This window comes from Hoplias malabaricus, chromosome 1 (assembly GCF_029633855.1).
Source record: "Hoplias malabaricus isolate fHopMal1 chromosome 1, fHopMal1.hap1, whole genome shotgun sequence".
NCBI lineage: Eukaryota > Metazoa > Chordata > Actinopteri > Characiformes > Erythrinidae > Hoplias > Hoplias malabaricus.
Genome location: NC_089800.1, coordinates 23,497,679 through 23,640,804, shown reverse-complemented (window position 1 = coordinate 23,640,804; position 143,126 = coordinate 23,497,679). Strand labels below are relative to the sequence as shown.

The 143,126-nt window shown below is 38.9% G+C and overlaps 10 protein-coding genes and 1 long non-coding RNA gene across 26 annotated transcripts; 5 read left to right on the top strand and 6 right to left on the bottom strand.

The window, feature by feature from the left end:
• Positions 1 to 733: 733 nt before the first annotated feature.
• LOC136686263 (uncharacterized) lies at positions 734 to 3,379 on the top strand. The gene is made up of 3 exons (XR_010800306.1): positions 734 to 888; positions 1,491 to 1,781; positions 3,246 to 3,379. It is a non-coding gene; the product is annotated as an uncharacterized lncRNA (long non-coding RNA).
• A 4,167-nt stretch (positions 3,380 to 7,546) lies between these two features.
• si:dkey-24p1.1 (uncharacterized protein LOC556718 homolog) lies at positions 7,547 to 21,110 on the bottom strand. Of its 3 annotated transcripts, none has more exons than XM_066659491.1 (16): positions 20,975 to 21,110; positions 19,838 to 20,236; positions 19,432 to 19,701; positions 15,896 to 16,156; positions 15,504 to 15,764; positions 14,631 to 14,906; positions 14,055 to 14,333; positions 13,667 to 13,936; positions 12,470 to 12,712; positions 12,138 to 12,219; positions 11,746 to 11,848; positions 11,188 to 11,330; positions 10,822 to 10,879; positions 10,667 to 10,734; positions 9,934 to 10,000; positions 7,547 to 8,035 (listed from the first exon to the last, which is right to left on the bottom strand). In XM_066659491.1, the coding sequence occupies exons 1-16, from the start codon at positions 21,042 to 21,044 to the stop codon at positions 7,808 to 7,810; spliced, it is 3,078 nt and encodes a 1,025-aa protein (XP_066515588.1). In that variant the 5' UTR covers positions 21,045 to 21,110; the 3' UTR covers positions 7,547 to 7,807. The 3 variants fall into 3 exon arrangements, with proteins under 3 accessions (XP_066515588.1, XP_066515647.1, XP_066515686.1); XM_066659550.1 differs by having other exon boundaries at positions 11,188 to 11,291; XM_066659589.1 differs by having other exon boundaries at positions 11,188 to 11,291; positions 11,767 to 11,848.
• A 2,024-nt stretch (positions 21,111 to 23,134) lies between these two features.
• irgq2 (immunity-related GTPase family, q2) lies at positions 23,135 to 24,301 on the bottom strand. The gene has a single exon (XM_066675720.1). The coding sequence runs from the start codon at positions 24,299 to 24,301 to the stop codon at positions 23,135 to 23,137; it is 1,167 nt and encodes a 388-aa protein (XP_066531817.1).
• A 2,545-nt stretch (positions 24,302 to 26,846) lies between these two features.
• Positions 26,847 to 34,918, bottom strand: LOC136686128 (uncharacterized). 2 transcript variants are annotated; one of them, XM_066659690.1, is made up of 8 exons: positions 34,798 to 34,918; positions 32,126 to 32,215; positions 31,499 to 31,738; positions 30,574 to 30,783; positions 30,293 to 30,457; positions 28,501 to 28,606; positions 27,991 to 28,066; positions 26,847 to 27,701 (listed from the first exon to the last, which is right to left on the bottom strand). In XM_066659690.1, exons 2-8 carry the CDS (start codon positions 32,175 to 32,177, stop codon positions 27,321 to 27,323), a joined length of 1,230 nt encoding a protein of 409 aa, XP_066515787.1. In that variant the 5' UTR covers positions 32,178 to 32,215; positions 34,798 to 34,918; the 3' UTR covers positions 26,847 to 27,320. The 2 variants fall into 2 exon arrangements, with proteins under 2 accessions (XP_066515787.1, XP_066515794.1); XM_066659697.1 differs by having other exon boundaries at positions 32,126 to 32,307; positions 34,798 to 34,895.
• A 3,532-nt stretch (positions 34,919 to 38,450) lies between these two features.
• On the bottom strand, positions 38,451 to 67,465 carry mag (myelin associated glycoprotein). Of its 7 annotated transcripts, none has more exons than XM_066659611.1 (13): positions 67,447 to 67,465; positions 56,173 to 56,258; positions 53,264 to 53,396; positions 51,689 to 51,762; positions 51,218 to 51,586; positions 49,666 to 49,962; positions 48,260 to 48,517; positions 47,341 to 47,601; positions 46,828 to 47,136; positions 46,378 to 46,477; positions 45,735 to 45,837; positions 44,801 to 44,854; positions 38,451 to 41,535 (listed from the first exon to the last, which is right to left on the bottom strand). In XM_066659611.1, the coding sequence occupies exons 4-13, from the start codon at positions 51,732 to 51,734 to the stop codon at positions 41,377 to 41,379; spliced, it is 1,956 nt and encodes a 651-aa protein (XP_066515708.1). In that variant the 5' UTR covers positions 51,735 to 51,762; positions 53,264 to 53,396; positions 56,173 to 56,258; positions 67,447 to 67,465; the 3' UTR covers positions 38,451 to 41,376. The 7 variants fall into 7 exon arrangements, with proteins under 7 accessions (XP_066515708.1, XP_066515699.1, XP_066515726.1 ...); XM_066659602.1 differs by lacking the exon at positions 67,447 to 67,465 and adding an exon at positions 60,696 to 60,817; XM_066659629.1 differs by lacking the exon at positions 67,447 to 67,465 and adding an exon at positions 60,696 to 60,817 and having other exon boundaries at positions 56,180 to 56,258.
• A 2,444-nt stretch (positions 67,466 to 69,909) lies between these two features.
• On the bottom strand, positions 69,910 to 79,361 carry lsr (lipolysis stimulated lipoprotein receptor). 7 transcript variants are annotated; one of them, XM_066659303.1, is made up of 11 exons: positions 79,166 to 79,361; positions 76,765 to 77,091; positions 76,437 to 76,556; positions 75,981 to 76,037; positions 74,951 to 75,097; positions 73,798 to 73,995; positions 72,875 to 72,931; positions 72,556 to 72,684; positions 71,929 to 72,211; positions 70,888 to 71,344; positions 69,910 to 70,722 (listed from the first exon to the last, which is right to left on the bottom strand). In XM_066659303.1, exons 1-11 carry the CDS (start codon positions 79,206 to 79,208, stop codon positions 70,687 to 70,689), a joined length of 1,854 nt encoding a protein of 617 aa, XP_066515400.1. In that variant the 5' UTR covers positions 79,209 to 79,361; the 3' UTR covers positions 69,910 to 70,686. The 7 variants fall into 7 exon arrangements, with proteins under 7 accessions (XP_066515400.1, XP_066515414.1, XP_066515445.1 ...); XM_066659317.1 differs by having other exon boundaries at positions 71,929 to 72,208; XM_066659348.1 differs by having other exon boundaries at positions 72,571 to 72,684.
• A 1,891-nt stretch (positions 79,362 to 81,252) lies between these two features.
• Positions 81,253 to 87,401, top strand: tmem106ba (transmembrane protein 106Ba). Its single transcript, XM_066677265.1, has 8 exons — positions 81,253 to 81,377; positions 82,129 to 82,323; positions 82,737 to 82,800; positions 83,583 to 83,742; positions 83,909 to 84,049; positions 85,321 to 85,370; positions 85,739 to 85,792; positions 85,901 to 87,401. Exons 2-8 carry the CDS (start codon positions 82,137 to 82,139, stop codon positions 86,019 to 86,021), a joined length of 777 nt encoding a protein of 258 aa, XP_066533362.1. The 5' UTR covers positions 81,253 to 81,377; positions 82,129 to 82,136; the 3' UTR covers positions 86,022 to 87,401.
• A 2,056-nt stretch (positions 87,402 to 89,457) lies between these two features.
• seraf (Schwann cell-specific EGF-like repeat autocrine factor) lies at positions 89,458 to 92,216 on the top strand. Its single transcript, XM_066675394.1, has 5 exons — positions 89,458 to 89,686; positions 90,245 to 90,340; positions 90,518 to 90,622; positions 91,204 to 91,299; positions 91,843 to 92,216. Exons 1-5 carry the CDS (start codon positions 89,458 to 89,460, stop codon positions 91,953 to 91,955), a joined length of 639 nt encoding a protein of 212 aa, XP_066531491.1. The 3' UTR covers positions 91,956 to 92,216.
• Positions 92,217 to 92,377: 161 nt separating this feature from the next.
• vwde (von Willebrand factor D and EGF domains) lies at positions 92,378 to 112,031 on the bottom strand. The gene is made up of 32 exons (XM_066675605.1): positions 112,027 to 112,031; positions 111,657 to 111,736; positions 110,454 to 110,647; positions 109,028 to 109,259; positions 108,870 to 108,935; positions 107,417 to 107,649; positions 106,984 to 107,073; positions 106,717 to 106,846; positions 106,290 to 106,504; positions 105,446 to 105,519; positions 105,042 to 105,318; positions 104,496 to 104,692; positions 103,165 to 103,946; positions 102,814 to 102,950; positions 102,458 to 102,604; positions 102,183 to 102,287; positions 100,522 to 100,636; positions 99,911 to 100,161; positions 98,391 to 98,610; positions 98,032 to 98,169; positions 97,647 to 97,718; positions 97,374 to 97,517; positions 96,865 to 97,224; positions 95,848 to 95,943; positions 95,645 to 95,740; positions 95,368 to 95,463; positions 95,107 to 95,202; positions 94,897 to 94,992; positions 94,488 to 94,583; positions 94,237 to 94,332; positions 93,808 to 93,903; positions 92,378 to 93,393 (listed from the first exon to the last, which is right to left on the bottom strand). Exons 1-32 carry the CDS (start codon positions 112,029 to 112,031, stop codon positions 93,287 to 93,289), a joined length of 5,139 nt encoding a protein of 1,712 aa, XP_066531702.1. The 3' UTR covers positions 92,378 to 93,286.
• Positions 112,032 to 115,085: 3,054 nt separating this feature from the next.
• Positions 115,086 to 117,052, top strand: si:dkey-30e9.6 (uncharacterized protein LOC564083 homolog). Its single transcript, XM_066675502.1, has 4 exons — positions 115,086 to 115,406; positions 115,514 to 115,598; positions 116,416 to 116,558; positions 116,972 to 117,052. Exons 1-4 carry the CDS (start codon positions 115,086 to 115,088, stop codon positions 117,050 to 117,052), a joined length of 630 nt encoding a protein of 209 aa, XP_066531599.1.
• A 438-nt stretch (positions 117,053 to 117,490) lies between these two features.
• On the top strand, positions 117,491 to 119,588 carry arl4aa (ADP-ribosylation factor-like 4aa). The gene is made up of 2 exons (XM_066677081.1): positions 117,491 to 117,587; positions 118,161 to 119,588. The coding sequence occupies exon 2, from the start codon at positions 118,242 to 118,244 to the stop codon at positions 118,836 to 118,838; it is 597 nt and encodes a 198-aa protein (XP_066533178.1). The 5' UTR covers positions 117,491 to 117,587; positions 118,161 to 118,241; the 3' UTR covers positions 118,839 to 119,588.
• The last annotated feature ends 23,538 nt before the right edge of the window (positions 119,589 to 143,126 follow it).

Below are 143,126 nucleotides of genomic sequence, written 5' to 3'. Positions count from 1 at the left end.
AATATAATAAACACTTCTCCAACTCATCCCAATAGCACTGAACGACTACCATTTAAATGGATGTGGATTTATTGTGAGCTCAGATTCTTGTGCAGTTGCTTCAGTTTCAGAATTTTAATTTACTGGCAGTGCTTTTCTACGACAATTATGCAACAAATGAAATTTTTGGGTCAACTGTGTTAGTAAATAATCCATTTAGACATTCCAAAATAGCTGATAAGGAGTCACAGAGTGACATAGGAATGCAACATTTAGCAAGGCCTTGTTAAACATTGCGGTTAATATTTTGGGTGTTTTTGAAGTGACCCATCTGCTGAACAAATCTACAAATCTCTAGTTACATTAGCTACAAATGTAGAACTGTGTGCACTGAGAAAAGACTGAGCCATGAAAATAACTGAACAAAGAGGAGCTTTAAAATTTGCTGAAGCATTTCACCCGTCTTACACTGACACCAACTGGCAGAAAAAATTTCCTAACGTCTCTTCATGTACAGATTCCTATGTGTTTAGCAGTTTTTCAAAAATATTTTCTTATTCTTTAATTTATAATACTATTAAATATTATTTTGTAAAGTTAATGAAAGTTTACCTTTTCTAGATACTGTTGATAAACCAGTGGTGGACATTATTGGTAATGAGAGAGTGGGACAGCCAGTCACCTTGTCCTGCAGCGTGATACACACCTGTCCTCCAGCACCTCCGACACTGAAGCTGAGTGTCTCTAGTGAAAATAAGCGTGATACACACGTACCCCTGAGTGATGGAAAATGGAAGTTAACCAAAGAAATTACTTGGAATATCCGGGAAGAAGATGTGTCTGCTACTTGCACTGTTAGTTATTCAAGTGGACCAAGCTCTGTGACTGAAGTCCAGCTGAATCCCTTGTGTGAGTCTGATATAGAGTGCTTCAAATTCTACAAGCCTTATCAGTAAACTACATATTCAGACAGTCATTATCATTATCCCTAGTCCTAAAACTATTTATACATTTCACAGCTAATTTAAATAAATTAACTAATTTATGTTGAGGGTATTTGTTTTGACAGTATTGTACATGTTTTTCAATGGAAAGGAACTCATGAAACTGAGTTGTAACTCACTCACATACATACTTATTAACTGATACATACTCACATACTGCCACATATTGTTCTGTCACAATTGGCTCACTCATGTATATTCACACACTCATCCTTAGGACTTGAACCACATGGGGCACTATTTCTTATATACTCGCTCACACTTAGGAACTATTCCACAAGAAAGTGCTATGGTACCTTGAATTAATAACAATGTGTCTTTGTTTATATGTAAATATTGCACTCATTTACACACTGACATTTTCCCACTTTGTGTGGGGATAGGTTTGAACGGCTTTTAATGGGGGTCCCTCATTTCATGGGTGTTTTACTTTGAGAGTTTTTTTCATTCATAGCTTACTCCAGAGTGCTCAGCCAAATCTGTGAATTCTGATATTGATTTAAACAGGTTCATTTGAGAAACCCAAAATAAGCCCAACAAAAGATGAGCTCATGGTGGGAATAGAGGAGATCTTTACTTGTACTGTATACCACACGTGTCAAAAAAAGAAACCAACCCTCACCTGGAACTACCAAAACATGCCAACTTCTGTTACAACACAAAAGATGTCCACCACCTGGAAAACAATTTCTACATTAAAATTCAAAGCAGCCAAAGATGACCATGGGAAGATGTTGACCTGCACAGCTCAGCTTTCAGAGGAAGAGTCTTCAGAGTCTGTGGTTTTAAAAGTGAAAGGTAAGCTCACTTATGTCAGGGCTGTTTAATCTTCGTCCTGGAGATCTCAGATCCAATACACACAGCTCTAATATTCAAATGCCCCTTGTGGCCTTCATTACCTGGATCAAGTGTGTTTGATTAGAGTTGGAGCTAAATTGTGCAGGGTGGTAGATCTCCAGGACCAGGATTGGGAAGCCCTGACTTACATCTTTCTGATTAAAATGCAACAGGGTTCTTGCACTACGTGTAGTGCACAATTTTACAATTACAACTGTCAAAAGAGTGAATAATTATTAATGAATAATCATACATACGTTTGTTATCAGTGCCACTTGTCTCACTGTGTTTGAGAGCTTTTTGTAAAATCGTACCTGAAAATCGAGTCAGTTTATTTACCTTGGCTTCAATGTTTTGGCAGGAGTTTGCTTCTTATATTTAATGTGCCCTTCGACCTTAATGGTGCACTTTATGAACTACACTAGCATCTCAGACCCAAAAATAAACAATAATTCAGCAACACACTTTCTTTCAGCCTTGGCCTGTTTCCTGATTCAACCATATCTTCCGTATTAACTTTTCATTGCTGAGAGCAAAAGCTGAAAAAGTAACACTGACTCACTGAATTTGAAAAACCAGGGTTAGCTGTGGAAAGCCAAGCTACATTCATACTCACTCTGAGTTAGTGGCTGTTTTTATGGAAGTGTTTTTTTTTTCTTTTCTCAGTGGAAGGTTGTGTTGTCCTTAATATTTGGTAGCAGAATCCATCATCTTGCTTAAAAGCTTTGTGGACAGTATCACTCTCATTGCGGAGGGCAAAACGAATGAGGGGAGGTCCTAAGTTTCCAGAGAACAGGGCTATCTTTTATCCCATGAGTGAAAACTACCTTGAGTACTTGAGCTTTCTCTGCTCATGAGTGGTTTAGTGATATATCATTCATTTCATCTTTGTCTGTAACCCTTATCCAGTTCAGGGCGGCAGTGGGTCCGGAGCCTACCCGGAATCAGTGGGTGCAAGGCAGGAACATAAATCTCATATAGTGCACTTTTAAATTGTACATGCACCAAAAATGAGAGTATGACTTTATAATACAGCCCACGTTTAAGATTGTAACGTCCCTATATGTGTCAATACATATAAAAAATTTACTGATTCCTACTGGTGCATGAATGTAGGTAAAGAAAAAGAAAATTAAGACAATGAGGAAATAGAGAGTAACAACTGGGGACTTACAGTGTAACTTTCTGATATGTACCATGTAATTTCCCAGAATGTATGTACCTTATTTGAGTATATGAAGTGCAAAAAATGCTCACGTCCTTTGTTCATGGCTGTTGCAAAGGTACATTTTAATGCTTGTGAATTCAGCAGGCAAATCTCACTTAAACTTGAGGGATTTATAATGCTTAGAATAATCTTTAACTTAATTTTATGGTTTTAAGTAATACACTGAAAATTAAACTGAATTTGAAATTTCCTCCCAGCAGGTCTGTATGTCCAGTACTGCAGCAGCTCATAACAGACCGGTGGACTAGAAGAAAAACTTACTTCTCCAGTGCACAGCTATGGAAGGCTTGTTATGTTATCCAAGGACACTGAATACAGTAATGTAATTTAATCTTTAATAACACAATAATAAGACATGCAGAGATTTATACAAAGGTGTTATTCATTAGTTACACAGACACCACAAAGTGCTGTTCCCCAGTTCTTACTCTGTAAGTACACAGAAGCAACAGGGCACAGGCTGGATTATGTACAATCCCTATTCCAAAAAATATTGTGAGACTGTGTAAAATGTAAATAAAAATTCAAAGTTGGGACAGTGTAATCTTAAATTTGGGACAGGGTCATGTCTACGTTTATGTCCCATCCCCTCATCTTTTAACAACTAGACAGTGAGGAGACCAATTGCTTGGGTATGGGTAGAGGAAATGTGTGCCATCCTTGTCTGATGTAAGGCTCTAGTAGCTTAACTGTCCTAGGTCTTATTTTCAGATCATTTCTATATATGAAAGGTGTGTACTGAAGGTGACCAGTTCAGCACCTAGACACTTCTGCAAAACTGTTGTAATGGATGCTGTATGTGGTTTAGCATCGTCTTGCTGAATTACACAATGCCTTCCTTGAAAGATACATTGTCTGGATGGGAGCATATGTTGTTCTAAAACCTCTATACAATGTTTAGCATTTATAGTGCCTTTCCAGATATGTAAGCTGCCCACGCCATAGGCACTAATGCCCCCCTGTTCCATCACAAATGCAGGCTTTTGAACTGTTTAATAATCTGGCCACAGAACAGTTTTCAGTTTTGCCTCAGTCTATTTAAAAAAAAATCTGGCTCAGAGAAGATGGCCTTTTGTCTACATGTGGCTCCTTCTTTGCATGATACAGCTTTAACTTGCATTTGTGGATTACAAGGTGAACTGTGTTTACAGAGAGTGATTTCTGGAAGTGTTCTCGAGGCAGTGCAGTGATTAACAGTACAGAATCAGATCTGTTTATAATGCAGTGCTGACTGAGGGCCCAAAAATCACAAGCATCCAGTATTGACCATTAATCATGTCCCTTGTGCACAAGGATTTCTCCAAATTCTCTAAATCTTTTAATGATATTATATACTGTAGAAGGTGGGATAAATAAAGTCCTTGTAATTTTATGTTAAGGAACATTTTTCAATTGTTCCACAATTTTAGACACATGTTTTGAAGATCTGTGAATCTCTGACCATCTTTGCTTCTGAGAGCCTCAGCCTCTAGAAAATGCTCATTTTTTTATACCCAGTCATGTGACTTTGTTACCCCTATCCCAACATTTTTGAGATGCCTTATTGCAATCAACTACTAAGTTAGAAATTTTCAGGAAATGGTAAAGAGTCTCATTTTCGACATCTATATGTATTCTCTGTTCTATTGTGAATACAGTATGGGTCTATAAGATTTGCAAGTCATTGCATTTCTTTTTAATTTACATTTACGTACATTAAGGTCTCGACTTTTTTGGAATTGGGGTTGTAGTATACCATTGTTCAGGAGCTTTGTCTGTTTGATGTTACAGTAAGGGACCCAAGACCGACTGTTTGGTTTCTTTGTAATTCTTTGAATTACATTACTTGACATATAATCTTTATATTGCATCCTAATTAACCTTTCTTCAATGTAATCAGTTTGTTATATGTAATCTTGAAATACCTACACTCCTGTGAAAAACCAGGAAGATTGTATAATTAATATTGCTTGGTCATAATTGCAAAGGAATGATTCAGAAATGTAAAGATTTCAGACATTTATTCTCCAGGAAGACTCTTTGTCTTGTCATAAATGATGTTATGTCATCACTTCAGGGAGGTTCTAGTCTGTAAAATCTCTGAAAACCTCCAATTACATTTGAGAAAGTGGCATGGATTCTCCTCCCTCAGTCCCCCAAGGCATTGGTCATCATTAGCCCACTAGCCATAGGATGCAGATCCAGCGATGGAGAAGGTCACAGCCTCCTTTGGAGTGTTTGTCCCACTCAGCTTGTCTGAGAAGTCGTTTGCTCACACCAGCAGAGCATCTCCAGGGCGAAAGTAAGGTCACATGATTAATTTTATACACAGCAAATTCACCAGAGTTAAATCAACACTATTAGAGTTAAATTTACACTGTTAGTGTAATAATCTAACACTCTCAGTGTTAACTTAATACTAATGGTGTTGATTTAACACTGGAGAATTTGCTGTGTAACTCAGAGGTCAACTGCATTTCTGAGATAAACCATAGCTACCTTTTAGAATAAAGGGATTTATCATAGAGAAATTCCCTCATGTATTAATCTTCCCTTCTTTCTCATGTATTATTGTTGTCTATTTTATTATATGAATGTATAATCAATAGTCAATATTTGATATTACATTTAATAAACCAGCTGTGTTGATAAAACCAATCATTGGTTATTTGTGTGCATTTTTTTTTTTTTACTGAATCCTAAATTCCTGGTCAGATTCAATTTTGGGCCAAAAAACCTTCAGCGGATCAATCATTAATCAAACAACAGCTAAAAGTTACGATCTTACTTATCTTGTGGTAACATATCACAGTATAACAGCAGAATTAAAGCAGGTAGAATAACTTTTTTTTGTTCCAGGTAAAAAATAATGCAGATACATGGTGTTCACAACCTGAACCTTAAATGCCTGCTTAACCCTGCTAAGTCAGATCATATTTCCACACCATGCCTTCTGTAACCATTTCTGCAGTTCTCCACAGCAGCCATTAAAACGTAAAAAAACTATATTTTATTTAAATATTCAAGTCATTGTTTTATTCAGTACCTTTAGTACATAACTGTAAAAACGTGACTGTACCTTATTCTATTATACTTATAGATTTTATAATACTTTTGTTTATATACACCACATTTAATCTCCAGGACTTATATAAAGTTCATTTATTTTACACATTTCTTTAATGAAATCATACAAATATTCAATTCTCCTTCTGGAGAAGAGAACGTAATGTACCTTAAGATAAAACTAGACTTTACATCAACTGTCGTACCTTTAGGGCAGCATGGTGGCTCTGTCGCTGTCACACAGCTCCAAGGTCTTTGGGTTCTGGGTTTGAGCCCCAGTTCCCAGGGAAGTATATACATTTGAATAGCTGTTTTTAATCCATGAAATAAGTGGGTACATTTTATTTTATTCATTTTTTTTAACACTGGGTAAGTACAGAGCAAGTACTTATTAAAACGTAAGATAAAATGTGCTGAGTAAGTAAAGGGTAAGATAAAAGAAATATGTAGTTATTACTGGTACACAGACACAGCATGAAATATGATTGCTTACCCAGGGGTGGGTTAGAACCAAGGAACCCTGAGTGAGCTACTAGTGGAGTAGTTGGTTAATGGACTCAAGTGCAGAATAACCAGAAAGCAACATTTAACTAGAAGTTACCAACAAGAGGTTGGAGAGAGTCAACATAGAGAAGACTGAATGGCTCAAAAGCTAAGAGCAAAAGGCAACTAAAAACATAAAGGGGCTTCCCAAATTAAAGACAGCTAAATAGGTGAAGATCCCAAATCAAAAGATTTGAGAAAAGAAGAAAAGGATTTTTTTTAATAAGAGATAAACAAAGAACAAAAGGCTCAAGATTTCATAGAAAAGAGACCCAGGAGAACACTCTAGGGACCTTACCAAAATTACTGGCCAGGCTTGTGTGGCACTCTTGAAAAGAGAAACCCAATACTGAGCACTGAGGTGCGTGATGGCTTTCCTTAAGTAGGAGAGAAACGGGTGCTGCCAATTTCTCTTAATCAAGGTGTGTTGGCTCCATGTCTCCCTCTGCTGGCTGGGGTTGGCCTAGTGGGCAGCTGGGCCCCTGTCTGAACCCTTACACAGCATTGCTCCATATGTTTGGGTTTTTATCTTAGAAACAATTTTTTAAAACAGTATTAAACAGTAAAAACAGTATTAAATAAATTATTGGATTTTTTCAAACAAAAATAAGTTATTGCACAAAATACTATATTCATTAAAGTTTTGTAATAACATAATTTTGGCTATAATATTTGGAGCCACATTCTGTCATCGTCAAGCCCACCATCTCCTGCGCAGCCTCAGTTTCTGCTTCTCTTTGTCGTGCTGCGACTCACGTCCAGATTGAACCCCCACCAATGTCTGCATTGTTATTATTATTATTATTTTATTTTTATTTTGTTTCCACAAGAAATTGCAGTTTTGTATGAATTGTAACGAAGTAAGGAATTGAATAACAGGTTTTGCTATATTATTTTATTTAATATACACTGAAAAATTAACTTTCACCTGAGACCAAGAATCCATGCATTTACCAGTTATCTGATTACACAACACAACATCAGCATTAAGTCTTTAAACACTGCACAGCTGCAAAAACAACAAAGTAAAAAATTACACTGATCCCCTCTTCCATAATTCACTTCATAAACAGATCGTAAGCAGAGCTTCAAACTGCATTTAAAAGTTAAAGCATTATTTCACATTCACTACAAGAAGCTTTAAAAATCATAGTTTATTATTTAATTATAATTAGGTTTTGACTTGAGTATATACAGTCTTCTCCTCCTCTGAACTGGAATCCTCTTCAGTGCGCTTTGGTTTGTTCTGTGGATTTACAGTGATTGTGACCTGGGTGTAATGCACTTCTTCTTCCTCCTCTTCACTAGTGTCTGATTCCCAGTCTATGTTGGAAAAATCTGGCTTTGAATTTTGAGCACCAGATACATTTTCATAATCTTCATTAGCATTTTGCACCACCTGAAAGAAACATATGTACTCTTAGCCAAATCAGCTGTAAATGGTACTGTAAAATTTTACTGACGAGTAGCTAAAGCAGAACAGCACAGTGCTGTATAGAACCATTTTTAGATGTATCCATCATAGAGAAGAATCAATTTACCATGGGGGGTATTAAATGATTACATGATTAGTATTACATTTTCTCTGTACGCAGTGAGTGAGAGGGGTCTGACTGTAGAGCCGCAGCACCACACTCAACCCTGCAGATTCAGCTACGCACCATCAGCCCTGCATATCTCCTACAGGCCTTTTCTAACTTGAGAAGTGGGTACAGATTCCTGTTACTGCATGATGTTTCAGAAACCCACAAATATTTGGTGATTATGAAATCACAGGACGATGTTTATTAGATACATATCGTCACTGTTCAATGAAAATCATGTATCTCCCAAATTAGTAACTTTACTGGAAAAGCTAAAACAATTCTTAACTTTCAATGGAATTGAGTGTAAAAAAAAAAGGTAATTTTGGAGCAATTCTGTTGTTTAATTCATTATGAAAATTCCACACAATATGACAGAGTTCAAATGATATAGTAAACTGAAAATTCACAAAAATAGAAATACCTTTTTTTTACTGGACTGTAAAAGTATTGTTACCATAGCAAGTTTATATTAAAAAAACTAATATGTACTCAATTTTGTATAAGACTAATTTAATTTATTATTTTATTAACCTTTAACCAACTTTTATGAATCGTGTGATTAACCATAGCAGGCACAGTAAGAAGTACAATAGGAGAAAAAAGCCCACACAATAGCAAAGGTAGCAAAGTCATAGTTTATGAATATAAAGTACACTGTGTTTTATTCAAATAAATGAATAATTGCGGGGTTTTTTTTCTTTTAAAAGGTAAATAAATGAACAGTGGTTGCCGTTGGTGTGTCTACATTATTATATACAGTTTAAAGCTTTTATAGAAAATTCAAATATGGCACAAAAAATGAAACAACAAATGAGCTGATTATTATGTACCATATAAACAAGCCATAGGAACCAAGCAAATTAATAAACACCCAATTAACAATCTCAGTATTCTCTTTATGTGTCATGAAAACCACATGAACACGCAGGATTTAAGGGTAATAATGTTGGATTGCATTTCTGAAATGAATCACTAGATCTGTAATATTCAGGAGCTGATAGTGTGGTATGTCTCTGCAGTTGAATAATACTTTTAGAGCAATTTGTGCTACACCAATTTAATACTAAATATAAAGTACTACAAAGTTCTACAAATAGTAAAATGATCATTCAAGGCACTTGGGCCAAGGCATTCATTCACCCTCAGGCTTTTGTTTAAATAATTTGAAGTCCAGTTGAGAACATTAAACTCCCAACGGTGTATAATTTAGGTTCTTTATCTCACAATCAATCTGTCAAACAGTAGTGGTGCAGCTGCAGCTTTTAAGGTGGAAGGTAAAATTCTTATAAAAAGCCAAAATGCAACTGCTGCTTGATTTAAGGTGGAACAGTAAAAAGCAGAAGCCAGCTGAGATTGTGTCCGCTTCTAGCATAAAAGCCGATGATTTAGGTTTAAACCTTAAAACCATATGCTTTTCTCAAAATGCCACATGAATCAAACACCACAACAGTTTTTTCCCATCTGTCTAAATGCTCAGCACATGTTGAGGATTAATTGTTGTTAACTTCAAATGCAAGGCCCCCCAGGAGTGATGCACAAAGATCAGAAACGCTGGTTCTAAGTTGATTGGGCTTTATTCTTTTTTATTTTTTATATTTTTAATGCGGTTTGTAAATGTGTCCTGCTAAAAGTATCCATACATAAATGCACATAATTCAGCATGATCACATATAGACAAATGCAGAGGTGGGGTTGGACTGACATGATTTACCTTGGTTTTTTGCTTATTTTTTGATACAGCAGCATACACTGGTCCAACTGCATTAGCGTCACAACCACTAGAATAGAAAATAACACGTTATATATGTTCAGAAAACAATGAAACATGGGGGTATTGAAGAAAGCATTAGTACATTAAATGAAAACCTAAATATGAGGTACTGATAACATTTTATGTACTTCAAAGCCATACCACTGCAAGCTGTAAAAAAAATATTGAGAACATATTTTCATAATTTCACAAGCTTTAAAAGTGAATTACACCGCGACCCTGAAATGGAGAAGCGGAGAAGAAAATGATGATGATGATGATGAAAAGTGAATTACATGATAATGGAAAGCTAGAAGAAGCGCCATTGATAAAAAAGCATAATAACTCCCCCTTGTGGAGCAGTCTCTAAATGTGAATTTGTGACAAAATATCACTCTCTGTGCAATTCCTCACATGAATGAATGAAAATGTATAAAAGTGGGTGATTATGCAAGTTAAAAGTTAGTTCCACATTTAAAATGGCATAGAAATTAAAAGGGTTGTTTTGCTCAGGACACATTTTGGTTTTATCCATTATGTGAAATTCAGCTGATGAACAGGAGTCGTGTGTTTAAAACTGCAGAGTCAGTAGATCATGGGAGCATTTGACCAGGGCTGCCCACTCCACACGGACACACTGCTACATATAAATGAATAAAAAAATACATTTAGTCAAATCTCTTTATGATCTTACATTGTTGTTGGATAATGGTTGGTCTTGCTTTGCAGGTTACTGTAGGTTGCAATGGGTGAATCTGTTTCCTATAAAACCAGTCCAAAATGACAGGTTATGATGTAGTAGAACTGAAAAATTATTTTATGCATTGTCCAGCACTGTCTGGTTCATACCTGTCTGGCTCGTGGCAACATCAGAGCATCATACACTGTGTGAATGTTTGAAACTGACCTTGAAATACAAGCGAAGAGAAAACATGCTTTAAATTGTTTGTCCTAATTTTATAGACCCCTCTTCTGATGAGTGACTTGCACTGATTTAAACCCATTGCTGACACAGACATCAAACTGTGCACGTATCTCTTATATACCATCTTTAGAAAAGAGATTGGGATACACAGAAGCTACAAATAAGCCTAAGCCTGCATATAAGTTCAGCAGTATTAAAGCCAAGCATCAGCTAGAAGGGTATAATAAAGCCATTTATTAATGTGTATATATACTGCTCCTTCACATTCCAGACATAGAAAGTGTTATTACCCTGTTCTGTGGATGTCGCTGTTGGTTGAGCTACTGTTTGTCTGGCTGTTAGTCCACATCGCTCCCTCTGTCGCCAAGTTCTCTCGAGTGTTGTTCCTGGAGCCCTGCACACAGGAGGGGTTGTTCACTGTCTCCATGTGTTGCTTAAAAGAAGAGTTCAGATGTTAATATGGCTAACAATTAATAAAAGATTATAGCAAATAGTTTGCATTTTAAAGGGCATTTCATTTGATCTTTCATGTAAAGTTAGCACAACTAGGATAGGCAGTATATATCATACTATGCCTGACAACTCTGTGATTATGTACAATATCATTCTGTCTGGAATCATGTAATATATAATATAATCATAAATGCTCATTCAAGTTATTCATAAATAAAAAAAATGTTATTCAATATTATGGAGTGTAGATTAAAATGTTAAAGTGATTGTTTATACAGAGTTGGAAGGATTTTGGGAACAAGAGTTCCCAAGAGTTAAGACATGGTAAAAAGTACTATAAAAGCTTTCGAAAATAACAGTATGGAATTAAAACAGAGGTACAGAAGGGAATTAACCAATAAGAATAAGTCTGATACTGTAGAAGACCGATCAGGGATCAAGGAGAAGAAAAATGACTGCCTGTCTGCTCCATCTGATGATCGTTTTCTCAAGAAGATTCTGGGAAAACAAAGAGCAGTAGCTATGTAAGAATCTTGAAAATATAAAAACCTTTACAGTTATGAAATATGCCAGTAGCAGACACATGAGACTTTTTTAAACTCTAAAAACTCTTGTTCAAGTGGTTACAGTTTTAAACTTTAGCTCTGATTAAAACATAGAGAGTCATTTTTGAGTTTTAATGGATTATTATTGTGTGACATTGAGAATATACAATGACAATGTCGTACATATCCTATTATTAAACCTTTCGGTATTACTGAACTGTGTAAATTGGAGAAGTTCCTACCTGTACATCAGGATTAAGAGAACAGTTAGAATGCAGAGCAAACATAAAGGCATCACAATCTTAAGGAGCTTTTGAAGGAAGCCTTAAACAAATAAAGAAGAGAAATTTGAGTTAGCGCTTTAAAAGAAGCAAAGAACTTCATGTCAGAGGGCTCAGAGATATTTACTTAATACTGAAACAGCCGAACCCAAGGAAACCTAAAAAAGCTGGCAGTGCACAATTGACTCCTGAGAAAATTAATGTTTGTTATGCATCTCCTATGGTGGAATATTTCTTTAAACAAGTACTCCTAACAGTCAGAAGTCATTATTTGTTCTACGTTTTGTACTCACTGTTAAGAAACAGCTCGACTCGTTCAGAAGTAGACTCTCCTATTTCGTTTGTTACGTTGCAGTAGTAGATTCCTGCTTGTTGTGGGTGAACAGTGTAGCTCTGATGATCAGACAAGGCCTCTGTTTCGTTGTTCCTGTACCATTTATATTGTGTAGCTGCAGGATAACACTCTGCATTACAGAACAGCTGGACTGAAGTCGTTCCATCCCTAGAGCTTTGAATAACCTTTATGTAGGGTCGATCTGAAAAACATAATGCAATTATATCAACACAAATACGCCTTCATTGGTTCTTTAGTATATTTGGAGAACAGCAGTACACCTATCATTTGGGAAGAGGATTGATTTTTTTTTTCTAAATACAGTACCAGTCAAATGTTTGGACACACCCACTCAGGAAGGGTTTTCTTTGTTTTGGGCCATTTTCCACAGGATGTGAAGGTACAGCACATGTCAAAAGTTTGGACATCTTCTCATTCAATGGTTTTTCTTTGGTTTTTATTATTTTCTACGTTGTAAATGAATGTGGAACTCATTAGAACTATGGAACTATTAGGAACAAATATGGAATTATGTAGTAAACAACAAAGTGTTAAAGAAACCAGAATATGTTTTATACTTTAGACTCTTCACAGTAGCCCCCTGTTGCTTTGATGACAGCTTCATACACTCTCTCCGTTCTCTCAGTCAGCTTCATGAGGTTGTCACCTGGAACGGTTTTCAGTGAACAGCTGTGGCCTCGCCGAGAGTTAATCTGTAGAACCGCTCCCTTCTTAATGTGTCTGAGACAATAACTTGGATTGTGCAGAGGTAGGGGCTGGTACACAGTTCTATACAGTGACTAGCTCTACTCCACCAATCACTGATGAGGAGATGTGTCCAGAATTTTGACTGGTACTGTATACTGGGATATTTTTTATGTGATTACACCTTAAACCTCTTCAAATTCTACAACATTCAATGCTGTTGTTATGTAACATGTTTGCCAACTCTCCTAAGGTCAGGAGCATTGGTCATGTTCTGAAAAGTGTCTGTTATTTTGTGCTTTTTATTGATGTATTTATTAGTTTATTTATTTTTCCTTCATTTTAACTTGTAGGAGTGGTTTGAAAATAATTTCTATTCCTTCAGCTTCTGTAAGTTTCTTGCACTTTGTGTGGTTTAACAATCATCAATGAGCTTAACATTAATACGTACATTTGACTCTTATTTCTTCTGATGCAGATGTTTTCTCCCCAAGGCTATTTCTGGCAGTGCAGGAGTAGTTTCCAGAGTGAGAAGCATTTAGTGAGTGTAAGGTAAGATTTTGTCCATCTCCCACTTTCACTGTCTGTGCACCCATTGATTTCTTCCATTCGTACTTGGACACACTGGGCTCAGAATGAGCTTTACATGTGAGTGTTAGGTCAGTGCCTTCTTTCAGCCCTCCACTGGAATCTACTGATGCTTTAACATCTTTAGGAGTATCTGCAAATACAGGGCAAAGCATTTTACACATAAAGCATTGTTCTTTAACATGTTTACAGCTTATGTATATTTATAAGCGAAAGCAAAAGTGAAAACACTAAAACAGAGTTTTACTTACACAAGACTTTCAGCTGTTGTTTAGTGTAGTTTTTTCCCTCTGAGTTTTCTGCTGTGCAGGTGTACTCACCTGCATGAGATTCAGACACATTATAAGAGAGAGTGAGGGTGCTGAGCCCAACTTTCTCCATGTTTACTGTTTTTGGTTTTGTATTTGTGAGAGAGGTTCTGCTCAGTGTGATCTCCGCCACTGGATAGCTTTCTGCAGAGCATGTTATAGTAAACTTTTCAGTCTCTCGTAAAACAGATGGCATGTTGAGAGTAAGTTGCCTTGGGGGATCTATGAAATAAGCATTTAAAAACAGTAGATTATTATTAATGTATTTTAATATATAACAAATAGTTTGTAATGTACTAAGATATTATTATTGATATTACTATTATTACTGTTATTATTAATAAGCATACATCGGTTTTACATCACTAAAACAAATTGTTTTTTCATCAAGAACCAAAATTTGCTAGCAGTACTTGGCTACCCACTTGTTTGTTTATACAATGTGTAGCAAAAGCTTATACACACTCTGACTTAATAAGAGTTTAAGATTAACACATTCATAACACAAGTGATACTTACAGAGGATAAGAACTTCGAATTCAGTGGAGTTTAATCCTGAACCAATATCATTTTTGGGACTGCACATGTACCATCCAGAATTATTAATGGCCACCTTTGCAACTTGATATTCCTTATTTGTTTGTGGAAGGGCGACATAGTGCTGTGTACTTTCTGATTTGTAGTACCAGGAATACAAGCTAGGCTGAGGATAGGCATCACTTGAACAGCAGAGTATAAGGTTTAAACCCAGTTTTATTTCTTTGTTGCCTTGAATAGTAATGTTTTCTGGAGCATCTGTGGCAAGAGAATATGTATATAAAATGAACATTTTCATTTTAAAAACAGTGTAAACAATGATATTGAGCTATCAGGGAACAACTGTGGGAGGATAAAGCAATTCAAATTTGTAATTTAAAAAATTCCCCTTCTTTTTAAATGTCTTTTGCAAGCTTCTGTAATCTACAAAATGTCAACATTCACTGCTGTTAGTTTGATGACGATGTAACAGGGAAAGTCCTTGTCTTTGCAGGTCTTACCCAAACAACAGTTTTTAAAGGAACTGCCTGAAACAGGCTACGTAATGTCAGACTTGGCTAAGACATGCTCATGATTTTGTGACTGTATGTGGTCTTTTAGTACCTCTCTGTGACTAAAAAAAATTATACACCCTGCTCACTCTTCTAAGGACATCAATGTACAAAATCCCCACACAGAAAATTAAGTATTTTTAACAGAGAAATAATGTCAGGTTTATACATCATTGATCGTAAATATACCTCACATCTCTGTTATAAAAAGCACATCAGAAATGTGTGTCTTCTTTAAAAGCTTTATCTCACCTTTGCAAACGAACAGAATCAAAGATTTTAAAGTCCATTACGTAATACTTACACTTCACAGATATTTCAGTTTGATTTGAACTTGTTTTTCCTATGCCATTACTGGCCTCACAGAGATACCTTCCATTATTGTGTTTTGTTACGTTCTGAAGCACAATTTCTTTCCTGTTTTGTTTCATGTCATTATTGTCTTTGTACCACCTGTGGAAATCTACTGCTGGATTGACCCTCTGCACAAAGCATGTCAGTGTGAGATTTCTTCCCTTTGTAACATACTTGTTTTCTACCCTGACTTCAACACCTTCAGGAGCATCTGAGGAACAAAGACAATGGTGTAACTGTTTAATGCCTTCATTGTTCAACGTTTTCCTGTAGTTATAGGGTACAGAATCATTATGTAATACAGAAACACCTTATGGTATTAGTAATGTTTGAGAGACTTACACTGAACATTGATTTTGACAGTAGATGAGTTTTGTTTCCCATGATCATTTGTGGCTTGACAATGGTATTCTCCACTGTCCTCTGCTTTTACCTTATTCAGTATATATGTTTCAGTATGCTGGTTCAGTTGTTCCTTATTGTCTTTAAACCACATATAGGACATCACTTTAGGGTGTGCTATGGTGGAGCATGTGAGAGTAACCTTGTCTCCTTTGTTCACATTCTCTGGGTTTCCTGTTATCTTGGTTTCTTTGGGTGCAACTTGATAAATAAATGCAGAAATAGGAACAAACAGAGATGACAAAGATGAGGTGTTAAACAATATTGTATGTACACTTGTGCAGTCATTAGGCCTACCATTTAATGTAGCAGTAACATTGCCTGGGTAACTAACCGTGCGTTCACACTAGCAGACAACAAGTCACTTACGTCGCCCAAAGCTTGGCAAACTTCAAATCATGTGTCTACGATTGGTTCAAAGAATTTCTTGCAGACAATCAATTTACCATGTCTATTCACCGCGCCATGACTCATTTGCATAAAGCTGAGAAGATCTCAACTTGATTTGGCGCTCTGTTGCCATGTCCCTTGCGACTTGCTCCTGAGTCACGGCTACTTCCATTGGAAACGACTGGACGGGGGGTTATTAATGTAAGTCAGGAACCAAACCAAAGAGCGGAGTAGGATTGAGAGGGGGAAGGGGACTGTCATAAATTGGGCTGGATAAATAGCTCCTCGGGGGAAGTGGAGCACAGATGCTTATAGAAGAGTATGGATTGGTGGATTAATGGCAAATTGACTGGGGCTGGAAGCTCTTTTAGGTTAGTGGAACTACATGTTCATTCTCTACAGACATTGTGGCAGTGCCCTAGGTGTCAGAGACCAGCCGGTTGGTTGGAGGCAGTGTCTTGAGGCTGAGGAGGAGTGAGAATGCTTACCTTTCCATAAGTTAAGTACATTGTGTATAGCTGAGGGAAGTTACAATGTCCATGTATTTTCCTGAAGTAATCCAAGTTTTTGCTATTGATCTCCATATCATAGCCCTTATTGTACCATATTCAGACATTGTAAAGGGAGTTTTGAGCCCTGGAGTTTTGTTTTTCATGAAGCCTAGCACTGATTTTATTTATTTATTTATTTTCTTTGTGGCAAGTGTGAACTATTTTCCTTTGTTTGAGTTTTTCTTAGCGTGGGTGATAAGTATTTTGGGTGTAATGTTTGTGTACACGCTCTGGGAAAAAGGTACGGAAGAGGTACCTTATTGTCACTAAAGACACAAACAATGTAAATGCACCTTTGAAATGTACAGCAGTGGTGTTAAAATCCAATTGTGTACCCTAAATGTACATTACATTCTCTTCTCCAAGAGGAGATGTTTAATTTGGAAACTTTCATCAGAGGACTATGTAAAATAAAAGAACATAATAAAAGTTCTGGAGACAAAATGAGGCGTATGATTAGAATTAGAATTAGCAACAATTATGTTCCTTAACTAAAAGTACTGAACATGTACTCTTGAGGGTACCACCATGTGACAGTTGCTCATTGGAAAATCAGTGAATTATTTAACATTTTTAAACGTAACAAAATTATTGTTGTGTGGAGAATCATTTAGTATTATGTGGCAGTGCAAGTTACTGAAAGGGGACTAAGCCTTTCCCTCCTTACTGTGTAAACTGAAGTAATTTTATCAGTCCAAACTATTCATTGATCATTCATTATCTGTAACCACTTATCCAGTTCAGGGTCGGAATACACCGTGGAGGGGGCACCAGTCCTTCACAGGGCAACACACACACTCACACATTCACTCACACACTCACACCTACAGACACTTTTGAGTTGCCAATCCACCTACCAACATGTGTTTTTGGACTGTGGGACGAAACCGGAGCACGCGGAGGAAACCCACACAGACACAGAGAGAACACACCACACTCCTCACAGACAGTCACCCGGAGGAAACCCACGCAGACACAGAGAGAACACACCACACTCCTCACAGACAGTCACCCGGAGGAAACCCATGCAGACACAGAGAGAACATACCACACTCCTCACAGACAGTCACCCGGAGGAAACCCATGCAGACACAGGGAGAACACACCACACTCCTCACAGACAGTCACCCAGAGGAAACCCAAGCAGACACAGGGAGAACACACCACACTCTTCACAGACAGTCACCCGGAGGAAACCCATGCAGACACGGAGAACACACCACACTCCTCACAGACAGTCACCCAGAGGAAACCCAAGCAGACACAGGGAGAACACACCACAGTCCTCACAGACAGTCACCCAGAGGAAACCCACGCAGACACAGGGAGAACACACCACACTCCTCACAGACAGTCACCCGGAGGAACCCCACGCAGACCCAGGGAGAACACACCACAGTCCTCACAGACAGACACCCAGAGGAAACCCAAGCAGACACAGGGAGAACACACCACAGTCCTCAGTCCAAACTAATCATTTTTAATAGATTTAATTACTTTGCTCACTTTCTTTTTCTTTTTTCTTTTTTTTTTTTTTTTGTGAGTTTTTTATTTTAGTTTGAGGGTTTTTAGCTTTTATTTTGAGTTTTTAGAGCCATGCATGAGCAGGTAAAGGAGGAATAATGTTGTCTAATAATATAATGTTTTTCTTTTTTTCTCCTAGACCATATTTTCTATCTTGCTGCTTCACTTTATATTAAATTGATTCCTGTACAATGTACAGGAAAGTACAAAGTACTATCAGTAAACATCCTTTTACTGTACAGTAGGCTATTTTGTTGTAATTCATAAAAACAAATCACACTAATTGCCACCACTGCACTTCTATCAGGACCTAGTACACCCAAACAACCCTAACCCAAAATCACATGCACACTATAGACACTTTAACACCTGCCATAACCACAATAACCTACTGATTAACAGCTTATATATTAATACTGTCAAAGAAACACTAACCTACTTCATGCTTATAATCTCTGCCTCTGTTTGTTTGTAATGAATTTATATTTCAATGTGTACATTTCTCTTTAATTTAATTAAGTCTCTCATGTTTTTTTTTTTTTATTTTTAATATTTTTCTTGTGTTTAGACACAGGAAAATCTGAAAATTGATATCAACTACCAGAATTCATAGTAACATAACACAATAGTAGTAATTAAAATAGTATTGTACCAGTGCCAGACTGTGGACTGGGCTGATGGCTCACAGGGAGCTCCAGCTTGAAACACAGCTCCCCTGTTTATTGTTTTAGGGGTTATTTTGTAGATTATTTTGTGGTTTTTCCTTTATGTTCATGTGTGTTTATATGTGTTTGGGCTCCATGTGTAGAGTGATGTGGTGTTGGGGTCTCATCATCTGATAAAAGGGTGTCTGTAGGTGTTATGTTTCTGAATCTTACTACACAGTAAGCCCATAAGTAAGCCTTGGTCATTTGCATATTTCTGCATTAGTGCCTTTGTCATATGTTGTGTCTCAGTACCCATCTGTGTGCACACCACAATGTTACAATAAATTGTGTACAGGGCACCTACATTCTACTGTCAGAGTGATGTTCCTGGTCTGACAGTCGTCTTTGCCTTCAGCTGGATGACATGACAGCGTCGTCCCATGGTCCTTCCAGGTCACATTCAAAAGTAATTTACTGACTTTTTCCTTACCCACATCTTCTGTGGTATAATTTAAACTCGTCTTCCATTTTGGATAATTTTTGCATTGCTCTGATGTGGAGCACTGAAGAGTCACGGTGTCTTTTTCTCTTAATGTTTTGTTCAAGGGCTTAAGGTGGACCTGGCAAGCACTGGCTACCGAATCAACACAAGAGCACGGGATGTAATCGAACAGTTCTCCTCAAAAACAATGCAATTACCCATATAACATCGAAAATAGAATTAAATAATTAAAATGAAGGAAAATTATAGAACAGACAAAAGCACTTACCATTAACTGTGAGACTCATATTCATCGTACTCATTTGTTTTATATCTCCTTTTATGTATCTGAACCTGTAGTTTCCACTGTCACTTATTTTTAGGCTGTTTATTGTTATCGTACAGTTATACCTGTTGCTGTCTGTTGTATAATTCAGGAATTCCACTCTGTTGGAGTACTCAGAAGCCTGTGGATATTTTTGTGTGTTACTATAGACGATGGTCCCATTAAAGTGCTTTAAATCTTGAATCCACTCAGCATTTTTAAACCAGATCAGCTCCAGGCCTTCTTCATATAGATAGTCACAGTGGATGGTGACACATGACCCCTCCTCCTTTGTGGCTGTCCTCTCACTGAGGTGAATATGCTCTTTTTCTGTTGTCAGTGAACTGCATAAAGACAAGTGTACTATGGAAAGAAATCAAAATAAATAAAGCACTTATTAATATGAGACTTAATAAAGATTATTAATGTAAAAATAGTTTTTATTGATGTAGTAGTAAATCTGTCATTAATATTAATTATCACTTAATAATTGATTAATAGTGCTCAACTGATAATTGTTTATCGTTACTTTTATTTTCTTTATTAACTGTGCACTAACTGTTTTATCTTATGTTGCAAATTAACTGAAAATGTGTCGTCTGCTCATTTAGAGAATGAACCTGAAAATTAACCATGTCTTATCCCTTAATTCTGCATTTCATCAGTAAGTTAATGTACTGATTCCTATTTTTATTTTATTTACGGAACACAGTCCTTTGTCTCTTCTCCCTGCTTTCTTTCACCCTGCACCTCCAGTCTCCTCATGAAACTCTGACTTTACAAATTCATGATAATTTGACTCATTAGTTAATCTCTTAACTCTATTTAAAGTGTTTCTGTGTTTGACCTGGATCCCTGAAGCTCTCTTAACCAGACTGATCTGTTTAGGTTATTGTGCAGAAGCATTCAGGATAAGACTTCACTGCTAAGCTTTGGATAGTGTAGAGAAGCAAACAAACAGACATACTCACTAATTACAGTGTGTAACTGCTTACTGCTCTTAATGCAATGTGTTATAACTATTACATTTTTTATTATATTAGTTTTATAAGCGAAAATTATAATATATCCACAGACATTTTAATAAAGTGCATTACATACCCCATAGGAAGAGAAGCCTCCAAACTGGACACATCTTTTCAGATGTACTCAGTGATCTGCCACCTAGCATTCCAGGCTATTTATTTATATGATTTTCATTCTGTGTGTCTCTTTCACAACTTGTGGTTGGTTGTGTGTGTGTTTGTGATGTGCATTTGACATAATCAGCCTCTGCCCATCACAGCTGCAAATGACTCATTGTTAAGATGTAAACTTTGTAGTTCATGCAAAGCTGCTCTTGTGGAACTGAGAAGGCTGCTTTGCTGACACTGAAACACAAACTTAAACTGATTATACAGTTCAGACTGTAAATGAAATAACAGAGAACAATGGTAATCTTGTCTTATTAAAAATGTCTAACACTATGCACTGATATCTAAAGCTCTTTTTTTACCTAGCAATTAATCAATGTGCCATTTGGGCTTAATTTGTACATATCTGCATTTTTACTGCACAAGAACATTTCCATGTCAAGCAAAACAACTGTTATATCCATATATAAGTCATTTAAAACTGTGGCTTATATTTAAAATGCATTGCGTAACATTGTAGTTCCAAAGGAAATTAAATAAAAAAACAACAAAACAATTCAGATTGATATCAGAATTTTAGCAGATGGCTTCAGATAAGAGAACGCCTTTAAAATAAAAGAAGTTTTCTCTGTAGGACAAATGCAGAACTCCCCAATGTAGTGGCAGCTTTGTGCATGATTACCCATACGGAAAAAAGAAAGGAAGGAAATACACCTTTATTTCTGGTAAAGAAAAAAAGATGTGCTAATGTTCAGATGGCATCTATTTTCTTTACATCTAATTTGTGAGTGGCAAAATTCAGTCGAAAGTCTGTTGCCGTGGGAAAAGGATTCAGTTGTTAAAATATCAATGCTTCTTTAAAGGACTTTCCCAAGCACTCTCTTATTTGCATGTTATGGAGTTTCTGCAGGCAACCAACTATGATACTTTATTGTAGAAGTCCCTAAGACTCAAGTTTGAGCTGCTGTGGTATCAGTGAAGCACACTGCCCCTTGTAAACATGCATTCCACTTTGGAAATAAATACTAAGGTGACTAATTAATGATAGTTTAAAATATACTTATTTTTTATTATTGTTATTTTTAGATATTTAACAGACACTTTGATGAGGGTGTTGCATAACTACACCATTTATGTTTTTTTCCTGTTGTATTTGCTAAATTTCTTCTAAAGGACATAAGTGCCTTTCTGATTTACTCCATGTTTTTGTTTGTTTGTTTGTTTTTTACATATAATAGATGTACTGAGCAAAGCCTTATGCCTCATTTAAACACTTGAGCACTTGCGTTTTTCCCCTCTACATTTAGATAAGCATCTGAATGAATAAAGTTGAATCATCTGTGGTTTACACACAGTCACTGTCCAAAGAAAAACATGTATGTAACATATAATTTTTGTGGATTTGTAGTTTGTAGTGTACTACATCATTTGAAAACAGCAGCTGTCCTTCACACTGTTAGAATATTTAATGATGAATGGACCAATAGAAATGCTCCATTGGAATAAAATCATTTTACGTTGATTCCACTGAAAGCTAAGAAGGGTTTCCCTTTTCCTGTAAAGTTACTATTTTGGAGAAGCCTGTTTTTCTTTGCACAGAGATGATATTTGGGTTTAGAGCAGGGGTGTCCAAAGTCCAAATGCGGCCCACTGTAAGATTCACTTTAAAAATAAATCACAAGTGGCTGGTACTTAGCAGTTTTTTCTTCCACCTGAAGGTGGCAGCAGTGCGCACCACAGCTGAACTTAAACGCCATGGGGTACAATGTTGGATTTTACACTCTTTTGAAATCCTGCAGCAGTTAATGCTCTAAAATGAAATTCAGCAGTTAATAAATATATACTGTTTGGTAAATTTGTGTTTTTCATATTTTGAATGCACCTATAAATAATTTATGAATAATATATTTGGAAATAGAGACTGGCCTTGAAGAATTTTGATATGATCCAGTTTGGCCCCTTTGAATATCGTTTGGACGCCCCTGGTTTAGAGCCTTTGCTTCTTTAAACATTGTACTGCTACATTTTCCTGCACTTGCACAGAATCATAAAACCATTTGAATATCAGCATCAATAATCAGATTTACTTCTCTGAGGCTGGTGTTATTCTATTGGTAAAAGCATGTCATCACTCTTTTGTGGCTAGAGTGGTACATTGTGAAATCCCTGTTGCCACTGCTACTATCTTATCAGCATCAGCACTCATGTCATCTATAGCAGAGTTAATGGCCTGTAGCATGACAGTGAATGAGCGACTGACGGACCTGGCATGGTGTGGCATGGCTAGCTCCACTAGTTTTGTGGTAGTCGTGCTGTTCTCCTTCTCAGCCACTAAAAGCCGCCTTTTCACTTCACTCTTGCTGACCTCAAAAGACAGTAGGCAGGTCCTCAGACCCTTGAGTTTGTTTGGCTCGACGCCCCTCTGCCGGGCCAACCTCTCCACAGACTCATCATCCAGGCAAAGAGAGATCTGCGCTTTTGTTAGGATCCTCACAGCAACACTGGCATCCACCATGGAGGCCACCAAGGGCACAGGAATAGCAGAAACCCCAGCAGAGAGTGAAGCCGCAGCCCAGCCTAGAGCCTTGAAAGCTTCCCTTTTCTGTGCCACCACAGTACTGGAAAATGTAGGCAGAGCCAGCAGAAGAGCATGAGCCCTGATCTCTGGAAGATCACCCTTCATCACTTCCAAGAGTTTAGGGAAGTCCAGCTTTTCCAATGCAGAAGGACGGACAAGGAATGAGACACAAGGCTGAGACACTCCTTCTGCTTTTAATGCTTCAAGGCTGGCCTTCTTTTTAGCCTCCAGTGTTTTCTCTGTGTCTTTCTCAGATGCCAATAAGGCAAAGTAAAGTGTGTCTTTCTGCAGTGATCTTGCCTCTCTCCAGACTGCTACCAGGTTTGAACTGGGGCTTTGTGTGAAGGTTATGATCATAGCATTATAACGTAGGATTTTATAGCGGTCGATATAATTCCCAGGGTCAAATGAGGGGTCGCTAGATATCATAGGCAGGTCCCATAGGCGGAAATCTGGATGCTTTGGGTTCAGGAATACAGCCAGTTCCTCTTGAGCTGAAGCAGAAGGACAAAGAGCTGCACCTTCATCCTCAACACCCAGCCCCCTAAGAGAGTTAATAAACTGTGCTTTCTCGGCTCCCCTCTCCCCTACCACTGCGATGTTGATGCGACTAATCAACATGTCTTCAACAGCATCCTTTATATCTGATATGTTGTTCTTCTCAATAGATTCCTTCAGGCTCTCCAGTAGGTTAAGACTTTTTAATACATCAGCCATGTCTGTACTTTATTGAGACCTAGAAAGAATATAATATTTACAGATTAGATTTCTCAATGAATAGCTTTAGACTTAAAATGATATTAAACAAGTAATAATAAAATGATATTATGATATTATGCCTTCAGTCTTTGCACATGTCAGAAGCCACATTATAACTAGATTTTCCAATACGGGAAAGATTCTTTGTAGTGTGTGAATTGGTGGATAGAGATACAGTACCCATCAAAAGCATGGACACATCTTCTCATTAGTGATTGGTGGAGTAGAGCTAGTCACTGTATAGAACTGTGTACCAGCCCCTACCTCTGTACAACCCCAGTTACAGTCTCAGACACATTAAGAAGGGAGCAGTTCTACAGATTAACTCTCGACGAGGCCACAGCTGTTCACTGAAAACCGTTCCAGGTGACAACCTCATGAAGCTGACAGAGAACGGAGAGAGTGTGTGAAGCTGTCATCAAAGCAACAGGGGGCTACTGTGAAGAGTCTAAAGTACAAAACATATTCTGCTTTGTTTAACACTTTATTGTTTACTACATAATTCCATATGTGTTACTTCATAGTTTTAATGGTGTACCAACACCAGTGGGAAACGGCCCAAAACAAAGGAAACCCTCCCTGAATGGGTGTGTCCAAACTTCTGATGGGTACTGTATGTCTCAGTGGACTGGTCCCTCAGACTTCAGCAAGCAATTAAGTGTTCTATTTGTGATAAAAAGAAAGAAAGTTTAACCTACTCCTGTGACTAACTTTTTAGGGTGTGGATAGTTTTCCAAAATAATGGAAGCTGTAATAATTGTACTCAGGTGAAATGCTAAATGATATTTCATATTTAATTATGAAAGCTTCTGTGTTTTAGGAACTGGAAAATATTTTCCTGGTCAGTTTTAATTTTTTTTTTCTCAGAAAAACCACTAATAGCACCATGAATGTAAATGATACTAATAAAAAAGTGGTAATTAAAAAACACAGTACTGTGATTTTCTGCTTGCTCTTCTTGATGGTAAATAATTAGAACATAGTAATAAATAATTACAGGTATACTAATTCAGAATATATTATTCAACTTACCTGAAATACTCCAAAACACTGACAATAAACGTAAACGTACCCTTCGTCTCAGAAGTAAAACAGTTCTGACAGTGGGCCGTGAAGCTCAAGAGTGTGTGGAACATTCTAATCCCATAATCTCAGGCTTAATCTTCTTACTCACACACACAAACACATCAGCTTTCATCACCACCCAAAAAAAGTACATGGCAGTGAAAGTGCAAATTAAAGAAGTTAAAGCATTTATAATATTCATTATATATCCAAGTGTATCTAAGCACCCTTTATAACCATCTGTGGAAATACTCACATACACACATTATAGACACCACTGTTCAATTTATGTAATGTCCATGAACAACTTGAAATGAAATGGGACACTGGAACAACTGCTCATGACTTTAAGGTCACAGTGGTCAATATAATGCATGGTACAGAGGGCTATAAATATGTTAGAACATATTTGGGAATGAGTTTTCATCATTTTATTACCTTTGGAATGAGAACGAACAAGCATTTAGGATCCAAAGCTAATCGTCCTTATTCCAAATAGGAGGATGCTGTGTGTATAGAACAGTGTCAGCCTAGAAGTCTTCTTAATGTGGAAGGTAAGAGTATCTTTGGTGTGGTAGCAGTGAGACTTAAATTGATTTATCAATATTTCTGTGCAAAAGGCAGGGGTTTCTGGCTTTGCTGGTTGTTTGGAACATAGTCACCTTAGTCACCAGGACTTAGTCAGTGTGGATTTATTGTTTGCGATTGTGCAGGTAGCTGATGAGGCATAAATATCCGAGACGTCAGGCTTTACTCTTGGGCCTTAAGGTGTCATAGGCTTGATTCAGCGAAACACTGAGGAGGGGATGCGCCTACCTGTTGACCCCAGTGAAGAGTTAACATTACAGTGGTGGAGTTGGGTACACAAGGGCTAGGCCCAGTGAATAAGCTTCGGTGGTAAGTGTAACTGGTTGCTGATTATAAACGGCCACAGCAACCCAATTGTTTTAGGATAGGATTTAAAAGGCCAAATATTACAGGAATGTTGTGGCTGCAGGTAGGAAGAGAGTGGGCTGGGCCATGGGTAAAGCTTGCCCTGTGTACGATTATTGTTAGTAGTGTAGAGAATAATAGAAGCATTTACTGCAGCACAGTGTGAGAAAAAACATCAAAAAGTCTTCATTTTCTGAACTGTTGGATGACCAGGTTTCCACAAGCTTTTTGTCATATGACTAATGGATACTGTGCTTGGCAAAAATATTACTTTCTAGCTTTATAGCACCACCACATGTTTAAAAAGAGAATTGCATTCCGTAAAAAGCAACCCCAGCAGGTATTTTACCACAATCATATCATAAGTAGACAAATGATCATAATCATAATGTAACTGTCATATCATAAGGATGCAAGAAGTCTCAGTTGTTAAAGCACATGATTCAGACATTTAAGGAGTAAGGGGAGGAAATGAATGTCAGTTCCTTGAAAAATGAAGCACATATAATGATAATTAATTTATTAAATTAATAGTAATAATAACAAATATGTTCATAGGTTTTGGCATTACTTTAATAGCTGTAGATTGGCATTTCACTAAAGCAAAAAAAAAAAAAAAAAACAGTATTCCATATATATATATATACAACTTCAAATGGTTTTAATTAATGGCCCGAGTCAGAGACATTGTCCTTCTATCAAAGGCTGTTCCAGTCCTACCCTACCACTTCACAACAAAGTTGACTGGGTGCAAATGCATTTCTGAAGACAGGCTTCTCACTAACATCCTTTTAACAAGAAACGAAAGGTAATAGTAATAATGTATGTTGACTAACACCCAAACAAACACATACATACATACATACATGTGTGTATATATATATATATATATATATATATATATATATATAAATAGAAATAAAAACAGCTGCTTATGGCTGTGCTTAAATAAGCTATGTCCTCTCTTTATATGGAAATATTAAACGTCAGCCTGCTCTTCTTGTTGCTCCAGGTTCTCTGCTGCTGTTTCATCCCCTGGGGCCTCGGCCTGCAGGCTCTCGTCTCCCTGTGCTTCTGCCTCTTTCTTTATCTGGATCTCTGCATATTCTGTCTCCTCATCCTTGGAATTTTGGGCCTCAGCTCCTCTGTTTTTTAGAAGTGAATAATCAATGCAGGCGTAATCCACTTCGGTTTTCCCTTCCTCTCCTGTGGCCTTGTTCTCTCCTGAATCCACGTCTTCGCCTGGTGTGTCCTCCACTTCATTCACTTCACCATACACTACAACTGTGTCTGTATCTTGTGTCACAGGAGGTCCTTGAAGTGGGGTTTGTTCATCTGCTGTCTTTTGGTCTTCGTCATCCTGGATCATATTATAAGACAAAAAGCAGGACATATTCAGTAAGGTGGGGTTTTTTTTTTATTGTTCATGAAGTATAATTATTAGGAAGGTTAATGTGGGGGTGGTTTTGTTTAGTGCTCTGTTACTGTATACTGTCAGTAACAACACACAGGTGTGTGTTGTATTGTGTTGTCTTAATAGAGAGAGAGATAAATGCACAATATAAATACAAGCTTAAGTTACAGCTTATTTGCATTTCTCTTCATTTAAAGATTTTTTTGAAAACCAGAATAAATAAATGATGTCTTACTTGGCTGTTCTGAATTTTTACTGTCTTCAAATTAACACCTGCATTGTTTGCGTGTTTGACTTTGGGATTTCTAAGTCTGCAGAGAAAGAGTGAAATTTTGTGAAAAAATACTGTGAGCTACAGAGAACAAAAAGGTCTTTATGTTTAATGCTCATAGTAAGAATGTGTCAGAAGATGAAAAGATTAACTGTGGTTATTCATAATAGTCTGTGTAGTTAATCAAGATGTCTGCTGATATTTCACACTTAAATACAGATTTCCTGTTTAAAATAAGTGCATCTCCATGGCTTTCAGATTTCTACTAAGCACAATTATTTATTTATTTATTTAATTTTATTTATTTATTTTTTTTGAAGTATAGAAACGAAGTAGAAACTCTACAAAATGCAACAGTGTTTTTGCTCCCAGAGTGTTACTGCCCCCTGAGCACAAAGTGTCAACACAGACCTGACAAGAACAAACAGTTTCCAATTATAGAAAATTAAACTATTAAATTAAATTGTACAGTACCTTTTACACATGCTCACAAGGCACAGTACAGCACAGAGGATGAACGCTGTACTGGCTGCTCCCAATAAAAATGTGATGATATTCTTTAGCTCCAATATTGAATTATCTTAAAAAAAAGAGCACGTGTTTGTTACGTATTTTCAATATTACTTATACATTTAGCAGTTCACACTACAAACCTTCTTGGAGAGGATGAACATATCACTTTCCAAGCAAAACACGTAGAAGGCCATATGTTTCTTTTGTAATTTCTATTGTAAACATTACATTAGTTTTGAAGCATTTCTACTGGGAGAAGCATTGTACATTTTCAGAAGAGGTATAGATCTGCTGTTGTGTTCAAATGATTTAGAAATATAAACAGATGGGGAGACAAGTTTTCAAGACCTTTTTTTTGGCAGCACCAATATACACAGTGTGTACTTAGTAAGATTATAATAAACATGGTTTAAATATAGGTCCAAGTTGTAAAAAAGGATATCAGGTCGAATAAAGTACTTCACCAGCTCAATAATGCACGTAACTTCTACTGGGCTCTTGGGTTGAGTCATATGGATCTTTCATTTCCGTTTTTTTTTGTTGCAAGACAAAATGAAAGCAACTGCTGTTTACCTTTTCACCTATTCACTTTTTTTTTTGTATGAAACTGAAAACACCACTGGTCACCATGGGGAACCTGAGTTACTCTATTTAATTTACAGGGAGACATGGTCTAATCAATACCAGTGCAATACCAGTGTGACGTAAGGTTTGCTTTTGCCATTTTCAGGTTTTTTCCCAGTCTGTCTTTGTGCTTGTCATGTGCTCATTTAGCGCATGGCTCTGTTTTGTATTGTTCTTGTCTTCTCCCTTGTCTCCTGCCCTCTCATTACCTTTCCCGGGTGTTCCTTGTCTGTGCTCCTGTTATATATATATATATATATATTCCCTTGTTTTCAATGTGTACTGGAAAAGGAAAAACTTTGACTCCTCAGGTATCTTTTTGAAGAATACCCAACTTAGACCTTACAATAACAAATATTTTATTTGAGTGTGTGCTTTACCTTATGTGTTGATTTCTGCTTAACATAATACATTGATCAGCCATAACATTACAACCATCTCCTTGCTTCTGCACTGACTCTCCAGCTTTTCAGTTCCACTGACCAAAGAGTAGCACCTTGTAGTTCTACAGTTACAGACTGTAGTCCATTACGCTGCACACATTGTTTGCCCCATTTCATCCTGTTCTTCAATGGTTAATACCACCACAGAGCAGGTATGATTTGGGTGGTGGCTCATTCTCAGTGCTGTAGTGACACTGATGTGATGATGGTGTTAGTGTGTGCTGGTACGAATAGATCAGGCACAGAGCTGCTCAAGTTTAACACTGTGGTATACACACCTACCTCGGTGGTTCACCTTGTAGATGTAAAGTCAGGGACAATATCCCATCTGTAGCAGCACTGCTGTGTCTCATCCACTCTTACCAACACAACACACACTAACACAAAACCACACACCACCAGTGTCACTGCAGCCCTGTGAATGATTCACCACCCAAATCATATCAGCACTGTGGTGGTCCTGAGGGGTCTTGGCCAGTGAAGAACAGGGTAAAACGAAGCTAAAAATATTTGTTGAGCAACGAATGGACTACACTCTGTAAATATAGAAACACAGAATGCAACTGTATTGCCAATGGAGCTGATAAAATGAGTAAAGAGAGTAGATACAAGGATGATATGGCTGACCAGTGAATATAGCATGTGTCTGTCTGTGTAAAATGGCTGCTGTTGTTGTTCTATAGTACCTGAACCTTTACTGGTTTTATCCATTTGAGATGTGTTGCATTTGTCACTGTAAGTCTCAATTTCACTCGCACACCTCATTCCAGCAGAACCGCACTGGATATTGGGCCTGCAAATACACTTCAGAACTACAGGGACTGGTTCTGAGATGTGATCATTCTGTAGATCTGTGGAATGGAAGAGCAAAAAGGACAATCACACACTCATTAAAGGAGGCACTGTTTCCAAATATTCCCTGACATGAGTATTTTTTTTAAAGATGTGAATTAGACATCATACTCACCGATCCCACTGTTACTAGGAGGTTTATTAGGATGCCCCACAGTGCACACATATACTCCTGTGTGTTCCTTGCTTTCATTGGTTCTGATGAGAAAACTCCCAGATATGTTGAATAATGTCTGGGTCTCAGTGCTGCAGCTCAGATTTAATGTTGCTCCTGCATTCACTTTAACATCACAGGTGTTGTTTGGATCTATTAAGAATTGAAAAGCTAATGCAAAAAAAAAAGAACCAAAAATACCAAAAACCTTAGTCTTGGTTCTGCTCATAAAAGTGTTGTGAATTACAGCATGATTGATCAGCAAGGACCTGTCTGAACAATTCATACCTGCTGCTATATATATATATATATATATATATATATATATATATATATATATATATTAATGGTTTTGTTTGTTTGTTTGTTTGTTTTTTCAATGCTGTGGCCCTAAAACACCTTACATTTTCAAACCACAAACCACATTCAGTGTAGTACTCTGAACTACAGAAACAAATAAAATATCAACATGTTGTTCACTTGAGACAACAGCTGAATTTCAGCATTGCTTCAGAATCTAATTTCATATTTTGTGTAGTTTGATTTACAGTTGCACATAATTACAAACAACAAACAATGTTTAAAATAATATATAAAAGTCTGCGGGTGTATTTTTGGAAAGGAACTGTGTGATTACTTACTTTGTGTTTGTATATCAGAATTACATAGCTTTGGCACTTATCCTGTTTCCTTAATCTATGATCACACACCCTGGATATTTTATGGTTGAGTATAGTAAATATATTACAGATTGCTCCTTTAAAGAACCTAGTTATAATGTAAAGAACCTGAACAATTTTTTAAAAAATCTCACATGCACATGAAAGAAAAAACATTTAAAAAATCCCTACTGTTTTTTGCATTCAGAAGTAAATGTCAGACTCACATGTTACTTGGAAGATCTTGGTATTGTTACTGGTTGCAACACTGCCATTTTTCACACACTGGATATTAATTTCATGCGGATCATGTGGTGCGTTGGCCACATCCGAGGTCATGGTACTACTGGGTCCGGTCGTTGAAGCGTTGCTATTAATTGGAGTAGGACTGTTTTTTTCTGTCTTATTCTCAGGTGCTTGAGTGGAGCAATTCTCAGTGCAGTTTGTTCCTTTGTCCAAAGTGATCTCTGAAAATAAAAATCAAAGAAATGTTTTGCTGATATAATAACTGTGACTAAAATCATGACTGAATAACATTTAAATGTTTGCCTTTCACATGATCTTAAGACTTTAACAAATGATTTTATTTAGTGACTGAGAGAATTTATTAAACAATTCCATGTTATAGTCTAAACAATTAAAAAATAAAAACGACTGTGGAAAAATAAATAGGAAAATAAAGTGTGTGTGAATTTAACTGTCAGAAATGAGAATAATTTGTCCCATTTTAATCTGAATTGTTAGCACCCATTGTGTATAAACTATATTCCAGTTTGCAGTGGCAGTGTCATCTGTCCCTTAAAATCCATTTGGTTTAACTCTTCATTATAAAAGCACTCAAGAAGTGTACATACCTTGGCTTGCTGCAGCTAGCGTTAGTGTGAAGAGTAACATTTTTGTCTCCATCTCGATCTATCACCTTTCAATCCAGACCAGAGCCTGATCTGCACATAACAGTGTGGAACAGTGAGGAAAGGTCCATGCACAATCAGTTTTATATTTGATGCATCTCTATGATGGTTGATTGAATGTAGATCTGCAAAAAGAAAATACATTTATGTGCTCTTTTTACTACGCTTTGGGGAGTTTGCAGCAGAACCCCAGCAAGTTCAAACTTATAGTAAACTGTCATCCTATGGATTATCAGTAATTTTCTGAATCATTCATTCATTTATTCATTCATTATCTGCAACCGCTTATCCAGTTCAGGGTTGCGTTGGGTCCAGAGCCTACCTGGAATCATTGGGTGCAAGGCGGGAATACACCCTGGAGGGGGTGCCAGTCCTTCACAGGGCAACACAGACACACACACATTCACTCACACCTACACTTTTGAGTCGCCTACCAACATGTGTTTTTGAACTGTGGGATGAAACTGGAGCACCCGGAGGAAACCCATGCAGACACAGGGAGAACACACCACACTCCTCACAGACAGTCACCCAGAGGAAACCCACACAGACACAGGAAGAACACACCAAATTCCTCACAGACAGTCACCCAGAGGAAACCCACGCAGACACAGGGAGAACACACCAAACTCCTCACAGACAGTCACCCGGAGGAAACCCACGCAGACAAAGGGAGAACACACCAAACTCCTCACAGATAGTCACCCGGAGGAAACCCATGCAGACACAGGGAGAACACACCATACTGCTCACAGACAGTCACCCAGAGCGGGAATCGAACACCACAACCTCCAGGCCCCTGGAGCTGTGTGACTGCGACACTACCTGCTGCACCACCGTGCCGCCCCTTTTCTGAATTTTGTACAATATTTTACAAGTACATCTGAAAAGGATTAATAATTAAATGTGAATAGTTAAAATACAGTTATCTAAAAAATAGAAAGTGGAATCTTGAATATTTACCATCTAAAGATTATGCTTATATTTCTTTTAGTCATGGTGTAAAGGCAAGATGGTCAGTGGTTAGATATGGTAAAACCACCCATTTCTGTTAACCACTACTTCTTCTAAAAGCAAACATATGACACCGCTGATGGAAAAAGGACAGTGTGAGAGACATCTAAAACTATGATGGAGCCAGTAATGGGTCAGTGGTCTGTTTGGCGAAGTCATACTTGATGTGTTCACACTCAGGTACAAGTACAGTAAATACGATAGTGTTGTTTAGTTTTCCACACTATGTTTTAAAATTTCACCTGCAAATATAGTCTACAACCTCATTTGCAAAAGACCCTCCGCCCTGTGCTCATTCAGCAAACAACCACAGCTGTCTGTTCCTCTTTCAGCTTAACACCATTTCAAAGTGAGCCTTAATATCAGAGGATTAACAGTAGACACTCAAACAGTCCTGAATAACAAGACTCGCAGAAAAGAGTGAAACTGGTTAATTTGTTTTAATAATGGAGGATAGGAAAACTGAGAAATGCAGCTCTTTTATTTAAATGCAATGACAAATGCTAGCAGAGCAACAAAAATTCAGTGACAAGGTTTTCAATCTGATTCACACTTTATCTCCTGTACTCCTCTTTCTTTTATAACCTTGAACGAAACAGATTTTTAATTTCTGTGTACATTTGTGCACACGGATCACGTTAGTGTCACTTGTTCTCAAACGCAAAAAATGTGGGGTCTGTCCCAGCGCACACAGATGTTAAAATAAAAACTAATTAAGTTTATTCCATTCAATGTTGTGTTAAAAGTTGTGCTTTTTTATTGAAAAAAGGGCTATATCAACTGTTCATTTCAAGTTCAAGTTTAAGAAGGAATTTAACCATAACCAACAGTCAGTGTATTTGAGGCTGTGGCTGGTGGACACTGTCTCATGCTTGAGTAAGGTAGGACACGGTTTAGATTTTATTTGCATTAATAATGATTAATTTCCTCTAGTCACACATGTTCCTAGAATACTATTGGCAGAAATGATGTTTCATCTTCTCGTGTACTATAGCTTAATTATCTGGAGATGGCTTATGGAAGTATGTATGGAAGGGCATTGGCTGGACTTGGAAAAAATTCATTATATTCAATATTGGAACATTGTTATTGTTGGAACAAAACTACATAGTTTAAAAAAAAAATTCAATCTGCCATGTATCAACGTTTCATGACCAATAGAAATGCTTTAAAATCTCTTAATTACCATATCATCGCTGACCAAAAAAAATGTGTATCCTCAACAAAACGTTCTTAACGTCCAATGGAAGTCAATATTATAAAAGATAATATTTCAAGTAATTTTGGAACATTTCAATTTGTCAATTCATCGTGAAATTTTCACACAATGCGAAGGACAGCTGCTGTGTTGAAATGATGTAATAAACTAAAAATACACAAATATGTTATATTTTTTGTTAACTGTTTAAATATGTTAACTGTTTAATGTTATTTAAGTGAAAACTAAATGAATTTACTAAGAAAAGGTGCCAGCTCTACTACTAAGCCGTAGCGCTTGTAATTAACTATTTATAATCTGTAACACACTTTTCATTTTGGCATATGGCAGTTTTAGATACATTTAAGATACATAGATAATTAAACAACCAACACAAACTCACAGTTTTTCTTCCTTTCACGTCGTCCTCGCTCCAGAAATTTTCAATGCTGAAAGCTTGTGTTCTTGTGTCTTGTCACAGGATGTTCACTTTTCGCAACCTTCTTCCCACTTCCACTTTTAATGTACTTCATGCTGTTTCCTTTCACACGTTTACATGCAACATCCTGCACAGTGCAACCACTAATTTGTAAGCTGGACTGACCTCCCACTTTAAATGCAGGTGTTTCACATGATCGATCTTACTCTCATGTACATTTGTAATGTAGCTCTTGAAAAATATGTATTTGTGTTTAATATTTCTGTGCAACAAATGGTAAGTAGTACACTTAAGGTGGAACTTCTCCTTCCATGAAAGACATGTTTCTTTTTTTACAGCTCAGAAATGGAGTTTACAAAATTCGAAACTACAAAGAATCAGGGAAGCATAAGTGCTTTTTTGAGCATTCACTAAATAAGTTACCGTTCACTTTATTAGGTGAACATTGTAGCTGTGCAGGCAGAAGTGGATTTATTGCCCTATGTCTAGGATTTGCATTGGGCACGTCAAACTCAGTCTCACATGCTTTTGATTTTAATGTGGGTGCAACTAAGAAACTGAAAGGGCAGTTATATACCTGTCTCATTCTTATAGGTATAGGTGATATACTGAATAACAATGGCTCAAAAACAATGTTCTGCACCATTATTAAGGTTGCTATATTTCTGTGTTCATTCATTCATTCATTCATTGTCTGTAACCACTTATCCAGTTGAGGGTGGTGGTGGTTCTGGAGACTCGAACCCACCACTTCCAGGACCCTGGAGCTGTATGACTGTGACACTACCTGCTGTGCCACCACACCGCCCCTTTAATTTTTATTATTTTCACTTAATACAACAGACATAAAGACAACATACTATACTTCTCTGATGTTGTGGGCTTTAGCATTCACTTTGTTCTGTGGGAACTGGGCAGTTATTTTTATGTATTTATGTATGTGCCTTACTGCTGACCTTTATCTACATGGTATTAACGCTCAGCAAATAAAGTCGATTTTTTAATGTCTTCTTTGCTTGTTTATGATTTTTTCACTGAGTATACCCTGAAAAAAAATAACTTTATAGTTTAATACCATACTTGACCACAGCTCGTTTAGTCCAAACATTTGTAGATGTTTATAATAAGTGAATTCAACTCCTTTAAGGTGCACCTGTTGTAAAAACAGATGTTCATATACTAAGTGCGTGCTGAAGAGGTGGCGCCACCTTCGGCTGTTTTAAATTGCTTTTGTTTTAAGTGCATATCATTGTCAGCACATTGTGGTTTTATGATGTTTTATTTTTAACATCTCAGAGACCATTTGAGAAATTTGTGGGCTTCACACAGCATCAGTAAGTAGCAGCCTCAACACAAGCAGTATGACTCATGACTCAAGTTTTCACACTAATGATTGTGGGGCCAAAGAAGAGACAACAGATAAAACATCCCTCCATAAATAAAAGTTGCAGAACGTTTTTTTAAATTATGAAAGTCGCAATTACAGCAGAATAGACATGAAAACAGGGTGTTCACTAATAATAGGTTAGTTGGTCATTAATGGTTGTGTGCTTGATTTACACTTTGTGGCACACTAAACCTCCTGTAATGTACACTATGTAGTAACCAAAATTAGTTTGGTTCACACATCTTCAAAAGTGACTTCTGCTAATTATATGTAGAGTCACTGCTGACCCAGAAGTTTAAAGTGCAGCCACATTTGGTATTAAGGCATGATGCCCAGTGGCCTGTGTTAGCAATAGGGCAGCAAAAAGCCCCTCAGCATTGGCATGGGGCTTCATAGTGGGGTCTGGAATGAGTCGGGGTGGCTGCTGTGATCTAAAATGTAAGTGTGTCTGAATGCAATCAAGTGTACACAATCATCTTTCAAAATCTACTTCAAAGAACCTTTCCTGAAGGAGTAAAAACTTTTACTGCAGCAACTGGGGGATAATCTTTATCGACACACTTGATTTCAGAAGAATTATTCAGCACTTGGCTGTCTACAAACCTTTGACTGTAAAGTATATTAGAAACTTGATTGCAGAACTGAAAAATGATCCAAGCTGAATCTTTGTGGAGAATGTTCAGTGTACCTGCACACTCATAATAAAAGAGGAAATGGAAACTGGCAATAGTAGTTTTAGTTGCACCAACTGGTCAAAAAATAAAGTTATTATATGTGTTAAAACAAATTCCATGAAAGTACTACATATAGATGATTACTTTTTGAGAATGCTACAATTATTTTTTGATAATAAACTTAACATTGCTAAAGTACATTTAATTATTTTCATTCATATTCTGTAACTGATTAAGGTTGCAGCGCCTACACAGAATCATTGGGCATAAGGCAGGGATACACTCTAGATGGGGCACACACACACACACACCTGTGGACAGTTTGCCCAGCCAATTCAGCTACCAATGTGTTTTTGACATGTGGTAAGAAACCTGTAACATCCAGATGAAAACCACGGGGACAACAAACCACACTCGTCAGATTCAGTGACAGGAAGCAAGGATGAGACCCTGGACCCAGGAGCTGTGTGGCAGTGACACTACCTGTAGCACCACCATGCCATCTTTTTCAAGTGTAAATCATTAAAACTTAATTTTAAACTTAAAATTGCGAGAATCTTCACACAGCAAATTCACCAGTGTTAAATCAACACTAATAGTGTTGATTTAACACTGGTGAATTTACTGTGCACAGTGTAACATGAATTTTTACAACATATGTTTGCTCAAGCAATGTACATGCATTCTTGAAGGTCTTAATGTGACAACGTCTTGAAGGTCTTGATGTGTCTTAATGTGACACAGTGTCTTAACATGAAGCGTGACTGCCTCAGTGACAGTTTGGTCTTTTTTTCCTAAGACTGTAGGAGTAATATGTTCTTGCCTGTTCTTCTCTCCCTCTTGGTAGGTGTTTCCCTTTCAGTGATTCTTGCCCTTATTTAACCTTTAGCTCTTCCCTCTCATCAGTTCCTCTTTTTATTTCCTGGCCATATGTTTCTACTTTTTGGTTGTTGTTTTTGTTTTTTTTAGCCACACACTTCTTGCCTCACCCTCGTGCCCCACTGCTCAAATGTGTCTCGTGTGTAGCTCTGCCCAGTGATTATCGCCACGTGTTTCTTGGTGTTTCCCTAATATTTACACTATAGGCCTTTTTCCCCATAATACCTTAACTGTTTATATATTAACGATTTTTATAATTCATTAATTTATTCATTATTCAGTTCAGGGTCACGGTGGGTCCGGAGCCTATCCAGAATCACTGTGCGCAAAGCTGGAACACACACTGAAGGGGGCGCCAGTCCTTTGCAGGGTGACATGCACTCACATATTCATTTGTGCAGTCAATCCACCTACCAATGTGTGTTTTTGGACAACGAGAGGAAACCTACGTAGACACAAGGAGAACACACTAAACTCGTCAGAGACTGTCACCCGTAGAGGGGCTCGAACCCACAACCTCCAGGACCGAGAAGCTATGTGACAGTCTTTTACAATTCAATATATTTTCTTTTGCACTTTAGAGTATTTTATGTTCATTTCTAACAGTTTAATAGTGTTCTATACATCCCGTACATGATTATTCAGAAAAAAAACATTCAAAAGACAATTGTTCCTTCTCATTTACTTTATTTCTTTGCTTTAAAGATGATGGCATTGAGGCTGAAAAAGGTTTTTTAACGAAAAGACAAACAAGCAACACATCAAATACATGATTAGCTTGGAACAATGCTATTTTCTTATAAAGACTGCAGAGTTCTTGTTTGAATTATTTTGTCACACGGTCAGATGCTTTAAAAGTATATTTTTACAACACATAAAGTAAAAATTAGACTGCACAAACAAAACAGTTTCTTAACATTTATGTTTACAAATAAATAGAACATTGTGGAGCATTTGTGTTTGTGTTTTCAGATGACGGCGATCAGTGTTACTAATTGCATATTTATTGTAATTTTCATTTTGGTAATCCTGAAAAAACATTACTGAGCAAGTATATGATCTTAACGTCTTTTCAAGGATTCTCAGCGAAGAACAGAAACATATTTACATATTATAGTATCCCTTTACCAACCAAAGGTGCCTTTACTGAATATTTAATATCAGATGAGTGGTTTTGTGTTACATGGTTAGTAAAACGTTTGTATGAGTTCAGATTTAAGATTTATGTACACACATTGTACATCTACATTACTTACTCTAAATATTTTTGATATAACCTCAATAGAGGATGTCTAAGGCAATAAATAATACATAATTATATTCAAAGCACCATTGGGTAAAGAGATACTTTTCTATATGTTGCTTCTTTTTGTTTTTGTCTAGCAATATGTATTTATTTTATGGTTCTCATAACCTCTTGACCATCTTGTTTGCTTCAGATATATACTTGAGCTTTTTTAGATTGCGTTCTGCTGTCTGGGGTGGTTTAAATATTTTGTTTGTTTTTTGTTTGTGACCTGACCCACTCAGAAATTTTTCAGCACTGTTTGTTTGGTTTGTGGACATAGGAGACCCCTTAAAATTAAAGCCAGGTCATGCTTATCTTGTAAGTCATCTGCAAAACTGCCTAATATCAGACTACTGACTTCCGAGGGGTTGAGGTGCTCAGGTTATCAGCTGAAATCCCAGTGATTCCACATTCATGACTGTAAGGAGTCCTTCTTCCATGGGTGTGAATTATCAGTGACTAAAATGGAGGAGATAGGGACTGAAATGGACAGAAAATGAAGGTTTCAGTTTCACTGTTGACTGAAAACGTAATATGAAACCCTGACATAAATGTCTCCTGACCTGCCTTAATTATAGTGCCACACATAAAGACGTGTCAGCAAAAGACTGAGCATACAAGAACAGTCCACATCACTCATAGTGTTAATTTTTCTAACCTACCACATCAGAAAAGGTCTTTGTACCCCTTACAAGCCATGACAGGTTTCCGTTTGAAAACTGTGTTTCACATAGTCCAAAATAGCATAAAAACACATTTGCCCCTTGAGAGCACACACCATCTGGGTCTTCCGATCATTTCTAAGTGCATATATTGTGTCATTAGGTCATAAATGAAGTAAAGAACATATACTCAGTCTACACATCATCACTGTGGAAGGGTAAACAGCAAAAAAGAAATGGAAAAACTCAGGCATCCATTCCATAAACAAACACACATTTAAGAAACTGGTTTCTGTTCAGCTGCAGTAAACCAGAGAAACAATGTCATTACCCATTAATACCTGCAGTGGAGTCACGCAAACCCAGAGACACTTAAACAATCACTTTAGGGCACAATGTCAGAGAATGGCTGAATGCATACTGCACTGAGTGCATAACCTGTTACACTTCAAAAGTGGATGAGAAAACTGGATTAGCCAAAACATTCTGTCTGCAAACCCACAGTTTGAGATAGTGCTAGAACATGGAGATACTCTGTACGTCTCGTTCCCTGACGCTTCGGCTTGCTGCGGACACAGTGTTGAAGAACTACTAGAAAAAGCACTCTTTAAAATAAAGGTTCTTATATTTATCTGGCTTTTGGCTTTGTGGCTTTTGTTTCTTTAAGGAGCCATTTCTTGAGGGCTTCTGTAAGGAACCAAACGGTTCTTCTGTGGCATAACTCTAAATATCCTTTCTGATACCTTTATTTTTAAGAGTGTATATCTGGACATGTATTTACAAAACTTCTCAGAGTACGAATGCTCACCTAGGGTCAGAATTCTCTCTTATGTACAGTGACTTTATAGTTAATATAGACGTTATAGTTTATATAATTGAATTATCTTTATATTCAATATATTTTATAGTTTAAATAGGTCAGAACTCCTACTCTGAAAAGCTTTACCAATATGGGCGTTTGGCTGCAACAATCACCATTGATGTTTCAGTATAATACTCATTCAGAATGCATAAACATCCTGTTATGAAAGCTATGTTTAAGCTTTTTAAATAACCCATTACAATGACATTCTGCTGAACATCTGATATAGTTGCAGTCATGGAGAGAAAAAGACAATTGCTGTGTCCGAAAGGGCTCCCTATTCACGATTCTACATATTACTCATTATACAGTGCACTATTATAGGGAACTGAGTTCAGGAGGGTTCAAATTCGAGTTCAAATTCTGAGTTCAAATTCGCACACTTACTGATGCAGGTTTTTATTAAACAATGAGGTGCATTATGGGTATCTGCTATCCGCTAGTGTTTGCTAGTGTACATGGGTTGTACACTAATTTTTGTGGTGGATTGTGGGATTGTTTGAGAGCACTGAAAATTCTGCACTAGGTTTTCGGACACTCAAACAAAATGGCGGAACCCAAAAATAGTGTACTATATAGTGAAAAGGGCAGCATTTCGGACACCCCAAATGTCAAAATAAACAGGACTTTGCGGCAGACAGCTCCAGCCAAGGAAGTCATGTCTTTAATCATATGGAGTAGGTTAAAGAAGAGGATAAGGCTGATACACTAAAGGAATGGGCAGAGGAAGTGACATTGCACTAGTGGTCACTGTATCCCTTTGGGTCGAGGCTTCAGGGAAGGATTGCGATTCATTTGGCTTTGATCTCTGTGTAGTCACTGCCATCATCCCCCCTCCCTAACCCAGCCTCGCGAGGGCGCCCTCGTACAAACTCCAGGGCAGCATAGTTCAGCTCTTGCCTCTCCAGGCCTGCCATCGAGCCAACAGACTGGTAATCACTGTCGTCTCCCTGTAAAAACACACCCGGAAAGTTCAGATTTAAAGAAAATGGGCATTTCTCCAGTCCGTCCTCATTAAAGGAAAAATTAGCATAATTTAATTTCTCACAAATGTATCTCAGTTTCTGAGCTGTTCATTTGTTGGGTTGTAAAATGTCATTCAGAGAGTTCTGATGAGAAATGGCTCATTAAAAAAAACAACAACAATGATTTATTGAGGGTTATAAGAACTCAAGGTCAAAATGGCAGTTTATTTACTTACCATTTGAAGAATATTTGGTCTTACAAAGTCCACCATGACAGTGTATATACATCTGTCAGCTATATCATTAAGATGACCTCCTTCTTTCTATATTATGTGTCTAATTTATCACTAACCATACAGGTGCACTTTGAAGTTTGACCATTACAAACCCTAGTCCATTTATGGCTCTGCATACTTTGATAGTCCACTTTAAACCTGTTTTGCACTTGTCAGGAAATCCTCAGGATCACCACAGAGCAGGTATTATTTGGGTGATGGATCATTCTCAGTGCTGCAATGATACTCACATGGTGTTTTTATGTTAGAGTGTGTTGTGCTGGTACGAATGGATCAGACACAGCAGTGCTGCCGGAGTTTTTAAATCCATCAGTGTCATTGCATAGTCCACACATCAAAAATATCCAGCCAACAATTTCCTATTGGCATCATTCACTGATGAACAACTACTGTAGTGTTCCTCAACCCTGGTCCTGGAAGCACGTAGTCCTGCATATTTATTGCTTCCCCTTCTTAAAAATCACCTAATTCTACTAACTGGTTCAATAAAAAGAGTTATAGCAAGAGTGTTAAAACAGGGAAACCACTAAAATATGCAAGACTGGGTGCCTCCAGGATCAGGATTTATAAATTGTGAGCTAGAGGATGACCAACACCAACTGTACAGCACCAGATGAGCTGCTGTCACAGACTTTTTTTTGTCTACAAGGTGGACCAAGGAGGTAGGTGTGTCTAGAGTGCACAGGGATTGGGCACCATGCTTAAAAAACTCCAGCAGCACTGCTCTGTCTGATCCACCTGCACTAGCACAACAGACACTAACACAACACCACTGCAGCACTGATGACTAAATGATGCATCACTGAATAAAGCCTACTGTCTGCTGGTTCTGATGGGATCCAGACTGGTGAACAACATGGTAAAAGGGAGCTAACAATGAACAAAAAACAAAAAGCTGGACTACATTGTGTAATTGTAGAACCTCAAAGTGCACCTCAATGTTCAGTAGAGCTGATAAAATGGACAGTATGTGAAGAAACAAGGCTGTCATTTTAATAATTATGAGTGACTGGTTTGCATACATTTAAGTTTAATGAATCGGTGTGACATCAGGCAGTATATTAATTTCCGTTTCATGTAAAGCAGTATTATATATATATATATGATGCCAGTTTCAGATCACGGAGCTGTCGCCATCTCTGAAAATACAAGCCAATGTTTATTCTGGTCTTTGCTTGAGCTCTGTTGCTCTCCATTTTAACTTGGCAGGACTCTTTAGGTCTTTTTTTTTCCTATGACCACGGGTGATGCCGCAGAGGACAACTGTGGCTGTTCCAAAGGCTCCACATTCAGTAATATCTCTAATTACACATTTAATAAGTTTCAGCGCTGTATATATTAATCATGCCCTTTCTTACAAGGTAACATTGTTCATTGAGCCAGACCTTTTTGAGCCCAATATGTTGGATATGATTGGAAACTCTGCAAATCAGATAGTCGGATAAACAGTTTTGACTTTTTAAATAAACTTCCTGGCTTTACAGGATTCCTTGAAACAGAATGAAACTATATAACTATATACTACAGAAACTACATATATGCTAAAAATTTCTTGACTCAGTAATGCAACTAATTTTAATATTAACAAATAAACCATACAGAGTTACCTTAGCAACAATCTCAATGAAATCTGCGACTATTTGCATCATGGAGATTGACAATATCAAGCTCTGTATTCTATTATTAAAAGCAGTTGCATTTTTTGAACATCAGAGGTGTGCCAACATTTTAAACTTGTTAACTATGTTTCTCGTTCTCAACATATATTTTGTTTCAATCTGACATTTTTAAAAAGTAAAACCTTTAGGGTTTCTGGGGATGTGTTTACTTTGTTTCTAGAAAGATCTCACTAATCTATTTAGCACTAAGGGTTTTGTCAAAGTTTCTGTTTTAGCTCACCCTGGGAAGCTTCACCATGGGTTTGTCACAGCGCTCAAATGGTGGCCTGTGGTTTTTGGGTTTCGGTATAAAGGGTTCTAGTGTTAAACACTTAAAGGCAACGTCTACGACTGTGGGGAAACGTGGTTCTCTGGTTTGTTTACGTTCAGAAGCGCAGTTTGTCTGTACGTTTTTTCATCAATTGAATTACCACAGAAACGTATTTGTAAATTGAGTTCTTTCAGGGTTTTTAACGCATTTTTGGCTGTTATCACATTCGTGCAGTTAGCACTCTTCGAAATTTAGAGTAAGCTCCATTTTCAGCAAAAAATAATATTTCCCACCTATGGAGCAGTCTTTATCAGTGACGTGTTTTACTCCTGATGGCAGTATAGTCACAATGAAAATGGTGAAGATCATATATTATTTTTAGAATTAGGCAGTATTGAGAGGACCGAAACTGGAGAATATGAGGAAAGTGAGAGGACTCCACACAAACAGTTTTCGTTGTTTATACATTTAGAGAATAAATTAGTCATTTTGTTTAAAATATTGTGAGAAAATTTAATCATGAATCCCGAATGTTGAATCAAATCTATTCAAATTGTAAGCATAGTACATACATTATTACACCTCTATTTATAGCTTTTTGTGAGTTAGCTTTCAGGACTTTTAAGATGTCTGGTTGTTTTCACCATCACTGTGATTGGTCATGACTTGGGAATAGTATGTAAAACTGAGTACAGTCAGTCTACACTGAATGACTTTGTTTACATTTTAATCATTTCATTATGCAGAAACTTTTATTAATTGATGGAACTTCCCTTTAAACAGTCACATAAGATGGCAGGTTGTTAGTTATCTACAGCATAAGCAAAGTAAGCAAGCATGATATTCTGTTAGCATTGGCAGTAGGAAGTCTCATTAAAGCAAAGTTACACAATGAATGAGACACAAAGAAAACTGCTTCTTAAGGAAGACTTTTCACTGTGCTATTGTTTGCTTTCCGTGTTGTTTAGGACAAAACTTGTACCCCAATCATTGATTTGTGAGCTGGTCTTAAGTTGCAGCCTTACCGTGCTCTCCTCTAGGATGGAATTAAACTTAGAGCCCAGCAGCTCAGTCTTAAGCTGTTAAGTTAAGGAGGAAGAAAAAGAGACAGAGAATGCAGAAAAGCGATGAAGGAAGGAGGAGAGAACAGTCAGGAAATGCTTTGAAGCTAAGGCCCCACTATGTCCCTTTTCATAAACTACCATCCACACATAGCATGCAAATATCTCTGTGTACACTTCACCATGTAAAACTGGTTTACTGACAAATACAATATGCTGCTGTTTTCAGGATGTATCAGTACAGTGTATAGTGTAAGAGTGTAAAGTACTGTAGTCTGTCATGTTGAGTAGGGGTAGGTATTTCTAAAGTTGTAACAATTTAATTCAAAATTAAATCAGGGGTGTGACAAATTATTATAATAATGTTTTCCTCAAAATATAGTTTTTTATTTCTTTAGTCTATGAGATTATTTCTTCATCACAAAGTGGGGGATACCTAGTATTTAAAATATTTAATGACAATTTGTAATGAAATATAATAATACTGAAACAAATACACTACTCTGCTCTTTCTGGAAGTTGTGATTGCAAACATTCATTCTTATTTGGTACATAATGAAAGATTATACCACCCCTTAGTGGAGAAATTTCCAACTGCAATGTGTCTCAAACACATTCTGGTTATGATATTTTGAGAATCAAATTCTTTCAATGGATAACTAAGAGCATTGATTCATTTCCCCACCCAAATGTTAATAAACTTTTTTACAACCCACTTTCCATTTGTGCAAACAGAGATTAAGTGGTGGTGATGGGTTGAATGTGATTATCTTGTCGCAATGATTGCATAGCATCTGACAACCCCAAGACATCAGCAAAAACCACTCTAATCACAAGTGTACATGTAAAAATATTATTATAATAGTAGGATATATCATTCATCGTCATAATATCTCACCACTTTTTTCCTGAGACTTTGTTTGTCCTTCTTGACTGCGCTGTAGAACATGGAGGGATTCTCCACTCTAGATCCCACGTCCTGCCCAGGGTTGCCATTCTCTCTGGAGGGTGGAGTCAGAGGATCAGACTCTGTCTCACACGGAATGATGCTATTGACTAGCTCAGGGCAACACTGTAAGCCTGGGCATCCATTTTAATAAAAGGGGATCGCTTTCGCCTCCTTAACCAAGAGGCTTTTGCGATTGAATTGTTTTCTTTTTATAATTGATGGAAATGTATATTTTCCTTTGGGAGAAATAAAATAGTGGTTGGATGTTTGCTGAAACACTTGAGGTTAAGTGCCTTTTGTTTTGCATAGCTTAGTGTTTTGAAGCTAGAAAGCAATGGAGGGGCAATTGAATCGGTCATGTTAGTCCGGTCATCTGGAATCCACATCATGGCCAACAGTGTCATTTGGGTTGCCTACTTGTAGCACATGTACCATCTTACCATTTGATCCAATTGTTTCATCTGTGAATGGGTTATGGCTTATAGAGCAAATGCCAAAAGAAAACACATTGAGAATGGATGACTAGGCTTGGGTGTTTCCTTGTTTCCCCACATTAACCAGCTCTGTCTCATGTGTATTTGAAGCTACTCACTTTTTGTTGTTTTGTCCCACGTATCTTACAGCTGCGATGATAAAAGCGATGACTGCCACTCCTCCGATGGTTCCCACTATCACAGCCATCATGTACTTTTCTAAACCGTAACACACACTTGTTTGGATCAGAAGGAATTCATAGTAAATTTGAATACTCTTGATTTGGATTGTTATTTTACTATAATTTATAACTAATGTTAAACCTTGATTTGATAAGTGAAATGCATAAAGGCTGCAATCCAATCAAGTTTCCATTATTTACACTGTCTATAATGAGTTTTACTCTGCTGTAAGCTGTAAACTGAATAAAGTTCTTGGGGTTTTCTTAGTTTTGGAGAGTATTGGCTTTTAGTGTTTGCTGCAGTAGATATAAAATCTGGACAGAAAACACCTTGGCTGGTTGACTATATCAGTGGTAGGTGTTAATGGGTAGAGCTAATGAACCCACTCTCTTGCTGCAGCTCCAGCCGGATGGTCTCTGTGCCATATATGTTGCTGATGCTGCAGTGTACATGAACCGCCGTCCGTCCGTTGTTGCCCCTTTCCCCTTTTTCCTGCAGTTTGATCATGCCAGTGGATGTGTAGCCGTCTGAATGTGTGAAGAATTTGAAACGGTCATTTGTCTCATTAATAGTGATGTTGAGGTCAGGCAGGTAGAATTCGATGGAAGGTTCAGGGTTTCCTGAGGCTATACAGACACACTGTACACCTTCTCTCACTATCGTGCACTTTGAGTCCTCCATGAGAACGGGGCCAACTACAGAGACATGGGAAAAGAAATGAAAATGATTCAATTTTTTCTACCAAACACAGTTAATGAATGTTTTGAAAAAATGAAATATAATATAAAAAAATATTTTTTTCTATGCTTTATTTTAGAGGGTTAACGCAAATATGTCTACAGGAATTATTCCTATTAACGTTCAGGGTAATAATGATAAGTCTCATTATCAGATCTCACACTCTACAGTGATGTTCAGAGAGCTGCTGGCGCGGCCATGTTCGTTCTCAGCTAGGCAGCGGTATATGCCATCCACTTGGGGTGTGATCTCCAGGAGCTCCAGTATAGACACTTCCTCAGCTGTAATAGTTCCCACCAGTTCTCCATCCTTAAGCCAAGTGAGTGTGGGAGCAGGATTGCCCTGAGTGCTGCAGTGAAGTGCCAGCGAGGAGCCCTCTTGCACCGTCACAGAATTATTCACCCACGGCTCCCTGGGGGGATCTACGGAAAAAGATTATCCAGACAAATAAGGATCAGAAACAGAAACAGTTGGAGTCCCTAGACTACTGTGTTGGCATGAGTGTATGGATGGATGGTCGTGATGAATAATTACATGTGTAGGCATGTATGAATGAACTGGGCGTTATGAACAGAAGTCTGGATAGGTTGATTGGGAAGGACTGATGATGGACTGATGACTGAACTGGGATAGACGGATCAGTCAGGCAGAAGGAGGAAATGGATAAATGGTTTGCGAGAGAGGTAAGGATGGTTGGGATGGGCTTTAGATGGAAGGATGTATTGATGGGATTGGGATGCACAATGGATGGATGGATGAGTGGGATGGGTTAAATGGATGGAGGGAGAGATAAATGGGTTAGGAGGGTGGTATGAATGAGTTTAGAGGGATGAATGCATGGCTGGATGTGTGACTTGAAATGAAGGTAAAGATTGGGAGGTTGTTGAATGATTGATTAATAGGTGAATACGGAGGGATAGGTTAAACAGGTGGAGGGAGGGATAAAGGCATGAATAGGTTGTAAGGAAGGTATGAATGGATGGGTTTGCAGGATGTATGAATGGGTTGAGATGGATGAATGGATAAATGGATGAACAAGAATCCAAAATTTGCAGACTTTAACAAGAAGAACATACTTACACCTCACAGCCAGGTACATGGAGGTGTTCATCATCCCGTATCCATTGTCACCTACACAGGTGTAAACACCCTCCTGCTCAGGAGTGAGAGACTCCAGATACAATGAAGCATTTGACGCTGTCTCTGACAACAGCTCCTCGTCTCCAAAATGCCATGAAACCCTTGGTACTGGGTTGCTGTCCACATCGCAGTGCAGTACCACAGAACTGCCCTCCATGACCTCCTGAGATACGTTCACCCACACTGTGCGAGGGGGGTCTACAGTTGAGGAGACAAATGGCGATTACAGAATACATGAAGTCCAAGTGGTGTTGTTGAACTAACCGAGTAAGTCCACAGTCTTCACTTTTGATACATTTCACTCAAAATAATTTCACATTATTAATCCTGCCAAGGTGGGTAATCTCCCTGGGAACTTGACCAGCTGGAACACAGCACAGATGGGATTTTCAAATGCTCAGTTGTTTATTATGAGTAAGAGCCATGTGAGCTTTGCTAAGCTTTATATACATTAGAGGTGGAACGATCAAGGTTTTGACAGATCAGCTCAGTTTTCTGGCTGGTTATTGAATACGGCTATTTTAAACACTCTGCATGTGATATATATTGCTTTGGCTGCTGCTGCCATGTTTGATATCTCTCAGATGTTTCCTGGCCTAAGCTTGGTGCAGCTTTCTCCACCTTCACTTCTTCTACTTTCTTTTGATACTGACTGTTTTAGATCAAGTTAATCTTTATATAATTCCTTGTGTTGCTTGCTCTGTGAAGTACATTGTATAAGACTGACAAACTGAAAAACATTTTTTTTTATCTGCGTCAGTTTTTTTTAAAGCCGGACTGATGATATGTTCTCATTGTAGCACATGTGACAAGACTTTGGCTCACATAATTCAAGTCACAGATTTGCTCTTACTCATCAACCAGATGGAAGGAGCATCGGCTGGTCTCCGATCCCATATTTATACCAGAGATTCCGATAATCCGATCTGTAGCTGATCACTCCCTCCATCCCAGTTTCCAGCACCAAGCTCAAGGTCAAGAACTGTGTCTGTTTTGGGTTTGTTTCGGAAGCTGCTTCTATGTGAGGTAGAGATGTCCTGAGCATCATTTTATAGGCTTTGAATATTTTTTGAATGATCTAAACTAGCCCTCGAATACTAACTCTGAGAAATAATCATATATTTGAAATATGGTGTGGTGTGGATATCTGGGGTGAATTCACAAAGCAATCATGATCTATTTAGTTTTGATGTTTTGCAAATAATTACATTTTCTGATGTCTTTGATTACTTTTATATTACACTACAATTTTTGGTGCTTCTGAGTACTATAGAGCAATATCCATTACAGTGTTAATAATTGGACAGCCCGTGTTAGAAGAAATATTAATTATTTTTATAGCTTACACTTGACGTCCAGAGTGATGATGCGCTCATAGACAAAACTGGTGTTGGGGTAGTGGACCCTGCAGCCCAGCAGCTGCCCATTATGTACAGGTCTGGGCGTGAAGGTCAGTGTGCTGGCTAGCACAGCTGTGTTGCTGTCCTCCTCATAGCTGGAGGTGAAGAGAGGTTCAGGCAGGTAGTCTGTGTACATCCAGTGGATCTCTGGACTCATCTCTGGGCAGTTGTCTGGAGCATAGCAAGTCAAGTCCAAGCTCATATCACTGACTATCTCTGCAGGGATGTCAATGTTGGGCTGATCTAAGAAAGAAGCAGACAACAACTGAATTTACACTTTTTCTGGCATCATCATTTTTCATTGTCGATAAAATAAAACACTCCTTTGAGCAGAATGCTGTAATAGCCATAAGTCAAGAGTTTCTAACATATTGGTTCTGATATAAATCATCACAGACACAATGATCTTCACAGTAACACACAAACTAGTTCCAAAGTCGGTTCAACAAGTAGATAAACCACCATCAATGGACACAGACAATTAGTTGAATAGACAATTGATTGGGATTTTTTTTTACTGGGACAAGATGCTAACACCATAAAAATGCATTTTAAAAAAGAACGTTAAGGCCTTTTTGTTCTACCTATTTTCTATGTCAATGGACCTCTAAAAGAATGGTTGATTTATTCTTGATTCTTGATTCTACGGCAGTCAGGTATGTTATTTCAACATTGAATCATTGGCTAAATGTTTACAGTGAAACTTCAGAGAAGGCTTAGTCATTACTGGAAATATCTTATTCACGTCTGTCATTTCATACCAAAACACTGCAAATATTGTGTGATGTTCAGTGTTGATTTAATGCAAAAATATTATACCATAATACACCCAATGAAAATTATGAGGATTTTGCTCAGTGTTATCTTGATGGATATAGCTACACTATGTCTCCCATTGCTAAGGTCTTATGTTTATTTGTCACCAGCTTCAAATTAAACCTAAAACATCTTTAACAAGGACTGATTGTCCAGGGTTTATCTAGAATTCCCAATGTACACTAGCACCATATTAGCTGTAGCAGATTAGGATTGTTAAAATCAAATTCTTTGACATTAAAGCCTAGCTCAGATGTTCGTTATAATGGCCAGTAGATTAAAGTAAGCAGTGTGTTGCAAAGAATGCCGCTCTCAAGCAAGAAATTATGACCAGACCAATGTAACTGGTTCAAAAAGAAATTACTTTTTTCAGTCACTCATTCCAAATTATGATCATAATCATGTTGGCACTCAGGAAATGTATGTAGTCTTGTATGGATCGTTTTTGTAGCACATTGGTCCTGGAACAATGTTGTTTCATACATTAATGGAAATGAAGCTATGTTCATTCCCCTGTTAACTTCATCCAAGATTTTGTCCTGACTGTGACAACGTAAGAATATGAATAAAGCCATTTACAGCCAGGCATCTTGGAAGGTTGAATCAAACCATTGTATATAGATTGTTGTATACACTTGAATCAACAATCTGTCTCCTGCCAAGTTGAAGTTAGAGCACATACCCAACACTTTGAGCTCTGTGAAGTCTGGGTAGGTGTAGATATTTGCTCCTCCGAGGTCTGCTCTGAAGTAGTACCTCCCTGAAAGCTCCATTCCAAGGTTGTTTATCTGCAGTGTGCAGTTCTTCTGTGACAAGTCACCCAAGAGTTTGGTCCGGCCTTTGTAGCTTTCATGCACAATTTCTGTGCGAGATTTATAAACTACTGGAGGGAAGAGCTGTGGGTATGGTTGGCCAAAATACCAGATGCCGTGGATGCCCCGATAAGGCTTGACTGCAGCGGGGTATATAAATGTGCATGGGATCACCACACAGGAGTTGGTCATGGCTGAGATATCCCTGGGCATCCATACAGTCCACTGAGCACTTATATCTGTAACAAAACAGAGACCAGAGAGATTAGTAAAAAGGTCTTTGTCTCAGTTAAATATTAATAGTATTTGCTACACACCACAGCAAATAAACAGTTTATTACCTCTCACAAGCAGCAGTAAAGGCAGCAGCAGCTCCAAGCACTTCATTGTCTCTGTTGATCTTTAGACCATTAACCTTAAAAGAGTTTATAAATTCATTACTCATCATAACAACAGATGAAGCTAAAATGTTGCTGTATGTTTGGGATGATTTTGGACACTCAAGCTTAGTAGGGTTTTCTACCTGTCCTGACTTTTTCTAAATAATAATGACCACTTGATCTAATTCATTTTACTGAATATTCAGGGTCTATTGCTATATCCTCTTTAAATGCCAGTCCACCTTTGTGGTCAAAAAAATAAAACTTGAACCTTTGTATAAATCTTGAACCTTAATCTAACTGACAAATGTGCAAAAAAATGTTTCTAATGTTTTCACTGCACGACTTCATTGTGTTTTGTAAATATAAGCAAATGTTAAATTTAACGCCTGGAACACATTCCAAAAATGTTTGGACCGTGGAAAATGAAAGTGAAAAGTTTATAAGAATTTCATGTCACACTGGTTGATACCATAAAACAAGCTTTCACTAAATTCTTAGCCTTTGCAAGCAAAAAAAATTGATGCTCATCACTTTATGCCGAACTTGATGAGAGAATCATCAAATAGTTCCAACAGAACATTTTCAATGTCAATGACGAAGCAGCATAATTAAAAGGAAAGATGATGTAACACAGTGGTAAACATGCCTCTTTCTGTTTTTTGGAGTGTGTCGCCAACATCATTTTTTAAATGTGATTATATTTGATTGCTGTCCAATAAAAAACATAAAAAAACATCTCCCAAAATAGTAATTGTACAGGAGCAGGAAAAAACCTTCATAACTTTCAATAGAAGTGAATATAAAATAATTTATTCCAAGAAACTTTCCTCCCACAGTCCAAAAACACATGTTGGTAGGTGGATTCGCGACTCAAAAGTGTCCGTAGGTGTGAATGTGGGTGTATTCCTGCCTTGCGCCCAATGATTTCAGGTAGGCTCTGGACCCACCGCGACCCTGAACTGGATAAGCGGTTACAGATAATGAATGAATGAATGAATGTAGTTTTCAGACTGGTACTGTAGGCCTCTATGCCTAATAAGACTTTAAGACTTGAAATAAATTCCTCTTCAACATTACCTCATTACCTCACAGCGAACAGATGTTATTATTGTTATTTTGTGAAATAATGTTCAATGATGCGTAACATGACAATAATAATTATAAGGAGAAGTGATACTTTGGGGAAATTTAGTTTCTGCGTTTAACCTAGGGGGTGAACACACACACACACACACACACACACACACACACACACACACACTAGTGAACACACAAGCAGCTGGCTGTCAGTTGTAGTGTCTTGGGAGCAGCTGGGGGTTAGTTGCCTTGCACAAGGTCACTTTAGCCATGCATATTTAGGGAGAGGAAAGCACAGTTCCTACACTCCCCTACACCCATTTATTCCTGCTGGTCCTAGGGATGGATTGTGGAACTTTAAAACCACAGCTGCCTCCAAAACAAAATTATTGCAGGTGGTATTGAGATCACTGAAACAAATTAAATCACTGTGTAGTGTTAGATGTTGAAAATCACCTTAAACTTTTGGATGAGAGTCAGATGGGCACTGACTCTGTCTTCTCTCTCTCGCCCTCTTTCTCACTCCAGCTGGTGCGCTCTCTCTCTCTCTCTCTCTCTCTCTCTCGGTCCGCTCAGCTGCCCTTATGACCTAAATAAATAAACAAATAAGATCAGGATCAGCCAGAGACATTAGCTTTACTCACCAGCAGCAAACACACACTCTTGCAGGCACATATACATCAGACAGTCAGCACCTGTTTCCCACAGAGCTGCAGTGTGTGGGAGAAGAGAATTGCTCATTATAACAGCACAACGTCAGCCTCGGCGTCTCTCTCACACAAATACTGCTGCACTGTTTGGTAGAGTGACACATCATTCAGAGGTCATTATCCACAACAGCATGCCATCACCAAATGCTTCTGTTTATTTTATTTACGGGCTGAGGACCCGTGCTGTCACAGAGAGCCCCCCGCTTTATGTCATGCATGTTCTCGTTCTTTCTTTCTTCCTTTCTTTTTTTCTTAGTATATACCTTCTTTTTACTTCACATTTCTTATATTTATTTGCCTCTCTGTCTTCATCCATCTCTGTTCTTCCTCCTCTCTCTCTCTCTCTCTCCCTCTGTGTGTGTGTTTGTGCATGTGTAATAAACACAAGTTCTTTAAGCACTCTTAAGAGCAGAAGGGGGCCACAGATGGTGGGCCTTGGAACGGATTGTTGGAGAAATCTCTCTGATTCCCATGTTTGACTCCCTTAAGATCATAAGCCTCATGCAGTGGAAAAAGGAGGAAAACTTTTGTTCATTTTTGGAAGGGAGAGTAGGGAATGAAACTCCAGTGGATGCTCATTTACAAATAGCCACAGAAGAAGCAGGTCTTATCACAGACAAAATGACAGGAGGTCGCATAAGCCAGACAAAATAATGCAATTCTAATTTAAGATGCCCATTTAACTTTTTTTTTTTAAATGTTGATACACCTGGACTAGTGCATTTCAAAGAGTGTCAATTGTTCCCCATTCTTTACAGCCCATATGTGGAAGCTAAACAATTCAAAACAGTCAGTCAATTTAAATAATTTTTTATGCTGTCACACCCAGGACATCTAAATATTTCAATACATCCACCTATTCAGCATGCAGCATTTTAGCTTCATCCATTCGTGCTGAAGCTGTAAGAAGTGTTTCAGCCAGAGCTGTGTTCTGAATTAATCAAAATTCATGTCAGATTTTAAACAATTCCCTCTACAATACACTGTAACAAAACCAACCCATTTAATTCTATAGAAAATAGGGTTTAGATACATAAGCCAAACAAATGTAAATATAAAATCAGAGACTAGGACATGAGTGCACTCATTTTAATGTGCACTCACGTCTAGACTCAAAGCCACGTCTAAAGCTAAAAAATAATTAATAATTATAGGTACTGTACAGTTTTAATGTTCTTCTTAAAGTTACAGTAATGGTATTAAGTAATACCTTATAACTTATATAATCAGCTTTGTAAGTTTTGAATGGCTGAATGCGTCTGTGAGCTCCGTAAACCGTTAGAAAGCGCAGATTATACCGTTTCTGAAAAATTGCGCTCTTATCGCGGTGCTGTGAGGCCTCTGGGAGTAATCCAGTGTGAAAAAACACCTAAAAATCAAGGTGCTCCTTCAACATTTGTGTGTCATGTTCGTCATGAAATATTCTAATCATATTCACTATAATCAGAAAAGAAGACGCTGCAAAGGAACAAGAAAAAGTGTTTACTTTCAGTTTCGTTTTGACTCACATGACGTTCTCTGGGCGGAAAAATATGAGTCATCAGCAAAAACATATTCCTATTATTGATTTATAGCTTTTCAATGTTTTTGTAGGTTTCACATCAAATAATAATGCATTAGATCAACAAATATAAACTAAAAAGCTTAAATAATTCTTTATTGTGTATGTTTATCTTTGATAGCTATATACATAGGGTTCATATTACATTTGTTTTTTCACCAGAGAGTGTTTTCTCTGACTATATGCTGGAACCACAGGAAAAGTGGGCAAACTCTGTATTAATACTCTTCATTTCCCAAGAAACCTTGGATGAGCAGGTGTCTACAAACGTTTTCATTAGTGTAACAAAGTCATTTGAGTATGTCTCACATAATGGTGAAAGCCAGGTTGGAAATCCTCTAACAATTCTGCTTGCCAAGAAAAATTGACCAAACCTTTAGATCAGTTTAGACTAGGGCTGAATGATTTGAGGTAATACCTATTTGGGATTTTTCTGACCATTTTTGTGACTTAAGGTGACTATTTTTATAACCAAGAAAATCATAGGCTTTAATTTTAAATATTGAATGTAGAGTGCCAAACTATAGTTGTGGTTGTTGTCATCAGCACAGTGTTTAATTGCCGTTTATTAACATAAATGTGTTATTTATGACCTAAATTGCCCCATTTATATTTTGTTAAGACATTGTTCTATATAATGTAGTCTGTAATTAAAAGTGCAGCTCATGTGATTTGAAAATTGGACTCTCAAATTGCTATTTCTAAATAAAAAAACAATGAATCACTTAGCTTTAGTTCAAAATAAAGATTCCTAAATGCTCTTTAGACATATGGATTTAAAAAAATGTTTAATCGATGACTGTATATTATGAGATTGAAATAATAACTTACTTTTGCAAATATTAAAAAGTCCATTACAGTATCATGTCAAAAAATATGAAAACCCTATTAATATCAATTACTATAAATTACAATGACTACTTTTCCTAAAGCCAGTTGATCGAGGCAGTGTAAAATCCACACATCATACATATGGAGATCGTAGCAGGAGAGATAACGTTAGAGCAGCTCAGGCAGTGAGACAATGCCCCAGTGAAACAAACAGAGCATTCACAGCAGACAAACAAGTCTCACATCATCAGCGAAGCACTTGCCTCATACCAGCTCCAGCTCACCCAGGCCTGGCCTTCTAAATCCCACAGCACAGCTCGTCCAGTTCCACGTCTCCTCAAGACCACTGCTGAGGTACAGGGAGAGACGGAGGGAGACAAAGAGTCAGGGATAGATGATGGGGAAGGATAAAGGCTGCATTAGCTATGAACTGTTGTGAATGTGTATGGTGGGCAGTCGTGAATATGCAGACATTTATCACCAAGTTTCAAACCCACACCGAACATTCCACTCTGTGATAATGTGTGTCAGTCCACTTTCCACATTGGTCCCTCATCAAAGCCGCATTCCTGGAGAATACATTGGCCTTTACCACATTTCCCTTCCACTTCTAGTGCAAAGTCAGAATAATTACGGTTGACAATTTGTTCCTAGACACATGACCAAGAGTTTGTTTACATCCCACCTGAAATTAAATGTGTTAACAGGTCATTTGTGCCCATTTGCTGCAGCAGCATTTTGGGAAGGGTTTTGGGTAAAAGACTATGAGGACTTTGAATTACATGAGGGAGGGTAAAATTTGAAAATTATTCTTCATGCTCATCTCAGTCATTCATTAAACACACAAACAAAAAAGAACCTTTTAAAGAGCAATTCACAAACTGGTTCTTTATGGAACCAAAAGTGTTGCTTCAGTGGAATCCCAGTGATGTTTTTTTTCTGTTGAAATGTGTGTCATTTAAAGCAGTAAAAGTAAAAGCCAGACAGTGTATACAGTTTCATACCCATACTATATTTATGCTAGGAGTTTATAGAGTTTATTGTTCTGAATGCAGTTGCATTCTCTTTTGCTCTTTCACTCTTCACTATAGTGTCAGAAAAAAAGGGTGATCACTAAATGCACCTTTAAAGGTATAGCAGTGGTTTTAAAGTCCATTTTTGTTCCCTAAAAATACATTATATTCTCTTCTTCAGAAGGAGAGATGAATATGTGTAAACTTTCCTTATAGAACTGTGTAAAAAATAACTACATATTGTAAGTCCTAGAGATTAAATGGGGCATAAGAAATCAACACTATTTAAAATCGAGAGTTATAACAAAATAAGGTACAATTACATTCCCTAATTAAAGGTACTGGACCCTTGAGGGTACCACCACAGTGAGAGTTTTTCTGACAGAGTTACACACACAAAGAGCCATAGTGTCATAGTTCATCTTTGTAACAGGAAGCTAAGGGTAAGCACTGCAGGTAGAGGTCACGAAAGTGAATAATAACCTTAAAGGAGAAGCATTTCTATATGTCTGTACATCGTGAATGTTTTGCAAAGTATAAAGATGTTAAAAAAGTGAAACTTTTATCTTAGCACTGGAACAATTAAACTGCTGGAGAGTCTGAGCAGAGGGCAGAAAGTGAACAGCTGCCTTATGTGGTGGAGATGGAAGGAGATCAGTGAGAGTGTAACACAACAGTGAGCCTGTGTAATTCATGTCACACAACATGCCACAGCTTCCCACACACAGGAAAAAAAGTCCCCCCACACACACATAGCTGCACACGACTCTGAGAGGGCTCTTATCACAACAAAGCAGATACATGACTTTTCCTAATGACACGTCTCTGTCTGTCACTGAGAGAGAAAGAGAGACTCTAGAGCTCTAGATCTTAACCATTAAGTCAGTGATGTAACCAAGATCCTATTATGAACAAGCTGGATTATATTATGTCACTGGTTTATTGAAAATATCTTGTAATATACAGTGTATTGACTAGTTGTTTGTCTCCTTTTGCTGTAGTAACAGCCTCTTACCTCTGGAAGACTTTACACCAGATGCTGGAACATTGCTGTGAGGATTTGATTGCATTCCACCACACAAACATGTTTCTGACATTAGCTAATTAGTTCTTCATCACAAGAAAAAACAGTGCCACTTCCCCACAGCCCAATGGTGGGGCTCTTTATATCCCTCTAGCTGACACTTGGCATTGGTCATGTGTCTATGAACAGATGAACCCCTGTGTCATCAGTGAATATACTGTATCCGGTCAAATTCTATAATTAGAAGGAGTGTGCAGATTTTACACATGTCATGTGACAGCTAGGGAGATCTGCCGCCCCAGGAGTTACACCACAGCTTCTTGTAGGAAACAATAGTGCCCCCAGTAAGAATCAGCAGCATGGGGTGTTATTTCCGCATTAAGGAGCTACTGCTGTGTAGAATACAAGCATTTTTCTTCTCTCGACATTTCCCTTGGTGTGAGGCCCTTATACTGAAAAAGAACACATTCTGATACCTGTGCTATGAATGGAAATATTTAATGCTAAAAAGAATAAGAGGATTTTCCAGAGCAGGTCTTTTCACAGCTTGCTGTGTTGGTAGCGTGTGACGTGGACCCCATACGTCTGCACAGGTGCCCACTAAAATTACCAGAGGAGCAGATGGTCTTAAAACATGACTGTTCTGTGTGTGTGTGTGTGTGTGTGTGTGTGTGTGAACAATAAGCAATGTCGTTAGTGAAAGTTTACCTGAAATTATTACAAATTATTATTATTATTATTATTATTATTATTATTGGGCAGAGTAGGCCTTTACTGGGACAAATTTACAATCACAGTTAAAAGTGGTACAATTACTGTATCGCTTTTCACAGAAGGTCACATTGTCTCATCTTTTAATGTGACAATGACTAGCATTTTTACATGACATACTTGTTGACATCAAAGTTAAATTTATGTATTATTTTACATGAAATGAAGTTTAATTATTTTATAGGTTTTAAGGTCTTAAATAATTTTTACCATGAACTGGTTCTGTTCATCTATGAGATTGTTTGAGGGCATAACATATAAAATCTTTACCCAGACAAAACAAAACTGTCAAACATTTAATGCTGAATGAGTGTATATCTACATTCTGCAACATGATGCTGAACTGCTATTCTGAAATCAAACAGTCTAAACCAAGCAGTAAAGCTAAAACAACTCCATATAGCACTTCACATATTAATCCTGAACTGCTGTGGTTTAACAAGAATTCTCAGCTTGATACCTAACAAGTTCCAGCTCACAAAAAATAAATAAATAAATAAATAAAAAAGCTAACAAAAGATCATTCAAAAAGGCTCCCTTAAAAGTAACATATACAATCTAGGTGTTGCATTATAAGCAATTACCTAGAAAACAAAATAGTATCACAGATTCCTTCACATACACATTACCCTCCATTGAGCTTTACTGTGTTAGCGTGTTAGCATTGTTATTCCTGTGCTGTATATGGTCTTGTAGTGAGATATGGGCAGATGGCGGACTCAGTAGTCTCTCTATGCTGGACACTAGCTTCCTGCCCACACCTCAGGGTGGATAGTCAGGGGCCTCATTCCAATTCAGAGGAAACAAGCATGACTTTCCTCCTCTTTTGTGCACTTAGGAAAATCCATGTAGGCGGTTGTTATTGTTAATAAAAGTCATCAGTCAAGCTTGTGGCAAAAACAATCTGTGTGATTTATTTCTGCAGCTACTGAGCCGTGCAGAAGTAAAACCAACTTTACAAATATTCAAAGAAACCAATCTGGCTTAACCAAGCTGGTTTAAACCAATCAGCACAGGTCATCGAATTCTTTTAATGGATGAATATATATATATATATATATATATTAATTTAAACATACTGAAAAATCTGAACAGTGACTAAAGTGACACGTCACTCCATGACACAAGTAAATCTCCCCGCTGATTGCTGCATGACTGAGACACATGAAGCCTAGACCCCACCCATTCTACCCCTTTCCTTCACCTGAACAGCTCATTCCATCTCTCTCTCTCTCTCTCTGTCTCACACACATACACATATGCATGAGCACAAAGCATCCATGCTCTGGCTCTGTCTCAATAACATCCTGCGGGCTTATGCCAGTGAATCAAATATGTGCCAAGACACCCACACTGAAGATACCGTCCAAAACAACAAGGCACAGTCACAGGCTTAACACCAAGGGACAGGTGACCTGCTACACTCTCAGACTCCGATAGAGATCTTTTCAGGTTCTTTTTTTTAAACTCAATATTTCTACAGATGAAACCATATAGACAGGCCACCATTACCAAGCAACGTGTGCTTGGTAAAACTTATCACTGCAATAACCATGTTATATCTGACAGATGTTGCCCTGACAGATTTTGTTGGTTAATATAACAGTGACAGTATTGTCATGCCAGATGGCTTAATGTTTGATGTCACATGCCAGTTTTTGTGTTTTCCATTTAGCCGTCTTGGCATCAAGCATGTTATTGGTAATGAAATATTCCAGTAATGTTAATATGGCACTGTTATTACTGGATATAATCTGTTACTAAAGATGATAGTGTACCATTTTCACATTTTGGTCATTCTCAATCCTTAAGCATCTACATCCCTTATATTCTGATTTAATCTGATGCACTGAATTCAATGAATGAACTCACTTCATTAAATCAGACACTGAAAACATAAACAGAGCAACAGTTTGACAGATAAAAAGTTTAAACAAAACCAGAATAAAACAAATTTAATTCAATTATTAAGACTCACCCAGTGAATCACCTCAGGCCTCCTCTCCTCATCCAATAACGAGCATTAATCAGCAGTGCAAGCAGCCGTACCCTGATACACACTCACACACACCCCCTTACGCCACCCACCCTCAGTGAACATGTATCTCTCTCTCCCTCTGTCTCTTGCCTCGCTCTGTACCACGCCCCAGCTCTCGTTCTCTCTCCACACCCCCCACCCCTTTTCTATATGGAAATGTCAGAACCCCAGTGTACAGAGCATTGTTCTGACCCTCAGACCATTCATAAAGTGACCCACTGTTGCCCTGGCACAACAAAATATGGGCAGAGAGGCAGAGGTGGACTGGGCCTACTGACCCAAGCAAGAAAAATACCGAGAGGATAAAGGGAAAAAGAATAAATTATACGCATCTTTTAGACTGAATGGAATGAGAAGAATGCAAGAAGCTGTTCAGTTGGAGGGCGGATGGATACAAATTTTTTCTTGAGGTGGATGGGGAGGGGGTGGAGATGACACAACGTCCTGGACCACATTCGGCTCTTTTATGACTTCTCTGGTTTGAAAGTTGTGGTGACTCACACAGAGAATCAACACAGTGTTCCTCCAGACCATTTAAAAATAGCTTTAAAAAAATGTGTCAACAGCATCATCTTACAAAACACACAACAAATTCACACAAGGCTGGTTTCATGGACTTATAACTGAACCACTTAGACAACTGTGTTTCTCCATCTCCTACATTCTACAAATATTATAACTACTGCTATTGTACCAATTATAATTTTTCAATTTTACAGAAGCTTTTTGGAGAATCTCATGCTCTAAATGTTTAACATTAGTCAACACCTGTCTGGAAAACCAGCGTTAGACCTTTTGTACTTTTTTTCTTATATGCACCTCATATACCCAACTCCCTCATATCTCACATGCTCACAGCCAGCTAAACATTCTCTGTAACAGTCTTTTTTTTTTGATGCATCTTGATAGTAGTCTTCCATATCCATATCAGCCACAATATTAAAAACACTAACAGGTGATATAAATACCAAGTGAAAGTATCTTAATCACTTTGACAAGGACCAAACTGTGATTGTAACACTGTATTTGGTCGGAGCATCTCCAACACGGTCTTAGTGAGGACAACTAGTGAACCGATAACAGATTAATGGGTGCTCATTGAAATAATTTTGCATAATTTAGGTAATTTTAGATTATTAAATTGATTCAGTTTATCTGACAGTGGTTTTAATCTTGTGGCTGATCTATGTGTGTAAGCTTGAAGCTGGTTTGATGCATACATTGCATGGTGTTATGGTACAAATGTGATGTCAGATGTGGGTGTGGCATAAAATAATACAGTACAACACTTATTCAGGAGTTTGTCCTTTGACAATAGTGACATACATCTCAGTAGTGAAATGACGATCTGAAAGCTACACTCAGGACCCTTAAACACCCACCATATAGCATACACACACACACATACAAACACACACCCCTGCCCCTTGTGCCTCCACACACAGGGTCTATTGTCCTGGACGCCCAAGGGGAGAACAGAGCAAGCCAGCTTGAGCCTGACACCACACTACACAGGGAAGTCGATGTCCACTGCTGATTGTCCTTCAAATAACAACAATTCCCCCTTTCTTTTATCTCAAATTAGCTGCACTATAAGTCTCTGCCTTGTTTTACTTATTTTATATCTCAGTCCATATAAATTCACCTTCACCATTACGATGATGGCAACATCACTCCACACCAACGCACCCACATCCCAGGGACCCACTGCAGTTCATTTGTACAGGGCATGATGTCAGTATGTCTTGGGCCAGAGCTCGTGCCCTGCAGAGCATGCTCCAAGACATACACACTGCTGGAGAAAGGGCCCATTGTCCCTCTGTTGTGTTCAGGGAGACAGGCTTGATGGATTGTTCCTGGAGTAACAGACAGTTTTGTGGTAAAATGGAAAGATGAAGGGATCTGGAGAAAGACGAGTCATGGAACAGACTGACTCCGATGTGAAAGGTCTGATCCAGGACCAGGTTTAGAGGCCAGAGATAAGCCTCTAATGTGAGAAAGTGCATCTAACTGTTTCACAGCATAATCACTTCATCTCAAACCTGAGCGATGTGAAATGAGGCAATGTGTGGATGAACATTTTGTGATATGGATTGTGCTTTAGAAATCTTCCCTGAGTGGATAAATCGAATGATTACGAGCACGCTGGAAGGGTTTTCTAAAGTCAAAGCATGGTGAAGTATATGTTTTTTCACTGGAGACCTCTTAAAGCCTCATTTGCACAGCTTCTCAGCAGCAACTTATGTATTAGCATGTTATTTTTTTCTCCTCATATCTTCTATCAGTTATATTACACAAAAATCCAAAACTCTTCAGGCTTAAGGCAATGTGGTGAAATGCAGTTCTCTCTGGTTTGTTCACATTCAATAGCTCTGTGTCTTTTAAGGTGGAATGGTATACTGAGTTGGGGGTGGGTTTTTGTTTGTATATATTTATTCACTGACTGAATTAACACTCAAACTCATTTGACTCTTGAATTTGGAGCAGGTTCGCCTTAAATAATCTGAAACAGCAAAAAAAAATGTAAATAATATTACCCACCTATGGAGCAGAAATAGAACAATACCTCATCTTGATTCTTGCTTTTCAGTGTTTGGACAACTCCAAAAAGCTCCAAATGCCTTTTTGCTGACGTTAGCTGAGAGAGAGAGAGCCTAGGATACCGAACTGAGATCCACTGTTTGTCTTAGCCATTTACTTACACTCAGGCCTGGTTTTGCGTATAGAGAAGAAATAGAGATCTAGCAAATTGTGAGGAAACATCCTCAATAATCCATCCATCCATCCATCCATTATCTGTAACCGCTTATCCAGTTCAGGGTCATGGTGGGTCCAGAGCTTACCTGGAATCATTGGGCGCAAGGCAGGAATACACCCAGGAAGGGGAGCCAGCCCTTCACAAGGCAACACTCACATATTCACTCACACACTCACACCTACAGACACTTTTGAGTCGCCAATCCACCTACCAACGTGTGTTTTTGGACTGTGGGAGGAAACCGGAGCACCCAGAGGAAACCCACGCAGACACAGGGAGAACACACCACACTCCTCACAGACAGTCACCCGGGGAAAACCCACGCAGACACAGAGAGAACACACCACACTCCTCACAGACAGTCACCTGGAGGAAACCCACGCAGACACAGACAGAACACACCACACTCCTCACAGACAGTCACCCGGAGGAAACCCACGCAGACACAGGGATAACACACCACACTCCTCACAGACAGTCACCTGGAGGAAACCCACGCAGACACAGGGAGAACACACCACACTCCTCACAGACATTCACCTGGAGGAAACCCACGCAGACACAGACAGAACACACCACACTCCTCACAGACAGTCACCCGGAGGAAACCTACACAGACACAGGGAGAACACACCACACTCCTCACAGACAGTCACCTGGAGGAAACCCACGCAGACACAGGGAGAACACACCACACTCCTCACAGACAGTCACCTGGAGGAAACCTACACAGACACAGGGAGAACACACCACACTCCTCACAGACAGTCACCTGGAGGAAACCTACACAGACACAGGGAGAACACACCACACTCCTCACAGACAGTCACCTGGAGGAAACCCACGCAGACACAGAGAGAACACACAACACTCCTCACAGACAGTCACCTGGAGGAAACCTACACAGACACAGGGAGAACACACCACACTCCTCACAGACAGTCACCTGGAGGAAACCCACGCAGACACAGGGAGAACACACCACACTCCTCACAGACATTCACCTGGAGGAAACCCACGCAGACACAGACAGAACACACCACACTCCTCACAGACAGTCACCCGGAGGAAACCCACGCAGACACAGGGAGAACACACCACACTCCTCACAGACAGTCACTCCGGAAGAAACCCTCGCTGACAAAGGGAGAACACACCACACTCCTCACAGACAGTCACCTGGAGGAAACCCACATAGACACAGAGAGAACACACCACACTCCTCACAGACAGTCACCCGGAGGAAACCCACACAGACACAGGGAGAACACACCACACTCCTCACAGACAGTCCCCTGGAGGAAACCTACGCTGACACAGGGAGAACACACCACACTCCTCACAGACAGTCACCTGGAGGAAACCCGCGCTGACACAGGGAGAACACACCACACTCCTCACAGACAGTCACCTGGAGGAAACCCACGCAGACACAGGAAGAACACACCACACTCCTCACAGACAGTCACCTGGAGGAAACCCACGCAGACACAGGGAGAACACACCACACTCCTCACAGACAGTCACCCGGAGGAAACCCGCGCTGACACAGGGAGAACACACCACACTCCTCACAGACAGTCACCTGGAGGAAACCCACGCAGGCACAGAGAGAACACACCACACTCCTCACAGACAGTCACCTGGAGGAAACCCACGCAGACACAGGGAGAACACACCACACTCCTCACAGACATTCACCCGGAGGAAACCCACGCAGACACAGGGAGAACACACCACACTACTCACAGACAGTCACCTGGAGGAAACCTACTCTGACACAGGGAGAACACACCACACTCCTCACAGACAGTCACTTGGAGGAAACCCGCGCTGACACAGGGAGAACACACCACACTCCTCACAGACAGTCACCTGGAGGAAACTCACGCAGACACAGGGAAAACACACCACACTCCTCACAGACAGTCACCTGGAGGAAACCCACGCAGACACAGGGAGAACACACCACACTCCTCACAGACATTCACCCGGAGGAAACCCACGCAGACACAGGGAGAACACACCACACTCCTCACAGACAGTCACCTGGAGGAAATCCACGCAGACACAGGGATAACACACCACACTCCTCACAGACAGTCACCTGGAGGAAACTCACGCAGACACAGGGAGAACACACCACACTCCTCACAGACAGTCACCTGGAGGAAACCCACGCAGACACAGGGAGAACACACCACACTCCTCACAGACAGTCACCCGGAGGAAACCCACGCAGACACAGGGAGAACACACCACACTCCTCACAGACAGTCACCTGGAGGAAATCCACGCAGACACAGGGAGAACACACCACACTCCTCACAGACAGTCACCTGAAGCGGGAATCGAACCCACAACCTCCAGGTCCCTGGAGCTGTGTGACTGCGACACCTACCTGCTGCGCCACCATGCCACCCATCCTATATTTTATAGAAAGTTTTTTAAAAAAATTGTGAAAGTCACTTTTAAGTTCTAGTAGTGAGGTTTGGAAATCTGAGCATACAAGTAAATTGGGAAAGTTTAAAGGGACACTGCTGTGTTTCAACATTTTCACACATACCTACAGCAGGAAACCTCAAAAGTCCACATACGTCTATTCTATATCTGACTCAACATGGATTTGTTCCTTTGTAGTGTGTGTATAGACATCACAATTACTGTTTGTTTTCAGAAGATAAAAAAAAAAATCCAACAAATAATAATGAATAGCTGGGGAAGCACTGTGAGGAACCGAAGAAAAACAGCCACAAAGAAAATTCTAAAATAAAACAAGAAAAAAGTTATCCACATTTGGGTTATTTGAGCATTCGAGCTACTGTCTGTGTGTATCAGCACTGAAAGCTCCTTCAGTGTGCATTACCCTCACTATTCAACATCAGGATACCCATGAGGGAGATTAACCTGTAAAATGCTAGTTTCTTACTCATTGAACTATTCAGTTAATGCCCTAAATAAAGATCATGGACAAATAAACAAATCACTAAACACAGACATTATGGCATTATCCCTCTCAGGCCAGACATCCTCCTCTGATGATAAGAAGCAAAATGAAAGAACTGACAACATTGATCCTGTCTCTCGGTCAAATAACTAGAAACAAAAAGACTAGGTTTAGGAAGAAAAAAAACAAGAATATAAATGATAATACTTACCACTACACTGCAAGTTCTCACACGCAGGTTTCTGCTGTGTGCTTATTATCTGGTGTGTGTGTGTGTGTGTGTGTGTGTGTGTAGCACCTCCCACTTGTGTAGTTCAGTATATCATAGCACATTTAACACTTCACAATTGAGTACGTGTGAGAGGAATGTCTTTACATTTCACAAATGCAACTGTAGAGAATTAATACAGTCATTAGGGCAATCAAAGACCATGCAATTATGTGTCTGTGGTGGTGTGCAATTAAGGTTACCAAACCTACATTTTAGATAATGAATGTAGCAGTCTATATATTTATCATTTAAATGTAGAATTTAAATGATAATAAGGAGGGAAAACTATTCCTTAAGGTTTGTATGCCACATAATTGATGCTGAATTCAAATATATGTAGGAATACACTTTGCTGCAGACTAACGCTAAAAATAATATGTAAATCACTTCACATCATCGGGATGCTGGTGCACTCAAAAAAAGTATGGGCACATTTAAAAACAATATCTGGAATCTTCCATTATAAGATATTCATCACTTGACATTTACTGGTTGGCACTGGAATGGCTTTATTTACAAGTCGCATGTGGGCTTCGCCTTTTGATTTAACAAATATAAAAACCAAAAATAAAACCCTTTTGTCACCTCATGCACTGCTAATCATTCTCAAGAATAAATGAGAAGTACAAAACTATAAATCAAATCTTAACTTATGATTGACATATTTTAAGCATAAATTCATATATAAATGTATATTATAAAAGAGAAGGCTTACCTTAAAAGCAGAAGATCCTTACTCCGTAAATAGCCAGACCAAAATGCCAGCAATGCCAGTATGATGCCAATCTCTTTCCCTATGGCATCTGTGCTCCTAAGCCCTCCCTCTTCATCCCTCTGTCTTCCAAACCCCCAACATATTCATTCACTCACACATTCAGTTCTGTATATCAGCAATATGCATTTATATTTGGTTGGTGCGTGCAGTTTGCGGTGCTCTGAGTTAATCTTGTGGTCTTTAATTGTCCAGTGACTGTAAAACATTCTGAATAATGTTTTTAATGTTCCTATAATATTGATAATCCAATACAACATTTTAACTTGTAAATGATGAATTGTTTTTACTGGAATTTATATGGATTTGTCAGTTTATGGCTTATTTTAAGGGATTACTAAAGATTGTGTTATGAACTAATATACAACTAGTAACGGTGAGCATAACCTGTGGGATAGAAGGTTCAAATCAGTTCAAGGTCTTGGTGGGTCCGGAGCCTACCCGGAATCACTGGGTGGAAGGCAGGAACACACCCTGGAGGGGGCACCAGTCCTATGTAGGGTGACACACTCACACTTCACACCTTTGGAAGCTTTGAGAAGCCAATCCACCAACATGTGTTTTTAGACCTTCGGAGGAAACCCATGCAGAAACAGGGAGAAAATCCTCAGTCACTCAGAGCGTGGCTCGAAACCACAACCCCAGGACCCTGGAGCTGTGTGACAGTGACACTAGCTGTTACACCACTGCACTGCCCTTGTACATTACGATTCTTTTATAATTTAAATGTTATAAATTGTGTTGATTTCATACGCCCCATTTAATCTCCAGGACATACATTATGTTGTTTACACCGTTGTCCGTCTGGAGAAGATAATGTACTATACCTTTAGGGCACACTGTAAAACCACTACTTTATCTTTAATGTACATTTACACTGTTTGTATCTTTAGTGGCCAATAATGTATCTCTACCATATTAATTATTCTGAGAGTGTACGTCGCAGTGCACATTTTGGTCTGCAATCGGTTCTGGGAACAAAATAATTAGTTTTAGAGTGCTTTAGGGGGACAACACGGTGGTGCAGCATGTAGGTGTCACAGTCACACAGCTCCAGGGTCCTGGAGGTTGTGGGTTCGAGTCCAGCTCCAGGTGACTGTCTGTGAGGAGTGTGGTGTGTACTCCCTGTGTCTGCGTGAGTTTCCTCCGGGTGACTGTCTGTGAGGAGTGTGGTGTGTTCTCCCTGTGTACGCGTGGGATTCCTCAGGGTGCTCCGGTTTCCTCCCACAGCCCAAAAACACACGTTGGTAGGTGGACTCGCGACTCAAAAATGTCCGTCTGAGTGAATGTGTGAGTGTGTGTTGCCCTGTGAAGGACTGGCACCCCCTCCAGGGTGTATTCCCACCTTGCGCCCAATGATTCTAGGTAGGCTCTGGATCCACCGCGACCCTGGACTGGATAAGGGTTACAGACAATGAATGAGTTTTTCAAGGACAATTTAAATTCCACAGCTTTAACAGATTTATTGAAATCAGGCAACTTTAATTTGATCTAAGATATGGAATTATGTTGTCTACATCACTTAAATGATCAGAAAAGTGCCTAAACCTGATAATGTTCTCATTATTTTTATGAGTTTTCTTAGGTTCAGTGCCTCCTGACTCTTTGGGATGAGGTAAAAAAGGCTACTCACAGCAAAACTACAGCATCTATTTTTTTGTCCAATATTGTCTGCTGAAAATGAAAGTGGATGTCAGAATAAACGTAGTTGTTGCCCTCCCTCCTGTTCTCTCTCACTTGAGATTTGTCTCTCTGGGTAGAAAACAGAGCAGCAGCCTTTGAGGCAGCAGATGGAGGAAAGGTCTGTGTGCGCATTTCTGCGGTTATCTTGGCAAACAAAAAGTCAAAGTGTTCCAGAGGAGGCATCTAGAGACAAATCCAGGAGTTTCAGCTCTAGTTTCAGGGTGGGTGATAAATACATTTTCGTTGGGACATCTAAGCTAAAAAAGGCTAGCATGCTAAATCATAAACAGGCTCATACCTTAAGATATAACAGATGCACTGACCATCTGTAGTTCCACAGCTGGCAACTAAAATAATTCCTAGTTGCAAGGAAAGCCTTTGTGTATGAAGTTGGCAGACATCAATATCAGATATTGATATTCTGGAAAGGAAAAGCTTGGGCAAGAGAAATATAGGAATATAGACTATCACTAATTACGTTTAGCAGTATCTTTTTTTAGTGTGTCACTGGTCATAATGAAGTTTGATGCCATACTCAAAAACAAACAGACTTCATTCATATTTTTCTTTGAATTTTAAGCCTGTTTGTAGATAAATAATACTGGTATTGGCTCAAAAGGAACTGCGCACGTATATGAAATCCAATGACTTACACTATGAATCTGAAATTAATTAAAAAAGAAAGGGAGAAAATATTGCCACCTAGTGGCCACATAAGCCTTTTATTACAATACACATTTTACATTCCTTTTAATACTCACATTATATAGATGTATTTGTAAAGAGATTTTTATACTATTAACATTTTAGTGAACACATTATTGCTATAAAAATAAACAATCATAACAAATTAGTGAACATCTATGTATAAAAAAGTTCATTGAGTTACAAACCAGACAATAGGGGGGAAACACAAACTTAATACATGTTTGATGACATTTCTAAAATGAACATACAATAGATAGGCAACTGTATCAAAGACAATTTAGACTTTGGCAATATACCACACAGGTACTTTTCCATTACGGTGGTAAACTGAGCAAGGACAACAATTACCTAAAACAGTAAATCTGAAAGGTTTTGTCTGAAACATTTGTTCACTACACTTTTTAGCTTAAAAAACAAACCAGAGGCATAAAGTTTCATGATGATTATTAATCCACAGTCATCTGTCAACTCTTCAGTGTTAAAAGAGAAAAGTGTGATAGGATACAAAACTCAATTTTCATAACTTTTTTTTAACTGAATAATACACATATGAAAACGGAAATTTGAAATTTTAGTAAAAAAACTGTTAAACATCAATTACATAAAAAGTTTAAAACACTAAAAATGCAGTAAACCTGCACCCCCCCCCTCACAGAGTCATGTTGTCTCTGCATACACAAATATACCCATAAAATCAACATCAAACATGTAAAAGACTGAAAAATACATATTCACAAATGTATCATGGCATTAGATGAGTGACTTCTTAAGAAAACTCACTGATCTTATGTTTCACACCACCAGACTCTCACGACTCACAGCTCCATTCTGTGGAAGAGAGATTTTTACCTCAGTTATACATGCATTGTGTCTTGGTATAAAATATACAATCCCACTACTTGAATATAGAGTGACTATGAATATGACTGGAATATTACTACAGCATAAAAAAAAAAATAAATAATGAATGCTTTATCTGCATTAACTTCTCACCTTGCGCAAGTTGCTCTTTTTGGAGGATGCTACACTGTCTGTGTCCTCCGCGTAGGGAGGAGGAGGAGGAAACCCGCTGTTGTTGCCACGGTGATCAGGATTTCCCGCAGGTCGGCTCAGGGGTAAAGGAGGTGGCCCTCCATGTGCCCCCCTGTAGCGGTCAGAGCGGTCGCTGTCGCTGCCCAGACGCTCACGGCTCCGGGCCCTCTGCTGCTCCCCCAGTTTCTTCTTCTCCATTGCCTCCCTCAGGAAGCTGTCATCATAGGCATCCCGTCCTCCGCGACCCCGGTCACGTTCTAGATCCATCAGGTCGTCACGACTGCGGCTGCGACGGCCCTGAAAGCCTGCGCCCCTGGAGTCAGCGTAGCGATGATTATCTGGAGAGTAGTCACGCCGGCGTCGATCTTCCACATCCCGATCGTATCCACGAGCACTGCTGCTCCATTCATCATCTGAACTGCAACATAAAACCAACAATAAAATAATTAAAAATCATTACAACAACAAACTGCTTAGAGCCAGTTAATGTAAATGTTAAAGTCAGTCAAATTTCACACGTACACACACACACGTCTTCATGCCTGACCATTTCTCCAGTATCCATCCAACTACAAAAGTTAAAACCTAATGTTTGCTTGTAGTCTAATGTTTGCCAAGCCTAGATATGCACAATGGTTATGAGATACACAACGTTATTTGTTTTTTTTTGTTTGTTTGTTTTTCTGTGAGTGGTTTTAAAGTTTAGGTTCATCTGTATTTGTGTGTTGGTTTTTATGAAATCACAAAGCTGTTTTGTCCATTACACAGGGAATTAATTGTATGCTTCGCAACTTGGAAGTAAAATTTCATCAAACTCATTTCAAAGAAAGAAAACATAATTTGTCCATGCACCTTACATCAATTGATCTATGAGTTTATTCAAATTTATTGTTCATAAAATCTTAGTTTAAACGTAATAACTCACAAGAAAAGCTGTGAGTTCAATAATACCTTTCACAGGCAAGAGTTACTATAGTGACCTCTGGATCCTATTCTACTTACCCTCTCCTGCCACCTCTGTCTCTAGGAGGATAATCGTCATCTCGGTAACGGCGCCCAATATCATCAAGGTTATCCATGGAACGAGCACGGCCACGGTTGCCACCAGGTCCCCCGAACCCTGGTCTCCTGGGATCATCTCGGTGAATGTTCTGGGACACGCTGCTGATGGTGCTCATGTTTTCATCATCATAGACTGTAGCCAGCTGAGGAGGCCTGGGACGACCTCGATTACGAGGGTCACCACTATCATGCAAGGAGCTGATCTCACTTAGGCTATCAACTGCTGGAGTGAATGAGAGCAAGAAGCGAGAGAGAGAGAGAGAGAGAGAGAGAGAGAGAATGAGTTAATGAGTAAGAGTGGAAGTATAGGTTTCAGTAAGTAAAAAGAATGAGGGTTGTTTGAAAAAGGGAATCTAGTAATCTTAAAGAAGAGGTTCAGCCTGGCCACCACACATGTCTTGGGTGTCCAAATGAGAGTAAAAAATGTGTGAAATTAATAATTTGCTGAACCTTCTCTTTAATGAAGTAACTCCAAGATCATTCGCCATAACCATTCATTTAAATCATTTAAATAACCATGAGACCCCAAACCAAGTACAGGACAGACCCCAGCCCAAGAACACTCACGACGATTGAATTTGCCTGCTGCATCTGCCGGGCGACTGGGGTCCAGGTTGGCCAATTCTCGCTCCATATAGTACATCACTCGAGTGGGGTTTCCATCTTGATTTGCCTGGATGCGATAACCACTGCGGGCTAAAACACAAGAAACAAAAACTAGTTTATATACAGTGTACATGCAATAATAATAAACTGATTGTGAAGATACTCAAAAGTGGTTTGATTAGTTTCCTTTTGGCAGATCACATGCTTTGTTTTGCAGTTAATCGCTTGGCTCAATTATACATGATTTAACTACAAGGAAAAAGAATCTTTCTTCACTTACTCTGACTTGCACCTCCATTGTAGTCATGCAGTAAAGGCACTTGGGATCCATGTCCAACTACAGTAGGAAAAATGAATAATTAATGAGACAATTCCAACATATCTAACTTACGATGAAACATGTTTTAATAGCATGATTTCGTTGTTAATGCTCTATAAAAGACAATCCATAAGTCTTGGCGTAATTCTCTTTTACAGGGGTCCTCTGTAATTTTATTTTTCCATCAGAATTGACCATGTGTTTTTCCATGATGTCCTTCTGAGAAAATAACAGGCTCAATTACCTACTGTTTTGCTCTGATAATTTTAATTCTTGTTTAATACAAATCTTTGGTATCACCTCAAGTTGCATAAAAATGGAACTCTGTGTACTGGGGTGTACTGTATTTAGCCTCAGGCTGTGCATTTCAATTGATAATTGAGAATATCTTTCTCCAGCTGCAAAACAGTACAAAAATGGAAGATTTTTAAAAACAGAACCAGTTAATTGGTGTAAGATGCACATTTTAATCAACCTTCTCTACAGTCTGGCTTTGGCAAAAAAAAAAAAAAAAAAATAAATAAATAAAAGATAATTCTGTACTAGAAACTTGCTTGTCCTCTAGTTTTTCACTGCTGTTCGAATGCAAATGTTGTATCCCAGAAGAAGCAAGTAAAAGTTATTATAGACATTCATTCATTGTCCACTTATCCATTTCATGCGGTGGGGCTGGAGCCTACCCAGAATCACTGGGCGCAAGGTGGAAACACACCCTGGAGGGGGCTATTACAGACATCCCCCTACTAAACAAATCCAATCTAAAAGGAGTGTAAGTTTCGTTTTGTTTTGTTTGAGGAGCACTAACCAGCCACTATACTTTTAAAAATACAATACCTAAAGATCTTTTAATAAATAAAATACTGCATATAATAATGGGTTCTCACCTGAACTGGCAGTATCAACATCCCTGCCATAACCATTAGAAGGCAAGTTAGGGATGCCCTGTGTCACAGGTAGCATTGGGATGGGAGGAGCTTGTGAACCCACAGCATACACTGGCTGCCCATACACGCTGGGGGCAAAGAGGCTTGCTGCATACTGACTGGGGACACCCGATTTCACAGCTTTACCAGCTTCATAGACTTTGATTGAAAGAAAAATTAAATGAGATGAGCACCGAGAAGACAGATCTGCATAGTGGATTAAAACATGTTGTGTACTACCATGGTTTCATTCACAAAATAACAGTGTAGCCTAATGGTTGAAGGTACTGCTCTAGTTTCTAAAGAAGCAGACAAAAATTCTGATCAATAAGCGCATTAGGGTTGAGTGGTACGATGGTAATACACCATGGCATTTAAAAATGTGGATGGTATTTCAAAATGAGGACAGTGTTTCAAAATAATGAAGTGTGCATTGTTTCAAATGTCCTTTCTCCATGTCTGACCAATTTTTAAGTACAAGGCCAAAAGAGTTTTTTCATGTGCATTTAAGAAAAGGCACAGGTAGGGGGTGCTGTGGGAGCTCACTGTCTGGTGACGTCACACAAGCCCAATAACCCACTGCCGTTCTGAGTTTAGTGCCGAGTTCAGATTTAAAGGGAGAGGAAGGAAGTTAAAAAGAGACCAATTATTCACAAGACACTTCACTCGACTTGTTTTCCAAAAAACCTGTGAAAACATATCTGAACTGTGGTGTGCTGAAAAACAAGGGCCTGTTAGAAGGCTAGCTATGTTTAAAACTGTGTAGAACCTTATTTTTTAACTTCTCAGTTACTCTAGCACCAGTTTCTGAAATTTGCTCTCAGAAACTTGTCAACACGTGTGTCTGTGTGAACTGTTGGACAGTGCAGAGCTGAACTGCACAGCTCAGAAAACCCTTCACTCTAATTTGTGCTCAAAGATATAAGGCTCAGCGCAGCCCAACAGTGCATACCCCACACCCACGGTATACCCCGTTAATATTTTGGTGTGAAAAATGTGGATACCACCCATACCTAAAGCACATACTGTTAATTATCAAATAAATATACAAAAATAAGATCACAATATTACTGAAAAGCAGCATATTAGTGAACGAGTGAGTGGGAGTACTTACGTGCCCGTGGACAGCAGCAGCGATCTGGACAGCAGGGGCAACTCACAAAACAGCAACAAGTGTGGGGACAACACTGACACCAACAGATGCCAATAAAGAGCAGCAGCAAAAAGAAGCCGAACACCACCAGCACTACCAACAACCAGTCTGAGAGACACAAGCACAGACAAGATTAAAGAAAAGGTCATATAAAGCTATCAAATGAATCTTTCATCAACCACATCAGATAGTGCTTGACAGAAAATGGACGTAAAGCGTCAACAATTTTTCAGAAAGATTTTCATATTTGTGAAGAACTTTGTGGGGTTTGAAAGTGAAATATTTAATGTGTAAAATAGGAAAAATCATGTGAAATTCTGAAAAATGTGTTGATTTTATGAAAAATAGAGACAGAAAAATGTGTATGTGCTATGCATACTGTTTACATGACCAGCACATTACTGCTTTCATGTCTGTGTGAGTAATGCAACGAACATAACACACCATTTTACAGTATTTTAACAGAACCCAGGGGAAAAAAAAATACAGAAGAAAAGATACATAAAAAATGTTTAAACAAACAAACAACCAACCACCCACCCACACAGACAGAGGCTGTGCAACCAGCCAGACAGGTTGGCTTTAAAACATCATCAGCCGAGTTGAACCAAAACCACAGCAAGTATTTTATTCACACAGGGGACCAAAAAAAAAACAAAAACAAAAAAACAAACAAACAACTGATTCCAGAACAACTATTGTCACCATCCCTGATATGAAGCACCTTCCACAGCATCCTGCAGAGCTATTCACTGGTGATTGAGATCTGCAGCCCATTAGTGATTCTGTATGTCTGATTCATTAAAGCCCTTTGCCAATATTGGTGCTTGCATGTTCAGAAACTATGACATAACTGATCTTTCAGAGACACCCCGTAACCTTCAGTTAAGTTTATCCATTTAACAGTAGCCTCCCTTGTAAATTATTCAGATCAGGTAAAGGTCCATGATTCAAGTGGCCTTCTACAACTACAGAGGTGCACTTAGTGTACCTTCCATGATCAGTAAGTCAATGCCAGGCAGCAGGTCTGTAGTATTTGACTTTCGCTCTGTGAAAGAAGGACAAAGCCATAATTATTGAGGAATAAAAAAAAAGCTCTGCTGCGTCTAACCAAGCAGAAATGTTCTTTCCTCTTAAGAAACATCTATGTTCATAAACTGACAAGAGATGGCTGCTCAAATAGTAACAACACTGGCCAGTTAGTAATCACAAAACAAAAGAAATGCTCTACACAGCACTTCACACTCTCATATCCACCATAACTTTATTAAAAAAAAAACAAAAAAAACAAACAAACAAACAAACAAAAAACCCAACCTTGCAACAGTCACGAAAGGAAACACAGAAGAGTGCAGAGGCAGAAAGATGATTTGGTAACAAAACAACGCTGGTCTGACGTGAGGGTTTAAGTGTGTGTTAGGTGAAAAACACAATTCATAAATCATACCCAATACAATGAGCTCAGTGTAATCCTCGCCATTTCCTGTAAGGTCCATTGATGATGCAACACTGCAGACATACACACCGCTGTCACCCCACGCAGTCTGTCCAAAACTGAGGTCGGCATCTGAGAGAAAGATACATAGTGTAGAAGGACTTACAACCTTAAATTTAAAATTGTATTTAAATAAACATCCTGGTGTAAACCAAGTAATATGAAAAATGACATCACATTAAAAATTACTTTTATATTACACTACATTTAAATATATAAGAGTTTAACCCAAGTACCCCCCACAGTTAAAATTTGACACTGTTACAAATAAATCACTTACTGTTGTTTATGGTGATTTTCCGGCCCTGGTATTGATCTCCTAGTGTGACAGTAGTCCTTTTAGAAGCCACAATGCGTACAGTTCTGCTACTGTCTGAACATTCAATGTTGGGGTTATAGTTGGGGTTGGTTTGGGACAAAGCATTTTCTGCACTTCCAGGGTTGAGTGCAGCTTGGATTGGATCTCTGCAGAATGACTTGTACCTCCAGGTGACCAAAGGGGGCTCTGTGGCTGAGGTGGAGTACTGACACTGTAGAGTCACAGGCTGAAACAGGATGACCACATAGCGCTTTACTGGACAAGAAACAACCACGCCCTCTGTGAAGTCTGTAGGAAAAGGAGATCAGATACAGCCAACAGCTAAATATATATATATTTATTAAAAAAAAAAAAAAAAAAAAAAAAAAAAAAAAAAAAAAAAAAAACTCATTAGGATAAATAACTAAAGACCACAAGAGGGTTTGAAAAACATGAATATGTAATAGCGTTTTTAGATCCTCTAAGAATAACTTTATTTCAGCTACATCCTCAGTGCAATACTTTTGAAATTTGCTGTCAGTGCTTGCCAAACTTTGACATAAACATACTGCAAAGCATTGTGTAATTGCTACCATTATGTTTAGTTTCATCGCACTGAGCAACTGAATGGAGTTGATCTGATAACATCCAATACAGCAATCATGACATTAAGCATTTAGGAATTTAACTCCCCAAAACACAATCTGATTACTCAAAAAGAACACAATGTCTGCCTACCACAGTCATTACACAAACAATGAGAAGTGATATCACACCACTGCATGAATTGGAACATGCTGAATAAACACAATCAAACAAAGCAGGGCATAGCAGAGCAAAGCTCTTATAAATTATTATTATAACTATGGATCCATTAATACAGGAACTGTAGGCCAAAGCCAATATTTTCCATTCAGATAACAATGTGTAAAACATTCCTAAGATGTCGAATTTGAATAAACTGGGATGAAACATATGTGGAATGGCCTTATAGAGAAATACAGCATTTACATTTGTAAGGTTGGGGTAACAAATGCAAAATGTATGCCCATCATTTCCCAAGCTGCTTCTCTGGAGTACATGATATATATTCAAATTGATATTTTTTTTAATATCTGCTGACATTTTTTAAAAAATAGTTTTTTTAATGATTTGTCTCAATTAAAATTGAGAGAATTTTTGAACAAAGCAGATTCTCCAGTACATGTAAAAATGAAGTATCGTTTTTATTAACTACATGTGAGGTATAAAAAAGCGTTTAAAAACCTTTAACAATGCACTGAATAGTTTAAATATTTTTTTTATTATTTTCTAGTGTAATCTTTTCTAGAATAATACCTAATAAACACTGATGATGCTGAGAAACATTGTTTCCTTCTGTCAATGATCATTCATCATAGTGGCTCTACATCTTCAGCTACAATGTTATTTCTATGCCAACAGGAAACATGACTTCTGAGGGTTTTCTACTTTTATCAATGAGCATGTCAGTCTCAGTCTCAGTCTCATTTCTGAGGGTCAATCAGGTATCTTCGAGATGATGTAGAAATGTTATCAAGGCAAAAATTTGTGTTATGATGTGAATATATTGTAAAATATCTAAAAGCAAGTGTATAATTTTCTTTTCTGAGTAATAGGAACAATATGAAATTATTAACAAGTTCCTCCAGGGGTATTCTGCCACATTAAGGGGCACATTGTGTGTTTTGAAATGAACAAGAGAGGCATTTCTTTCGGGCAAGATATCATTTTTGAATGGATACAGTGAAGTGTGTGGGGGGTTTCTTCTGAACTGGCAAAGCAGTTTTTGAAATACGAGACCTTCACTGAAGCAAAAACATTTTAAGAACTATTATATTACACTATAGCTTCTAGCAACAAGTATAAATAACCCCAATAATTAGCAATATGATTATTCAGGTTTCAGCCTTTCTAACCGAAACTGATCTGACTGCAAAACACATGACTCAGTCTTGTGGAAACTGTGCTGTTGAGACATGTTATAAGCACCTCCTCAATCTACTACAATCCAGTATGCGCTTATTTATCCCATGTGTGTAAAAGAAGGAAATACAAATATGATTTTAATCATATTTTGAAAGTCCAGTGAAACGTTAGTTTCTTAATAGAATCAATGAATCAGAACACAGAATGAAAAATAAATGTCTGTTCTACTTTAAAGTCTTTGTAAACATAGCCTTCAAACCAATAAATCAAGAAAACGGTCAAGTTCATAGTATCATACACCACAGACCATATAATAGACACCATTCATAAAGCCTAGTGTGTTGTAGCACATTTAAGCAAAAACACACACGAAATCACACCGTGAGAAATAAATTCCAAACAAGTGATAACATGAAGACTGGAAAAACGCCCCTACCTGTTCCCAAGAAGAGGAGGGTGAGGATTAAAAAGTTGCGCATTTTGAACAAGGTGTTCTTCAATAATAGAATACACTAAAAATCGCACGTTATAAACAAAAGCCCAAATAAGTGAGTCCCCGAATCATTTGGAAAGACGTCTCCGCAGTTTTCACTCCACTTTTACCCGTACACAGGTAAATCCTCCATTTTGTGTGTGGTATTGTGTACTTATGGCACTGCAACCCGAAACTTTGCAGGTGAAACAGGAAGAGCCCACCTCATACGACAGGGGCTTATCAGACAACAGTTCACATGTATCTGTAAATTACAAGATAGCGTTATTAAAATGCTGCTCTGAAAATAACTAACACAACGTGCTTTCATTAACTTCTTCTTGTTTCAATATATTTATGGGGACTTTTACGTTCGCTTTAGTTACAATCCTACGCCCAGCATTCCTGGAGAAAAATGAAAATGGTTTGTTCCTGTACACAACTGAGAAGGTTAATGATTTCTGAGAGTACAACAGGTGGAAAATAACACAGATATCTCTAAAATAGACGGAGCTATACTATTGTCCTATTTCTTTAATTTTATTTATTTATTAAGAGGACATTTGTGGCAGGATGGCAGCAGAGACAGACTACACCTGCTCTGGGAGGAAAACTGGGTTGTGGGCTGTAGCTGGGAGGAGATGGGGTGGGTTTCAAGCAATTTGTGACATAATGGCAATGCGTATATTAAGTGTGTAAATAGAAATGCATACATAACCATGCAAAAATATTACTCAAGTTTAAAACATAAACAGCTACTATTTAACAAGACAACAAGCATTCCCTTAATATTTAAAGATAATATTTAAAGCATTTAAATCAACATTTAGAACCAAACGATAAAAGCAAGATATAAGCTTGTCAGTTCATAGCTGTTACATGTTGGAGAATGTTGGAGTACCAACCCAGCATTGTTGCCTCCAACTTCAATTTTGGACATTATAAAGCATCTTGTTTGTAAACACACCTGGAACTATAAATGCTCTTAAGTCCATGGCTTGGTGCAGGGTTTGTTTACATTTCGCCCAAAGATCTGTGATAACACAGTCCTAACAGCAAGGTTAGATGAATGTAGGCAAGGACATTTGTGCTTAGTAAACCATCCTTTACTTATATTCAAATGTTCTCTAATTAAATGACAATATATTACAAATATATTCCAAATTTAGATGATAAGGAAATCATGTTGTAATGTACATCATCATGGTTTGTCATTGTTAGTCCTATGGCTGAAAAAACAATTAGCAAAGGATTTAACCGGATTACCAGTGGTTTCCAGAAGTGTTGAGATGCTTACAGAATGACAGATACTAGTAACCCTTAAGAGCATATATGGTATTATGATATTAATGTGATTTTACTGTCATATGATATGTTCTCCCACTGGATTTTAACAAGCTGTTTATCTTCAACACAGTCTCTGCTCTTTGCTGTCATGTATTGCAAATGAATTGAGAAACAGTCCAGGTTGAAACTCCTTGTAAATTCACTCTACTCTTAAATGGTCAGGACCACCACAGAGCAGATACAATTTGGGTCATCATTCTCAGCTCTGCAATGACATAGTGGTGTTTAAGTGTATTGTGCTGGTATGAATGGATACCAGTACAATACACTGGTAAAATCAAAGACAGTAGTTAATCTGCACAGTTTGTGTTGGTCTGTATAAAAAGTCCTGCATCCGCGGTCTCAGGACAGTGCACACAGGACACTGTTGGCTGAATATTTTTGATTAGTGGACTATTTACAATCCAGCTGTGACAAAGGGTTAAAAACTCCAGTAGCACTGCTGTATCTGATCCACTTGTAACAATGCATGCTAACACATCACCACCACATGAGTGTCACTGCAGCCCTGACAATAATCCACCAACCAAATGATACCAGCTTTGTGGTGGTCCTGTGGGAGTCCTGAACAGTGAGGAGTATGCAGAGCAACAGATTGTAATAGTAATTGTAAAACTACAAGGTGCACCTGTATGGTATGCGGCGCTGTTAAAATTGACAATGAGTATAAACATGGGGTCGTTTTAATGTTATGGCCGCTCAGAAATAAGGTGACGTCCCTCAGCAGCCAATAGGAGGAGAGCAGGGGCGGGGCCTTCTGAACTCAAGGGGGAAGTGCGTCTTGTGTTGGTGTAAATTGTACAACAATAGATAACATTTACAGCGAAAGGTAAGAATTGATCTGAATGTTTCTGTTCATTTCCCCGTTTGTATGCGATAAGTTTATTTATGTGTCCATCCTCATTGCATGGTTACTCAGAATGAACACTCAAGGCACCTAGTTGAACCCGTAAAACAACAAAAAAAGAAGACAGCACTGTGCTGATCGTTCCTTTTAATTATAATTAACGGCGATTTCCTCAAATGATCATAAGAAGATCAAAACGGGGTTGTTTATATTGTGAAATGTGCACCGTGTTTTGTTGAGCGCATCAGGCCGGCCATTATATAATATGTATTTTAGGACTCTTATTTTGAAGCTTCATTAACGGTAGTTCTCTGGGTTTATTTACATACATATACCATTAGTCATAGTGGACAGTGTTAAAGCGAGAAATGACAGTACTCTCCTTATGAGCAGAATTTTTTATAATATGGGGTTGCGTTACAATGTTCGGGCATATGCACTAACGAGTATCCCTAAGTAGTGTACAGAATCATGTGACGTCCCAACATCTACACTCAGGGTCAATTCTAATAAGTGTAAAAGTACTGGAACAAGGCAATAGTTTCCAACTAAACAGAAGTTATACTTTCAATCTACGTGAAAATGTATTTTCTGTTGTGAAATATTTAAAGCATTGAGTAAAATGTGTTCTTTATTACCTTTGCGACTTACATAATTGAGACTTTTTCATACAATGCTTGAAGAATATCAATGGTCAAATTCACTGTTTAACTTAATTTATCTTCGGTTATAGTTCCAGACATGGGGAAGTCATTATTCACTTTACCAAAACACAAACACGAAAGCCAAGAAGATCTAAAGCAGAAGGAAGTTGACTCTGATGCAGAAGAGGACCAGAATGATATTTCTCAGTTCCCTTACGTTGAGTTCACAGGCAGGGACAGTATCACTTGTCCCACTTGCCAAGGCACAGGACGAATACCAAGAGGTAAAAGTACATCTAGAACAGGCACTCATTTCCTGTAGAGTTACACGTGAACTAGTCTTTGTTGTAACAAGCTCCTCACGGCTCATAAAATGCAAATACAATATTAAATTCCATGTATCCTAATATTTGTAGTGTGATTAAAAAAATGCCTGCACTTCTACACTGAAAAATATGGTTTGATTCCTTAAATGGTAATCACACCAGGCAAAAACTGTAATAGTATTTGGACTAGATTACTCTGGATAAGAGTCACATAAACCATTCATTAAAAGTTGCAGAGAGAATGTCAATAATATGTTAATATCATTAGGATTCTTGTACGGTGCCCTATGAGTGTTCTGTTAAGTTTTAAATGGCAAAATGACAGTGATTATGTACTATAAAGATGACTTTTGTTTTATTTTCCTGCCTAGAGCAAGAAAACCAACTTGTTGCTTTGATACCTTACAGCGACCAAAGACTGAGGCCTAGACGAACGTAAGTTTCACAAGGACACTTTGCTCCTTGTGATTTTGCGGGAAATTTTAAATATGAATTTAATATGTCAAGGTACATTTTGTTCATTTATGACTGGAGCTATACCATAATGTTTTCTGAAGCTGCCCTTCATTTTATACCATTATACCTTCTATACATCCATCCATTATCTGTAACCGCTTATCCAATTTAGGGTCGCGGGGGGTCCAGAGCCTACCTGGAATCATCAGGCGCAAGGCGGGAATACACCCTGGAGGGGACGCCAGTCCTTCACAGGGCAACACAGACACACACACATTCACTCACACACTCACACCTACGGACACTTTCGAGTCACCAATCCACCTGCAACGTGTGTTTTTGGACTGTGGGAGGAAACCGGAGCACCCGGAGGAAACCCACGCGGACACGGGGAGAACAGACCAACTCCTCACAGACAGTCACCGGGAGCGGGAATCGAACCCACAACCTCCAGGCACCTGGAGCTGTGTGACTGCGACACTACCTGCTGCTCTAAAGAGTTATGCGTTATGACTTGCATGTTAGAGCAGCTTCCTCTAAGACTTCATGTATCCCCATGTATCTACACAGTGTCACCAAAATGCCAGGTACTTAAGGCAAACATGTGCATATGACACTTGCATTTATGCATCACTTCTCATGTCATGGAAGAAAAACTGGGCCGTGTGTTTTTAATTTCCTTTTAGTGTAATTCAGCTGTTTTATTCTCCTGTTACTATGTTAAGTCTCACAGACTGAATAAAGGACTTGTGTTTTTATAGAAAGCTGTATGTGTTTGTGTCAGTCCTGCTGTGCCTCCTGCTTTCTGGCCTGGCGATATTCTTCCTGTTCCCACGCACCATTGATGTCTCCTACATTGGTGTGAAGTCTTCTTATGTCACTTTTGATACAAAGAATCAAATTATCTATATCAACATCACTGTAAGTTCCTGCATTTTTGCTGTGTCATTGTTTGTGGAAATGTTGATGAATTAGGCTATTTTAAATTATTGATGGGAAAAGAACTAATATGCTTTAGGCAACACGTTTCTATCTCAAAGTATGAAGAATTTTTGAGCTGTTTTTCCACTTTTTTTTTTTTTTCTAGAATACCCTCAACATCACTAACAATAACTTTTACCCAATACAAGTGGCAAACATAACGGCGCAGATGCAGTTCTATACGACTGTCATTGGAAAATCACTCACAAGCAATGTAACAGCCATCAAACCTCTTGATATGAACCAGGTACATTCTGAACTCTTTGGTACAATGTGGTTTAATAAAGTTCATCATTAATTTTCATATCTAATTTTGATCTAATGTTTCAGAATGGGAGAGGTCACGCACTAGATGTAAAGCTGCAGTATTTTTATCACCAAATTTTAGCAACGACATAGTTTTCAGCATAATTTTATTTATTTATTTATTTATTTATTCATAAATCATACAAACATATGGATAAAAAAGTGAAAGTCACTTTATCATGTGAACTTTGGATGAGCAAGATTTGATTGTAAATAAAAGAATGAACATTACACATATTAAACACATTTTAAAGGCATAATCCTTCACAATGTGTTATGTACAATCATTTTCCAAATGTTAGGCCAAACACAACACACCAAATTTATAGTTGTTGGTCTTGAATGGGTTAACAGAATATTCCCAGTTAATGCCCTGACATCAAGATAAGTGTCAAAACAATAAAACAACTAAACTAGTACTAGTGTTAATATGTACCACACCTTAGCGGCAGTGACTCTGTTGACCTCACTGTTAATGCCATACTAAGACTAGCTTTACACTCAGAGACTTATAGGAAAACAGAGGAAGATTAGGAGACACAAGCCTAGGATACAGACAGACCTCATAGTCATGTTATCTCACTGAGGTATGGTATATAAAATTAACCCCAAGTCTTTTTAGGAGGTGTAGTCATTTGCTTGTTATAGATGTGGATTGCACTGACTACAGCCACAGCCTTTGTACACTACCCATTAGCCACTAGATAAGATTTAGGAGGGCCTTTCAAAACTGCTTTTTAGATCCTGTTCAAAGTGAGTCACCAACCCTGTCAGCACTTTGTAAACATGAAACTGTGATAGCAATAGAGTCTACAGTGGGTGACCTAACAATGAGTGCACTGAAATGGAAGGCATAATGGATAAGGACATTTCAGACATAGCTTCTAAGAAATATAAGGAATAAATAATTGTTTTGCGATTTGGTTTTGAAAATAATGTTTGATTGGTGTTGAATTGTGAGTAACACTACTGTCTTCTAAAACAAAGTTTAGGGTTTGGTTCCCAAATAATAATCATAGTAATTATAATAAATGTGATAATAATGTAATCATGTATTTAAGAGTAAAAGTTGGTTTGTTATTTTCACTGCGCCAATGACCTTTGAGTTCCGCTCCCTTTTTCTTGTAGTGTGTCACAGAAATCAGGCACCAGAGTGTTGTTTGGACACCAACAGCTAATATCAGTTCTGAATTTCTGTTTGCTTCTATTCAGATTGACTTCTCTGTTCCTGCCGTCATCACCAATGAGTTGAGCTACGTCTTGTAAGTGTTCGTTCATTCTAACTTGTGTCTATAAAAGAAGTCTATTGGTCAGCCACAAGATTAAAACCACTGGTTTGTGGTGATGTGAACAACGCTTATGACCGGGATTCCAGTGGCATTGTGGTATGTTAGAACGTTTTCAAGAAAGGTCCGGTCTCGAAGTCAAAGTATTGGAAGCTGGAATAATGTAAACAAGCGCAAGGACTGGACTGAGACTCACAGTGGTCAAACAGGGAGTGACTTCATGGAAACAGAGTGCGTGTGCTAGACAGGCCTGTCTGCAGTTCAGATCTGTGTGGTTTTAATGTTATGGCTGATCATTGTAAAGTATCACCGTGGCTGTGCTAACACTTGCTTTTCATTTTCAGTGACCTCTGCACCATGAGTTCCATAAAAGTGCACAATATTGGTGTCATAATTCAGTAAGTTCAAATAATTGAAACAAAACCCTGTTTCTTCAGACAAGTTTACAAAAGAAGGACAATTTTTCAGTGTAAGTAAATTCTCATGTGCTCTGACTGCTCTTTCAGGATCACTCTGACCACAGTATACTTTGGGCATGCGGAGCAGATCTCTCAGGAGAGATACACTTATGTGGACTGCAGCACAAACACCACCAGCCCCAACGGACACGTGCTGGTGATCCAGTGACCCTCTTCACTCTGAGAACTTACCCTTGGATGCAGTGCGTAACTATCTGCTAATCGTTCTTGAGCACCCCTGTGTGGGCATGTAAGGGTGTTTCAGCTCCTCAGAGCAGTGTTCAGGGTTGCATTAGAGAAATAACTTAATTAACATGGCAGTCCACTAATATAATAAAGAGCTTGGTTTTGAAAAATCCTGCACATGAAAAATATAGACTCCAAATAAGACAACAAAACAGCCCCCTTATTTTATTACTCTTGCAATATTTCAGTCTCGAGGGCCTCCAAGGGGTAAACACCCAGGTAATGTCACAGTGGGTATGTTGCAGTCACACAGCTCCAGGTTCCTGGAGGTTGTGGGTTCAAGTTCTGTCTGTGTGTTGTGTTCTCCCTGTGTCTGCGTGGGTTTCCTTCGGGTGCTCCGGTTTCCTCCCACTGTCCAAAAACACACGTTGGTAGGTGGATTGGTGAATGTGTGAGTGGGTGTCACTCTGTGAAGAACTGGCGCCCCCTCCAGGGTGTGTTCCCACCTTGCGCCCTGTGATTCCGGGTAGGCTCTGGACCCACCGGGTCCCTGAACTGGATAAGCAGTTACAGACTATTAATGAATGAATGTCATTGCAATATTAAAAGTCCTGTGGATTCTGTGGAACAAGCTACATATTAATATCCAAGTTGAAAAAAGTAATTAAAACTACATCACTAATATATGGATATTTTTATTAAAATTCAAAATACTCCCAGATGAACCTCAATGTGTGCATCGCAATAAATGTCTAGTTCTTCACTGAGCCACATAAGGTGACACAAAAAGCTGCTTTTCTTCCTCTTGGCTGTTTATCTGATGAATATGAAAATGTCGACACAGTGTAAGAGTGATGAAATAAGGGAGCTTTTATAAATATTGTGTAGACACTCATTTTGTGTCCTGCACTGTATTTGTAGTCTAGTTGAATGTGCACACTCTTCTTTCATATAACAGTTGTGGACTGCAGCCACACACCCATAAGCTTCAGCTTTGGAGCTGTGAAGTAGAGAGCAGGAAAATTAAATGAAGCATTAAGGCATTTTATAATTTGTATGTGAATATATTTTTAACATGTCTCCTTACTGTAAAAGCCTTGTTTTAAGGGCTTAAAAAAACACAACCCACAAATATGCAATAAAAGACTTTAATTGTGTGAGATAAATGTCTTTTGAACAAATCTTCTGTGATCAGTGTCTAAAACCCTTTTGTCTTTTTAAATTTTCATGTGTCAATGCTTGAGTGTTATTTGTTGTAGTTTTATTGTATTTAGACGTTTTATTGTAATCTGTTTTTAAATCCACATTGTTTGGAAATAGAATCTAAATATTTGACTCCTCATGTCTGTGTCGTTTACAATAAAGTAACGAGTTAAAGATTGGTAACAGTATGAGATTCTTGTTTTCTCCTTGTGCACGCCACGATAATTTGCAGTATAGTCTTTTCCCTTCAGCACAGAATCTAAATTGTGATGAGCTCCCCACATCTTCCAAACGGAATGATCAGTTTACATAAGACATGGGACAGAAGTGTCTCATTTACCCAGCTTGACACTCGCATTAAAAAAAACTATGGGGATCAATAGTTATTCACTGTTTATATTTTAACACTGTATCTTCCCAAAAAACAAAAGAATACATGTAATTAAACAAGCTGTATATATGTGTATTAAACATTCTAATATAATGTTGTCATTGGTTAAGTAGCTCCGCTCTTCAAAGCATGGCTTTATTTTTGAAAAGAAATTAAAGCATTTTTTATGAATGTTAATCATTTACCAGTCACAGGTTTTAATCTTGTGGCTGGTCAGTGTATTTAGAATGCAGGCGTGTGATGCAATAATGACAATTGATCAGCAGGTGGCGCCATTGTTCTAGTTCGCAATTTAACCCTCTGTAGACTAAGTTATTCAGTATACGTTCCACGAAATAGTTTTTAACCTAACGTTTGACATTTATTAATGAGTAACACTGTAAATATAGTTTTAATGATTCATTCATTGATTAGCTTAATGAATCATTAAACACAGACTTTAAAAATAAGACATAACTGAACATTGTGTGTGTGTGTGTGTGTATGTGTGTGTGTGTGTGTGTGTGTGTGTGTTTGTGTGTGAATGGGACAGGGATTGGGATAGAATTGGCTCTTATTTTACACCAGAGGGCATCTGAACTCCAAAACTGGGTCCTGCTGGTTCTACAGGTTGGAATCAATCTTTGAGAAAGATCCCAGTGTTGCCATAGACCAGAACATAGCCCTTCAGAATCCATTAACATTGGATTCGTGTGTGTGTGGGTTTGTGTAAATGCTTGGAACGGTGTTCAAATTTCTGGAGGAATCCTGTCTTTGAACATAGCCAATATACATCCTCTTGTGCAGTGCTTTGCCGGTCTCACGAGTAAATGAATATGCGCATCTGTTAATGCCATTATAGTTCCTCGATTCCTCTGCCAGCTTCTGGAGAGATGCTTGTTGTTGTTCCGCTTCATCCGAGGCGAAAGCACAAACACATATAAGCATTATGAATCCTATAAAATATAAATATGTATTTATTCTATCACATTGCATTAAGTCATGTTTAGTCAATCTGCATCCGCTGCAAATGTGGTTTAGTCATTATTCATAAGACTATACATGACAACTGACATCAACCGGCATAAACAACTAGCCTTAATAACAGTGACCCACAGAAAGATTCAACCACGGAGGTTTCCGGAGAGTAGTTATGAATATTATCAGAACACTTTCTAAAGGAACAATATCAACACTAGAATTTGATTATTACTGACTTTCCACAGATCTTTAATCCATTACTGAAAAACACTGGTCTGCAGATAATTTGTTCTTTGACTGAGAGCAGGAAATAGGTCAGCGCTCCTCAAACACTGAGTTCTACTTAGGTTTGGGGATTTGTTTGGCACACATCTGGAGAAACCATTTCCTTACATCTGGTAATGTGATAGCTTACAGAGACTGTGAGTTTCATGAGGAAACAGCACTTGTGTTTTTTGTGGATTGAAAATCATAGAGATGTACATTAAAAAAGAGCATTAAAAGTGGAAGCCTTTACAGAAATATTAAGTTTAAGAGTGTATACATTTAGTTATGAAATTGCCTATGGGTTATTAGTAGAAGGCTAAAGATATTGAAATGAAAACAAACTTCACACTCAATCACCTTTAATTAGATTTAAAAATGTGTTGCTTTTGATGGAAACTCCCATCACACCCTGGTTTATTTGTTTTGTTTTTTGTTTTTTTAATTCTCTTTCTCCTTGCTCACATGTTCACAGCTGTAGCTCTGTGTTTTTTCTCCTGTGTCCAGTAGGGGTGTGTTGGGATGGGGTGGAATAAGCAGCGACCAGTACACAACCTTCTCAGTTGCTTGTGTGAGTGTGGATGTGAGACCAGTCCTGACCATGCTTGGCCACTCTTCCACCCTGTTACGGGCTCAGATCCTGCTGGTCACTGTGTCCCTGCTCGCTGGTGTGTGCTGGGGCCGGTCAGATGCGCCCCGTGGGGTCTCTCTGCCCTTCGTCTTCGACTTGAAAGCGTTGTGTGATCCTCCCTGTGAACACGCTGGGATATGCATCCGAAACAACACCTGCTACTGCTCTCCTGGATATGAGGGGGAGACCTGCCAGTTTGGTGAAGTTTCCATTTGTTTCTTACTTATATTAAATTATTCAAAGCTTGCAGAATAAAGCAGATCCTGAGCTACTGCATGTGTGGGTGTGTGCCCATCGCAAGTATACTTTGTTTTTCCAGTATGTAGAGAACATAAACAGTTACTGTGCTTTTGACTCTGCTTTTAACAGAAGTGTGTTTCTTAAATATGGCACAATCCAGCTCTGCTTAATATTCAGAAAATATTCAGAAATACAGAAATATTCATTTAAATGTCCAGACATGTGTCCTCTGTAGTGACAAGGGCCACCCAACCTTTTGCACACTACGGTAGAATACAGTAACAAATTGTCAGTGTCTAAAGTAAAGCATCTATCTTCAAAATAGTAACTTTACAGGAGAACTTTAATGGAAGTCAAATTGAATCAAAATGATTGTATTGCAGGTCATTTTGGAGCATTTGTATTGGTCCATTCATCATGAAATGTTCACTCAATGTGAAGGACATCTGCTGTGTTTTAAATGATGTAGTAAACAGTTGCAGTTGTTACATTTAACAGGAATTCTTATTCATTTCAGCAAACTGCTACCCCAAGTGTAAAAACGGAGGTGAATGCCTTCGACCTGGAAAATGCAGATGTCCTCCTGGATATGGGGGAAAATACTGTCACAAAGGTATGCATTTTGATCAGTAAATCTGTCCCTTTTTTGTTATTCCGATATTTCTAAAACACAGTTTTGAACCTTTGATGTCTGAGGGCAGGGAGCGAGGAATATAAAAGAGAGGGGTGACCAGTGAGAGAGCAGGGTGAGGGGGAATAGCTGTGTTAATGGAGCGTCTGTGTTTTACAGTGGTGTGTGATGGCGGCTGCTGGAACGGTGGGGATTGTATTGCTTTGAATGGAGAGGCCAAGTGCAATTGTCCATCCAGCTGGACAGGCTCCAGATGTGAGGAAGGTATGTTGAATTTATCTGCTAATGTATCCTGTCCAGTCACAAATGCACACACATGCACAGGCACTTACTGGAAGCTTCAGAGGTAAATCAGGCTTTCAAACATAAACCCATGTCAGTTTATTTATACAGGCAAACTACTTTTAGTCATCTACAATTACTGTATTGCTCTACTGCTGATCTATGATGGCTCTGGAGACTTAATACTGATTCTGATATAGTTGCTTTGGGGAAACAGCATTAGATAAATAAAGATATGTCAGTTAGTATCTCAGCAACTCTCAAAAATCATCACATAGCGTCCAGCACCTAAAATTCCTGGACTCTTTGTCCTCCGGTGACATATCAGAGCCATAGGAGACTTAAGCAAAAGATGGAATGACCTCACTGTTGTCTGAGAGAAACTAGTGAGATGTTAAGGGAATTTCATTCCAGTGGTAATTAGTAAAATTGTAAAGTACTGAGCCATAGCTCCCTCTTGGAATTTTTACTGTCCACAGTTAGAGGTGAATGGTTTCTGCTGAATGGCCTCAAATGAAAGTGTCCAGATGGATGGTAACTGCATGTGGTTTTTGTTTCTCCAGCAATTTGTTCACAGGGCTGCAGGAACGGGGGCATCTGTGTGGCTCCAGGAATCTGCAACTGCCCAGAGGGGTGGCTAGGGGGAGCCTGTCACAAAGGTCAGCTCTTACATTATATATATATATAAAAAAAAAAGTCTGAAAATAACTGTGATTATGTACAGCCTTAATCTCCCACCCCAATTATTATCATTGTCAACTTTCTTTTTAACTTTGGATAGAAATTTTATACCGGCACTTATAGTTACTGTGCCTGACTGCTCTGTACTGAGCCTCTGCACTGTTACCTCTGTAAAAGAATTTGCCCTGTGTATAAGCATCTGCCAAAATGCTGCTAAGGTTAGAATTAACGGTTGCAGCTTAATTTTCACACGTGGACTGACAAATGAGCAGTATGTTTTTAAAATCATATTTAAATCATATTTTTAGTTCTTTTAAATACAGTGAAGTGTTAATAATTACGAATAATGCTGACACTTAATGTTATAACGTTTGTTTAATGATGATTCAGTGTTAACAATATTCTGGTTCAATAAAATGTGAAAGCCCCTGGTCATTAGAAGAACTAAACATCTGCTGTCAGAAGAAAAGCAGACATAGCGGCGCATGTTAACAGCTGACACCATGTTTCTCACCCCACAGCTGTGTGTAAGAAACCATGCTTGAACGGGGGGAAGTGTGTGTCTCCTGACACCTGTCGCTGTCGCGCTCCATACTCTGGGCCCCGATGTGAGGAGAGGAAAAAAAGTTTCTAACCTCAGAATTCACACATTCACTCGCTCAAAGAAAGCTGGAGCCTCTTCACAATGGTGCTACATTGTTTACTTGTTATGTGTTTACATTGACCTGGTTTGTTACGTGTAATGGTAAAATATACGCTGTGTAATTGATTATTTCATGTATTTTATGGTAAATATTTCAAAGATCCTGTGCTGTGTATGTGAAACAGAACATCTGAAGTAGAGTGAGCTATGTATAAACACAACTGTGTATTGTTTTGAGCTAACTTGCTAACTTTAGGAAAAAGCAAACTGTAAGTTGATATAAAGATTTCTTTATTCATCATATTGTTTTTGGGCATTTCCTTTAGTCCATGAAAATTTCTCACAATGCTCAAATGAAAAATAAAATGGGAAACAATTGGAAATCCCTGTTTGTTTTGTTTTGGTTTTTGACAGAAATTACATTGTTACAAGTCTGTAATTTTTTCTCTTTTGTTTCAACGAACTAAGCATAAAGTTGAATTCCTGAAATCTAGGTTTGTTTCTACTGATACAGGAGATCATACATGTACCCAGTGTCACCGGTATGTTTTAATAATTAAAAATGTAATGAAGCAATTAAAAATGTACAAACACTCCAAGGACTTCTAATTCATAAACACAAACATTAACCATCTGACATTTTTTCTATCGCTAATTTTACAAAATAAAAAACAAACATCAGTAAAATACAGTATATTCAAATTTTGTTCAATAAATTTACCTGTAAAAATTTAACCTGTTAACCCATTATGTACACTGTGTTTTCTTAAAGATTCACTTCCTGTTGTGTGTTGTATATATTCTGTGTTCAACCATTAGTTGCACAGTCACATTTCTACTGTACAGGACTTGACATTACATCTCTGCAGGCAGTGAGAGAAACATTGCATAGTGACATAGACCAGACAGTGAATAAAGAATGTGGCGCATTGTTACTTACACAAAAAAAAAATTGAGGAAATTTAAATTGCTGCGATTTAAATATGTGACAATGTGCACTGTGAAGAGTTTCTGTTAATAACAGCATCAAATACATTGCATTGTGTGAACAGATAAAAACACAACAGCAGGTTTGTTAGTATTCTGTACTACATCATGGAAACGTGGAAATCGGTCTTAATTTGAAACAAAAATCACTAGCATCATATTACCTTTTGTAAACATGCATCTGCTGCAAAAAATGCTTTAATGGTTTTAAAAACATTAATAAAAAATGTTGGTCATTAGTGTATGAATAACACACACACACACACACACACTTTGTCTGAGACCTTAATCAAAGCCAGTTCCTTATGCCTGTCTTGTGCCCTGCTCTTCTTTCATCATCTTACTCTGGTGGCACAGGTGTGCCCGCTGTACCCTGGGCGACAGTGGCAGTAGTTGGGCAGTACACACCTTCCTCCATTGAGGCACTTGTTCTGGCATATGGCTGTGAGAAGTTGGGCATTGATTAAAATCACAAGGAATGAGTCGAGGTTTAAGAGGCACTGTTTGTCTATATGTTTGTAGGCACCCTGCATAAGTGTATCAGCTTAAAGTTGTGCAGCATACACACCTTATTCACCCTCCATAGTAAAGCTGAGGATGAGTTGGCATGACATCTGTCCTCCAGAATTAATCATCCAACATCACACACAGTACCTAACCTCTTTATTGTGTTTAAGGCTAAATGCCATCAAATCCACACATAGATGTTCCAACAGCTAAAAAAACTATTTTCCCTTTGAGATGTTGCCTGAAGAGGTGTCCACACCATATTTACCATAGGAATGCACTGCAGTTCAAATCTAAATGGACTGAAGATGAACGATTAGGAAGTGAGCAGAATTTTAATTGGACTTACGATTCTGGCACTGTAAGCCCTCCCATCCAACAGGACAGTGGCAGGTGTTGGGACCCACACACTCACCTCCGTTTTTACATTTCTGTAGACACACCGCTACATACAGAACAGAGATGTACGTATATTATATATAAAACGATTACAGGACATAGTTACATTACATATTAGATATGAGGATGTTTGATATTTGCTAGTTTCCTAATTACACAGCAATCATCTACAGCCCTGTCCATAACCATCTCCATTTCCATTCATCTGGAAGAGAACTGCTTTAATATTATTCATATTTCTGAGCACAGTTTTAAATGTTTAAATGGTACTACACAATAAGTGAATCTGCCATTAACATATTCAGTTTCTCTATATTAAGCCCGTGGTATCTTTCTCACTTTTCTCCCATTAGCTTTTGTTGGTAAAAAGAACACTTACGTATGCTACAGATGCTCCCACGCCAACCAGAGGCACAGGAACACATGTTTGGACCCACACACTTTCCTTTGTTCAAACACATGGGATCACACACGCCTAAAACAACAATACATCTTTTACATGAACAAGAATCCTGTGTGTTATTTGCACAGACACATCGCATTTCCTCATAACTGCAGAAGTACAGGCAAAATTCAAACTGACATTGAATATTCATGAGTATAAAGCTACTGAGTAAATTCCAAACTCACTCTTTTGACACCTCTTGCCAGTGTATCCCTCTGGACAAGAGCATATGTTGTTTCTCATGCACTGTCCACGATTTTTGCAGGGAGGGCTGCACACAGCTATAACAAAGAAACACAGCATAAAGCTTCTGTTTTATCACTTAAAGAAATACAAAAGCAAGACACCACACATGATTCACTTAATTTCAAATCAAAATGGCCATTTTTTAAGCTAAACTACTTGCAGAAGGAAGAGACTGATGGACCAAATACAGCCTCCATCAGAAGGTTAAACCATTTCATCTTTGAATTCAAGCTCCTGTGTATAAGTCTTTCTGTTCTCAGACAATCCAAAACAAAGGTTGATAGATCGACTGTCTATGTGAAATTCTCCATATTGTGTGTGAGCTACAAATATGTACTCTGACTGTACCTATCTGACACTGTGATCCATAAAACCCGCTGGGACATGCACAGATGTTAGGCTTAATGCAAGTGCCTCCATTCAGGCATACAGGCTTACAGTCGGCTGAAAGAAAAACAGGAAGCAAACGATCACGATCAGTGACACTGCAGAGACACAGGGTGTTTGTCTGTTAATGACATCCAAAACAACATCTGAGAAAGAGGAGAGACGAGGTACCTGAGTTGCATGTTGGTCCATACCAGCCGGACTTACACTTACACACATCAGGAGATACACACTCTCCGCCGTTCTCACAGTGTCTGTTACACACCACTACAGACACACACACACACACACACACACACACACACACACACACACATACACACACAGAGAGAGAGGGAAAGAGATCCAGAATGTAAATGCATAGAATATCTCATGACAAAATCTTGTTTATAAAAGATAAGCCTACTTTTATAACAGATAAATAAAACTCACTTATTTCACACCCTGGACCCACATATCCATACGGGCAAGTGCACAGGTTTCTGGACAGACAGCTACCTCCATTTTCACATGGTGGATTACAGTTCGCTGGACAACGAAATAGAAACAACCGACAATTTCACCCACATACATAACTTCTTAATTGCTGCAAATCAGACCACGCTAAATGACGTAGTTTACATCTTGCCCACTTCTATATTAAGTTTCCCTTTATTAACTCAATACTAAAAACTGATTTACGAACATAAACTGATGAATTACTGCTTACCCTCCTCACAAATTGGGCCACTGTATCCCGCAGGGCACTCACACACGTTGGGCTTTATACATTTCCCTCTGTTCTTGCAGTCAGGACGACACACAGCTGCCAGGTGGGGATCAAGATCAGTTTGATCCGTTTGTGAGAGTGGATTTTGGTACATTTTATATAATGTTTCATGGCAAAGGTGAGCCAGTAGACAGGGGACTCACCAATGTGGCAGTTGTAGCCAGTGTATCCTTCTTTGCAGGTGCAGGTATTAGGCAGAGAGCACTCCATGTTCTGACCACATGGATAGCGACATGTTGCTGTAAACAAATCGAAAGACACATATTATGCACAAAAAAGGCGGGACAGGCCAAACAAAGGAGAAAACTTGTTATGTGTGAGCCCATCTTCTCTCTTTTTTAAACTCTCCTTTCTAAGCATTTGTTTAGCACTGTATTTTCTTTTTTATCTCTCTTTTATGTTATCAATTGGGTGGCACGGTGGCGCAGCAGGTAGTGTCGCAGTCACACAGCTCAAGGGACCTGGAGGTTGTGGGTTCGATTCCCGCTCCGGGTGACTGTCTGTGAGGAGTGTGGTGTGTTCTCCCTGTGTCTGCGTGGGTTTCCTCCGGGTGACTGTCTGTGAGGAGTGTGGCGTGTTCTCCCTGTGTCTGCATGGGTTTCCTCCGAGTGCTCCGGTTTCCTCCCACCGTCCAAAAACACACGTTGGTAGGTGGATTGGCGACTTAAAAGTGTCCGTAGGTGTGAGTGAATGTGTGTGTGTCTGTGTTGCCCTGTGAAGGACTGGCGCCCCCTCCAGGGTGTGTTCCTGCCTTGCACCCAATGATTCATGTTTTCTCTTTTTTCCTTTTGATTTCCATACCAGTCACCCCTTAAACAAAGACCCAACCCAACAGGTGTACTCCGCCCTTGCTGATAGGTGCTGAGGAGTATGGGACTAGGACTTTTGATAGCTGATGGTTCCTGCTCTAAAATTGACTTGCCTAGGCCCCCTACTGGTGGCCGTGGTGCCACCTGACCCCTTACATTCGCATAGTAATAGTAAGATATTTAAATGTTACTGATATTAATGTTAAGTGATGTTTGATGACACATATATGCCTATGACTTTTACTACAAGTGTCACTATATAGAAATACATATTTTAGTTTGTAATAACCATTGGTAGATGCAGCCATAAGCCCACAAAAAAGCATCCCTGTTAGTGGAGTTAGTTCTAACCTTTACAGGTGATCCCATCACCCTTGTAACCTTTGGGACAGGGGCCACACTTGAACAGACCAGTGGGAGTTGGAGCACATGCCACACCGGCGAAGCAGAGGGACTCTCCACAAGTCTGGCCACCCTCAACAAGCACAGCCACAGACTCCTTCTCCTGAAGCTCCACTCCAGTCCTAGAAGCCTTGGCATGACTGATACTCTGGTCTGTGCTGTTGAAAGAGGTTTTTCTATCAGTGAGTGATGGCCTCCTCTTGCTGGAAGTGGTCCTTTCATCTCCAACAGAGGCTTTCCAAGAAGTGGAGGAAGAGGAGGAGGAAATGGCATCAGATGTGCCCCCTTCTCTAGTGACTTGTGTTTGTCCTGCAAGAAACTGAAGGTCAGAAGGCCATGCTTGAGGAACTAAAATAACGACTAATGATACTTTTAAAATACAGCCTTAGGTCAAACTGCGTTTACAGCATTGCCACACACCATTATGAATGACTCCAGCATTAAAAATCTCCACTCACTATTTGTTGAACGTGAGGTACAGGTTTGACCATTGCCATAGAGTCCTGGGGGACAAGGACCACAGATATAGCCAGCAGATGTGTACACACTTTCAAAGCACTGGACTCCTGGATGACAGGGTCGACTGAAGCATGGGCTCTGTGCTACAGGTCAGGAAGAAGAAGAAAGAAACATTGAACACACAAGGCAAGCCGAGGAAAGAAATGGTCAAATGCTTTCCTAAGAACATACTGATGTTTTCTCAGTCTACCCACTGATCGTGATTGTCGTACCTCGCTTAGGGCTGACTTTTGGGGATTCGGGATTGACCCTTCTGCCAACTCCCAAGTCTTCTTTATCCACATCTGTCATTGCCATTTTTTGGCAACAAAGCAAAAGCAAAAACGTCAAATGCACCTGAATGCAATCCACTGTGTAGCTGAATAAGTAAATGTTATATTAAAGGTATATAACTACATAATACAAAGTTTAGAAAAATAAAAATATAATAAATATATATATATATATATATATATAATAAAAAAAAAAAAATAAGATTCCATTTTCTTGTCCAAGAAACTGACCCTTAGACGTCTAAGGATTAAAACTAAAGCAGTACTGAGCTCAAACTACAAATTTCTCTTGAAGGAAAGAGAAATGGAAACTGGATGAACTCACGAATGCAGCTTCTCCCATCCCCAGTGAGGTGGAGAGGGCACGGTCCACACTTAAAATACCCAAGTGTATTTTCACAGGCTACTCCAGGGAAACACGGACCTAACACACACTCGTCAATGTCCTCCTCACAAATTACACCTGCACAACAAACAGCATCAAAAGAACTCAACCAAGAAACCCGTAAATTTGTTTTTCTTTGATTTTCCACTTCCTTATGTAGGTGGGTTACCTTTTATCTGATCAGCACAGAAATATCTCCTTAATTTGACTGTAAATAACATAATTTAATAATAATAATAATAATAATAATAATAATAATAATAATAATAATAAACACTTTACAGAGAAATTGGATTTACCAGTGAAGCCCTCAGGACAGTTACATGTGAATGAGTTCAGCCCATCCACACATTCACCCCTCAGACACGGGTTAGATCTGCAGTCATTTACATCAGTCTCGCATCTCTCTCCCAGTAGACCAGCTGGACACACACACAGATACTCTCCACTGCCAGGAGGGAAGTTAATGTTGGTTACACAGGGGGCTCCATGATGGCACTCGCACTGGCGAACGGAAACCTGTCACAAATGTGGAGAAATCTCTCAGATAAACAATGGTCAGTAAAGACCCATCCCTTTATACAGTCCCAAACTATTGGAAAATGAAGCAAAAATCTTTTAACATATAAAAATATAAAACAATTTGATTGTAAAGTAAAGACAGAACTTCAATTAATACATGAGAAAACTAATTAATAGAAAATATATTAATATATTCAGTTAACAACATGGATAAGGACATTCTTTCAAAACTAGATGTGCAAGAATTAACACAGAAAGATGAGGTGAACAAATACAATGCACATACACTTTTGTGAAGCCAAATAGCATCCCCTCGTGGTTATGATTGGTATAAACATACTTCTTATTTGAACATACATTTGAAAAGTAGATGCAGCAGAGAAAAAAAACAAGGCTAGCTGTTTTAATGTTAGATAGAAATGCAAACCCCATTTCCAGAAAGGTTGGGATACTTTCTAAAACATAAAAAATTGTAACTTTGTTAAATCACTTAAACTTGAAGTTTGATCTGAATAATTTCCCAGAAGAGAAAACATTCCAGGTGCTTTGATTTACAGGCCAAGATTATTCATAAATTATCTGTAACCGCTTATCCAGTGGGTCCGGGGCCCACCCGGAATCAATAGGCGCAGGGCAGGAACACACCCTGGAAGGGGCAGCACACACTCACATTTATGGACACTGTTGCATGGCCAGTCCACCTACCAACATGTGTATTTGGACTGTGGGTGCAAACCAGAGCACCTGGAGGAAACCCATACAGACATGGGGAGAACACATCAAACCCCTTACAGAGGGAGCAGGCCTCGAACCCACGACACCAAGACTCTTAAGTTGTGCAACAGCAATGTTACCTGTTATGCCACTGTGCAATTTTTAAACATATAAAACTATAGAAGACTGGAAACACATTTGAAATAGCTGAGACAGAGGCGAAAAAAAATACTGCGAGAGAGATGTGAGACTGATGTAATTGCACTTTCAAAAATGCAATACTTAGTTCCCAAATAATTCAAAAGGGCAATTAGCAGAAAATATGATGTGACTTGGTTGCAAACATGTCTGTCCCAGCTTTTCTTAAAACACTAAAAAGTCTTTTTGTCATTTTAAGTGGATAAACAAATGGCGTTTTTTTTAGGTTTTTAAAAAGCAGAAATGGGGTTTGTAAAAAATGATCAATTCTATTTCACACCACGTATGAGAGAAGTATTCAATTAGAAGATGTCTTCCAAATTAGCATCACAAACCTTAAATGGATGGCTAAATGGTTTAGCAAAACCAAGTGTCCCTTACTTACCACTACAACGGCCTGAGTCTCTGCATTACAGTCATCTTTGACAACCAGTTCAAAGGTGACATTGGAGAAAGACTGGGCTTTCCATATGAGTAAACCAGCGGGAGAGAGAACAGCGTCCCTGGGTCCAGACACCAGCGTGAACATAACTGCAGAGCCTTCAGGGTCGGTGGAGACAAACTGGTACACAAAGGTTTCCCCATAAAAAGTCTGCAGGTGGGTTTGCTCCGAGTGGAACACAGGAGGCTCATTTTCTGGAACATATTGAGACAAACTGAAGCTGTATACTTAGGTCTTGTTTACACCACTAAACCCAGCCCAGGGCCAAGAGCCATGTGTGCAAAGCTCACTTAATTACTACCCATTGCAAATAGCCATAAACATTTACATGACTGCTTTTCCAGATTGCCAAGGGGGAAAATGGCACTCCTGTTTGAGGACATGAAAACTGTGTTGCTGAATATGCCATTACTGAAAGTGCATCAAAATTATCTTCTTTAGATCACACCGCTGGGGATAAGTAGCCCCTGAGTCTGAACAGCAACAGCATTAACACAGAAATCTGGCTTGTGCTGAAGAGGTTTAAGTTTCTATGACTGTATCCAGTAACTTACTCTCACTGATGGACCAGGTATATTTGGCCAGATCAGGTCGACAGGTGAGGCAGGGGCTGCTGGGACTTCGTTCGCCCTCTCCATAACACTGGCCATCAATTTTACAGCTTCTGTTCTGTGGGAGGATGTGGGAGAGACACAGAACCCAAGCACAACCATCTTTAAGATTTAACACATTCTTGCAGAATTTCACTTAAAAATGCACCTTGGATAAACAGTGCACAGGAAATAGTTATACATTATTTTATGTCTTTAACACCATATTAAACCTTCATAAATACATTTATTAGAAAATGCTTATTACAATAGAATTCATTTGTCATAGAGGTGGTATTTGCCCACTTTGAAATCAACTTGAAATGACATCATTGCTTTTTTAAGTGTTTGTGGTTGTATTTTTTGTACATTTCTATTCTTCTGTTCTATTCTATGAACACAATCCTACTGTTACTTATGACAAGTAAGTAATGACTAAAATGTAAAGCCCCTTTTCAATAAACTATAGCACAGGTAAAAATCATCCAGCTGAAAAACAAATGTACTGCATTAAAATGAGGTAGTGTTGCAGTCACACAGCTCCAGGGACCTGTGGGTGACTGTCTGTGAGGAGTGTGGTGTGTTCTCCCTGTGTCCGTGTGGGTTTCCTCCGGGTGACTGTCTGTGAGGAGTGTGGTGTGTTCTCCCTGTGTCCGTGTGGGTTTCCTCCGGGTGACTGTCTGTGAGGTGTGTGGTGTGTTCTCCCTGTGTCTGCGTGGATTTCCTCCGGGTGACTGTCTGTGAGGAGTGTGGTGTGTTCTTTCTGTGTCCGCGTGGGTTTCCTCCGGGTGACGGTCTGTGAGCAGTGTGGTGTGTTCTCCCTGTGTCTGAGTGGGTTTCCTCCGAGTGCTCCGGTTTCCTCCCACGCTCCAAAAACACACGTTGGTAGGTGGATTGGCGACTCAAAAGTGTCCGTAAGTGTTAGTGTGTGAGTGAATGTGTGAGTGTGTTTGTTGTCCTGTGAAGGACTGGCGCCCCCTCCAGGGTGTATTCCTGCCTTGCGCCCAATGATTCCAGGTAGGCTCTGGACCCACCGCGACCCTGAACTAGATAAGTGTTACAGATAACGGATGAATGAATTAATGCATTAAAATGAGTCTTGGTCCTTGTCTGTTATTCACTTCTGATCTAAATAAAATGATATAAACATCAGAGGTCTTATAGAAAGCAGTAAAGGTTCTATCACCTACATAATGTTTTAATTAACCAAATTAAACAGTTATGAAACAAACTAAATGATCAATAAATTTGTCACCAGTTAAACACCAAATATTCCTGCCAGCAAAGATAATGAAGCCCACTGAAGAAAACAATGATTAGAAATCTCTTCTACAATTACCCAAGAAAAATGGCAGGTTTGTTTGGTGAATGTAAAGCTGTGAGTTCATTTAGAAACAGCACAAACTGCTAAATTGTTTCCAGTTAATGCCCCACAAATGTCAGCAAACTTAACTACTCAGGATATGTTCTGAGAAAACATTTTCATTTTAAAAGCTTACTAAGCCTAATAGGCCCACAGGACTGTATGGCAACTCACGTTTTTTAGAAAGTGGCCAATTTAAGGTACTTTTTAAGCTAATGAGTAACTTTCTACAGAACATCCAAAGACAATTCACTGCACACACCTTCAAAGTGCAGTAAACCCAGCTGCTGAGGGTGCACTGTTGACAAGTTCCATCAAACAGTGTAAGAATCTTGGCATTGCTGAAACTGTAGCCATCATTAGAAACCTGCAATAAATAAAAACATAAACACTGAGTGTCTGCTAGCAGCTGATTTATAAAGGAATAGAGCTAGGCCTGTTAGGTTTGAACATAATCTATTGCATTTCACACAACTGGAAAATGCTTACACGGTTTCAAAGATGTTTTGTGACATTATTCTAGGTGAACGGTCTTACCTTGATTTGCCAGCGAGTGACTGGTGGGTAGGAGGTATCAGCAGACTGCATGTCTTCTAAAGGGAGATGACACTCTAAAGCTTTAGAGCTCACAAACGATGCAGGAACCATCAGAGAATCACCCAGTGACGACTCACCATCTATTATCTAACACACCAAGACCACAAACGTTTTGCCATTGGGATTTATATCTTGATCCTTCAGTTTCTGACCCACTTTGTAATATATATGTTTCAAAGTAGAACATTTCTGGTTGTTACTGAGCATTACATATTTAGATTGATTTAATTACATATTAAATTAAATGCATTTAACAAAACTGCGATTTTATAAACGTTGTAAAACAGGAAGACAACCTTCTCCTTCATAACTTCACATTTCAGCTCAATGGCATTTCTGAAACCGTGTCCCAGAACTCGGACAGTAGAGCAGGAGCTATGTCTAACATCACAGAGACCTCCACCCTTCAGCTCTGTGATCTCTGGGGTTTCATCTGAAAGAATACAGCAGAGTGTCCATACAGCAGATAAAAGTTTTGTTTTTTTTATCCTGTGATGATAACAGTTTAAAATGTGGTTTCACTGCCAGTGTGTATGCAGAGTAACTTGTAGATACAGATTACATTGCTATACATTCAATATACAACCCACAATGGGCCTAAGAGAGGTTACGCATTTTAGAGCACATTTGCCTGCCTCAACACTCACCAGAGACTTGGCTGCAGTCATAAGAGCCAAACCCAGGGAAGCACATGCAGCCACGCTCTGTGCACTGACCATTGCCGCTGCAAAGGTTGGGGCATCTGAGGAAGTTAATTATGCTGTCCAGCTCCTCCCTTCGCCCCATCTCTTCCACTACTCTCCTCTCACACTCATTCTCCAGTAGGGGTATAATGTTTCCTAACCAGGCTTGGTCATCCTTCAGCAGCTGGTCCAGCACACACATCTCCAGTGCCTGCTCCATCACCTCAGACAAGAGGACTCCACAACTTAGTCCAACAGTGGAGTTCCGCAGAGACCCTTCACAAAGCTGTCGGGCAACCGGCTCTGTCAGACCAGACTCTGTTGGCCAACTTAGTGTGGATAAATCAGGCTGATTAGATACTGCATGGTCCTCAGGAAAGAAATATGCAACACCTTCCAGGTATGACTGACTTAAACTCTGATGAGCAGGATTCTGGTGCCCCCCATGGCCTCTGAAGATCCTCTGCAAGCCTGTCCTCTTTCTCTGTGTTTGGGCACTTTCCAGATGTATGTCAGGCTTTGTGGAAGGTTCCCTGGATCTTAAGTACTCTGCTGTGACATCCAGAGCAGGGATGATGGAAGGTGAATTGTGGCGGGCAAAAAGAAAGCAGGGGAAAGAGCTAAAATGAGGGCGTGCTCTAACGCCTGATTGGCTGGTCTCCTGATTACATTGGCAATAGTGAACGATGGCTGGGGTGCTCTCATCGAGTATGACTTTGTCGAAAAAGCTGGTGCTTGGTGCTAGCCTAGTGAAAGACAAAAATAAATAAATTAAAATAAATAAAGAACCCAGGGCGGCACGGAGGTAGTGTCGCAGTCACACAGCTCCAGGGGCCTGGAGGTTGTGGGTTCGATTCCCGCTCCAGGTGACTGTCTGTGAGGAGTTGGTGTGCTCTCCCCGTATCCGCGTGGGTTTCCTCCAGGTGCTCCGGTTTCCTCCCACAGTCCAAAAACACATGTTGGTAGGTGGATTGGTGACTCAAAAGTGTCCGTAGGGGTGAGTGTGTGAGTGAATGTGTGTGTGTGTGTGTGTGTGTGTGTGTTGCCCTGTGAAGGACTGGCGCCCCCTCCAGGGTGTATTCCCGCCTTGTGCCCAATGATTCCAGGTAGGCTCTGGACCCACCGCGACCCGGAACTGGATAAGCGGTTACAGATAATGAATGAATTAATGAAAATAAAGAACCCTCACCAAACATCACATTCAGTCACTTTAAGATATCCTGTGTATTGATGATGCTTCGGCTTACACAATGCACTAATCTAACACCAAAGAGGCATAAACAAAAGGGTCATACCTCCAACTGTTAATAAACGAAGCACTATCTGCCAAAATCTCCCCTCCCGCTTTGTGGAAGTCATTGAGCAACTGTCCATCAAAGGACCCACACAAGCCCTCAGTGTGGTCCCTATCAGATCCAGGGGCCCTTACTGTCAGACTCATGCCCCAATCAGCTACATCTGCCCGTACAAAAGCACCTGAAGGGAATAAAAGCTAGAACCAAGAAAAAGTATTAACTGAGCTCTAGAAGTATGCAGAGTTGTGTATAAAGATTGTCAGTTGTCATAGGTATAATGTGAACTTCAAATCACAAAGAAATAGGACAAAATGGACATTTCCTTATGCCTTAACACTGACTAAAATTATCTTCATTTATCACCTGGATTACAATGGTATTATTAGCTTATAATTTATAATCAAAAACATTCAGAAAGCCATGAAATATTTATTTACCCACCAGATGTGTGAGTTAATGAGTTAATATTAACAGATTCTGTGTGAAGAGACATTACATTCTTTATCAAGGAGCATAAATAATATATTTCGGGTAACGTGGACTCACAGTAATTTTGCGGCCCTGATAGGACTCACTGATGCGAATTCCACTCTTTACAGATATTCCACTCTTCCATGACAGCTGTGGCTTTGTCTCTCCAGCCAATCCATTACACATGTCAAAGGTGATGACGCTGCCTTTGTCTCTGGCTGCAAAGCCACAGATACAGGACGTGGAGTGAGCTGTCAGGCTAGCGCACTCCCACTGACGCACATGCACCTCGAACAGCCGAGCTGTGCTCCTGTATAGCACAAACGTGCCGATCTGGAAATTATCGTAACTCCTTATAACAAAGACAGAAAGACAATTGTGGAATTTGTCAGTGCTCCTGAAAACATGTCTTTGTCATAATCACCAAGATGTACAATAGAAAAAGATTGTAATTATGAATCTAGATAGTCTTTCTCTACCTGCCATCAAAGGTGATGATGTGCGGATCAGTAAACACATAACAGTAAGCAGGTGGTATATCTTTTACAGTTATCTGAAAAATAAAAATGATCATTTAAACTAGAGCGTGCAATTCCTGTAGAAGCTGCAAGAGCTTCAGAGTTGCTGTGTCTCTATGAGTTTGAATCTGTGTGTGCTGTGAGTTACTGTGTCACAGATGTACCACTTTATTTGTGTCCATTAAATCTAAAGGTGCTGAATATTCAGCCAGTGATTTTTAATGGGAAACCATATGATATTTGTAGAAATGATTTACGAAAACAGAATTTAATTAGTTTATTTTTTTACTTGGAAGAAGCACAGTACGATGGATCCTGTTTAAAAGCTGAAAATGGTCATTTCCAGACGTTACTGTAACTGTAACCGGTGTTAAAGAAACTGAGAATATTTCTACCATTTAAAATTTAAGTTTCTCGCTTAAAATATAAGCATTTTAGAAGAAAATGTGCTGAAAAGGGGAATTCAGAGGGTGTCCACTGAGCGCTAGGATAATAAAGACATTCCATGCACTAGCAGTTTTCCATTAAAATTAATGAAGGAAACCTGAGTGAACTGAAAACTGAGTCTCAAATTTGGCCATGTGAAATTTGGTGGGTGTATCTTGCAAAATGAATTAATTAAAGCAGTTTAAATAATAAGTGCATACAAATGAATGGGAATATGGAGAATAATACATAAAGTGAGAAAGATAAGGTGGAATAATAATAAAGATGAAGTACAGAACAACAGACATTTGTTGTTTTTGTATTTGCCATCAACGCTAGCAGAAAAAATACAGTTGTATACATTTATATTTTTATTTACCTGCACACTTTGAGGTGCATATCCATTCCAGAGAAAGTTGCTGCTGACTATAGGTTCAATGGAGATTTTGGTGATTCTGTCTCCATCTCTGATGATGTCAGTAACCGGAGTGTAGTAAAGCACTGTGTGACTACACACTCCTTTACTGCATAACGCCTGAGATAACTGCACCTCACAGGAGGACAGAATCAGGTCAGCACCCAGAGCCTCCTCATCTGAGCAGAACATAGTATTTATTTACATAAAATAATGTTTTTAATACAGACATATTTAACGTTTATTTGCGATTTTTTGTTTGGTCAGGAGATGGAAGAACACATTTCTAAAATGATCAAATAATATAATATATTCATCATTCACTCATTGTCTGTAAGAGCTTATCCAGTTCAGGGTGGCGGTGGAAGTGAATATAAGTGTGTATAGGTACCTTGGCTGCTGGTACTGATTTTTAACAGAAGGCTGCATGTCTCTGAAATGCAGGGCACAGGAACAGTGCTCTCTATCTCCAGCTTAAAGTTCTTTTCATCCTCTGAGATAGAGGTAAGCTCAGGCATCATCTAAAGCCCAACCAGAATAAACCAGTTAATATATTACATGTTGAGACGCAAAGTTAACTCACACTAGTAACCTTAAGCAAGGGGTATGTGAATAAGTGAGTGAGTAACATCATAAAGCGGAATATCTAAGACCATACTCGAATCCCGGCAAAGAATTCTTCACTCTCCACTGCAAGACCCTGTATATCTGGGGCATCCAAGAAGAAACTGGAGCAACTGCAATAGATCTGCATAGAGAATGAAAGAGAATGAAAGACCAAACTGAACATATTAAAGTAAACAACACAAAACGGAATTGAACAAAAATTACGTTGTCCTCAGGAGTTACTTTTTTAGAGGAATGAGATCTTATTTATTATTATTATTGTTGTTATTTTTTTATATACTGTATTCATTTTGAAAACCGAAATAAACACTAAACTAGTTCAGTACAACACATACATGTATATTGTATTCGTACTGTATACTTACATTGGTCCAATATACTTTGTCCATTTCATCAGTAGTACAGATCAAGTCTAACTCTCAAAAATTTAAAAGCACTAAATAATGACTCTATCAAGTAAATACCCTGTCTCCCAGTCGCAGGTTGATGCCATCCAGCTCAATGAAAGTAAAGGTCTGCATGGTGGTCTCTCGTCTGAGCTCCTCTTTGTTGCCATGCGGGGATAAACGCCACCAGGTCACCACAAAACCCAGAGAACTGTTCCCACTGAGACCATTAAACATGCACTTCAGGTAAACACTGGAGCCTGACATCTCAGCTCTGATCTCAGGCACTGAGGGAGAAGGGGGCCGCTTATCTGTGGAGGGGAAATCCATACTTAAAAGTTTAAATTTAGAACAGGTTTGGTTTCTTCTGAAAGTACCGTAAAGTTAATGGTAATCCTGGAAGATCACAGACACTGTCACTATCATTCATTTATTCATTCATTCATTCGTTCGCTTCATGCTGATCAAGGCCATGGTACGTCCAGAGCCAACACAGAATCATATGGTGTAAGCAGGAACCCTTTCTCTCTCAAGTTTACAACCGTGGGCAATATCACAAGGCCGGTCCACCTACCAACATGTGTTTTTGGACTGTAGTATGAAACCAGATCACCCAGAAGAAACCCATGCAGACACTGAGAGAACACACTAAACTCAAGATCCGGGAGCTGTGTGGCAACAACCCCTGCCACTTTTCGATAAACAGAAACTAGAGTTTTCATTTTTGAAACATGGGAGAAAACCCTCCCTTTAGCTTGAGGTCTGAAAAAATCTCAGTGTCCTTCCTACAGACCTGAAACAAGACAAACCATCACTATGGGTCTGAAAGGATGCATAGCTTACAAGAAGCCATTACTGAGAAAAGCACACAGACACAAAAGAGACTTTGCAAATCAACCCCCCCAAAAAAGGGTTATAAAAACTATGGTCCAGAATTTACATTACTTATTGTATTTGGGATTACTTAAGAATTCTGAGATTTCTGTGAAAGTTTCTGTTTTTCCTAAAAAATTACTGATTCGTACTTGAGGACCTGTTTGAAGGCTGAAGGTGTGTTTCTAGCTTTTGTACAGTACTGCATATCCTGTTCAGTTGAAGATGTACTTGGTACAGCTATTGTGACAACAGACTATGTGTCTGCATATGCAGTGACTAAGAGCCTCTACAGCTCATCAACAAGAGCTGAATTATCACTCATAACCTGGATTCCATGGTAACATTTCAAGCTGACCCCCAACACCCAAATACACGTTAAGCTCATTAAGGACAGAAACATTCCAAAGGCTTGGCAACTCTGGCCCTAATTATTTTGGTGCCTGTAGATCCAAGACATGCTGAGAGACAAATTCAATCTTGAAACCATCCAAACACACTTCAAAATGTTCTTCAAAAGATAAGATACATATGCTGGATAATCCATGGTTAAAAATGTAGAAATTAACATTTTTTAAAAAATACTACCACTGAAAAAAAAAAAAATCAGTAGCTAAATGATTCACTCAGGTTTTGTGGTGTTATTTTGCTGGTTTACCTTTGCAAGTTCCATCTATGTTAAGGCGTGTTGGTTCACAGCTTGGCTGTGTGGATTCTGATATCTCTGTACATATAAAAAATAAGAAATAAATATAAAACTACATTATTCATAACGCTGGAAATGTAAGTGGGAAAGTGGGAACATGGATGACTTGCCCTCAGCACAGTAAGCCATACAACCCTGTGTAGGCTGGAGCAGGTAAACGAAGAATTCTCCACAATTTCTTACAGACACAGGCAGTCGGAACAGGCAGCAGTCCTTACTGGGACCATTGAAGGCCTGCCAGGTAGCACAAGCTGTCAGCTGCTTTACTTCCAGAGACTGTGGGAGAGTCTCCCCCTCAGCCAGAGAGAGCCAAACCGGAGCTTGGGTTCCACAGCGATTGACCTAGAAATATCAAAGACAAAACAACAGATATTTAACTTAAACAGGGTCCGTATGATATAAAATTACCCCTTAGGAGTTTGGACATAACTTACATGCCCATTATGATAAAGATCTGAACCTGTATGTGAATGTATTCCCATCCTTCTTTTACTGAGATAAATAATGGATATGCTAAGAAAATAATGAAATCCCTTGTCATAATCATTTTGTATTATTTTTATACATTCATTCTTTGTCTGTAAGCGCTTATACAGTTCAGCATCACGGTGGGTCCGGAGCCTATCTGGAATGGCAGGAACATTCCCTGGAGGGGGCAGTCCTTCACAGGGTGACACACACTTAGACATTCCCACCTACGGACACTTTTGAGTCAGCAACCCACCTACCAACGTGTGTTTTTGGACCGTGGGAGGAAACCTAAGCGGACAAGGCGAGACCACACAAAACTCCTCACAGACAGTCACCCGGAATGGGACTTGAACCCACAACCTCCAGGTCCCTGGAGCTATGACAGAGACACTACCTGCTGCCCACCATGCTGCCCCTGCTTTGGAACCTTTAAAGAGATACTCCTTATACATTTTGTACTTTCCACTATTACAAGCAACAGCTTGCTTATTTATTTTTTATATTATACAGCTCTGTTTCTCAAACTAAAAGTGATCTGTTTACAGCTCCTAGCTAATATTTGGAAACAGGTGAAATTGTACAATAGATATTTAAAGAAATTACACCATTATGTGCAGTTAGTTTGGTTTCCTGTTCTTTAAATGGTAATGTTTATGTGCTGTTTAAATGAAGATGCTGTTGTAGGCCTATTTACTAGGACAAACTCTATGTGTAAAGAATCATTGACTGAATGACAAACCAAATTGAATTATCCTTCATATAGTCTACGTTCATCTAAATCTATCAGACAAAGTCTTAGTGTTCACTTCAAAAAACTGAAATCTGGCCAACTGCCCAATGCCATTCAGAGAACAGTGAAACGTTAGATGCTACTGAGCAGGCACTATATATTTACAATCTGTGCATTTCAGAGACATTGTAATGATTCTGAATCTCTGTCTAAGGTCTGAAGTGTGTGACATACTTTAATGATTCTAAACATGAGCTAAAATGTGCTACAGCACATATGGTTGGACAACAGCAGCTGAGAGCTTAGCGGAAGTAAATTAAACATATGTACACTACCTCTACACATTTGGTGGGCATACGGGCTGGTTTCTCAAAGATCTGGAACTGGTACCACCCAGGGGCCAGTGAGTGGTCACAGATGAGCTTCTCCTGCAGGGCAGATTGGGGGAGCTGCTGAGAGGTGAAGCTTGTGCTGCGGTAGGGGTCCTTCAGAACGGTGTGACCCCCTGGACTGCACTCAGGAGGCTCCACTGTAAATGTACCCCCACACAACACAAAATGAATCATTTATGTGAATTCAAAAATGCAGATTGCACTCATTTTGATAAATATCTGATCAATGAGACCAATTTCAAATGCAGTAAAAAAAATACACACAAATTAATTTGTTCAAGATCACCCTACATAGTTTTAAAACAACGTTTATTATTAGAAAACAGGTATATGTGTACACTTAAGCCCCTTCTGATCATACACCATACCCCTAAAACTCATCTCTGTTCATTAAATTACAAAATTGCTCTGAATATGCAATTAGTCCCCACCTCTGTCTACTGCTCTGTCATTCATCTGCAGCTCTACAGCCCCAACCCACAAGATAATTTTGCTGTTTCAAAAGGTTTCACTGAGTGTTTTAAACCAAAACTATTGTAAAACCATGTTCTGAGAAGTAGGTTATAATTTCTAACTATTTCAGGAGTGCTTTTAAAGGCATTCAGTTTTTCTGGTTCCTATCACCACTCCTGCAACAGGTCCGATTTTGTAAGTTTCTACCCAATAACGAGCTTTCACATTAAACCTCTCTGAATTAATTTGTTCACAGCTTAACCCTTCAATTATACAGACATTAAGGGAATCTGGTGTAATTACCTTTTAAGAACTTTGAGTCTACCTTAAAAGCTCAAGAGGTTCAGAATCAGTCCACTTAGACAACCAGTAAGATCATATTTCAAAAGTAATTTATAGTAAATAGTGAGTGGACTGCAACAAACGGGGATCTCACTTAAATACTAGTGTGGTATTACACCGCAGTATATTGTCCACCATGAGAAAACATTTTACCCGTTCTACAGGTAAATGACAAGTTTCAATTGATGCGTCTTACAGAATAAACAAGCAAAACGACACGTAAATATATGTAAGAGAAAGTAGAAAGGTTTACGTATCGCAGAGGGTAGGTTTCAAAATTAATATATACGTAAAATCCATAAAGTTTAGTTTCCTTTTCAAATGACCACGGACGAACATTATAAATCTTACCTCCCTGAGAGTAGTGAGCGCTGTAAAGAGTCGCAGTCAGACAAATGTAGGGGAGCCACATTTTCACATCCACCGCGGTTCTTACCAATGTTTACAACGGCGTCTTCTGATTTTCAACGTTTGGCCAGAAGCGGCGTTCGGAGAACTCTGTCCAAGAGCAGAAACCCGGTTTATCGTCACTTGTTTGAGGGAAACGCTGAGGAAAATGACGAGGAACAAATCTCGAAAATATTTAAAAAACTACGTATAGACGTTTGTGAATCGACTCAGCTCTGCGGAATGTCTCTCAGACTTTCGCCGCTCAAGCTCGAGTCACAAGCGCACAATTATCAGCTACAGACCCCACACTCATCTGGCGGAGAACATTTACCTCATTATAATGTTATACAACTGTTTTACGTAGCTTTGTAGCTTTGTGTGGCGTTCACACTTTCGAATGAACAGAAATCGTATTAACCACGTGTCAGTAGCCTGTGAATCTTCTGGTGATATCAACTTCCAACACAAGTTTTCTTTATATTAAGTATTTAAATAAATATAATCCAGGTCCACTGGCAGGTGACGCTTTCCAGAGAGAAGCAGGGGTCTCGTTTTTTTTTTTTTTTTTTTTTTTGGTGGGGGGGTTGTGTATAAGAATAAGTAGTAGATGTGAGATATGAGTATACAGTAATAGTAGATACTATACTAGTGGGATAAAAAATCCTTTAAATCCTTTAAAGAATCTGTAAAACCACCAAAAGGGGCAAGACCATAAACAAATAGATCCAAGCTCTGTAAAATGAAAACAAACTTTCCTTGTGAACAGATCCACTATTCATCAATCACCCATTGTTTGACTTTCTTCATCAACAATGAGTAACAGCCCAAGACTTTTCTTACCGAGAAAGCAGAAAACAATCTGTTGTGTGGTGCCTAAGAGAAAATGTGAAGGAATCACATAACCAGAAGGCATCTGTTAAACTGTTTTTATCAAGGCTGTCCCACTCCCTTTCTAAGATGTGAATAACATTCACAGGATGAATACAGAAACCTCTACCTGCCATCTGTTCTGTGACTGAGCAGTGTTGATACGCTGTATGAAATTAATTAAATGTCTGTGACACACTCTTCACACTATCAGTTTAAATCACAAGGCATGTATACTGATTTGTCAGAATGGGATCTTCATATACACAGTTGTGACACTGTGAAGTGTATAACAAAGACACACAAAAGCATAAACCCATGAGTTTTAGCTCTTATGATTTGATTTCAAAGGGTAAATAAAGGTCAATAAGGTCTGGTAAAATAGTCAAACAATGTTCTCCAAGCAATCAGAACGTAAAAAATATGTACAATTTTGACTCCAAAAATATCCAAGGATTTACAGTTTAGACTATGGATCAATATGTATTTGACACAACATACTCATGAACCCAGTGGCCATCCATATTAATGTATCATTCATAGAGACAAGAAGCATAATTCCTTCCAGTTGGGTTATTGTCCCTACTCTTAAATACAAAAGGTTTATTTATGAGCTTTTTTTTTCTTTCTCGGAGTTCAGAGTTCACAGAGTGTGTAATAACTGGTTATTACCTACAATTTCATGTGTGTGTGTGTGTGTGTGTGTGTGCACACATATACACGGAGCAGACAATGCCTTGCCTGTGCTGTTATGCCCTTGTTGCCAAGAAATATTTTTGTTCAACTAAAGGCCCAAGTCTGCCAGCGTAATCTCTTCCACACAGCAACCTACCAGTCTACGGTATGAAATAGTGTTATATGTATTTGTAAATTACACAATATCCCATTGTATATAAATGTACAATAAACACAGAACAAACCCAGCATCTAATCCTATGTCAACATATGACCCAAATGACTGTTGAATAGGAACACCCAGCATGCCAAGATGCCTATAGCAGCAAAAAGTGCCTAATAATCTTCTATGTCTCTTGATAAATAGGATAACAGTGTTGATATAATTGTAAATTAGTTAGTTTACACTTATATTGCTTCTTTCTATTTTTACGGTCAGATCCCACACCAGTCCTTACAGAGATTCAAAAGGCAGATCCTCCTAAGCAAACAGATTGCCACAAAAATTGTGTGTGAGGTCACTAGCAGACGAGTGCATGTCTCTGGCTCCTCTTCCCCTTAAGCTTTAACCCAGTAAATCCCAGCTGTGACCCCTGACCCTTTGACCGAGTTGCCTGTGAAGAGTCTCTGTTCCCGTCTTCCATCCACATTTGGCACTCTACATTGTTTTTGTGTGCTTTCTGTTGGTGAATACAGACAAGGTGAACCCAGGCATCATAAGTCCCCTGGTGGTTGATAGACCTACACAATGTAAGTACGTAGAAGAAACCCAAATTCTATGAAATTCCACCTCAGTGTAATTATATAGCTAAAGGTCACATGGAAATCTGAAAATTAATTATTGTGTTTATGCTCTTAGACTAAACCTAAAAGCACTTTGTCTTCAGAAGTACGGTCAGAACCGGATAAACCTATGAAAAAACAAATGGAAATTCTCGTGAAATGGAACATGAAAAAGAAGACGCAAAAGAAGTCATAATTCAACCGTGTCTTTTGCTGCCCTCTATTGGTTTTAATTGGTAATTGGACTCAATTTTCCTGTTGAATGTGATGCATTGCCATGGTTTATAACAGGGATTTTTCCTCCCATCACATTGCTTTTAAACATGTCTTTGCCCAAAACTGGGTGGTTATTAGGACGTCCTTTTATTTTTCTGCGGTGCATCTCCCTACGGTGCCTTTCCCACAAGCCCATTCTCTGAGTAAAGGCTCCAAACTTGAGCATCCTAGCAACCTTTGTATTGTACTCCACACCCCATGCTGTGCTTAAAACCCACAATTGAGCACAACAACCTGAAATTCGACAAAAGACGTGACTGGCAGACACTCAAAGGTAGGTTAGTTATATTTCTTTACTCAGAACTAAACATTTATTTCACCTCTAGAGTTGCTGGGTATTGCCAGCTGTAATCATTTCTCAGGGAGATTTTGTGTTCAGAGATCTATGATTAATATTTAGCAGTTTCTACTGAGTTTTGATTTTGCTTTGTTAACACGTACTCTTTAGATTTATAGTTTGTTTTATAAAAATCATAACTGCAGTAGTGTATGAATACACTTGTCATAACGATACGTGTATTTTACATAATAAGGCCTTGGTCAAAAAGTCACAAACAACTGCATGAATTAATAAATGTACAACAACATACAAAATGTGTAAAATGTGTAAAGATTTGGTGATCATTATTAAATTATGCACATATTTCCTGTGTATCTCCTGTTTGAATTCAGAGCGGCATGCAATCAACAAAGAGATCTGCAGATATATCAGACACAGGACAGTCCTTTCACTTCAACAGAAAACTCCACTTCTCTGCAAACCAACAATTTTTATCTACCCGTGGTAACATGATCATACTACCAGATATAACAAGACAGAATGACCTGTGGAACATAAAGCCCCCAGATTTTACCCCGAAACTGTACCGGTCCCAAAGCTTGCCAAGAATCAAAAAGAGAACCCTCAACCTTCACAAATTATCAGATATATCTCACGATGTTGGTAAAATGCGTCCGGTCAGGATTTCAGAACCAGAACAGATGACTGTTCCACCTTTTAACACATCATACAGACCTCCTGACTTGCTACAATTAAAGCTACTGTTTGTGAAGTCAGGACAATTTCCCAGGGATCTTTACGCAAACCCCAAAGCTCACAATTTCAGACCTGTAAGTTCACTTAGAGCCTTTATTCTTTCTTTTTGCCTCATTGTACACCACTGACACTAGGTGGTGTCCTACCACAGGATTTTAACTATGTTGGTGTTAAAATGCAGGGATGTGAAAAAATGCCTGAAATGGTGACATGTATAGAAAAGGACCCTGGGAATTTGAGATTTAAGCTTTTGTCTTTGGGAGCAAGTAAGTTTTTATTATTCTTTTTGCATATATATGGTTTTGTATTAGCTTAAAACAGTAATAAGGCATTGTTATAACACAAAATATTATGAACATGATTATTAAGTTTACAATTCCAGTTTATAATGTTTAATTCACAGTAGGGTGGTAAGGTAGTGTCGCAGTCACACAGCTCCAGGGTCCTGGAGGTTGTGGATTCAAGCCCCGCTCTGGGTGACTGTCTGTGAGGAGTGTGGTGTGTTCTCCCCGTGTGAGCGTGGGTTTCTTCTGGTGTCCTCCCACTGTTGAAAAACACACGTTGATATGTGGATTGGCAACTCAAAAGTGTGTGTGTGATGGACTGGCACCCTCTCCAGGGTGTATTCCTGCCTTGCGCCCAATGATTCTGGGTAGGCTCCGGACCCACCGCGACTCTGAACTGTATAAGCGTTTACAGACAAAGAATGAATGAATAATTCACAGTATCTTTAAATTATTTTGTAGTGCCTGAATGAGACAGTTAATGCTTCATAGAGAAGGCCCTTGAGTGGGTAAAATTTCTGTTTTTTAATATGAAGAAGGTTCAATGTAGAAAATGACTGACAGACATTTATGGTTCACTGAGCCACAAATTTAGATTAAAACGCTACAAGATGTAGCGTTTATATAATGTGTGCTACTTTTATAAAAGCTACATTTTTTAATGAAGATTTCCTTTAAGACACTTATGTACTGTTAGGACATGCTAGTCTTTACATCTGTACTAGTAGAAAGATTGCATAAGAGACTGAGAAATAGCCCAAGGACAGTTATGTATCACAGATTTATGCTCTTTAAACAGTCAGAGAGGACCAAGCTGTGCCAAGCATTCTTCAAAGAGACACAGCAAGGAAAATGAACACTTTCAAACCAGCTGAACTTAAGTGGGATACAAAGCTCATACTGCCAAAATCCCCCTGGCCACCCAAGTCAGCGTCATATACGGTAAGTGGAGTATTATGTGGGTGTATTGTACTGAATATTGCACCATAACTCCAGGGAATGCCATTCCACAGCTCATTTCATAGGATTTAAACCCCTCTAGCTGACATTGTCCACTGAGCATGATGACCTGAAACTCAGGTGCAGCTTCTCCAGAGCATCCCATTTCTTCATGTTATAAAAGCTGTGCACATTTGTACACCTTTGAGTGTATGAGTGCAGTTAAATAGGTTAAGTCACTGGTTTTGTGGGGGGGTCTACATATGCTTGAACTTAAAGTGTATTTTTATATTCATAGGGTTGATACATATTAAATGTACCTTTTCTTCAGTCACCTGCTATCAGCTTAATATTTCTTTGGAATATTAGGACTGACACTAAGACTAGAAAAAAAAATGTTCCCCACTTTTTTCCAGAGACATCGTCGCAGAAGAGGAGTGCACAGTGCTTTTATGGACCGTGTAGAAGAGAAGCTCACCAAGTCCTGGATAAAATAATATTTTGTAATGGTGGAAAAATTTCCACCCATGACCTATGGGGTCTTGAAAAAGTGCTGTTTAAATAAATAAATGAAGTCATATATTTTTTCTTAAAGTCTTAAAGCAAAAAAAAAAAAAAAAAACAGAAGTTATTTGTTTTGGTTTGTTTTTTGTAGTATTTAAAGGCCCCTTTCAGTGAACATCAAGGTTTTTACATTGTAAACATCATTATATTAAAATTTTCAGGTTGGACTTTGCCACTATACTATTATTAGTATGTTATCACTAGAAGTGTATCAAAACCAAACATGTTGCGGATAAACAGGAGATGGAGATAAAACTTTTATAGCAGCAAAGGCGATTTCACAACTCTACAGCCGGGAATGCCTGTCTACGTCATAATCGTGTCCACCAATCAATTCAAAGGTAAACAAATGAGCCGCGTACGTGCCAACGGTCTGAGAGAGCGAGAGAGAGAGAGAGAGAGAGTGTGTTGAATGGAGAAGGGTGTTATTTGAACTGAAGTCTTTTTAACCGCAGTAAAGTTTCAGAGGTGAGTAGAATTAGTATATTGGATGTTTCTTTTGATTTTAAAGAGTTATTCTTAAACATATACCACAACAGATTATTATCCTTAATAATCTGTGCGCTTTAACCCAAACAGCAAGTTAGACACGTTGGCTGCTTACTTCTTATCAGTTTGCTGTACCGCTGGCGTCATGAAATCAGTGTGATTTAATTTTACATAATGCATGTTCGCTGGCTAGCACTAGCTCTAATTCTGAAGCTCTAAAATACAAAACATTGACGTCTTCTAAATCAATACAAAACAGGTATTGCGTCATTCGTGAGGTCTTGATGCCGCTGTGTTGTGTTAGCTAGTGATAGCTGACTGTATGTGACTCGCTGTGTCAACAGATCTGATTCAGAATGGTGAATATATAATAACGTATAAGTTTGGCTTATAACGCTAAACTTGCTGAAACATTTGTGATTATTAAGACTATCTCTAATAAAAGTGGGTCTAATAACTCTATATGAGTTGTTATAGCCACTTGTGTAAAATAAGATTGATTTTATGTCTCTTGTGAGTTTAAGTTACCTTTTACATTCTTTGTTTCCCAAGATCCTCTGGGAGTAACAAGCAGAATTCTGGGTAAACTTTATGGATCTTTACTGGTTGATCTGATAGCACACCAGGAACAAAATGGGTAACGGGCTGTCCGATCAGTCCAGCGTTTTCTCAAATCTTCCCTGTTTTAAGTCTCTCCACATTGCAATTCTCGGGCTGGACTCCGCTGGGAAAACCACTGTGCTCTATAGACTGCAGTTCAACGAGTTTGTGAACACTGTCCCGACTAAAGGATTCAATTCAGAGAAGGTAAAAGTAGCCCTTGGAACCTCCAGAGTGACATTTCACTTCTGGGATGTTGGTGGTCAGGAGAAGCTGCGTCCACTCTGGAAGTCCTATACACGCTGCACAGATGGCATTGTGTTTGTAGTGGATTCAGTGGATGTCGAGAGGATGGAGGAGGCCAAAACAGAACTGCACAAACTAACACGCTCTTCAGAGACTCAAGGAGTACCTGTGCTTATTGTGGCGAACAAGCAGGACCTCAGGCACTCTCTGTCCGTGGCACAAATTGAGAAAATGCTGGCTCTCAGAGAACTAGGAGCTGCTACGCCATGGCATTTGCAGCCAACCTGTGCAATAATTGGCGATGGTCTGAAAGAGGGACTCGGAAGACTTTATGAACTGATTCTCAAACGGAGGAAGATGCTAAAACAGCAGAAAAAGAGGTGAATGAAAGTGTTACTAAAACAACTATGAAGAAAAGCTTATGAAGGAACATTTATCATTTGACTGAGTTTCATCAGTTTTAAAGACTTACATTTTTATATACATACATATATATATTAAAGCCCATGGTTTTCTCAAGAAAGCTCCTATCAGACAGTAGTGGGGCATATAAGAAGAGTTTGTGTCTGTAAAAGCAGTGCACACCGATTTCCTTTATTTTATTACTTGATGCTCATTGGAAAATAACTATATATATATATATATTTATATCTTAACTTAAAGTGCAAACCTATCTGAAACATACTGGTTGAATGTGTTGAGGACATGTTAGCATCAAGGGGAATTTTTTATTAATGAGAAGTTGTTTAGGAAGCTTCAGGTCTTGGGTTAAGAGAACACTGCGTGTCAGCTAAACAATAGTAATCCAGACCAACCACTCTGGATCTGTTAATTCACTTAATGTTTTTCTTCAAAAACTAACACATATTGCTGCATGTTTTATACCATGTTTATGTGAATGGTTTAGTACTTGAACAAGGTTTCTCAGAACATGCTTCTAACAGCTGCTTTGTAGTTTTCCTCTATTACACTTTCTCTATTCCTATAACAAAGTTGTTTGCAGCACTTTAGAAACTGTTTTTATATAAAGATATTCATCTTAAACTTGAAAGAAAAGTTTGTCACTGAAACGTAATGTTCTGCACTTGGATTTTAGATGGCAATGCATTTATTTGAAGTAAAAACAAATATTAATAAACAAATCTTTATCTCAATATTTGTGTTTGTGGGTTGTAGGTGAAACAGAGTGAAGCCTATTCATTTTATGTCTGTGCTTTTACCCTTGTTTGCCTACCTTTGACTCATGTCTTAGGATCACACCCATTTTGACCAGTGTTCTGAATCCACTCCCTTTTACTGAGTGCATATTACTGTCTGTATGACGCTAGCTCTTTGGCAGAAAGAAAAACACACATTTTTATTGTTTACACTTCAACCTGGATTAATCATTAATGAAGAAAGTTAAATGAGTTGATCACTGTTCCAGCCAGGCTCTAATGCTAACATAATGAGTGTGTGAGAGTGTAGGGGGTGGGGGTCGGTGGAAATCTTGGTTCAGCCTCTGCATCACATGGTTTCCTTTGTTCCAGTTATACCTCATAAATCCAAAATGACACGGCCTCTTCCCTCTGTTCCACTTAGCTGTCATAAGGGTGAACTAGGACAGTGACTGGCTTCCTTTCCCACACTCATTCTGCTGATATGTCAAAGTTGGTGTCACACCTGTTTGTTTAGGTGTTTTATTACTCTTCACTGTTTCACTTTTTTTTGTAGAGAGATAATTTACACCTTAGTATTAAGATTTATAAGAAAATCTTTGGACAATATGCACATTTATTTTATTTGTTTTCCATTACTGTCCTAAGTTTTTTTTTTTTTTTTTTTTGAGTAAAACAGTTTGTATTCATATTCCTGTCCTTGCAATATGAATTACCTTAATTGTGATATAATGCTCAGTGAAGTATATTTCTTTTAATATCATTCAAGTAAATATGTTTAATAGGGCGGCACGGTGGTTCAGCAGGTAGTGGCGCAGTCACACAGCTCCAGGGACCTGGAGGTTGTGGGTTCGTTTCCCGCTCTCTGTGAGGAGTGTGGTGTGTTCTCCCTGTGTCTGCGTGGGTTTCCTCCGGGTGACTGTCTGTGAGGAGTGTGATGTGTTCTCCCTGTGTCTGCTTGGGTTTCCTCCGGGTGACTGTCTGTGAGGAGTGTGGTGTGTTCTCCTTGTGTCTGTGTGGGTTTCCTCCGGGTGACTGTCTGTGAGGAGTGTGGTGTGTTCTCCTTGTGTCTGTGTGGGTTTCCTCCGGGGGACTGTCTGTGAGGAGTGTGGTGTGTTCTCCCTGTGTCTGCATGGGTTTCCTCTTACAGTCCAAAACCACAGTAGGTGGATTGGTGAATCAAAAATGTCCGTAGGTTTGAGTGTGTGTTGCCCTTGGACTGGTGCCCCCTCCAGGGTGTATTCCCACCTTGCACCCAATGATTCCAGGTAGGCTCTGGACCCACCGCAACCCTGAACTGGATAAGCGCTTACAGATAATCAATGAATGTATAAATAGGTTTAGACCAGTTTAACTGAATTTTACTCCAAGGGAGTGTGTGAATTAATTTAAATGATATGATATGGCTCTTGCATGTTGTCTGTAGAACTGCAACAACATAATTTTTCTCTCACAATTAATCTTGCATCATATGTTGAAAAATTATTCTTATTGTGATATAATTTCTCCATATCCCCTGCCACACTGTAACTGCCTTTTTTTCCCTTTATTTATTCACAGCTTCGTAGCACATAGTCTATGAACATCTTAAGGCAGAATACTACATAGTGTCGCTGTCCAATGAAAAACATGTATTTCCATTTTTCTCAATTTTGTTTACTACATCATTTGAACAGTTACTGTCCTTCACATTGCATGAAAATGTCATGATAATATGGACCAATAGAAATGCTCCAAAATTGCTAGAGATAAAATCTTTTTTTTACTTTGACTTCCAATGAAGTTAAGAAGGTTTTTATTTTTTTCCTTCTCCTGTAAAGTAACTATTTTTGGAGATAGGTTTGTTTTTTTCAGACAGTAAGACATGTTTCTAAATATGTGCATGACTAGCCAGTTAATTGTATCAGTTAAATCTACCTTGCACCTCATGCCTAACTCTGACTGAGGGACAGGCCACAGAACTGCATTCCTTTACACTAGAGCAGAGAATATTTCCTCTACGTTTGCTGCAGTGAATGTGTGTGAACAGACTGGACTCTGCTGGTTCGGTGACCTTGCTTCATTGTGCATGCTTGTTATTGGTAGATTAATTTTCTTTTGTGAGGAGAAGCAGATTTACATTTGAATCCCCTCTCTCACATCTTTTGAAACATGAGCCATGAGAACTGTGCCACCTGCGATAAAAGAGGCTAAAGCCCCTCTTTTAAAAATAAAATAAAGCTCTCTTTTATTGTTCCAGAAGTGTAAAGTGCAAATTTAGCTTCATTTTCATTATTGTGGTAAGTCATTTGGATCTCTGTCATGTTTAATGTCCACATATGGGTGGAATACATTTTTAATTTTACTGAGTGATTATTAATGAGCCCCTTCTCCACAGCAGGGAGAGCAGACCTGTTGAATAGACTATAAAGACTTTGGTGCCTGTTCTTTGCTCAGAGGTAATATTATCTAAATGATATTAGTGACTGGAAGAGTTCAAGCGGGTGATGCCACAAAATACAACTAATAAAATGCAACTTCAAGTAAAAAGCAACAGAATATATAGAATTCTAGGACGAATAAAATTCTTACTAAACAAAAATAATGTGACAGTTGTACTGTTTCTAACTGTATTGAGCTTTATTTAGAAGTAAACAGTAACCTAAAGATAAAATCCAAACACATTTAACCATTGCCTTGTTCCTGAGCTGTATTTATAGTGTAGGTTGCGAAGTCCTGTTTTGTTTCTTCATTGTTATCGTGCCACAGATGAGGCCCACATTCCAAGTTTGAGTAAAGAGATAATGCTTAACTGAATGAAAAGAATGACTGCAGGACATTTCTCTTTGTTTTAAACTAAACATTGCTGTGATTTTTGTTCTACAAGGAGATTTCTACTTATGGTCAGTGTTGAGCCTGTTATTGTATTCACTTATGGAACCTACACAGCGTCATCTGAATTAAAAGTCAGCATTACGTCATCAGACAGCAAGACTTAAGTTGTTCAGGTGATCAGTTTTGTGTACAGACTTATGTAAGTTCACACTCCATCTTGTGATCTTCTGCTCTTTATTGAATTTGCAGAGAGCAAACAAGGAAACAACAGATATATTTGACTTCCCATAAAGATGTTTGGCCAGTTTCTTAGTGTAAACATTAAACCCAAGTACGAGAAAATAGAATGGAAACATAACAGTATATTTGTTTTTGCACTGCTGACAGAGAAATGGTGTGTTTCACCGTCACAAGTGTTGTTGTGGGGGAATGGTTAGGGGTTGATTTTAGTTTTTTTTTTTTCATCATTTTAACGCTTCTTGATGCATTACTTTTATGTTTCAGGGATTTAATACTGAAAAGACAATCTCTGATATTCATTTTAAAAACTGTATTTAATAAATTATATGGTGTAGGGAAAATGTTCACAAGAAAAACTGTTGGTGCAGCACATTCACTTTCATACCAAATGTTATTAGTTTATCAAGTCAAGAAAAATCTTTAATGCAGCTCTCCAAAACAAACCTGCAGTAATACTATAAAATATTCAGTGAATATTCTTCCAGGTCTTTTAGGTCTTTATTACGTGCTTCAGCAAACACTTTTGTGTTTTTCCTTTCCAGTGAAGCAGGTGCTTCCTCGTGAAGTTTGAGGTTTGTGGCTCTGTTCACACTGTGAAGGATGTAGCACTTATGAGCAGGAATCCTGCTCAACGGGTAGAAGTTATCCTGGACTGCTCTCAGGAAAATAATTTTCCTTCTTTCAGTTCCAGATGCATATTACAGATACCAGAATCATTATGCCAAATCAGCAGATCTGGATGATGTCTACATTTAACCAAACTCTCGGAGGAATAAACAATATCATTAGAAGTGGAAACCTGGCTTCAAGTGCTGGAACTTTAAGTGCTAGCGATGATATTTTACCTCTGATTTTCCACACACAGAGAGAGTAAAGCAAAGCATATCTTAAATCAGCAGTAAGAAACACAGCAGTGGGAAATTACAGCAATATTTCCAGTATGTAGCCTATGGCCTATGCATTTGTAATGTATGCACACTTCATTTTAATATATGTACTTTTCTATGCCTTAAAGACTGATGTAAATAACTTTTGATTTTGTATCCGTGGGGTGCAGCTGATGTCACAGTGTAGAATAGCTGCAATATTGGGGACCCACTCATTACTCAAACACACAACTAAAATAAAAACTGTTCTATTTAAATTGTTTTATTGTTGTATAGAGCTCTGTTTGTGTGGGTCAGTCAGTAGAGGAGTCCAAAAGTAGCACCATACTCCCTACATAATGCACATCACAGACAACAAAACAAATAATGCAGACCATAATTAATTGCTAATTTGACAGAGAAACTTGGACCTTATAGCCAAAAAATATATATATATCTTTAACACACTACACACCATGTGAGTGCACCAACCACTGTTTTATGACTGAAGGTGCCCTACAGAGTGTGTAGGGAGACAAAAACATCCTCCAAGAATACGTTACACTCTCAGAGCTCAGGGAAAGCGTGGGGATGTGTATGAGATAAAACATATGCTTCTTTCCCATCTGTTTACACTAGTGCTGTGCTCTGAATCCAGACAGAACCACATGACAGCAACCATTGGATTGGCATGGTGGTGCAACTGGTAATATCACACTCACACATCTCCAGGGTCTGTGGGTTTGGTACGTTCTCACTGTGTTTGCGTGGGTTGGTTATTAAAAGATTCTCAAAAAAGGTTGTGAGTGACTGTCTGTAACCCTTATCCAGTTCAGGGTCGCAGTGGATCTGGAGCCTACACGGAATCACTGGACACAAGGCGGGAACACACACTGGAGGGGGTGCCAGTCTTTCACAGGGCGACACACACACACTCACACCTAGGGACACTTCCATCCATCCATCCATTATCTGTAACCGCTTATCCAATTTAGGGTCGCGGGGGTCCAGAGCCTACCTGGAATCATCGGGCGCAAGGCGGGAATACACCCTGGAGGGGATGCCAGTCCTTCACAGGGCAACACAGACACACACACATTCACTCACACACTCACACCTGCGGACACTTTTGAGTCACCAATCCACCTACCAACCTGTGTTTTTAGAGCATGGGAGGACACTGGAACACCCAGAGGAAACCCACACAGACACAGGGAGAACACACCACACTCCTCACAGACAGTCACGTGGAGCAGAACCCTGGAGCTGTGTGAAAGTGACACTATCTGCTGCGCCACCATGCTGCCGGGGCAACACTACATTCACTCTTTAAATGCCACACTCTCAGATTGTACTTCTAGGCTTTATTATTGTATTAGTGTTAATACTAATCTTGTGAACTTCTTGATGTCTTTTAGATCAACTAGACATTAATTTGTGGGCCAACATGCTCAGCTTTATATTCCCTTTATCTGTCTACTAGCAAAAATCCCTTTTAATCCAAGACTTTGGGGAATTTGTTTGACACCAAGAGCCAGATTTCAAGGCACAGATTAAGCCAAGTATTAATTATATTGCAATGTCCATGGGGATTCTCAGATTTTCTGGGTGTTGAAAAACACTTGAGGCAGATCTTCTGCTATAATGAAGCAAAAAAGTGTGCCTTTGTTCACAGAAGTGAGATATAGGCCTAGTAGTTCATTTTTTACATTTGCTGAGCAAGCACTAAACAGTCATGCCTACATTCATTCATATTCATTGCTGAAGTTTTAGCCCAAAAGCACATGGAAAAGATTTTTTTTAATTGTATAGGAGTCTTGGGAAACATAACAGTTAACTCTGAAGATCTGCTTAATTTTTCTCTGTACTTTTTGGACAGTTTTCCTAAGAACTTTCAAAACATTAAAATATTTTGTGCTTAGAACTAAGAAATGTTATGCAATGAATGTTTAGAATTTGTTAGGCCAAGAAGAACATTTACACCATTTTCCTACCACCATGTCGATCAGCAACCATGTTTGGTGCTCAGTTAGTGGGAATGTTGCAAATGTTTAAATGCAATGATGTAAAGTTAGTAAAATGGGCGTGTGGTGGTTGTTTCTGTAACGATGTGAGGTGGGAGTCAAGAATCCAGGAACAGAGAACGGAGGTAAGTGCAGGAAACTAAGCACTGAACTACAAGGCTAAATACAGGACTATAGAGCAACACAGGACTAATGAACTAAACACAGAGATAGGACTGAACATGAAGACTAAACAGAACTAACACAGAAACCTGGAGACTGAAACCCAAAGAACAAGGAGAAGACTGACAAATGACAATGGCCAACACCAGGGAACACAAACACAGGAAGACATACCTTCGCTGCATCCCAAACTGTGCCCTATTCACTATTTATAGGGAACTAAAATCAGGAGGGTAGTGAAGGATTTCAGACACTACCTCATGTGGGTTTTTACCAAACAACACAGTGGATTATGGGTAATCTGATATCTAGTAGTGTAAATGGGATGTACACTACACTTTGCAGTGCATTGTGGGATTGTTTGAGTGCACTGTTTTTCCGACACTACTACAAAATGGTGTAACCCCAAAATAGTGCACTATATAGTGAATAGGGAGCCATTTCGGACAAAGGGCTGGAAAGTAACCAAGACACTTGACTAGAGGGAACACGAGGGCAGGAAGGTCACATGACAAGGGAACAACCAGGAACCAGAACAGAACACAGCACAGAACCAAGTGAATGTTAGTTTCTTTGTGGGGTTATTTTTGCCTTGCACCGCCACAATGACTGCATTTTTAAAATGTTTTCAACCCAAATTTACCAAGAAATTGAAGCAATGCTTTATCATTCATTCCAGGAAGTTACATATATTGGACTTAAATAGCCTTTTGTACAGCTGCTTTCTGAGGTATACTCAACCTATTCCTTTTCTACAGCCTCAAAAGAAAAAACAAGTGTGACAGGAATTATGGCAAAGAACAGACTGAATGCATACCTAACAGTTTATTGTAATTACAATAATATTAATTGAAATTATTTTATTCACAAAAATATATCAGAAAAAAATAATATACATTTCATAAGTTAGTAGCAAGTGTGACCAAAAAGAGCAGAATTCAGTATGACAACTAATGTGGAAAAGTCTCATTATTCAGCCATATGACCGGATGACGTTGAAACATTGGGAACACACTATGTACCAAAGGGAATTTAAAATTTAAAAGATGGGCATCAGTGGGTTAATGGCAAAGGCTTAATGACTGAACATGATGATGATGAGTCATCACTTTGTCTACAGAGTTCAATGTGGAGAGCGCAGTGTCCCCACAAACCTTTTCTTTTTCCACAGAGAGGAAGCAGCTGTGTTCTCAGTAACAGTGCAGCCGTGTGGAGATTTGGGATGAATACAAAAAAGTTAAACCAGAACAGTTTAACTTTAATAGTGAATGGCATTATACACAGACTTACCTGTACTCTGTATAGACGTGAATTTGTATAGAATCAGAAAGTGAAAGTGGAGTTGCAACTAAAAACAGTTTCTCATGCAGATAACCATGTATTTCAAAGAAGTTATTTACACAGAAGAACAACATCAGAGAATGTCTTTGACAGTTGACTGTTAATACATTATTTCATATGACTCAGTAAGAGCAGTAGAATAATTTTATTAAGTAGACCACTGTGCTTGTTAATACACATTCCATAAGCCTTCTGCAAAAAGTACATGAGATAGATGTTATTGTAGCAGTATAGTACTCTAGACGTATGCTAGGCTCTGTGAGGACCACACACACAATAGTACAGATGAAATAAAATAAATTGCACCATCATCATATATTTTTGGGTCAGACTGGTTATGAATGATTTGCTTGGGAAGCTATGTACCATATCATTTTGAGAGATTTTGTCTTGAATTGTAAATCTTTGAAAACGTTTTATTTCAGTGGTTTCCTATAATAGTCATGGTTTGGAAATCTAAATTTCTGTTCTGCTGCTGTATAAACGAAGATTGTATGGCAGTGGGGTAAGGTTGCTGAAGAGATTTTTTTATTTTTAGATAATTTTTTCTTCTATTGTTTCCTCTTGGCGTCACCAATTACACAAACACTGATTTGACTGACAATATGACATCTCCCTCTGGTGGTCACAAGCTATTTTACTCCAGAGGCGAGAGGAGCCTTTGCTAAAGCCTCTCTTAATTTTAATTCCAACTTTTAGAATCTGTAATGTGTTAGAAACTGAGCATGACGTGAAGAGCCTCAAAAGGACATTATCTAATTTTCTCCTTTTCTCATCTCTTCTGAACACAGGCAGTTATGTGCATTGTGTGAAACTCATTCATTCATTCATCCATCCATTGTCTGTAACCCTTATCCAGTTTAGGGTCACAGTGGGTCCAGAGCCTACCCAGAATCACTGGATGCAAAGTGGGAACACACCCTGGAGGGGGCGCTAGTCCTTCACAGGTATATTGTGAAACTTTCATGGAAAATTAAATAATTTAATAATTTGAAGTTTGAAGAACGCTTGGCAGAATCCTTTTTCCATTTTGTCATTCTTTGACAGTGATAAAGTATAAAAAATAATGCTACATTTTAAACCAAGAGTCCAATGAATGTAAGGTAAGATCAAGCTCCAGTGACGTCCCTGGAGTAAAATTTAATCCCAAATGTATACTGATTCATCTCATGTAGTAAAACAATTCTAATAGAATGTGGTTTTATTTGTTGCTATTAACCAGAAGGTACATTTAAAGACTAAAAAAGCCCTCTATCGTCTTTTGTGCTGTTTTGCCCTATGGAGCTGCGTATTTGCTTCACTTACCTAATTATTGCCAGTGCTTTTTGTTATACTTTTATTTTTCCACTAAACCTTTTTCTGTTTTGACTGATTTATGGATAGTTTTCTTAAAGGACACAACTCCCGTCCCTAGTACCTCATCTATAAGCTGTATTTGTTTTTCCCAGTAGATGGTGCCATTGTATCTTATGAGAACTTAGGAGTAGAGGGGCTGCTTGGGAGGGTATAGCAGTGGGTCTAAAATTATTTTTATTATTATTATTTTTTAATTTGCCCTACTGTTCCATTTGTGGTTCACATCTTTTATACATTCAGCAAAATGTAAGCACTGTTTAAATTGTGGCTCTAAAATAATAACAATAATAATCAAAGGCATGTGTTTATTGTGTAATTTTAATCCTAGTATTTTAGTCATAAAGTGTAAAATATCAAGGACTTATAAAATAACTGCACAATCTAAACGAACTAAATCATTAGAGAAAAGGAGCCCTAATACTCCAGGCATGTGTCAGCCTAAAGAAATCTGAAAAGCATACAGAGAATTGCATTCCTAATATTTCTAAAAGACAATTCCAAAGTTAAAGGTTTACATAGAAAGGGATTCCACTAACTGAGCTGTGAGTGACCCTGGGGGTTGCTACAAAAAAAAAGTTTTTAGGATTAAATTCTGTCAATATATGAGCATGTGGGGAGTGGGGGGGGGGACCCTCTTTAAACCATAGGGCAATGGAAAAAGGCTCAGCCAGTCAAGAGCAACTGTATTTAGTAGCAATTAATGTTATAAAGACTCAGATTTAAGACGTGATCATTTTACTTATAAAAAACAACGTTAGAGTGAGACAGTATGACAAATGTGTTTTCCTTATTATCATGACAATGTTCATCTTTCTCTCTCTCTCTCTCTCTCTCTCTCACACACACACACACACACCTTGCTCTTTGCTAACACCTCACTCGCGCCGTTTCTGCATAACAACACCACTCCAGTCACACGGTCTGTTTGATATGCACGCTCATATCTGATGAGCTTCAGGAGGGTTACAGAGACATAGTAGTGTGTTTGTTTGTGTGTGTGTGAAATATAGACGGACATAGTGCATATCGGCACGTGTGTGTTTGGAAATAGTCTCTATGTTTTAGGTCTCTGTGTAGACCTAATAAAGTGGTGACCAATAAAGGAGTGCATGCACTTAATTACTCTATTCTAGGAGCACAAGACATTTATTGCCTGTGGTCATCATGGAATTTTTCACCCCAGGGTAATTTTAAAGACCCCTGCACCAAAGTACTAAACCCCTTATAAAAAGCAGTAATTAACCACACAGAACACTGTTTAGAACACTTAATTTAGTTCTTGAATAGCGATAGATGTTGTGGGCTAAGATGCATGACTGACTGACCCACTGGGACCAGTGCCCAGGGTCTTTGATGTTGATCAAGGGAGCTCAGATACTTGGGACCGCTACAAAAATAACCAACATCATCAGTTGGTCTATTCTATATCAGTTCTAGACAGTTGAAGAAAATGGTACCTAACTGTCACTGGAGTGATATCCTCAAGGATACACCTGTACAAAAACGTCTTGACATTTAACATACAAACCTATTTAAGATACACAGGGCAGTAATGGGACACTACAGTAGTGTGGCTGTCACATATTGCTCCACATTGTGTTAAGGTTCTGAGTTCCATCCTCACTTTGGGCCGCTGAATATGTTAGGTATGTTTTGTCTTTGTTTGTGCATGGGTTTCCTCGTTAGTTTCCTCTAACAAACATGAATGGCTGTGTGAAATTGTGCACAGATGTGAGTAAACGGGTGAGTGTGTGATGCCCTGTGATGAACTGAGGCCTTGCACCCAATGATTCTGGTAGACATCCGACTCTCTGTGACCCTGACTCACGGTGGACATAAACACAAATTAAATATTCAGGCTTTGTTAAAAGATTACTATTTTCTTTCCTTTTTTCTAATGCTTTATACTTACTGTGCAGGGGGTCTCTAAAGAATTTGGTGCCCAGAAGCATCACATAACCATGAAATGTCCTTGGTTTTGTTCCCTATGAAGACTTTTTAATGTAGGTTTTAAGTAAGAAAAAGTAAATAGATCTCAAAGGTTCATACAGAAGACCATGATAATAATAATAATAATAATAATAATAATAATAATAATAATAATAATAGTAAGACTTCATATACTACAGTGGTGCAGCAGGTAGGGTCGCAGTCACACAGCTCCAGGGTCCTGGAGGTTGTGGGTTCGAGTCCTGCTCCGGGTGACTGTTTGTGAGGAGTGTGGTGTGTTCTCCCTGTGTCTGCGTGGGTTTCCTCCGGGTGACTGTCTGTGAGGAGTGTGGTGTGTTCTCCCTGTGTCTGCGTGGGTTTCCTCCGGGTGACTGTCTATGAGGAGTGTGGTGTGTTCTCCCTGTGTCTGCGTGGGTTTCCTCCGGGTGACTGTCTGTGAGGAGTGTGGTGTGTTCTCCCTGTGTCTGTGTGGGTTTCCTCCGGGTGACTGTTTGTGAGGAGTGTGGTGTGTTCTCCCTGTGTCTGTGTGGGTTTCCTCCGGGTGACTGTCTGTGAGGAGTGTGGTGTGCTCTCCCTGTGTCTGTGTGGGTTTCCTCCAGGTGACTGTCTGTGAGGAGTGTGGTGTGTTCTCCCTGTGTCTGCGTGGGTTTCCTCCAGGTGACTGTCTGTGAGGAGTGTGGTGTGTTCTCCCTGTGTCTGCGTGGGTTTCCTCTGGGTGACTGTCTGTGAGGAGTGTGGTGTGTTCTCCCTGTGTCTGCGTGGGTTTCCTCCGGGTGCTCCGGTTTCCTTCCACAGTTCAAAAACACACGTTGGCAGGTGGATTGGTGACTCAAAAGTGTTCGTAGGTGTGAGTGTGTGAGTGAATTTGTGAGTGTGTGTCACCCTGTAAAGAACTGGTGCCCTCTCCAGGGTGTGCTCCCACCTTGCACCCAGTGATTCCAGTTAGGCTCCAGACCCACCTCAACCCTGAACTGGATAAGGGTTACAGACAATGAATGAATGAATATACTGAGGTGAAATTTAGGAGTAGATTTAGGCTTCACCTCAGAAAATGACAAGCAGTCAGTTATATAATAATAATCCACAGGTATTTAGAAAAAAAATAGTGATATAATGATAGTGAACATTGGATGGACGCTTGTGAGATGTAGGTGTATATAAAATCTGAGCAGGTAAATACTGGTGTAGTGTGATTTAGCTGATATCTCTCGCTGGGCTCAGGTCTGTCATAGGTCTGGCACCGTGCTGGACACAGGGCCATGATAAAGACATTGGCACATGTTCAGTGCCTCAGGTGCAGTCTCTACAGTTACCACAGCGCTCCTGACAATCTGATCACCTCTCTGCTAAGTGATGACACGGAGAGAGGGAGTGAGGGAGAGAGAGATTTGGGTCAGTGCATGCTAAGACTGCACAAATCATTGGATGCCTATATATTATCACAGTCCCTCTCTTTACGATTGCTACACGCTCTTTTAGATGCTACATTGGCTATATTGCGCAGTATCATTGTTAAATAAATGCTAATTTTAATCCCAGTGTATTTTTTAGGATGTTGTGTATGCTTTGAGCATTCTGACGAGCTTCAGATGTTCAGGATTAGCTTTTGTAGTTTGATTAAACTCACACTGACACTCTTCTTAGATTAAGTAATATTAAAAACTGACATTGATGTTAATCAGTTTTATTCACTAGACACTAGTTTCGATATAAAACTAAGCATACCACAGCTGTAAGTCCTGGTACACACTAAATGGTTTGCTTTATGTTCAAATACAATTTACGTTTGTATAGGTAGGCAATAACTGGCTAAACACACATTAATACATAATGTCTGCATTTAAAACCAGGTACACTTTTTAATATTGATATTCCAAACATGGATTACATATTATAAAAACAGATGACAGTATGGGCTAATTGAGCTATATCTTGTAAATCTCAAAATTCATTACATTATTTTGTTTGATCTCATGGCAACAGTTGTTAAAAATAAATGTATAAGGATTCTGAAATATTAGTGCAATCATTTGGAGTAAGCTGAAAATTCACCTTAGTGAAAATGCATAAAAATGGAACCATTTTGTCGAATAACTTTCTGTGTGATAACTTTTAAAGACATTAAACGTTTGTGTTTGTGTGTCTATGTGTGGGCCCTAAGTATGTCTGTACACGTGAAGGAGTCCATGACCATCCCACGGGACGCCATTAATCCTTCCCGCGTCTGACGGCCATATTCGTTCAGGTTTGAGTGGTGTGTTTGTTGGGGAGGGGGTTAGTCTGAGATTTCTTTCCTTTAAACGCACAATGCCATATTTATAAGGCTGTATTTATAAACACATTTGCATAGATCAAGATGAAAAAGTTGTTTGAATTGGGGGGCCATTTGCATTTGGCGAAACATATGGCGTAGCCGCGGAAGCCATGGGCCATGCCTTCATTAAGCCAGCTCCGTTTCATCAGCGCCGCGTGCTCCCCACTGCGCTCCCCCACTGCGCCGCCTTCTGTCCCCGAAGGTTCCACTGACAGGGGACAATATGTCCCCAAGGTGAAACCCACCCTGCTCCCAATCATTATTTAATCTGACTCACGCATCGCCACTAAAAGGGAGAGGGACAAAGCGACCGTTTTTTTCCCCCATGCTTGTCGGAAGTGAGGCTTGGTCTACAGGTGAGGGGACGAGCACGTGTTGTCTGGAGAAGGCATGTTTACACTGTAGTTCACAGTGATGAAAAATCAGCCTGAAAGGGGTACAGGTGTGTGTGGAATTTTACACATAGATATCTACACATTTAAATAGTTGGCACAGTTGGTTAAATGCTAATAATGACTGTTGAATCTATTTGACCTGTAATAAACTGAGAACAATACAGAAACACGAATTTGTAGCTCATGTTGCACATGCTCCCTTGTCCTGTCAGTCATATGTAGTTTTCTATGTAATCTGGACTATAAGCAAGCTAGTCTAGTGTCATCTCATTGTTTATTTACACAACCATGCTGTTCCAACACCTGCAGAATATTGTTGTTCTGGTCATGAAGAAAGAGCATTGATGTCCTTGAGAAAGACGTCTGCATATAGTCAAAAATTTACTTTCTGGAAAAAGTCATTCAGAGCGCAATAAGCATAAATAGTGCTTTAGCACAAGCATGTTACAGACGTCTACTGAGCAAATGACCATCCTACCTGATGTTTTGGATGCAGCTATGAATTATGTTTATTGTCAGTGTTTTTTGGAAAATACCTATTAGTGCACACAGCCAAACACTAAAATAAAATTTACAAACAGACTGGTAGCTCAGCCACCAGTAAATTACTGTTACTATGCAGTATTATACTGTATAGCATTTTACTGTAATTTAGTTTATTAGGTTTATTTACTGTAAATAAAAAAGGGGAATAATGCAACAACACTTGACACAACTTCACTGCCACCTACAAAAACACCCTGCTGATTTATTGACTCCACATTTTATCTAAACACCATCAAGATTTGGACAAAATACATTTTTTGAAATTTGCTATGGATGCAGCTATAGCGACAGTTCTCGGTTCTTCATGTTGTTTGAGGGACAAAAGATCACTGGGTTTTGTTTATGGTGTTGGGCTTTGTCCTAAAACAGATACATAAAAATATCATTGTATACCTGAAATGATAAGATTTAGCTAAATTTTTTAGACAATTTTGTTTGACATGGAAACAAATGGACAATTGAGCACAGTTGATGAATCAGCTGCAGTGTGTGAAATCGAGTACGTACCAGTGCCTCATTTATATATAATTTACATAAAACATGCCCTGATTCATGCAGATGTTTTGTTGTGAGCCAATGAAAGGATGGAATTCAGAGTCCTGTAACGCAATTGTGTTAAAAGTGTTAAAATTACAAAAACAAAAATGCTTCTTAGCTTTTAGATGGTGCAATGTGGTTTTTATAGTGTGGTTTGTTTTCTAAAATAATAGATGTAAACAATGTATTATTGCAGTGTATTAGAGCCTTTTACTGCACTGGCTATGTTTATGGTATACTTTGGGGCAGTCAGTGTATAAAATGAACGCACTGTGTAATGTGTCTTTAAATGGATCATGGAGCATGTGCAGCCTTTGTTATATCATATAAATACAATATAATCAAAAATACATCCTCATTTGTATTGGATTGCCAATAGCACAGATTGTTAATATTATTGGTTTTTCTTGTTATTGCAGTTATTAACCAAATCTAACATTTTTTTCATGTTGTACTTTTACATTTAAATGTACACACGCTGGTATAAGATGTGAATTCAGTCATAGAAATATACCAAATAAGAATCTGAGGAAGATCAAGAAGATCAGTGAAAATTGCGTGCACTCATTTTATGATTGCATTTGACCATATGCAACTTTGGGCCAATGTTCCTAGTCTCAAATTATATCTGTCCTAACCTTTTTGAGACATGATGCAGACATAAATTAATAAGGTAGAACATTAAATAACTTGCTTTTGCACTGTGGTCAAAGGGTAATTACAAATCACTTTTTTATTGGCATTTCTGTTTGTTTGTGACTACTTATTTGTTTATAGGCTATTTACTTGTTATAAAGAGACTACTAGGAGACACAGCAAATATGTATTGTCTATAAGGAGAACATAAAAGCCTGCAGTTCTCTTGCTACAGTGAATCAAGTACGAACAATATTACACATATCTCAATTTATATACACCATTTAAGATTATCACCTAACTTATAATACCATAGTTCAAAGTTAAATGAACCAAAATAACTAGTCCATACAGGAATGGTGGCTTATGATTTTAGTCATGTTACAGAGGTGGGCTATTGCAGGGTTCAGAGAGATGCTCATGGGCTTGCAAAGATTTTTAGTGGTAACTTTAAAGAAGACAAAGCACACCTATTCTCCTACACGCTTGTGTTCAAACACACACTCACACACTTGTCCATGTGGTCGTCGTTGTTTGTTTGGAGTGCATCTCATGAGTATGCCTCACAACAGCAGGTTGACGTGTTTTGACACGTGATAGACTCTGGTCAGTGCTTTTCATGAGCTTGTTATTCAAGTCCTAAAATACACTAAGTGTAGCCGATATAGACTATGAACCACACTCCTCTCTCCTGCGTTCTATTCCTGTCTGTTTTTCTTACTATTTACATAGCTAATCACATTTACAACTCAACCGACCTGGTGACTGATATAGCAAATGATCCAGAAGTATCCACCTGAAGCCCCACATGTGAAACCGCCTGCGGGTTTAAGGGACAGAGGCAGGGTTGTTGATGTGCTGCTGTGCTTTAAAATGAACACAGAATTACAAAGTTTCTTTCAGGCAGAGTATTCAATTATGGGAATGATATAAGGGGGGAAAGGTGTCAGAGTATTTTCAGAAGTGTTTTCTAAGTGCTATATGAATTTAGCTTGTCATTTTTATCTTCTTAACATTGTGGGACAGCTTCTTTTTGCCATTTACTAAGGCACTTTTCAAACAAAAACACAGCTAGAAGTATTCAAAGCCATGGAGCACCACTGTCGCTGGAGCCCTGGAGAAACAGACTTTATAAACACTGGGCTTCTCAGCTATGTACACATTCATATCAAAATACTAGTTTAATTAATTTCCCAATATGATAATGACTCCAATTGGGCCAATAACCAAACTTTTTTTTTCCTGCTCACATTATCAGTGGGGATGGTGGTGGCAACTAACCCTAATGTTTTGCAGCCGTTTACTGTGAGTTTAGATACGAGGGCATGCAAGATGGTTGCGTTATTAAGCCACACGTCGACATATTCCAACTGGGAAAAAGCATCCAGTGCCTTTAATAAGTAATGATCGCCAAAGATCAGAGGAACCGTACAGTACAGCAAAACAAGTTAAGCACAAGCTTTGATAATGACACTTAATAATTCAAAGTGTGTAATTATCCTTTTACAGAGAAGCACAACAGCGGCGGGAAGCTTGAGGGATTTTGGCAATTAGCAGAAGATCAGGGTCATCTGATCAGACCCAGAAGGAGGTTGCAGTGACCGCATTAGAGCATCAGAACAGGGGAGAGCCTCACCTGTCAAAAACATTGGCTTTAAAGACACAAAATAATTTTGAGCTTGCAGCACTAAACACATAATAATTTAAGCCCTGTGACTGACAGGGCCAGCTAATTACTGACTTAGCCATCATCGGGGCAAATGACAGCACCTCTTCTACAGTTAAAACGTAGTAGGTATGTGCAACTGCAAAGTGAAATGGACACTCTCTCACCTCTGACCTTTACTATCCCTTTGTCAACAAACATATGGCTAGTAGTAGAAGCATGTGCGGCCTTATTGTGTTGCTGCCAGAGGGTTGCGCTGCCTCATTGCTTCTCTTTGTCTGCCTTTTGTCTTGAGCCAGTGCTCTTATTCGGCACATTTCTCTGGGTTAAAAGGTCCCACATTTGCAACTCAAATAATTGAGATTAATCGCCCAAGCTAATCACTGTATTTGTCTTCCATCCATTTGTGTTTCACAATACACAGATGGAAAAAAAGGCTGATGAAAAGAATCACCGCTCCTATTAAATCACTATCTTTCAACAAGCGGCGCTCTCCTTCTTTTTTTTTTTTTTAATGTGGGAGGGCATTCAGAGGAGCTGCTTGGCACTCATTGTTCAGTTAAATGAGTAATCATAACATCAATGAGGCACTGAAATGCAGCGCGCTGCACATTGACAACCTTTGCGCCCCTTTGAGGAGGGGGGAGTTAATTTGATCACCAGGATCTGGGCTCCTTTCAGACGTGCGCTCCACCACAGCCAGCCAGCCAGCAGCTGGGGGGGGTGGGGGGCACAGACCTTAAACACTCGGGCCTGAAAAAGAAACCTAAAAAGATGGGATTGTTGGACTTTTTGAGGTGCGTGGCCTGGTGGGCGCTAGACCAGCACGAGCAGCTCCTATCTCACTTCCATCATAGAGGATCATCTCACAGTTGTGGTGGCTGAGCCAGACGAGCCTCGCGGAGCCTAATTGCCAGATGGTGAATATTCATCTCCCCCCTTCTACACTCAAAAGTTGCATTAATTGCAGGGCTGCCCGGGGGCTGAGTTTTCCCCTGATCAGAGTGATAGAAGCCCATGACCCTGATTAGGCCCCCCCACTCCTTACACACCCCCTTAGCCCCAATGCCATGCCCACCCCCCCCCCTTGCCCCACTCACACCCCCTTGGTCTGCAGCAAAGGTGGCAATGGGATTGGGGGGGGGGCTGGAAAGTTTGGAATGTAACCCCAGTCATTTGCCTATTGAGCCACCTGGGCCTTGACACTAGTGATAGTGGTGGTTGGGGTGGAGAGGGTGGAGAGGGTGGAGACGGTGGAGAGGGTGGAGGGAGGGGGGAGTTTTGGGTTTATGTGTATATGTGAATAGCTGTGGTGGGCTGGCCTAGGGAGGGCTTAAAGACTTGGGGGGGTCTCAGCATCTTCATACCAGCCCCCGCCCAACCCCTCCAGCGCCGCGTGCCACCCCTACGGCATCTCTCTCTCTCTCTGTCTCTCTCTCTCTCTCTCTCTCTCTCTCTTTCTCTCTCTCTCTCTCTCTCTGAGCCCCGGCCTCGTTTACATATCTCCCAGAGATGTAATTGAATTAAATGAAGCTTCTGGAGGGCAGCTGCAGCAGCTGCTGTTTGTGGCATGTCAAAAGGCCCGCCACTTTAAGAGCACTTACATATGCTCCAAATTAGCAGGTCAGATAGGCACATGCGCTCGATGACAGGGGCACCGCTGCCAGCGCAACAAGGGGCCCTGCAGCTGTGGGCAATTCACTCTGAAGGGCCTTTATCACAGCCTCATTATCAGTGTATATGTGTGTGTGTGTGTGTGTGTGTGTGTGTGTGTGTGTGTGTGTGTGTGTGTGTGTGTGTGTGAGTGTGTGTGTGTGAAGGGGAAGGGGGTGACCGTGTGTGTGTGTGTGTGTGTGTGTGTTTGTGTGAGCTCACAGGTCACTCAGGGAATTAGGGAGTATTAGCTGTCCTATTAAATGCTAATAATATGTGCAGGCCTTAGGTCAGCGAGTCAGGAGGTAAAATGAGATATTTAGTGCTACAGATAAGATATAAGCAAATCAGCTTTTATTTGCCTTTAATCGTTCGTTTGAAAGCAGCTTCTGCAAATTCACCCGGACGCCATAGAGGGGACTTTCACTGGGTCCTTTAAAGGGTATTTTTGCTTAAGTGTACTATGGGTGGTCTTCTGTTCTCTCTATGCCACGAAGACTGTAACATCACAACTAAATGCAGCACTTTAAAACAGACCATGTGTATGACTTTACAGGTATATAGCATACGAAAATAACAGTGACTTTATTATATAACTTTCATACTTCCACTAAACTATGAATAATCTCCAGATTGTAAAAACATGGAGTAGGTTAGGTTTAGTCCCTGGGACCAGATTAGCTTCATATTTTGGTTTGAGTTTAATGTTTACACTCTTGGGAAAAAAAGAGAGCTATGTTATTAAAAAAAACTATGGTTATTGATGCAATATGAATCAGTTTAAAATATTCTTTAAATTACATTTTGTTACTTTTAATGGAACTTTTATATATATAATGAAATCCTAGGAATCTAGCTAAATGATTATTCGAACAACTTGTTATGAATGGTTGTTTAAAGAACCTCTATATAACACCAAGGGGAAAAAAAACAGTTGCACTATTTCTATGTTAATTCACTGTTAACCATTTGAGGAAATCTCTGCCTCTACCTTCACTTTAACATGTTTAGATGTTTCTGCGCTGCAACTAAGCGTTTTTGTAAAGTGTGAAACTTTGTATTTTTTTTTTCTTTTTAGAGCCAGCAGAGTCACTGCCGAAACTGGTGGTGCCAGATCTTGTTCCCAAACTCCCATAATCCACTGGGAAAATATTTACACATCTTATAATTTGTGAGAAAGGTGTTAAATCATTTTAGTTCTCATGTCAGTTCTTGATATAATGATCCTAATCGTATATCACACAGAGGTATCACTTTGCATGCAGATGAGAACCTGCTTTGCTCTGGTTTCCAGGGTGTTGCTGTGATATTTGAATAATACTTGTCATTGACTAATCAGCTGTTGCGAACAATTACCTAATGGCATGTCAATCAAACGCTGTCAGTCAAAAAAGTGTTTTGCAATTATGTTATTTTTATTCCGAATTGGATGATGTTTATGAGAAATGGAGCCTTATGTAATTGCGGTGAGTGTTACCTAAGCGGTGCGCTGTTTGATTAGCCACCAGTGTGATTGAGAACATTAAATAAATTGGCTCGGAATATAAGTGAGCTGCATAGACAACGCTGCTTGAAAGAAAGGAAGGGATAAAGTGAGTAAAACTTCTCTGGACGTTGTGAGAGGCCAAGACCAGTGTTAGTTCGCTACTGAAGCAGTTGCAATTGGCTGAAACTCTTACACAGAGTATACTAAAGTTCACTGTAGTGAAATCACAATTCAGTGATAGTAGTCTTGCCCAAGGACTCATTCTACAGAATAGTGTTACTGCCCGAGCTGGGAATCAAACATAGTCTGCTGGTGTTGAGGGATGTGGCGTTACCTACTTCACCAATCCCACCGCATTACAGAGAAAACTGTCCAACTAAAGTCTAAAGTCTAATGTTTGATTAATGTCTGAACAGACTGAACATTCTGTCTGGAGACAAAGAAAGATGATGCCCCCGATTTCGTCTCAAACCCAGCACATACACAAGACCCTGTTGGGATCTTTGTGGTCAAAGCATGGGGATCTTCTCCTTCTGTTGTGGTTCTTCAGCTCCAGTCAAAGGGGAAATGTTGGGGAGAGCACAAAGTCTGTGACTCAGCTGTTTGCATGCTGCATTATAAAAGAATGGCAGTGGAGCGGCAGCAAACAGCGCCTTTAAAAATGCATGAGCCGCTACCCAACGCTCCTCTCGCTGCGTCGAATAGAGCTATCACGGGTGCCTGTTATCTCCAGAACCCCCAGGTAGAAATGGTAATGATACCACTTAACATCGCTGCACATATGGAGGGAAAATGGAAATGCCAACAGCACCTCAACTATAAAGAAAATCAAATTGAAATATTAATCCGCTGATTAATATAACATTATGAGAGCCCATTCTCTTTGTTGTTTAACAACAAAGGGTTGCAAAATAAGCAACTGCCTAAGAGGTAAGGGGTTTAAAAGAGTCCCACTGAGGTGCTAAAATCCCTTTCAAACATCATTACCACGCATAATGTATTCACTTCCACAGTGCTGAGATTTTGATATTGATGTTTACTCATTTATTTTTTAATTAATGTTCTTTGTTAATGAATTCTTTGATGAGAGGCATTTTGTAAATCATTATCCTAAGAAAAAAAGCACCCCTGATTTCGCCGGCGAAACTTGAAAACGTAAGGTGTAAGGGGAAAAAGTTGCGTATGAGAAGCAGGGTCACTGGATAAAGTTTTTTTTTTTTTCTTTAAAGTCAGTAATTCTTGTGTTTGTTGTAAACTTCACGTCACATGGGAATGCAGCAGGGAGCTCAAAAGGGAACTGGCAGCATTACAAGCAACATGCTTAATTAAACTAACTCCGGGGCCTGGAATTAGGAGCTGTGAAGAGTTGGTTCATGGTGGAAATGTTGTAGAAGTTCAGGCCTCTCTTTGAGATGCTTTCAGCACAGCAGCCTCACTGTGACCGGAAATATCAAGAGAGCACAGTAACACTCCCAGGAGAACATGTTGTAGCTCAATACAAGCTTCAAAAGTGTGGCAAAAGAATGTCATTCCAGGGGCAATGTTATACTTAAAGGGGACCAACACAATTTAAAAAAAAAAAAAAGGCGTTTTGTTTTCTGAATGGCTAAAAATAGACAGGCCAAGCCCTATAGAACCTATTGGCTAACCAACTAATTAAACTTACCTTTAGCACTTGATACAGCTTAAAATAACAGGCCGCAACAAATCTTTTCATGAACAGTGTAAACTGTGTAAACTTCTCCACATCCTGCTTTATCAAGATGGCAGTAAGAAATATTGCAACTGACAATGAGCAAAATTCAAAATGATAAATGTGACCAAGCACATAAACATTAGGTCATTTTTAACAAAAACAAATCAACATAACATTGAATGCATTAGTGAGATCCATGACCTAAACCAATCTAACTTTTGGGGAGTGTCTGAAAGATCTTATTGGCTTCTCTTGAGTTAAAAGGAAACATCTATGACTGTGGGGAACTACAGTTCTCTCTCTCAGTTTGTTTACTTTTAGAATCTCAGTGTGTTTTAAGGTGGAAGGGTATGTTCGACTGCTGTTAGTGTGTGGCTGACGTTTAACTTGCCTGGGAATTTTATTCACTGCTTGAATTACCACAGAAACATGTTTGTAACTCGTGTTGTTTAGTTTTGAAGCAAATTTAGTGTGTGGTCGTACCTAATCTGAAACTGCAAAAGTATTTCAACATTACTCATCTATAGAGCAGGAACAAAGCAATATCCTCATCTCTTTACATGCTTTTCAACATTTGGAGGTCTCTTTGCTATTTTTGTGTCATCTGCACTTTGTTTTTTTTTTTTCTTTTTTTTACTTTTTTACTGACACCGTGGCTTTGTAAACACATTAGACCACTCTCTAGCGCACAAACAAAGTGGAGAGCAGCAAATGGTGAGGAAGCACCTTCTAAATATTTTTGTGTTTTCAATTGAGTATTAAGTCCTAAGCCTAAACTCAGTCAAGAAAAGATGCCCCAATGTTTGAAAAATCAAATGCCAGCTCAGCTCCATTGTTCCTGCAGCCTTACATTATTCTGTTTTAGCAAGAACCCTGTTAACACATCATTGAGATCAAACTGAAGTCATGCTGGACATTACAAAAGAATCCTCTGATTCATCTGAAATGTGTGCCAGCCTCTTACATGAAATTAATTGCAGAAATATTGTTTGAAAATTTCCTTGACATTCATCTGCCACACAGGTTTGTGACTAACACTCAAAAGGTGGAGAACCTGGGTATATATCATTGCCAAACACTTGTACATGAGCTCATTCACTTTTTTTTATTCACTTCTTTAGCTTTTAAGGTAATTTTATTAATGAAAATTCTTTAACTTTCTGCTAGATCACTTTTTTCAGTTGTGCACACACGCAGCCCACAGTTCTTCGCCAATCGTACAGCCCTACATTGAACTGATACAAGAAACTTGGAAGGAGCTGTAAAAGTCTCAAACGATTGAATGCATTTGGAAAGTGTATATAAGCTTCATACAATGTGGCCCATACAAAGTCAAAATGTGGCCTTATGCCATTTCATATTCAGCAAGAGCTTTTTTTTCCTCTATAAAATGTGCATTTTAGTCTTTGAGACAAAGAAAATGGTTTGCTTCACCCCACGAATGACTGATTGTGTTTGCGGTACCTCACTTACACCACAGTGCTATTTTTCTTTCTATCCTTCAAGCCAGTCTAAATGAAGCCAAACTATACAGCCCTAAAGGCACATTCATCACCCTGCGTGGAGAAGCTCTGTGCAGATGTTACGCAAGTAACTGATTGCTCCCTCTCTCTCTCTCTCTCTCTCTCTCTCTCTCTCTCTCTCTCTCTCTCTCTCTCTCAAAAAAAAAAAAATCCCAACTAGAATTAGGGCTTTTCATCAGCAAATATATTTCACTTGTGATTAATTGCAAGACTCAAATCCAGATCATTTCTACACAAGAGCGAGCATTTTGGCTTTGTAAAATTGATATAAAGAAAATGCAAATCATTGGTGTTCTTGGCACCAAACATA

Coding starts and splice junctions, on each gene's coding strand:
- si:dkey-30e9.6 (XM_066675502.1), top strand. CDS start 115,086: ATGATCATACTACCAGATATAACAAGACAGAATGACCTGTGGAACATA. Junction 115,407..115,513: donor AAGCTCACAATTTCAGACCT/GTAAGTTCACTT, acceptor GTTAAAATGCAG/GGATGTGAAAAAATGCCTGA. Junction 115,599..116,415: donor GCTTTTGTCTTTGGGAGCAA/GTAAGTTTTTAT, acceptor CTCTTTAAACAG/TCAGAGAGGACCAAGCTGTG.
- si:dkey-24p1.1 (XM_066659491.1), bottom strand. CDS start 21,044: ATGCTAGGTGGCAGATCACTGAGTACATCTGAAAAGATGTGTCCAGTT. Junction 12,220..12,469: donor AGTCGAGCTGTTTCTTAACA/GTGAGTACAAAA, acceptor TATTTGTTTAAG/GCTTCCTTCAAAAGCTCCTT. Junction 10,001..10,666: donor AACCATTATCCAACAACAAT/GTAAGATCATAA, acceptor TTTCTATTCTAG/TGGTTGTGACGCTAATGCAG.
- mag (XM_066659611.1), bottom strand. CDS start 51,734: ATGAAGTGCTTGGAGCTGCTGCTGCCTTTACTGCTGCTTGTGAGAG. Junction 47,137..47,340: donor TCTGAACATCACTGTAGAGT/GTGAGATCTGAT, acceptor ATGTCTCTGTAG/TTGGCCCCGTTCTCATGGAG. Junction 45,838..46,377: donor GTGGGACAAAACAACAAAAA/GTGAGTAGCTTC, acceptor TCCACCCTCCAG/AGAGAATGGCAACCCTGGGC.
- lsr (XM_066659303.1), bottom strand. CDS start 79,208: ATGCGCAACTTTTTAATCCTCACCCTCCTCTTCTTGGGAACAG. Junction 75,098..75,980: donor TGACTTACTGATCATGGAAG/GTACACTAAGTG, acceptor TGTGTCTCTCAG/ACTGGTTGTTGGTAGTGCTG. Junction 72,932..73,797: donor TGTTGATACTGCCAGTTCAG/GTGAGAACCCAT, acceptor TTCCTACTGTAG/TTGGACATGGATCCCAAGTG.
- tmem106ba (XM_066677265.1), top strand. CDS start 82,137: ATGGGGAAGTCATTATTCACTTTACCAAAACACAAACACGAAAGCCAA. Junction 82,801..83,582: donor AGACTGAGGCCTAGACGAAC/GTAAGTTTCACA, acceptor GTGTTTTTATAG/AAAGCTGTATGTGTTTGTGT. Junction 85,793..85,900: donor AATATTGGTGTCATAATTCA/GTAAGTTCAAAT, acceptor CTGCTCTTTCAG/GATCACTCTGACCACAGTAT.
- LOC136686128 (XM_066659690.1), bottom strand. CDS start 32,177: ATGGAGACAAAAATGTTACTCTTCACACTAACGCTAGCTGCAGCAAGC. Junction 28,607..30,292: donor TAAAACCAGTAAAGGTTCAG/GTACTATAGAAC, acceptor CTTTTTTTTAAG/ATAATTCAATATTGGAGCTA. Junction 27,702..27,990: donor TAAAAATTCAGAACAGCCAA/GTAAGACATCAT, acceptor AATATGATCCAG/GATGACGAAGACCAAAAGAC.
- irgq2 (XM_066675720.1), bottom strand. CDS start 24,301: ATGGCTGATGTATTAAAAAGTCTTAACCTACTGGAGAGCCTGAAGGAA.
- seraf (XM_066675394.1), top strand. CDS start 89,458: ATGCTTGGCCACTCTTCCACCCTGTTACGGGCTCAGATCCTGCTGGTC. Junction 90,341..90,517: donor GGGAAAATACTGTCACAAAG/GTATGCATTTTG, acceptor TGTGTTTTACAG/TGGTGTGTGATGGCGGCTGC. Junction 91,300..91,842: donor AGGGGGAGCCTGTCACAAAG/GTCAGCTCTTAC, acceptor CTCACCCCACAG/CTGTGTGTAAGAAACCATGC.
- vwde (XM_066675605.1), bottom strand. Junction 105,319..105,445: donor ATCATCACCTTTGATGGCAG/GTAGAGAAAGAC, acceptor CTTTGTTATAAG/GAGTTACGATAATTTCCAGA. Junction 95,203..95,367: donor GGGTCCAGGGTGTGAAATAA/GTGAGTTTTATT, acceptor GTGTGTCTGTAG/TGGTGTGTAACAGACACTGT.
- arl4aa (XM_066677081.1), top strand. CDS start 118,242: ATGGGTAACGGGCTGTCCGATCAGTCCAGCGTTTTCTCAAATCTTCCC.